Here is a 144,179-nt window from a genome sequence, read left to right on the forward strand (position 1 = left end):
GAAGCAGCAGTAAGACGGTGCTGCAAGGTAGGAAAAGTATGTCCAGTTCGTGTGCTTGTTACTGGCTATCTGCTATCTGTCAAGCACTGAGCAAAGTACTTCCCATACGTTCCCTTATTTGATTAACCCTTCTAAGGGGGCATCGTTACCCCCGTTTTCCAGAGAAGGAAACAGGCTCACTGCCCGAGGCCGTCATTTTGTTGGTTTCATAATAAGAATAACAGTTACCATTTACCAGGGTAACCGTTACTCTAAATACCTCATTTAATATTTAAGGTAACTGTAGGAAGCAGGTACTAACCAAGCAAATCAAACAAAGGTCTGTTGTGCATTTGTTATGTGTCAGGCTGGCACTAGGTGGTAGGGACACAGCGGCAGGGAGCTCCTGCCCCCACCAAGTGTACAGTACAGGAGGGAAAAGAGACACCGACAAATGCTTACAGGTGGGATGCTTCGTTTCACAGTCCCGCCTTCTGCCTCCCTGCTGGAAGCTCTTACGAAAGAATACAGATGGCAGGCTTGAGACCTAGGACAGGAAGCATGTGAGCTTTTAACGAGCACCTAACCTGTGCCAGGCAAGATCTGTCCTTGGAACTCTGGGACACAGAGGTGACTTCAGCCCTATGCCAATGAGAAACTCTTGGCGTGGACCTGGTCGCCCTCTACCGTCATTGCGCTGTTAAACTCTATTAAATGGCAAATAAGAGTGGTGGTAGAGAAATAATTTTAAAAGAAAGTGTAAGAGGGGGCGCCTGGGTGGCTCAGTTGGTTAAGCGACTGCCTTCGGCTCAGGTCATGATCCTGGAGTCCCGGGATCGAGTCCCACATCGGGCTCCCTGCTCGGCAGGGAGTCTGCTTCTCCCTCTGACCCTCCCCCCTCTCATGCTCTCTCTATCTCATTCTCTCTCAAATGAATAAATAAAATCTTTAAAAAAAAAAAAAAAAAGAAAGTGTAAGAGGAACGAACAACAAAATCCTGGATCTGTTGGATTCCAACAAAGCAATGCTGATAAACCTGGGGAAGCAGGCCCTTGGAAAAACTGAGCTGAGGTTAGGGGATTCTAGAGCTTAACTGGGACAAAAGACAGAATTACAGACTTGAGGAAAAAAAAATTTTTTGTATGCATGTCATTCTGCAGAACATTTCAGAAGCCACCTAACGCTAAAAGTGCTAAGATGCATAAAACCAAGAAGAGGATGTACTGCTTTTAGAAGTCTCTAATTTGAAGAAGTGGGGGGTGGGGGGGGATAAGAAAAGTAAAATTAAAGTTGAATCCTAAGGAAAATATCCCCCGGTAAGGAGCCCTATAGATGCAATGAATACTAATGTATTCCATTGTAAGCATGCACTGAAGTAAAATTTAAGTCAGTAAAATTACTGAAGCTGAGTAATAGGTATCAGGGGTTCTATTTCACGCCAGTTTGAAATTTTCCACTATAAAACAGGTAAAAAAAAGAAAAAGAAACAAGCAAGTCAATGGCTGGGGGAAATAGGAAGTGGTACTGGGGCTTGTCCTTGAGCTGCAGCAAGGTCATGATGATTGCTGGGGGTGAGGCCTAAGGGCTGAGTTGAATGTGGGGTGAAAGACCAGTCAGCAGGCAAGGAGAGAGATCTTGGCTACTTTTTGTCACATTAGTTCTTATGGAAGGACAATTGCAAATGCCTGGGAAGTTTAATAAGTAAGGGCCAGCTCCCTCTCGGTTGTGGACCGGAGGGTAACACGGATTCTGGAATCACGAGTTGTGGAACAGATCAACGCAGGCTGGAGTCTGGCCCTGGCACCCCAAACTCCATGTGTCACCTTGGCCATATTACCTAACGCCCGTAAGCCTCGGTTCCCCTCACTTGTAAAGTGGAGTTAACACTGGGTTTTGAGGGCCTTAAATGACATATGGTATATACTGGAGGGTTCCGGGAGAGCTGGTTCTTTCCTCCTGACCACTGCGCCCCTGATTATATTTAGGGCAGGACAATGATCCTTCTTTAGACTCTATCTTGCTTTCTCCCATCCCACAGGTCTGTGGCTGGTTGGATTAATCAGAGAAAGGGGTATCGGAAAGACACCGGAGCTGTAGGTTATAGGATGGCTCTGACGCCCCAACCCCCCACCCCTAGCCCAAGAAGGCAGCTCTTCACTAAAACTGGACTAGGAGGTATAAGAGGGTCACGTATCTCCACAGCCATCACCACCATGGAAAACAATCCGAGTGTGTCCTACTGGCCTCCACATGCACCCATAGACCCAATACACATGTTTGAAAGCAAATCCAATTTAGTATTTTTCCTTTTGCCAGAGTTTTCTATCTCAGTGGCTCTACACAGTCTCCCAAGAGAGAAATTCAACCTTACCTATATTTAGTATTTGCCATTTGTAGAGTTGTCCAACACGCATCCCCTTTTCTAGGTGACACAAACACCCCTTTGTGGGGAGCACTAGTGGGCCAATCCAACATCTTCCACCGCAAAAGCCAAAAGATTATCTTCCCATTGGCCTGTCATGCACTCAAGGCATGGTCCCACCCAGGTCCGGCCACTTGGCCACTCCTGCCCCTGACTTTGATTCTGGAGTGTGTGATGCAGCAAAGAGGGCCAATCAGACCGACAGAGGGTAGCAGTGACGGCGGCGTGGGGGGTGCCGGGTGCCAGCAGCCACGTCCTAACCAGACTGTGTGCGCTCACCTTGGTTCTGCATCTGCTCTCCAGCCTCCTGACGAGGCCAGGAGCCAGCCACCCTTCTAGTATATTCCTTCTCTGGCTAAGATTGGCCAGAGTTGCTTCCTGTTAGTGCCTGGTTGATAAAATTGCTACCCTACCATCTCCTTCGCCTTCACTTTGCTTTCCAAGCCGTGTCTTTCTTGCCGGTCCCATGGTGACAGTGCTAACTCAGCCACTGCAAGTGTGTTGGGAGTCTCTCCCTTTGAGCAAATTGCTTAGGCCAGGACTCGGGGAAGGTGAATGAGTCCTAAGGCACAGGATCAGATCCCATCTTTACTTAACATACTGATTTTATTCCTCATGGAGTTGGGCATAGACATGAATTTTTTAAATATTGCAATAAAATATTAGTTATCTTAATTAATGAGCTTTTGGGCACCCCCTAGTATTTTGTGCTGGCCCTTGCATGGCTCTATGCAATACTGGTCGGGACCAGAGCTCACCCACACATTTCCCTTCACTCACTTAAACGAGTTTTTTAGGGCTCTGCTCTGCACCCGATTATACTAGGCTTTAAGCATGCAGAGATGATTAACACCAAGTCCAGCCCTCAAAAACGTCACCATCTCATGGGGGAAACAAATAACAGGCATTTTGAATTCTAGGTGCACCAATAGCGGGAGAGGACAAGGTAAGTATGGGCATGAAAATAGCAACAATAAATACTGAGTCCAGCCCTGAGTGGATCATGAAAAGGCTTCCACGGGCTTTAGTGCTAATCCTTTGGAATGAGATGTTCACCAGATGGAGAACAAGAAGCATATTCTGAGCAGAGGAGTGAGCATACCTGGGTATATTCAGATTCAGTCCATGATACCGTGGGGCTGGATTGTAATGTGCCTGGAACATAGTATTAGAGAAAATGAATAAAGAGAGATGAATCTAGAGCAGGAGATTGGAAGGGGTCTGGGTTGTGAAGAGACCCATATGCCATGCCAAGGGATCATTTCAATGTTAAGAACTACGGAGAAAATCAAACTGAATGAAGTAATAGACCAAGGAGACGAGGGGGGAGTTTTTCTGAAGTCGTGTCCACATTTTAACTTAGGTGGAAATCTCTTTGGCCCTGGGCCTGCGGGCCAATGCTCCATGCCAACTGGGGTCAGGAGCTGGGAGTGCCGGACCTGACCCTCCCTTGGGCCAGAGACATGGACTTAGGAAGCTACCTCATGCCTCTGGGCTCCCACTTCCTCATCCAAGAGAGTAATCTCTGAGCTTCTTCCCGGGGTCTGACAGTCTGATTCGTGGTTCTCCCCAAGTTCAGCACCATGTCCGAGCCACGCTGTGATCTGTAGGGAGCTTGATATTTTCATTTAGGAGACAGCCATTAAATTACTTGTTAATACACACGCTGTCCTGCTGCTTGGCAGCTTCCTTAGTCAGCCCATCCTGAGTCTTAAATCGAAGCCAGGAAGCCCGGGGTGTGACTGGGTGTTGGTATCTGGATATCATTAAGAGGTTTATAAGAGCTTATCCTGAGCTTCCCAGCTTCACTTCTTCTTGAGTCGGCTTGCGCTCCGGTCTAGCTTTCTGAACACCCCTCAGAGCACCCCATGCTGGAGACGACTCTGATCGTGGTGTTTCAAAGACATTTAGAGTAAGCGTGCACTCTGGGATCCACTGCTCTGCGGTGCAGGCTCCAGGCGCCCGTTTGATAGGACAAGTGTGTCCCCTGCAGGGTCAGTTCTAGGTGAAAATGGGAAGTAGGTATGGGAGGAAAACTGCGGGCTTTGGAACCAAACAGACTACGTGTATGGCTTATTGGGTGGTTTTGGCTTGTCGTCTGATCTCTCAGAATTCGTTTTACAGTGGACAACATGGGAATAATGACGCCTATTTTACGGTTATTACAAAGGGTTTGTGAAAGGACACGCTTGGTGCTCACAAATACTTCCTCTGGGCTTCCTCTTGGAGGCTGCGTCTCCATGTTGTTCTTGGGGTGCTCTGCGCTCCTCTGCTTTCTCCACCCCCCACCGCAGGTTTGCGATACCTGCTTCTTCCTCTTTCTCCTTTTGTCCAGCATGCCCCATTCCCCAGGCATTCAGACATTTGGGGATCATCTCTTTTGCCCTGGTGATACCCTCTGTTAAAGGGCTAGACCACAGGATGCCTGGGTGGCTCAGCTGGTTAAACACCTGCCTTCGGCTCAGGTCATGATCCCAGGGTCCTGGGATCGAGTCCCTCATTGGGCTCCTTGCTCAGCAGGGAGCCTGTTTCTCCCTCTGCCTGCCGCTCTCCCTGCTTGTGCTCTCTCTCTCTCTGACAAATAAATAAATAAATCTTTAAAAGAAAAGGGGGGTGCTGGACCAGTAACCTGGATTAATTTTCCCGAAATTAACTTGCTCAGGTTTCAGACCTTCTCACTGGGATCTCATTAGGTGCTCATGACACCCTGCTGTGTGTCTCTGGCTCTCCCGTAAGGCCGGGCTGTAGTCGGGGGGCGGGAGGGGGGGCCCGGGAGCCCAAGTCTGGGCAGCACCTGGTGGTCTCAATCCCTCCCCTTCTGCTCTCAAGAAGGCTGGGCAGGCTGGGAGCTGCCTGCCTCACCTCCATCACTGCTATTTCCTGGGTTCCATGAGGATTGTCTACACCCTTTAAGGTATCCAGGGACTTGCGGGCACCTCTGTCCTTGATGTGACCCTCTGTTGAAAGGACCCCAAGCTAGCACTGCCCATCTTTCTCCTGAGGACAATCGCGGGAAATGCTTCTTTTGTTTTTACCCATCACCGCCCCTCTCTGGAGATGACAGACATGAGGCCCAGGATACTGGGTAGGACCAAATGACAAGGAGGATCGGAGAACCAGACTCGAATCCCCGTCTGGGACTGCTGCTCTGCCGGGCTAGTCTCCCATCGATCCCTGCCCCAAGCTTGAGTTACCTCCTGGGGGCGGGCGGGTCTCGACCCTCCAGCCGTGGCCTCCAGGGACGTGCCCACCACCTCAGCCGCTGGCCTGCACGCGTCCCATCCCAGCCTTGCAAATGCCCCCAGCTGCAGCAACCACCCGCAGGGGCGGACACTGGAGATTCTGAGATGGCGTACTTGGCCTCTTACATCAGAAGGGTTCAGTGCCGGCGTTTTGGAGGCAGACCGCTGCGTATTTACCGCCCACTTCCGCTGGACGCCCTGGATCCCTCTGTGCTGGAGTTTCCTGGTCTGTGAGCCGTGGCTAATACTAGCACCTCATACGGCGTCAGACTGTGAGGATTCGGTGACTTAATAGGCACCAAGAGCTTGCACGGGGCTGACATACACTATTACTCAGCAAGCATATACTGAGCACCTGCCGTGTGCTGGCTGGAGTCTTCCCTGACGTCACGGTGTCGGTCGGTGAGGGGGAGGGGGTAGTGATTCAATCTCGGGTTTCTCTGACTCAGAACCACTGCTTTGCCCAGGACACAGGTGCCTCCGTCTTTTCAGGCAGAAGAAAGAAAGGAAGACTTGAAACACACCAAGCACACCCTCCCTCTTCAAGGTCAACACTGAGCTTGGGCTCCGCTACTCCTGTTTCCCAGATGTGGTTCAAAGAATCCCGGGGCCTCTGACTTCAGAGGCGACTGAAACCGTGGAGACCAACATTGCTGCAGAAGGTTCCTGTCCATCAGGAGACCTCGGGAGATGTCCCCCCCACCACCCCCACCCCGGGTCTCCCAGCTCCTGGGCACCCTCTGTTGCTCAGGATAGAGGAAGTGAGGACAGGGCACCCAGAGAGCACCCAGAGAGCACCTGGCCCACTGGGCCTCCAACTCTGGCCCACCCATCGCTGAGACCTGGGCCTGAGTTCTCCCGCTAAACCCACTGTAACCCAAATACACCTTCCGGCCCCTTGAGGCCTGCCTTGACACACCCTGGAGTTCCAGGCACAATACACACTTATATCGGCCTCCAAAATGCCCTGCGTGGTGGTTGCGGCCAGTCTCCTGAGGGATGCTGCAACATTGCCCAGCAACAGCCTGAGAGCTTCCATGTGGCGGTGCCCTGCCCTCCCCTTCCCGCACAGCGCCCCTCGGGTCTCCCCCTAGCTCTGCTTTCCTCGGGCTCCCCTCACGTGTCCCGGTGCTGACGCAGAAGCAGCAGGATCCAGGAGACGAGAGCTAGAGAATTAATAGAAGATGGGTACCAAGGGTCCTGGATTCCTCAGTTCAGGGGTCTTTCCTTCAATCTCACAGTAGGGGACAAGAGAATATTGGGAAAAGACCTCTGTCGGCCCCCTCATCGCGGAATGGGGGGCAGCGTGGGGATGGAAAGGTGGGGCTTGGGCCCACTGGCTCCATGAGCCGGCACAAGTGATGTGCCTTCTCCGAGCCTCAATGTCTGCTCCACAACACAGAGCATGACAGGGCTGTGCTTCTTACAAAGCTAGCCCCCCATAAAAGCCTATTTACATCTTTGTTGCCAGAAGCCCTCTCTGGAAGGACTTCTGGTCTGGGAACGTGGTTTTCTGCCAGTGATGCACGGGGACCCTCGAGTTTGCGTGGATGTTGCCCAGGCTCCCAAGGCCTGTTTCAAGGACAGCAAACGCCCAGTGTCAGTTACACGGGGTAGGTTACTGAATACGATTCCCACTTAAAAAGAAAAAGCATTCTATTCTCTACCCCAATGCAACATGTAAAAAAGGAGGGCCTAAGGAAAGCTCTGGCCTTGATGAGTATTCAAGAAGCATGCAAATCCCAAGGATGTAGCCCAGACTGCTCTTTGTCCACCAATATCCATTGTCCCCTTCTTCTTGCACCCGGAGATGTTGAACTAAGCCGCACGCGTGGCCTCCTCGAGTAAGAATACATTTCCCAGCCATCCTTGGAGCCAGCGTGCCCATATGACTAATTCTGACCAAGCAGAATCACGCAGGAGTGGTGTGTGCATTCTCAGGAAAAGGTCCTTAGAGGATATATTCGTCAGGGCTTGCCAGAGAAACAGAACCAATAGGATATCTATATGGAGAGGTGTTAGCAGGAATTGACTCACGTGGTTGTGGAGGCTGAGGAGTCCCTCGATCTGCCGCCTGCGCGCTGCAGCCCCAGGAAAGCCCGTGGTGTAATTCAGGCTGAATCTGCAGGCCTGACAACCAGGGGGGCCAATAATGCAAATCCCAGTCCAAGGGCAGGAGAAGATGAAACGAAATGTCCCAGCTCAAGCAGGAAATAAAGAAGAGAATTCCTCCTTCCTGGGCCTTTGTTCTGTTCAGGCCCTTAACAGATTGGCCAATGCTTAACCACACTGGGGAGGGCGCTTTCCTTTACGGAGTCCACTGATTCAAATGCTAATCTCATCTGGAAACACTCTCGCAGACACACCCAGAAACAATATTTAATCTGGGCACCTGTGGCTAGTCAGGCTGATAACTATAATTAACTGTCACAGAGGGAGAAGTTGCCTCCTTCATTTTTTCCTTATACCTGCTGGCCAGAATTTGCACTGATGGCTGGAATCCAGCAGCCATCTTGGGCCATGAGTTGACCTTGAAAATTAGAAGCCACCCACAGCCTAGCAGCAGTGTGGAAGGAACAGCAGAGCACCACTCCAGCCCTGCACTGCCTTCCATTGGGGTCATGACTGTCAAATAAATCTCTGTAAGGATCAAGTTCCTATTATTTGAGATTCCTCTATTACTTGTAGCCAAACTTCCTCATAACTAGAGAAAATGCAAACATACCACACTCAGTGGCAGATGGTGGGTTCTGTGGGGGCTTCTTTATTTGCCGTTCATTTCTGCCTTTATTTGTTGAGCGTGTTTGGACTTAACACTCTCCCCACCAGCCACAGATTTCATTCAGGAAAGGTCCAGCTCCAGCTGCCACACACTTGTGATGGAGAGCCAGAGGCTGGGAGGAAGGGGGATAAATTCCAAATCCAGAGCAGAAGATGATTCATCGAGCATAAATCTGTTTGACTAGTGGGAGCTCATCTTGGGTATTCCATAGATCGACTCCAACAAGGCAGGGAATGTAATCATCTGAAAAGTGCCCTGTTTCCAGATCAGGATGGTAAGTGGGTGGGGTTGGTCAATCGGTGGACCCCTGGTTATTGTGTGCATACTATGCGCCGTGTTTCCTTGCGGCTTGTCATCACCGAGGTGATGTTTCTGGGGCACCTGTTTCTCTGAAGTGTGAACGTCACGGTTTCCTGTGCAAAGCCCACAGGTCAGGGGCTCAGAGAGCTGGGGCTGGCTTCATCCCTGCCACCTGCCCACCATGTGCTTGCAGGTAAGTTGGTTAACGGCTATGGGCTTCTGCTGCTTCTTTCAGGGCCGTTGAGAGTTTCCCCACCTTTGCGTGTGCTCCCTGGGAGCGTTCCTTCGTTCAAAGCAGTGCTATTTAGGGTTGTCCAGGAAATTACACTCTCAGTGGAAATTCAGGAACCTTCCGTTAGGCCCCCAAAATAATTCACATAAATAAATATGAGGTTTCAGTTGCAGTTTCTTTTTATGAAAGAGAGGAGACATTCATTATAGTTGAAATAGTCATTGTTACCATGTTTTTATGTCCTCTTCGACCTTTTTCTTTTGGGAACCTCTTTGAGAAGCAGTGTCATTGAAACGTGTTTCCAAAACTTATTTGGTGATAAAAATCACTTGGGGTTCTTGATTAAACTGACAAACACACAGAACCAGGATCCCAAGTCGATCTTGGAGTTGCGATTCTAGAGGTTGGTGTGAGGCCAGGAATCAACACTCGTAAGAAGTGCCCAGGGTCTGGGAGTTTCTTGCGGTCAGATGAATTTGGGGAGCACCTGCTGGGCAAGTAATCTGAAAAGTCTGACTCAATGTCTGATGCTCTCTTTTTAATAATGGAAAAATCGAGGGCCAGAAAAATGAAATGGCTCATTCATGAGCCGTCAGGTGCTGGGCCCACATAAACCAAGACTTGAGTTCAGGTTCTGAGGCGACAAGGAAGTTGGAGAGAAATTTGAACCCCAATCTTCCCGCTTATTATCTATGTGATCTTGAGCAAGTTTTCTATTCAACTCACAAAGTATTACTTATCAAGCATCCATACTATGTGCCAGATCATGTGCTTGGCTTAAGTGCCTATGGGTGAACAAGAGAGAATCCAACCTGCCCTTGGGTGTTCCAGAGCCCGGAGGGGAGACCAACAAAGAGCTGTCAAAGGTGAGGACGGCAGCTAAAGTGGAGGGGGACCCTAGAGAGGCACCCAGCCCACCCAGCTTGGTCTGCAGGGACAGGATAGGCTTCCCTGAGAAAAGGTGGTTAAGGGCTCAGAGGATGACTAGGATCTGCCAGGTGAGCAAGTGGGAAGGCGCTGCAGTACCAGGAAAGAGGCAAAAAGACCAGGTAAGGACCTGAACCCAGGCCTCTTGAGGAGTCAAAGAGACAAGTCCAAAGGCGATGGGCCCCCAGGGAACTGGGGAGGGAGGCTGGGGCAGACCACGCAGACCATGCGGGATCTCTTCTGTGCGTACGTGCTCTGTTCTAAAGGCAAAGGGAAGTCACTCAAAGATTCCGACGGTCCTGGTGCCATCAGGTTTTGAAGGCTCGTTCCTGAGCCTCTGAATCTGTATCTGTAAATGCAGGGCGATAACTTGCCGCCCTGCTCTCCCTCTTGCCTGCTCGTGGGCTAATTCTCCACCCCAGGGCCAGAGCAAAGCTCTCACAATGGAAGCCAGATCCTGTCACTTCTTTGCTCAAAAGTCCCTGGTGGTCCCCCTCTCAACCCACACTCAGAACGGTGTCCAAAGTGCCCAGTGTGGTCTATGATCCTCTGCCCCCCTCCCTGGGCCTCCCTGCTGCTTCCCCTCAGGCTGTGCCCTGACCCGGCCCTCTGCCTGGGGCTCGGCCCTTGATACCCCCGCACTTCCCAGGGCTTCCCTGACCACACCCCTCTTCGGGGCACTTCCACCTGCTGTCTCATACATTTGTGTGTGCAAGTCTCTCTTGTGCGCTCCCCCTATGAGGGGGCGAGCTCCATGGGGGCGGGGGGCTCAGTGTCTGTTTGCTGCTGTCTCCCCAGGCAGAGCTGCCAGCCCATGATATTTGTGGGTAAATGATGGAATAAGACCTTAATACCCATCTCACCCGGTTAACGAGAAGCTCGAATAGCAGAATTACTGTATACGTAGTACCGGGTGCAGAAAGTACTTAGCAAATGGAAGCTTCCTTGTTTCTTTCTACTCTATTCCCTCTCCTTCCGGACTCCCAATTAGAAGTCCTTCTCAGGGCACCGTACACCCCTGGGCCCCCAGTTGCCCCTAGCCCCTTGCCCTGCCTGCCAGCACCAGGCTCTGTCCCTGACTGCCCGGCCCGATCCGTGCTCCCCAGTGCTGGCTTACCTATGTCCTAGAGGAGGGGAGGGGTGTGCCATGGTTACTACACATGCAGCTGAGGGGGTTTGGAGGTTGGCAACTCGAAACTATTCATTGTCCTGCTGCCCTCGGACCCTGTGTGGTCAGAGGCTGGGTGTGGCCATCACGTGCGGGTGGTGTCAGATGCATGCCAGGGCATGTAATGAATCGGGACCATTTTGCAGGTGCAGAAAAAACTAAGCCCTTCCCTTAAGCCTTGACTGATGGCTTCTTTTCTACTGACCCTGACACAAATAGACTGTGACCCCAGCACTGTGGACTTGGGATCATGTGCAAAAAGCTCCCTTCCCTAACCTAACTGTGAGGTTCACAGAGCTGGCCGAGCAGTCTGCAGGGGGGAGGCCCAGGCAGTGTCCCCGGAAGGCTCTCCCCTCCTTGCTTCTTGCTCAGACCTCACAGGGGTGTAAATAAATAAATAAATGGGGGCCTGTAAAAGCCTCTTCAAGAAAGCAGAGCTGTGAGCTGCCAGGGAGCCCTTAAATCCACCTACTTCAGGGATGTTGAGCCCGGGGCTCTGGGCTGGCTAAGGAGTTGGGACATGGGCACTGAACTTGGACGCAAGGTGTTGTGGGTGTCTGTGTGTTTCCGTGGTGGAGAGAGTCTGTTGCTTTTTTCGATTCTCAGAACCCACCTGTATAAACGTCCTGGAGATGAGAATGAGCTCACGTATGAGCATAGCGTGGTGGACAGCTCAGCCTCCTGCCGTCCCCAGGACCTCCTGCCAGGTCACCAGTACTGTTCAGGATAAAACAAGCGGCAGATAAACAACAGCAAACACAGCAACAATACAAACCGAGCTTAAAAAAGCAAAGCAGAGCAAAAGGAAATACGCCAACACGTTAGCTATGACTGTCTCAGGGAGCAGGGGGACGAGTCTTTTCCTTTCCTGTTCTTCTTTGTATTCTTCCAGATTTTCTATTAAAGAAACATGCGGCCCTTTATCATTAAAAGAAGAAAGCTTTCTTCGAAGCGAAAAAAAAATCACTGTAATTGTATAAGAGTATCTCCATTCCACACTTTTTTCATATTTTTTTAGGTTCTTAAAGTTTTTTTATGGTTCAAGTTTGTAGGTGATATATTTTGTTAACCAACTTTTCTGGAAAAAAAGCATAAAAGTTAAAAAAGCATTACCGTTCACTCTGGAAGTATTTCGTTTAAGAAGTTCATGGAAATGCTCTAAAGGACAATTGTCATGTTCTGGTAAGTTCCAATAAAAGGCAGAGTGCATTATTTGGAAACATGCTTTTTTTATGGATAGGTTTTTTTTTGTGTTTTTTTTTTTAATTTCATGTAATCAACTGTAAAGTCTTATTTCTTCAGGGACTGAGCTAAATTCAGTGAGCTAAATTTGCCTCGAGATACCACTCAAGGGCAACTCTCTTATTTTTCTATTCTTAGCTTCAATGGGGGTTTTAAAAATATCCATTTTAAACGGTGGCTTCAGCTGATGAGCCCAGTGTGTTAGCTACTGAACTTGGTAATTATAAGATTTCCTAGAATAAATTTAATTGGCAAACAAATTCTTAAAATCAGCTGTTATTGTTGCTTTAAATACTTCTCTTGCCTTTTCAAGCCCTGGCAGAGCTACCCTAGTTGTTCCAGCCTCTGGAAAAATGTGAATTAGACATCACCAATTTATGGGACCTCATTGTCGCCAATTGTTTTGATTTGTCTGGGGCAGGTGTCTATGTAGTTCAGAGTCTCCTAGCACAAAAAGAACACAATATAGGTTATTTTCATCCTTGTGGGAAAAAGGCATGCTGTTTTTATTTACCTTTTGACGTGTTAAAATCAGATTTACAAATCCATGCCTGTTTATGTCTAGTGATGTCATCTTCTAGAATTCTATGAATTTATAAGGATTAAAATAATTTAACTGAATATAAGCCATTTTGTCTTTAAATAAGTTGAGATTTTACTTACTTACTTGACTTTAAACCCTGGTTCTGTATCTTACTAGCTGTGTGACCCGGGGCAGTTCACACAGTGTCTCTGACCCTCATTTATAAAACAGAGATGGTGATATATCTATGCAGTAAGACTGCTGTGTTTTGGAAATAAGGACTTTGGAAAATAAAGCATGTGGTGGCATTTATTAGCACAGTGCATATTTAAATTTACTTCCCTCCCCCCAGCCAATTCTCAGAGAATAATGTCAATTATATTCAATTAAGCAAACATTAATTGAGCACTTACAGGGAAAGTATGAGAGACACCAACACTCTCTCCGTAGCTTTAAGAATCCCACTGTCTTGTAAGGAGGACAGAGACCTGCTGTGTCCTAATTACTCCAGACTGTGAAAACTGCTTTAAGTGCAGTATAAAGAAAGAGCTCTGGTTCTAAGGGAAAGGAATATTCGTGTTACCTGGTGTGATTTTACAACAAGCTTCAAGAGCTTCAAGCTGGTCCTTGAAGGATAAATAGTTCTGGTCTGAAGGAGGAGCCAGGTTTTGGAAAGCAGAGAACGGGGAAAGAGCACGGTGAGTCGCCAAAGCAGGAGCAAAGGCAAGGCTGGAGAAACGTGTGGGGTGTGTGGGGGAGCCCTGCCGAGGGCTGGGTCTCCTCAGGGGAGCTGGTCAGGCAGTGGACAGACGAGTGTGGACGCCATGGCTCACAGCTCGGTGGAAAGAGCTGTGTTGTCAGAATCGCCTCTGCCACGTTCCCCTCCGCTTGAAGCGGCCTGACCCTCCCTAAAAGCAAGGCTTGGAACTCTAGTAGAAGCTCAGCAGACATTTATCACCTTTGATCATTGACTCAGCAAGTCTTTATTGAGTATTGACTACGTGCCAGGCCCTGTCTGAGGCCCTTGGGAGTCAGTAGCGAGCAAACACACAGTTCTTGCCTTCATGGGGTTTACATTCTCCCAGGGCAAATGGGCAGCAGTCAGATAAACAAATGCACGCCTTGTAGAATTTAATTTTAGGCAAGTAGTGCTGCAAAGTAAGAGAAGGTGTAGGGAGAGACAAGAGTTGCTCAGGGGGTGCTCGGGGACGTCTCTCTGAGGTGATACGTGAGCCAAGCGAGTATCGGTGGGAAGAGGGTTTCTGGGAGAAGGATAGCAGGTGCAAAGGCCCACATATGGAGCTGCTTTAGGTGCTAATGGGACAGTGAGGAGCCTAGGTGATTTCAGTGCAGTGCTAGAAAATGGGGCCAAAGAGGTTTGAAGACACAGAGGAAGGTTTCTAAACCCAGACTTGAACCGGCCCCTGATCCTGCTCTGACCCACTGAGCTTGGTCCTCCTGGAGTTTGAAGCCCTGTTTTGACTTTCCAGGACAGGTTCTCTTGGCCCCTGCTGGCTCCCTCTGCCCTGACAGGACCCTCTAGCCCCTTTGTGACCACAGCACACACTCCTGGACACCAGTCTTGGGAAAGGAAGCCCATGGAGAGGGGTGCCTCCCCCACCGGTGTCATCAAATCCTCACCTTGGTTTTCCGGGGTTGGTAGCAGGGGGAGGCTGTCCACCATGGGAGGGCCATGCTCAGTCTCAACCCTGAGACTCCCCTTTCCCTCTGGGGTATCCCTGGACATCCACACCCATGATGTCCAAGGCCCTGCCCATTCTTTATGCTCTCTGACTCAACCCTGTACACAGAACTTTCCCTCAATTTGTCCCAGCCCAGCTGAGACAGGGCTGGACTGTTCAGCAACATTTTATAGGGAGTCTTGGGAGCACCAAAGGGACATAAGCAGAATAACTGACAACTACCATCAACGAGACTGCTTCCAGAACCCTCAAGGCCACACACACTGTCCCCTGTCTGGCTCAGTCTCTTCTGGGGCAACCGCCACCACCCTCCAGCACTTGGCACCCCTCCTTCCTACCCGCAGAGTCCAAGTCCCCACAGAGGGGCCCACAGAGAAGAAGGTGGCCACTCCTCACCAGTTTAAGGCCCGCGTTCCAAGCTCCTTCCTGTCCCAGCATCCTTTTCTTCCCACCCAACTGACATCAAGAATGTCCACTCCCATCTGGGAGACCCTGGCCAGCACCCCCAGGGGTGTGGCAGCCCCAGCTGAGCCGTATCAGAGCACTGTCCCTTCAGTGTGATTCGGAGGTCTCAGATACTCCTGCGGGAGGGTTCCTCACAGCCCCACCTGGTACACCTGGCCTCGGTCTGCCCCGGAGCTGCTTGGGGCAGGAACTCCCACCTGGTTATCCCTGCCCACCAGCCCAGCACAGCGGGAGCCAGGGAGCCTGGCAGGGCGGCCTTCTTGCCCCACTTACCATCTCTGTTTTACAGATTGGGAGCATGAGGCTCAGAGAGGTGGCGCGCCCCCCTCGAGGGGCCTCACCTCCGGTAAGAGGCAGAGATTTCGGCTTCCAAGCCTCTCCCATGGGACCCAGCTGCTTTTCTCGGGGCTGGGGGCAGTTCAGGAGCTCTGGGGTTTCCCCACACCTGGAACAGGCTGCACCCTCGAGCTGTAAGCACAGAGGGCTCTGTCTGTAATTATGATTATTCGCTGCCCTTCTGTGGTTAGGTAGCAATGGTGACAGTCATCTCCCTGGGTGCCCGGGCGGGAGGGACAATGCATCTCGTTCTCTCTCTCTGAAGCAATCTGATTCCCGGCAGCCAGAAGGAAGAAAAGCCCAGTAGCACACTTCCTTATTTTAAACCGGGGAGCTTAGCCTTGAGAAAGTAAATAAGGCGGCTGCAGAAAGTTTTGGAAAGTGAAAATGCGTGGCTCTGGGTGGCTGTCCCCTTTCCCACACTGGCATCGTCACATTGAGGCTCTGAGTTAACTGAATCCCTCCAAAGGGTCTGCCAGCCCATGTCTGTTCACCTGTCCCAGCCTGTCCACACCTGCGGGAGGCACGGGCTGCTCTCGAGGACACCAAGCCTCGGGGCGCCTGGGTGGCTCAGTCGGGTAAGCATCTGCCTTCGGCTCAGTTCATGACCCCGGGGTCCTGGGATCGCGTCCCTGCATCGGGCTCCCTGCTCGGCGGGAAGCCTGCTTCTCCCTCTCCCACTCCCCCTGCTTGTGTTCCCTCTCTCGCTGTCTCTCTCTCTGACAAATAAATAAATAAAATCTTAAAAAAAAAAAAAAATAAAAAGGAAACCAAGGCTCTAGGAAGCAGAGACAGCCCAAAGTCATCCAGCTAGTTAGTGAGGAGCCGAGAGTCAAGCTTGTGTTGTCTCTCCATAGAATTCATCAGGAGATCATTACTGATCGCTTGCCATTAGTATGAGGGAAGAAGGGCCGAATGTAAACATAGCCAGACCTTCTAGACTGCCTGGAGTTGACTCTTCTGAGCCCTCTCTCCTTCAGGGCTGCCTCACCAACTTGGTTTCCCAGTTGTTTCCAAAATCAGGAATCAGGATGATCTGGCCACTGAGGCCCCCAGACCACAGAGCAAGTCCAGAGCGACCCTCATGCCTGGCTGGCTTTCATGGAACCATCTTCTGAGAAGCAGCAGAGCAGGGAGAAAAGTCCACGTTATAAGATGGCCTGGGGGCCACCAAATTCTTCTACCTCATTTCTATCTTGTTAAGCCTGTGAAATCAACTTTCCAGTTTTGTGCTCAGGGAGCCTCAGGGGATCAGATTCAAAGGACAGAGGGTGCTTATGGGGGGGAAGGGATTTACCTCGATTGACGACATCACAGGTAAAGAACAACGATTAGGCCCAGAACAGGGGCCAACATTCAATCAGCCACCACACTCCCCGACACTGCTGGGCCCTGAGAGGCCGCACCAGGACCAGTGCGGAGGGCACTGTGGAGCAGAACAAAGTGGGAAGGACAAAGTTGTCATCTAGAAAAGACCCTCCAGGCTCCAAGGGGCCTGATAAATCCCTCCTTCTCCACAGAGGGCAGTGGGGCCCACAACAGGGGGGCTGGCCTCTCTCCAAGGGGCCCTGAAAAGCCTCGGGAGGAGGAATTCTTCATAGAAGCTGCCTTGAGGGGGGCAGGAGGGAGAGTCATTCTAGCAGATTTGGCTATTGGACAGGAATGAGCTACAGGTACGATCCCACTCTCCTTTTTTTTTTTTAAATTGAGGTTAAATAAAATTAATATTAATCATTTTATTTCTTTTAAAGATTTATTTATTTATTTATTTGTCAGAGAGAGAGAGAGAGAGAGAGAGAGCACAAGCAGGGGGAGGGGCAGTGGGAGAAGCAGGCACCCCGCTGAGCAGAGAGCCCGATGTGGGACTCGATCCCAGAACCCTGGGATCATGACCTGAGCTGAAGGCAGATGCTTAACCAACTGAGCCACCCAGGCGTCCCTAAAATTAACCACTTTAAAGTGTACAATTCACTGGCATTTAGTACATTTACAGTGTTGTGCAGGTACCACGTCTATCTGGTTCTAAACCAAGTACATCTTCAGCACCCTCAAAACAAAGCATGGTTCTCTGTAAGCAGTAGCTCCAGATTCCCAACCCCTGCCCCCTCCCCCATCTCCCCCAGCCCCTGGAAACCACCAGGCTGCGTCTGTCTCTGTGCAGTTACTTGATGTCCTACAAAGGCCCACAGAGCATCGGCTTGAGAAGGGTGGGACTGTGGTTTTGGTTTTGATATATTTTAACCTTTGTCGAGACTTCTATGTGCATGATAAAGTTGCAATTTCACGGTGGAAAAAAACCTGGAAATGGACAAAAGCCCAGTGCAGAAACTTGAAATCTCTCCCGGTCCCATCCCTCCCAATTTCTGCACTAACATCTCAGGGGAAAACCTCCTATTTCACCCCCATGCAAATGTGGGCGAGCATCTAGGCCACGTCCCCAGTTGTGTCCCTTGGGCTGGATTCTTAACCTGTCTCATTCCCTCACTTGCAAAATGCAGATGTAATAGTACCTACTTAACGGGTTTACGGAGAGGAGAAATGGGGGAATAGCTCGTATGAAGCGTTGAAAGTGGGGTGAGCCACAGAATGAATCCTCCGTCAACGCAGACACATCAGCTGTTACTGTGTTTTTCCCAACTTAGTGGTTTGGGGGTTATCATATCTGCAGAAGAAGAAACCGAGGGTCAGGGAGCCCGAGTAACTTGCAGAAAGGACGGAGAAAGCAAATATATATATATTTTTGAATGCTGATAGGCGCTGGGTCATTATCCTTGCTCCATTTCACGGAGAAGGAAACTGAGGCCCCTTGGGGTTAAGGTCACACAAGGTCACACAGCTGGCTAGTGAGGGGCAGAGCTCCTTGTTTCCGAAGGCCTTGCGTGTTGCTCCAGCCCACCCCAGTACCTCCTCCCATGTATCCGAGGCCCCTAATCTGGGGTTTAGGATCACATGGTCAGGGCCCCTCACCTCTGGTTGGTTCCAAGCCTCTAATTCCGCCTTCCTGGCTTCCCAGGGCCGCTCTTTGCTTCCCGCCTGGCTTGGGGCCCTGCTCATCTGGCTGTGCACGGAGACACCCATGCGGGCTGCCGAAAACAGAGCTGGGGAAGCAGGCTTTCCAGTCCCGGGTTTCCGCCGCCGGGGCCGCTCAGGTCCTGCTCACAGACTGTACGAGGCCCTCGGGTGATGCCTTGCTAGGAAACGCTACCTGCCCCCGGCTCGGTGCTGGGCGCCTGGCCTGCCCTTACGCGCACCATCTCATGGAAGTTTCCTGACTCTGCCTGGAGAAGGGAAGCCCTCCCGAGGACGAGGAAAAGCCCCCAGCCTGGTAGAGCGAGGAAGAGGTCTCAGGCCTGGCTTCTGGTCCAGCGACAGCACCAGCTCCCAATGGTGGGTATTTGATCCCGTTACCAAAGCGATCGGATGGGCCGTGGAGCTTTCCGTGAGATTCCACAGGAGGACTGCAAGGCTGCAGCCTTTTCCCAGGATGCTAATTAAAAATACAAGCCGACCAATGCAGCATCGTAAATAATTCAACTTGGAGGAGCCCAGGGACCAAGGTTCACACTGCTGCTCAAATCCCTGCAGAGCACACTTGCTTCTGCCGCTCTCAGCCCTCCTGCACTCATCCCAGAGATGCCAGGGATGTGGGGAAAGCTTTCCTCCCTGATGAAAAGGGCTATGTGAGGAGAAATCACCCTTCCTGTTCTTGGACATGATTCTCTAAAGATATGCTATTGGAGCACGGGGGACCCCAGGGGAAGGGAGGGAAAACGGAATGGGAAGAAATCACAGAGGGAGACAAAACATGAGAGACTCTGGGAAACAAATGGAGGGTTGCAGAAGGGGAGGGGGGTGGGGAGAGGGGGTAACCGGATGATGGGTATTAAGCACGTGCTGTGATGAGCACTGGGTGTTATACTCAACTAATGAATCACTGAACGCTACATCTAAAACTAATGATGTACTATATGTTGGCTAACTGAACATAATAATAATTAAAAAAAGATACACTAATGGAGGCCCAGACCACCATTTTTTGGCTGTGAGACAGATGCCAGTGAACCCAGCTGCAGCGTAGGAAGCACCGAGGCCCTTGACCAAGCAAACTTAGACAACCTGCTCCCAGCCACCTTTGTGCTACTTGTTATAAGAGATAATGAACCTTTGTGGCTGAAGCCACTGTGTTTGTTATAGCGCAGAAATTCTGGCTCAGTGGGGCTGCAGTGAGGTTCGTGAATTTGCATTTCTAACTCCCAGTGACGCTGATGCTGGTCCAGGGACCACACTTGAAGTCGTCATTGCTTAAATTAATTTTAATTGCATGCTCAACCTCTTGCAACCAAAAGCATCCTAGCTGATAAGTGCTTTTGGAGGGCACATGACAATGGATATTGGGCTTCATACTTGCAAAGCCACGAGGCAATAGTAGTCCATCCGATCCTCACAACAGGCCAAGAGGCAGCTGATTTTGCAGAAGAGGAAACTGAAACTTAGAAAAATTAATGTTTGCCAGAACCCTTGTATTTGCCAGTGACAGAAACTTGGCTCCAAAGGAGTTTCGGCATGAAGGGAAGGTTGTTGACACAAGGATGTAGATAGAATCGGTGCAAACCCCAGCACAGCTGAATCCAGTGGCTCAAATTGTGTTGCTGGCTTCTTCCTTCAAGTACCAGACTACCTGAGCACTAGGTACCCAAGGCTCCCATCCCGTGACACTGGATTGGGACTGCAGAGGACAGTGTTTCTGTTGCCCACTGGCCACGTATAACCCTTGGCACCACTTGAGGAGAGTGAGAAGGGAAACCACGAGAACCAGGGTAGAGGCAGTCACTGCTAGGCTTAGGATGATGTGGCTCCCATCAGGTGGGAGGCATAGAGGTTGAGAAAAGCAGTCGGCTGCGTTTAGATTCAGATACTGTGGTAAAATTTCCGTTTAAACATATTTAAAAATCAGAGAAGCCTGCTTTCTTAGAATTCTTGTTGCAGGGTTTGATCCTGAAAATGTGGTCCCTGTAATTATAGCTCATATTTGACCTTGCAGCTCATAAATGCTAATTATGACCTCCTCCACTAGATTATATGGACCCTGATGGCAAGAAATATTTCATTCATATATTTCCAAACACAAATATTTGTTGGCCCTGCTGTGTGGCTCAGAGAATGTCACTGGTAATGTTGAGTCTGTTCTAGTTAGGAGATGAGATGGCATCTGGTCAGTTTGGCTCCCTGTGGACTGGGCATCCTGAGAGGGGTAGCCTCATGGCAGAAAGATCCACTTCATCACACTCTCCAGAAACAGAAATTTGTTTGATCACAATTTTGCTAAACACACACACACACACACACAGCAGTCAAGAATGAGTTTGACTACATATACCAGAAAACCCAACATAGAGCTTAAACAGATGGTGAGAGGGAAGGAGGGGAACAAGGATGCTGAGGAGGCCACCAGGAACGTCTACCATGATCTATATCTGTAATAAGATGCTCTGAGATTGGACTTGATATTTTTGAAACTTCAATACATAGAGGTGGGGACAGACCACTATTTTTACCTGAAAGCTGAAGCCTTCTTATTGCTCTAGGGAAAGCTTTATCTTTTGACAGAGACTGCACACTGATTTTGCAAAGACCCTGTAATAAGTCTCTTGTCATCCAACAGAAAAGGGCAGAACCTCTGAAGAAATTCTGAGCATGTTGTTGCAGACCACTGGTTGTAAAGTGCCATAGGCAGATGTGTTCCTTGAAGACAGAGTTGCATTTTTTTTGAGATTACATTTGATCCTTCCTTTTGGGTTTAAGACTGAAGATCCCAGGAACTAGCAGGGAGAACTGGCAAAGGCTGTCCTCCTGTTTCAGACACCAAGTTGGTAAGAGGTAGGATCCCTTAGGGGACTTGGCCTCTGGATTTAGGGAGCCATAATATTTTGTATCCCGTTTAAGTGTTTTCTTTTCTGTTTTTATTACTTTTTCAGAATGTTACCTACAGGAATAATTTATTAACTATCCGAACCTGGTCTCAGCTGGGGTCTGGAGATTAGGGAGGAAGGAGCCATGCTTGGGAAAACAGCAGTTATAAAATAGTAAGAGGCTATCGCCAGGGGACGAGTAAGATGTGCAGAGGTTGTTGAAGTGACAAGTAACATGCAGGACAGATTTTGAAACATGCTTGTCTCCCTCTGGGACCTCCTGGAGGCAACCTACTAAAACCCTGTATTTCTTGCTAAGTGGATGATTTGAGGCCTGGCCCTAACCCTGGCTATTTAAGGGAAGGGTTTCTCATTGGTTGAGCAACTTGGTAATACCTGGGTAAACACTAAGTGTTCACAGAAGTTTGACTTTGGTCTCAGTGTTTGCTCACATATAAGACTAGACTTGGCCTTGCCATTTGGGAGGCTAAATAGCCAAGTCTACCCCTTTGTCATATCTGGCATCTCTGAGCTGATTTAAAGATTTATTTTATTCTTCTACACCAAGAAAAGGCTGAAATTTGTGTGCATGCAAAGAAAACAGAGATGCGCTGGATCCTCAGGTGTGATTTTATTCTTTTGAAAGCAAATGATATTGGTCCGTTACCACATTTCTAGATCCAAAATCTGAGAACAAATTTTTCTGAAAGGATAATGGAGAGCCATAAGTACACCCTGAAATGTAAGAAATAAAAAAGGCAAGAAAGGGCAGTAACCTGAAGGGCATTTCTGCAAATATTCATGAAATATCTTCTTTCTTTGGTTCTGATCTGTATGCCTTTAATTTCTTTTCTTGTCATATTGCACCAGGTGGAAATTCGGGTACGATGTTGAATAGGGATGGTGAACAAGAACTTCTTTGTCTTGTTTCCAGTCTTAGGGGGAAACAGTTCAGTTTCCCACCATCAAATATGATGTTGGGTTTTTTGCATATTCCCTTATGGTGTTAAAGATGTTCCCTTCTATCCCTAGATGTTTGAGAGTTATCGTCATGACATTTATGTTTTTTTTCCTTCAGTCTGTTAAAAATTACATGGATTTATAAAGGTTGAATCAGGCTTGCATTCCTGATTCCTGAATTACACTTGGTTGTAATGTATTATCCTTGTCATATATTGCTGGGTTCCATTTGCCATTATTTGGTTAAGGATTTTTGTATCCATATTCATGAGAGATTATTGGTTCACAGTTTTCATTTATTGTAATGTTTTAACTGTCTTTGGTACTAGGGTAATTCCGCTCTCTTAAAGTGAGTAGGGAAGTATTCTGTCAGCTATTTTCTGAAAAAAAAAAAAAAATGCAGGGAATTGGTATTATTTTTTCTTTAAATGTTTGACAGAACTCACCAGTGAAAGTCTAGTGTTTCCTTTTTCTGTAAGAGCTTTAATTATCAGTTCAATTTCTTTAATAGATATAAGGCTATGGAGGTTATCTGTTTTCCTATGGGAGTTTTGATATCTCTTTCAAGGAATTAGTCTATTTCACCTAAGTTATCAAATTTGTGAGGAAGTATCTTCTTTGAGTGCCCAAAGCTTTAGTTTGTGAGATTGCTTCTGTGAGATTGCAGAAGCATCATAAACCAAATTCTCAAGTCAAGTAGGTGAAAAGATGATAAATCTTTATTTTAATCACTACTCTCAGAGTTTGAGGAAAGCCTGATAATGTGTTGGCAACATCGCCATCAGCCATATTTATCATGACAGAGTTGGCCTAACGTATCTTCCTGTCCCAATAGTTCAAAGTGAGCATCTATTTGGTATAACAAATGTGCAGGATAGTGACTTAGGAGCCAAATAGCAGCTGGGGATGATGGTACATGGTTCCTATACTATCATTTCAAGCTTTAAAATTGATTACTAAGTTGTTTTAATAACAAAAATGTGAAATCAATGTATTTTGGATAAAATACCAGATTTATTTTTTATTGCCTGACTTTATTCTACCATGATTGTAATATTCAGCTTTGGCCTTAACTTGGACCAAAGACCGATTTTACCATTTGCCAATATAGAATCTAGCCAAACACATAATCAGGGTGCCTCCAAAATGCACACACTTGAACACACACACACAAATACACACACACATTCATTATCCCAAGGTCACCAAGTCTCATCGGGCTGTAGTTATGATCCCCTTGACAATAACGTCTATGGTTTGTAAGTAGTTCTTCTTTTTACATGTACATTCTGAGCTTTTCCCATCTCAAAGTCCATATTAACTGGGTTAGAATGAATCTCAAATATTAACTTCCAAACTATTTTCAGGTCCCCAGGACCCCCCTCTGCACCCTAAATCTTGAATCTGATTTGTTTTGCAAAATCCTACTTCTCTTTTTAATTCTCTTACACAGATCCCCCAGCACTTTTTTTTTTTTTTTTTTTTTAAGATTTTATTTATTTATTTAAGACAGAGAGAATGAGAGAGAGAGAGCACATGAGAGGGGGGAGGGTCAGAGGGTGAAGCAGGCTCCCTGCCGAGCAGGGAGCCCGATGCGGGACTCGATCCAGGGACTCCAGGATCATGACCTGAGCCGAAGGCAGTCGCTTAACCAACTGAGCCACCCAGGCGCCCTCCCCCAGCACTTTTGATGCTGTGTAAACTCATCCACAGAAAGATGGGGAAATCATCTGGAGTTCACCTGCCATATCTGGGACTCATTTCACATCTGTATCATTTAGGCCTTAGGATTAGCTTTCCCACATATGACTAAACCATTAATTGACAGTGGTTTAAGCAAGACAGATGTTTATCTCTTTCTTATGTAAATGGAATCTAGGGGTGGCCTTCTCAGAGGCCAGAACAAGGGACAATAGAAGAAACAGAAGAGTACACTCTCTTCCTTGCAATGAGCTTTCTTGAAAGTTCCACATAAGACTTTTGTTTGTGTTACTGCTGTAGAGATGCTTGTTGTCTGTGAACACTAACTTCCTTAGAAAGAACATCCCCATCTTTAGCGGGGTCATAACTGTGTGAAACAAAAACTGTCTCTTGTAGTTCGGACATCTAGCCAATCAAAGGAGACAGAATGTCACGTCTAACATCTAGAAATTGTCCTTAAAGACATGCCCTTCTTCCTCTTTCCCTCTCCTGCTGGCTAGAATGCAGAAATGTTTGCTAGAGTTCAGAAGACATTTTGGACCATGGGGTGGAGGCTATATATTACGGATGTGGAACAACAAGACAGAAGGAGCTTAGGTCCTTAACCATTACAGAATGGCTCTACCAGATTTGCTTTGCATCCATGCAGACTGTTTTCTTCTGAGAGAGCCATAAACTTCTCTCCTGATTTAGTCATTGTTATTTTGACCATTGTTACAACAGCTGAACAAATACCACAACATACACAGATGGCTATCAAGTCCTAGACACTGCATCTAAACTGGAAGATTGGAGTTGGAATTGGAGAGCCATGCCCTATTTGGGGCACTTAGCAGAAGCTCTAGGGAGCTTTTGCTAACTTAGCATACCTTTCCAGCCCAGTCCCCTACCCAGAGATTCTGCACACCTTCCCATCCTATGGGAAATAATTATAGGAACTATGTCACTGATGGATATGCCTTAGGTATGGTAACAATGTGGAAGCAGGAAAGAACTTGAGATGAGCTATGCTGGAAGGCTGATGTTGATATGGGCAGAATCAGGAGGACAAGAGCGGGGAGGAGGATGTGGTCTGAGCTGATGATATCCATCTGGTGATGCCCATCGGCCAGCAGAGCAGCCATCTTGGAAGCCTCTGGGCTTCCAAGGGCGTTCTGTTTGAAGGCATGAGAGGAAACTGGTGAATCTAGAGAGGAGGGCAGACTCCAGAGGGAACTCACCCTGGAATGATCCAGGGTTGAAGGACTGAGAGGAAGTAGAGCAGACGCCGTCAATGGAAGAGACAAAGCAGCAGCAGCCTGAGAAAGGGCAAACCAGGGCAGTGTAGGATGACCAAGGTCCAAGGAGGAGCAGGTCTGGAGGGAAGGAGAAATGAAGTGGACATACCAAGGACTTAGGCAGGTGGGGCTGGCGGCAGCAGGGCAAGTGAGGAGGTCTGCTGTTTGGGAAGCTTTGGTGCCCACAGAGGGTGTTGCTCAGGGCCTATTACAAGTGGGACAGATGGTGGTTTCACTAAGTCGAAGTCAAAACAAATACTGAAAACATAAGAGGCAGCTGTGAAAATAACTTTGATGGATTGGACCATTTGCTAGGAAAACAAAGGTTATAGCCAGCCCTTACATTTGTATGATGCTCCGTGCCTTCTGGGCAGGACAGGCAACATAATTTGCAGGGCCTGGTGCAAAATCAAAATGTGGGTCCCTATTTGAAAACAATGAAGAATTTCAAGATGGTGAGAGCAGAGCATTGAAACAAGTGTGAGGCGCTGTGGGACCGCACACATTGCACACCCATGAAGCTGGCCTGCTTCCAAGCAGTCTCCTTCTTTAATTTCAGAGAGAATTTTCGAGATGCCCTGATCCACCCAAGTCATTTGGAGTGGATAGCTTTTTTGGCTGCTCAGCATTAGATCACCCTTCCTATTTGAAGGATGGAGGGATTCCCCATTGTATCGGTCCAGGTGGGAGGCATGGCCCCTCCACCGTGAAAACCTTCTCCCAGACCCCTGGACACCAGGGAACAGGCATGTGATCCAAACTCAGCTAATCAGAGGCTTCCTCCCAGGATTTCAAGGGTTTTTTTTGCATCACTCATAAGCATGCAGGATCCCAAGAAACACTTCCCTGGGGTGGTCAGAATCAAGAGGCCGGGGCAGAGGTGAGGGTCCAGAAGGAGCAGCGGTGAGTGTCCAGCAGGAACCAGGGCTAGTGTCCTATCCCACCTTCCCTTGGGAGCTTCTCCTGCATTCTCTGTCACTGATCCCCCCCTTTATGTTGCTCCTTCTCCAACGTGTAAGTTCAGGGGGGTCCCCAAGACCACCCTCAGGTTCAGCAAAGCTGTCATACTCCCATTTTTGCTTTTTGACCGTGAAAGCTCACAGATGAAAATCAGCACTAAGAGGAGCAGAGAGGAGGGCCTGGGAGAGTTCCAGAAGCAAGCAAGTTCCAGAAGCAAGTTCCATGTCATTTCCCAGTGGAGTTTTGGGCAGCCCTTACTTCTCCCAGCAACCGTGTGTGACAATACTATGCTGAGTCTTGACAACCAGGGGCACTCACCCAAGCCTTGGCGTCCAGAGTTTTTATGGTCGTTAGCCTTGTAGACACAGCTGACCGCCCTGCCCACAAGGCTAACTCTCATATCCAGCACCCCTGGAGGATGAGCTGATACTATGCGGCCCAAAGCCCCACCAGAGTTTACACGGTTATTGTAGACTCTCTAGGATGGCTCAAGAGCCCCCAGGGAAATAAAGACTCTCTTATCAAGCAGAACATTCCAAGGGCTCGGTGGTCACCTCCCAGAAGCTAGAGGCAAAGGCGACACCTTTCTCTGGGCAAGGTTAAAGCCTCCCCCCAGATTTCCCATCCATTTCTCCGGGTGCCCCAAGCCCTTTCTTGGCAAGCCCTTCTCAAGTCCCCAGCTGCCTAGATCCTCTTGATGACTCCTGAGGTAAGCATGGCTGATGCTGTGATCTCTGTTTCCCAAATGAGTCAGCCAAGGCCCAGACAGATCAAGGAACTTCCCCAAAGTCACACAGGTCATTCCAAGGCGCCACATCTCGTGACCCAGTCCCGTGTCCTTTTGGCTTCACCCAGCGGCCAGGGGCAGGAATCACTGCAACCGGCTGCAGCTGCCAGGAAGACTCAGTCCTTGGAAAGGCCGGGAGATTGAGGTCAGCTGAAATTCAGCATAAATATTTGAGGTTGTGAATTTTTTAAAGCCCAGATAAGCCTGCTGAAATGAACCCAGCCTTGGCCAGCCTTGGATGTTGTCAGGAGAGCACAGAGGCAGTTTGTGGATACATTTCTGTAGATCTTTACAAGTTTCCAAAAATAGTCTCCTTTTTCTATGTTGGGGAGGCTGGCCAGTCTTCCTAGGAGACGTGGCAATACCCGGGGGCATCCAGCGTCCGCTAAGTGGAAACAAGCCTTTAGCCCTGAGCTGGCTTCCCCCACCCTGACCTAGAGGTAAAAGTCCTCTGTGAAGCGCAGGATTTGTCTCCTAGCCAGGGGACAATTTTACCCTCAGCCGTACTGCCAGCTGGTCCCATCAGCAGCGGGGGGCCCTGGGAGAGCGATGATCACTAAGGTGAGCACAGGGCCCCGAGGGTGGGCGGATGCAGACACACAGCAGTTCTGCTGCTGGGCACACAGCCTGGGCCCTGCTCTGGAGGGATTCCCATTGCCAGCTGGGGCCTCAGACCCAGGGCAAGCAGGGTTGCTTGGAGAGAGCTGCTTGCAGAGAATCTTCTTGGTCTTTGCCGTGCTCCTGTTGGATCCTAGAAAACCCAGGGGCCTGGGAGACCATCTCTTCCAACTGGGGAGGCCGAGGTCACAACAGGGACCTGACATGTAGCCGCAGAGCTGGGACTTACATACGATGTTCCGGTACCTACTCCTTTAGGGGCGACCCCTCAATGCAGTGGGCTCTCCAGGATCTCAGAGAAAGGGGCCGGGTGCTGGGGCCGCATGCATGCGTTCATTCAGCAAACATTTACTGAATGCCTACTGTCATAGTTTCCCAGGGCTACCATAACAAATTACCACAAACTTGGTGTCTTAAAGTAATGGAAATGTATTCTTGTACAGTTCTGGAGGCAAGAAGTCCAAAATCAAGGTGGTGACAAGGCTGTGCTCCCTCTGAAGAATCCTGGGGAGAATGCTTCCCTGCCTCTTCCAGGTTCTGCTGGCTCCAGGTGTCCTTGGCTTGTGGCTGCATGGCTCTAAGCTCTGCCTCTGTCTTGATGTGACCTTCTCGCCTGTGTCTCCTCCCCTTCTCTTGTAAGACACTTGCCCTGGTTTTTTTAGGGCCCATCTTAATCCAGGATCATCTCATCCCAAGATCCTTAGCTTAATTATATCTGCAAAGGCCTTTTCCCCAAATAAGGTCACACACATAGGTTCTGGTGGACATAACTTTTTTTGGGGGGGTCGAGGAGGGGTGCTCCATTCAACCCACTATACCTACCACGTGACAGACTCTGTTCTAAACCCTGGGTGTGGCAGGAAGTGTGGCAGACGGGGCCCAGCTTCACGGGGGAGAGGGAAACAAGCTACGATTTATTATAATTTCCAGTAGAGAGAACTTCTCTGAAGCGCACTTGAGAAGGGCAAAGGGGCAGAGATTGTCCGGGTTGGGGGGTGTTCTCTTCAAAATAAAGTGGTCGGAGTTGCCCTCTTGCAGGACCTGCAGACACGAGAGGGGACGTGGTCAGTGCACGGCACTCGCACATGCCCAGATCCCCACCTGCCCCTGTCCAGGGGCCTGGGAGGCAAGAGGGTAACTTGAGCAGAGTGAACACCCGGTAGCTTGTGTTTCACAGAGCATGCATTGGAGGAGTCCAGCTCTTTTGGAAGCCTCTGTGGCTGCAAATGTCTGCTCAGTAGCAAGAAAAGAAACGGTAGAGGGTTAGGACGGTAGACGGGGGAATTTGGACTTTTAAGACTGTCACTTACTGAGTACTCGGAACGAGGCCCTGCATCCATCTTCCAGGATGCTAACTAGGACTCCTCTTGCCCGCAGAGAGTTCCTGAGTCCCCCCAGTCGACAGCAGTGGGCTCTCACATGTTCTGAAAGGAGGTGGTAAACAGAGCCCCACAGGAATGCCCAAAACTGCAAAAACTTGTGACTCTGGTTCCCCACACGCCTCCTGCGTGAGCAGTTCAGAGATTGATCAAAGACGGTCTTTTAAAGCAAATTCACAGATGTGGGGAATGTTATGGTGTTTCTCTTCCTCTCCTGAGGAGCTCCTCTTCCCTAAAGGGGGAGGGGGCCGGAAGAGAAACTGTGGCTGAGGTGAGGGGCGCAGGCAGGCCAGTCTGGCGCCCTTGGACTTGGCACTCAATGTCTCTTGAGCTGCCGGGGGGCAGGCCGGGGGCCACCGCAAGACCAGAGCACAGTGCGGTGACAAGTGGCACGCCCTTTCCTGGAGCTGTCCTGCACGCACAAAAAGGAGTGAAGGCAGCAAAGTGAGCATCTTGCATTCCCAGAGGCCGGTGGGGCCAGAATCGTGGGAGTCTTCTTGTGGCCAAGGGAGTGCCAAGGAAGGAACCAGAGCAGAGCCACCCTGGGGAAAACCTTGCCCTAGGGGGCTGCTTGCTGAGCCAGGGAACCTCCATGGTGAACCGTAGGGCAGGAGGTAAAGAAATGGAAAGGAGGGGCACCTGGGTGGCTCAGTCGTTAAGCATCTGCCTTCAGCTCAGGTCACGATCCCAGGGTCTTGAGATCGAACCCCACGTCGGGCTCTCTGCTCAGTGGGAAGCCTGCTTCTCCCTCTCCCATTCCCCCTGCTTGTGTTCCCTCTCTCATTGTTTCTCTCTCTGTCAAAATAAATAAATAAAATCTTTAAAAAAAAATAGAAATGGAAAGGAGCTCTGAGAAGTCAGACAAGGAAGATATCTCGCATGCCAGGGGGCCCAGGTGGTGACAGTGGTGGGAGTGAGCAGGTGGGATATCTCTCAACCCACAAAAGTGCACCCTAAAAGAGAGGAGAAAGAGGGCCGTTATGGGTTGAACTGTGTCCCTCCAATAGATATAATGAAGTCCTAAACCCCCAGGACCTGTGAACATGACCTTACTTGGAAATGAGGTTGTGGCTAATGTAATTAGTTAAGGTGAGGTCATACTAGAATAGGGTGGGCATTTCATCCACTGTGACCAGTGTCCTTATAGGAAGAGGGACATTTGGACACAGACACAGAGAGGAACAGGGCATATAAAGACAGAGGCAGGGACTGGAGCAATGTGGCCACAAGCCAAGGGACGCTGAAGCCACCAGAAGCTGGAAAAGGCAAGGAAGGATCCTCCCCTAGAGACTTCAGAGGGAACATGGCTTTGCCCAAACCTTGATTTTGGATCTCTAGCCTCCAGAACTGTGAGAGAATACATTTCTGTTGATTTAAGCCACCCAGATTGTGGTAATTTGTCACGACAGCCCTAGGAAATTAACATAAGGACCAACCATTGGGCATCTGCCCCAGCAGGTACCAGTGGTCAGATATTCCAACAGGAGTCCAACAGGACTGGCTTGTCTTCCCACCTTCTGCCCCTCCTGCTCACCCTTCTCCCCCCAATTCCAGAGAAGCCGAACAGCAAGGCATATGGGGGAGAGGAAAGGAAAAAGATGAGCTGAAGGACACCCCATACCCCGTTCCCGCTGTTCTTCTGCCTGGGCTGGGGGGGAGAGGCACTGGTTTGAATGGGAGGTGAGATAAAAAAAAAAGAAAAAGAAAGTTCTCGCTTAGGTTGGACTGGAATCTTTTTACTACCTGAAAATGACCAGAACAAGCTCTAGGATCCACCTTTAATGTGGGAAGTTGCCTCAAGGAGCCCAGACCTGAGAATCCACAGGAAACACACAGGTAGAAATATCTGACGGCCCTGAGCTTCCTCCGGAGACAGAGCGCCTCTCCAGCAGACTGTGGGGGGCAGCAGGAAGTCACCTTGGATTCCCCGCCATCCCTTGGGCTTTTCGGTAAAAGGAACCTTCAGTTCAGCTTCACAGAAATCTCAGATTCCTCTTCTCCCAAGGACTGAAACCTAACCTGGAGCTCAGGTTGCTGTGGGGAAATGGTCTAGACTTCAGGGGATTTACCAAACCCTTGCTCAGGCATCGGCTTCCCCTGGAGGCTGGGCTGCCAAGGTCACAGACTGGCCAGGGCAACGTTCTGTAGTGGGGACGTGCTTTCAGCAGGGGACGTCTCTGAGACTGTAGATAGTGACAACACCAGGGTAAATAGAGTCAGCCTTCCTGCTCGAGGCAGGGGGTGTGGCGCTTTGTTCCTGGCCGGCCGTGCTGTATGGGGTCGGTGGCTTTACCTTCAGGATTAACTGCAGGAAACAAGAACCCTCTAGCCGTTTCTAGGCAAAAGAGAGACTTCGTACAGGGAATTAGGTGCTTACAGAATCCCCCGAAGCCTGTTGAGGAGGGAGGGGCTCTAGGCTGGGTCTCTGGGAGTGTTTAAAGAGTAACTGGGGGGCGCCTGGGTGGCTCAGATGGTTAAGCGTCTGCCTTCGGCTCAGGTCATGATCCCAGGGTCCTGGGATCGAGTTCTGTGTCGGGCTCTCTGCTCCTTGGGAGCCTGCTTCTCCCTCTGCCTCTCTCTCTCTCTCTGTCTCTCATGAAAAAATGAATAAAATCTTTAAAAAAAAAAAAAAAAAGAGTAACTGGGATTTGTTTCAGTCGGGGATGGCAAGACATGCAGGCCTGGAAGTGACTGTCACGAAGGAAGATGTGTGTTGTCCTGAACGGAGCCCCAGAAACAGGAGGCTCAGCACAGGGAAGTACCTGGGTCAGTAGAGAGGTAGAAGGAGCAAGGGGAAATGCGGACAAGAGTCTTTCTCCTAGTTTCCAGGAAAGGAATGTGCTTCTGGACCAGCAGACTTGGGATTGGCTGGTGTGCATTAACTTCAGCAACTCTGGGGCGTAGGCGCTGGCCCACGTGTGTCTACACAAGAGCTCGTACATGAGTGTTCTTAGCAGAATTAGTCATAATGGCCAATAAAGAGAAAGTACCCCAAAGGCCCATCTAATGATGAAGAGAAAAAGAAAATGTGGTCTATCCATACAGTGGACATTATTCAGCAATAATAAGAAATGAAGTACTGAGACATGTCACCACATGGATGGAGCTTGAAAATACTATGCTATGCTATAGGAATTATATCTCAATAAAGCTGTTACAAAACAAATCATATAAACTTATGTCCACACAAAATCCTGCACCCGGATGTTTATAGCAGCTTTATTTATAATTGCCAAAACATGGAAGCAGCCAGATGTCCTTCAGGAGGCGAATGGATTAAACCAGCAGTACACCCAGACAGTGGGATATTCTTCTGTGCTAATGGGAAAAGAGCCATCAGGCCATGAAAAGACATGGAGGAAACTAAAGTGCATATTACTAAGTAAAAGAAGCCAATCTGAAAAGACCACACACTGCATGATTCTTAGATGACATTCCGGAAAATACAAAATTACAAAGATAGTAAAAAAGATCAATGGTTGCCACGGGTTGGAGGGAGGGGTGAACAGAATGAGCACAGAGGATTTTTAGGGCATTTAACCTATTCTGTATGATACTATAATGGTGGATACGTGTCATTATATATTTGTTTAAACCCATAGAATGTACAACACTAAGAGTGAACCCTCCTGTAGATGATAGACTCTGGGTGATAATGATGTGTCAGTGTAGAATCATTGATCATAACAAATGTACCATTCTGTGGGGAATGTTGATATTGGGGGAGGAGGTTATGGGGGACAAGGGGATATATGGGAACTCTGTACTTTCCACACAATTTTGATGTGAACCTAAAACTTGTCATTAAAAAAAAATAAGGCCTGGGGTGCCTGGGTGGCTCAGTCGGTTAAGCACCTGACTTGATTTCAGCTCAGGTCATGATCTCAGGGTCCTGGGATCCAGCGCCGTGTTGGGCTCTGGTGCTCAGCACAGAATCTTCTTGTCCCTCTCCCTCTGCTCCTCCCCCTGTTTCTGTGCTCTCTATCTCTAAAATAAATAAATAAATAAATCTTTTTTTTAAAAAGGCCTATTTTGGTGGAAATGCAAGCTGGTGCAGACACTGTGGAAAACAGTATGGAGGTTCCTCAAAAAACTAAAAATAGAACTACCATATGATCCAATAATTCCACCACTAGGTATTTACCCAAAGAAAACGAAAACACTAATTCAAAAATATATATATGCACCCCTATGTTTTTTGCAGCATTATTTACAATAGCCAAGATATGGAAGCAGCCCAAGTGTCCATCCATCGATGAATGGATAAAGAAGATGTGGTATATATACAATGGAATATTACTCAGCCATAAAAAGAATGAAATCTTGCCATTTGCAGCAACATGGATGGACCTAGAGGGTATAAAGCTAAGTGAAATAAGTCAGTCAGAGAAAGACAAATACCATAGGATTTCGCTCATAAGGCGAATTTAAGAAACAAAACAAGTGAACAAGGAAAAAGACAAACAAAAAACCAGACTCTTAAATACTGAGAACAAATTGGTGGTTGCCATGGGAGAGGTGGGTGGGGGGATGGGGCAAATAGGTGATGGGGATTAAAGAGCACATTTATTGTCATGCGCACTGAGTAGTGTATAGAATCATGATATTTATGCCTGAAATGATAATAGTGTATATTAATTATACTTGAAAAAAATAAAAATAAGTAAAAGGCAGGTATATGAATAGAAAAAAAATAAGGCCTATTTTTTAAAAATCACATAAGGGAAAGAAATCACTTAGAGTCTGATCACACATACATGATCACTCAACAGTTTGACTCACGTACTTGCAGTCTCTGTAAACACTTTTTATATAAACAGTTTCATGTTATAGTGTTTTAGCCTGTTTTTCTTCACCTAGCAATATGCTATAAACATTTTTCTATGTCAATGAAGATTTTATTGCATTTTATGATATCTGCATGGAAATCCATTATGTAGATAAACTACAATTTATTTAAACACTCCACATTCTCAGACATCATCTTAATTTGTGTCAGTATAAATAACACTGTGATGAACATCACATGTTCTTCGAATAAATTCTTAATGATAATAAAATAGTGAATATTTGTTGAATGCTTAGTAAGAGCCAATGACTGAGCTGAGTGCTTCACAAATGTCTGGATTAAAGAAGTCTCAGAGAACCTTAGGAAGCAGGTATTATAATTAATCCCATTTTACAGATAAAGTAACTGATGCTTGGAGATAGTAAATAACTTGCCTGTGGATAAACAGCTAGTAAATGGTCAAGGCTACACACTTAGGTTTATCTGATTCTAGAACTTGAATAGTTATTTCTGATGCCTACATATACAGAATTAGTTTCTGTATCTTTTAATTCTTTTGATACCTTTGTTAAATAGCCCTCAAGAAAATTCATTCTAATAGTCCCCACCAAAAATGCAGGAAAGTGGTCACAACCCTCATCCACACTAATGTCACGGTTCTTTGTAGTCTGCAAGCTAAAAATGGCTTCATGTTATTGTTTCAATTTGTAATTTTTAAGTTACTTGAGAGATTCCATGTTTTTATATTTATTGGCTGTATTTATTGTTCAAGAATCAATTTTTCATGTGCCTTTTTTCTCTTTCAATGGGCCATTTATCTTTTTTCTTATTGATTTGCTTAGCAATATCCTAGCTATCATACACTTTTCAAGTATTTTTCACACTTCATGCTTTTTTCTTGTAACTTGACAATTTCCATTATTTCTTCATTGACTTTTAGGCTTAGACTTTGCAAGTGTTCCCTTACTAACTCCTCTAGGCCCAAGTACAGAGTCAGTAGGTATGCAGACAGAAAGCTGACACGGCCAGCCAGCCAGCAAGCCCCCTCCTAAAATGCTTTAAAACCAGACTCTGCTCTTACTTTCTCTCTGATCAGATCCAGAGTCACTAACCACAGTCTTGGCTCTCTGTCACAAAAGGTCAGAAGACATGTCAGGTATAGAAGGCCAGTATCCAAAGTACGATTTGGAGCTGACATTTGGTGTAAAATACAGCACAAATCTTAGCAGTGTCCTCCTTAGACATTTGCTAATTGATTAAATTTGTTTTTATTAAGATTTTTCACATACCATAAAATTCACTATTTAGAAGTGTAAAATTCAGTGGTTTTTTATTCCAGTCCCAAAGTCGTACAGCCATCCCCACTATCTAATTTCAGAAATGTTTCATCACTCCAGAAAGAAACTCCATACCCATTAGCAGCCACTCCCCGTTCCCCCTCAGTCCAGCCCTGGCAACCACTCATCGACTTTCTGTCTCTCTGGATTAGCCCATTCTGGACACTTCCTAGAAATGGCATCCTACATTATGTGGTCTTTGGGTCTGGCTTCTTTCCCTTAGCATCATGTTTTTAAGGTTCATTGCTCCATGCCGTGGGCTTCATTCCTTTCTGTGGCTCAATAACGTTCCATCAGATGGGATTTTGTCTAGCCATTTCATGTGCATGGACATTGGGTTGTTTCCAAGTTTTGGCTATTATGAATAATGCTGCTATGAAAAATCCATGTCCGGGCTTTTATGCAGACCTATGTTCTGTTTCTCTTGGGTAGATGGACAAGAGAGTGGCTGCATCATTTGGTACCGCTGTGTTTAATGTTTTGGGGGATCTGCTGGACTGTTTTCCCCTAGCTCCTGCACTGTATTTTCATTCCCACCAGCAATGCGTGAGGGGTCCGATTTTCTCCACATCTCTGCCAATACTTATATATTTTTATTACGGCCAGCCTAATACAGGGAGAGACTTTTATACTGGGTGGACTTTGAGTCCATTTAAATAAAGACAAGCCTTTTGGGGTGCCTGGGTGGCTCAGTCAGCCGAGTCACTCTTGATTGCGGCTCGGATCTGGATCTCAGGGTCGTGAGTTTAAGCCCTGTGTTGGATTCCACACCCAGCGTGGAACCCACTTAAAAAAAAAAAAAAGGCTTTAAAGTGGGTCTTCTAGGGAACCTGCAGTCAGGTCAAAGAATGACAAGTCTTTGGGAATGACATTTTGGGAGAATTCCAGCTCCCTTTTGCTCCAGCCAGTACTGGAAATGTGGATTTATTTTTCAAGACTGCTGCTGAGCGGGCGAGTGGAGGATGGGACTAGAGCAAGTGAAAAACCAGAAATGTGGGGCGCCTGGGTGGCTCAGTCGTTAAAGCGTCTGCCTTTCAGCTCAGGTCATGATCCCAGGATCCTGGGATTGAGCCCCGCATTGGGCTCCCCGCTCGGTGGGAAGCCTGCTTCTCCCTCTCCCACTCCCCCTGCTTGTGTTCCCTCTTTCGCTGTGTCTCTGTCAAATAAATAAAAAAATAAAATCTTAAAAAAAAAACCCAAAAAACCAGAAATGATATTCATACGCAAAATTTTCAGATTTTTAAAGCACCTTTTGATGGGCCCAACTGAAAATACTCTTGCATCAAAACCATCTGTGGGCCCCAGTTAGGATCTTGGGCGTAGAAAGAGGTGGTTTGGTGGGATAGTATGGTTTTCAATTGTTTTAAAGCAGGAGAACCTTTTTGTCAGGGAGAATTCCACTCCGTACCAAGGGTAATACGTAAAATATTTCACAATCCAAAGGCAGAGGCTCCCGCCCATCAGAACAGACACGGGCCTTAGCTGTGCTGGGTGCCGTCCTTTGAGTGGGCTGGATGGTGAGGAGATGGCAGGGCATCCGGGAGGGGGTCCCTCCGGGAGCAGCCCCCAGGGCAGAGCTGCCACAGATTCACAGATGAAAGTGGAGCTTCTCTTTTTAAGTGGTGCTGGGAGAGGAGAACCTGGCTGCTGAACCCTGCTGGGCCCTGGGCCCTCCAGCCCAATGCGCTGGGCCCAGGACTCCCCTGACCCCACCTTCTGCGCCTCCCAACCCCCTGGGCTTTCCTTGTGCTCCAAATTCCCTGTGACTCCACCCCCTGCGCTCTGGACCCCGTGGCCCTCTCCCTCTTGGGCCCCCTTGTGCCTGGGTGTCCTGCACCACCCCTACCTCCTACCTTGGGGGGACCAGAGCTCTGGAGAGGAGTCTAAAGAGCTCCTGGGCCTCCTTTGGTTTGATCTTTTGGATGTGTGCTTCTCACCCCTCGGAGGGTGGGAAGGGGAGTAGTAGGCCTGGGGCACAGGGGCTCTACTCTGGCACAGGGGTGGGGACTCTCTGGGGTCCCCCCATTCTCCCGCAAGGTGGCTGCCCCTTTCCTGGGACCCTCGGGCTTGCTACTCCCACTGCTTCTCCGGGAACGTCATGGGGCCCATGGTGGGGGGGCGGGGGTGCTGCTGGGGCTGCGGTGGGGACTTCCGCCTTCATTCCCGTAACCCCACCACTGCCATGCCTCATGCGGGAGTGCTTCTGGGGGAGGGGTGCCTCCCTGGAGGGCCCCCATCTGTGCCCAGGCTCTCTTCTCATCACCTCTTCCAATGCTCCAGCCCCACGAGCAATTCCGCCCTCCTTGTTCATGAGATGCTTTCTTCCCTCCCCCCCTCGCCCTCTGAATGTGTAGCCTGGCTTTGCTGGGTGCCCTGCTCTCCTGGGTGGGTCCCTCTGAACCAGGTTCAGTCTCCCTGCTGGATGGAACTGGCTGAATTCCACACTCCTGCCCCAGAAGGAAGCACCCTAGTCAAGGTGAGTACTGATTTTTCATGGAAACAACGACATCTCATCTCCCATAAGGAAGGCATATTAAAAAAAAAACAAAAGTAAAAAGTGGAAAAAAAAAAAAAAAAAGGAAGGCATATTCACCTGTCGTGTGTCTTGGACCCCGAGGCTTGAGAAAAAAAGCCTCGGCATTACTGGGGTTTTCACTCAGGAACCTCTGACTCCTGTCTGAGCCCGGTTTCTCCTGGGAGTCTCATCAGCAGGTGACAGGCTGCTGGACTGTCCTTCGTGATTGGCACCCGTCCTGGCCGGATCGTTTCCTGCCGTCGTTCTTCATTCAGCTTCAAGGGCACGGTCTTTGGCGGCAGCAAATGGGGTTCGATTCTCATTTCCACAGCTGCTGAGTGATCTCAGGGGCTCACCTGGCCTCTGCGGACCACAGACTCCTCAATTGTGAGCCCGAGAGAAGCCAGTCCTCTTTGCCGGGAGGGTCGAACCGGCTGACGTCCATGCCATCCGGAGGGGCCCACGGGAAAGGAAAGTACGATGCTCAGACCCCGCACGGCTCACTGGCCCCATCCACGCTGGGGACAACACCGCCCTCCAGCGGGCACCCACGGCCCCGGGGCCGCAGGAAGGCTGCAGATGGAGCGGGGCAGCCTTGTGGTTCCCAGGGGCGTCAGAAGGCAGACTGTCCAGGTTGGAATCCTGCTTCTGCCCCTTACTGCGTTCCTTTGCACTCGCTGCTTCTCTGTGGGTTTGGGTCTTACCTGCTGGGAGTAGAGGGACCTAGCTCAAAAATGGTCTGTGCGGCGTGAATGACCTCAAGCACCTACAGGACTTTTAGTAGAGTCCAGGTGAGGTCACAAGCACCCATCAACACAAACCAGTCCTGCCTGTCATAGCCCCTCGGGGCCTCCACCTCCAGGAACAGCTTAAGGGAGCACGGCATGTGGGCTCTCAGGAGTTGTAAATGGCACTTTAAAACTAGAAGCTTATCATTTGATCAAAACAGCAGAGAGGGAAAATGGCCCCTTCCAGGATGAAACCCAGGGCTCTGGGAGGCTGCCTTTGTGAGTCTAGACGGAGTTCAGGAGTTCATGGAGAGAAGACTCTAACTCCCAGTTGGGGTCCTATTTCCACACTGAGATACAGCCTCAGCTTTTCAAATCGGGTCAGCAGCTTGCTAGGGGGGATTATCTTGATGCCTAATTAATTAGTTGGAAGTAAAAGGACTTTTGCAAAGTGGAGGAAAGACATCACTATCGGGTCATCTGTGTTAAAGTGACAGCTAATTAATGCCATTTTAATTAGGACATGACAGCGATTTAATTTGCTGTGGCAGTAGGGTGCTCTCCTTGGGGGTGTGGTGGGACACCCCCAAAGCTGCGGGTCAGAGACCTGCATTTGGGTGCGTTCCGTCTCCATCACCAACCACAGGTGTCACCCAGGGCATGTTATCTAACCTTCTCAGGGCATGTTTTCCTTCGCTGAGAGGTGAGTATTATTAAACCCACTTCAGCCATTAAACACGGTGATTGATGAGAACACAGTCTAGAAGATATTAGGTCCATCACATCGTGATCATTTCTCTCAGCTACAAGGCCCAGGGAGCCCAGCTTTACCAGAGAGGGGAGATTTTTGTCTCGGTGTTCCTTAACCTTTTACCGATCACCATTTTCCAACAAGGACTCAAAGAAAAAAAAAAGTCTGAAATATTGTGATGATTACCAAAATGTGACACAGACACACAAAGTGAGCAAATGCTCTTGGAAAATGGTGTTGATAGGCTTGCTAGAGGCAGGATTGCCACAAACCTTCAATTTGTTAAAAACAAAACAAAATAAAAAAACACAGGAGCACCTGGATGGCCCAGTTGGTTAAGCGTCTACCTTTGGCTCCAGTCCTGATCTTGGAGTCCTGGGATTGAGCCCCACATTGGGCTCCCCGCTCAGCGGGGAGTCTGCTTCTCGCTCTCTCTCTGCCCCTCCCCCTGCTTGTTTGCTCTTTCTCAAATAAATAAATAAATCTTAAAAAAAGAACAAACAACTCACAGTCTCTGTGAAGCACAGTAAAGCAAAGTGCAATAAAGCGAGGTATGTCTGTTCCTTCTGCGGATCTGTGATAACCGGTTGGATAATCTCTGCCTACAAGCGTGAGCCAGTCACAAACGCGTCATGGGACTGGGATGCCTCCTGTCCGCCATCGTCCGTCATCACTTTATGACAAAGAGGCTGACCCGCCCAACTGACAGGAGCTGGGACTTTCATGAACATCAGTATCAGGATGTGGCATGATCAGACTTGGGGAGGCGCCACTCCAACGGGATGGGGAAGAATCCCCAGTGAAAACGAAGATGCTTTATTTCTGAACACCAAGAAAACCGAGCAGAGCCCTTCTGGGGGAAGGAATTCTGTGTCCAGTCTAGACAGGAAGCGGGTAACTTCATAGCCAATTGCTGGGTCGTCAGCCTTTTGGGGCAACAGTGGTGGAAGGAAGCACTGAGCGCCGTATCCCAGAGGCCGGTCCGGTTCATCAGGTGCTCTGTGCACTGTGGGCCCATCGCAGATGACTCCTGTTCTGCAGGACACGGCTGTCCCAAGCCACTTAGCGAAACCTCCAGATGATGAATTCAAAGAGAGCCTTGGGGGAACATTGGTAACAACTGCATACTTGAAGAGACATGAGGAAAATGTAGTCCACTGGAGAAAAAGAATGCAGACCAACAATTGAGACCTGAGTGCACCCGTGGAGTACCCTTGAGTGGGGTCAGCCTGTTGCTGAAGACACGAATCCTGGGAGGAAAGGCTGCTAGGCATCTGAGCACTCTGGCCCAGGGATAACCGCCCCCAAATTCACCTGTCAAAATCCTATCCCCCAAGGTGGGGCCTGTGGGAGGTGATTAGGTTATGAGGGTGGAGCCTCGTGAATGGGATTAGTGCCTGGATTAGTCAGGGTTTTCCAGAAAGAGAGCCCATTAGGAGATCCAGTTACCGATAAGAGGAGATCTACTAGGGGATTTGGCCCACATGGTAATGGAGGACTGGAAGCCCGCAGTCCAGTCTCCAAGCCAGAGAATGAGGAGAGCCGAGGGTATAATTCAGTCTGAGTCTGAGGCTGGAGGACTGAGGAGCTTGCTGGTTTTAAGCCCTGGAGGCTGAGGGCCCAAGAACCAAGAGCTCCGGGCTCTGAGGGTAAGAGAAAACAGACATGGAATCTCCAGGACAGAGAGAACTCACACTTCCTTCCCCTTTTTGTTCCATGTGGGCTCTGCAGGGATTAGGTGATGCCCGCCCACGAATATCCTCAGCCTACCGAATCAACACTAATGTCTTCCAGAAACACTCCCACAGGTACACCCAGAAGTAATGCTTTCCCAGCTACCTGGGTCACCCAAGCCCAGTCAAAGTGCATGTGAAATGCACAGTTCCCTTATGGGCAGAGACAGCAGCGAGCTCGCTTTCTCTCCCTCTGCTCTCCACCAGGCCAGGATACCAGAAGCCGGCCATCTGCAAGCCAGGAAGAGGGCACTCATCAGATCCTGGATGTGCCAACATCCTGACTTTGTTCAGGGCCAGTATGTTCAGGCAGCTGATGATGTTGGGTCTAAGCCAACGTTTTTCAATCTATAGGACACAATCCATCACAAGAGTATGGGATCAATTTAGTATGGTATGACTAGCATTTAAAAAATATAAATAGAAAATATCTGAAAAAAATCAGAGTAAAGGTAGTCATTGTTTGGTAAAAGTTTACTTTTCAGGCATATATGTGTGTGTCCACTGGGTTTTGATGTAAAATATACTTCCTATTATGGGTCTCTATCCAAAATGTTGAAAAACACTGGTCTAGGGCAATCACGAAGCTCCCACGCCCCCCATCCCCTGCCCTACTTCCAGCTAACACTGAAAAGAAAAATTAAAGATATGAATATGCATGTTGCTAAAATGAAAAATATCGAATAAATGTATTAAAAATATTTAATCATACGCTTAAAGCTAGGTACCCTTTTAAAAACCCTTGTAAAGTTGGCAAGATTAGGACAGTCATCCAGCCCAGGGCTGGTGAGAGCATTCACATAATGTGTGCCTCTGGAAGGTTATTTTGTGACAACACATCACAAGTGATTTGGAGTCTTTGCCCAAGTAATTCCAGCTCTAGGAATTTATCTAAAGAAATGATCAAATGTGCAACAAAAAGGAATTGAGTAAAGGAATGATGATATGGTCATATATGGAATTCTATGCACGCATTGAAAATATTTCAAATTGTTGCATGGAAGAATTCCCACCACATGTGAAGGAAATGAAGCATGCTTCAAATCAGCATGTGGAGTGTATTTGAAGTATATTTACATGAGGAAACCTATCTCTGTGTGTCCCTTTGCCGAAACAGTTTGAAAGAACATGCACCAAGTTAAATGGTAAAATTATAGGTATTCCTCTCTTCACCCCATCTTTTTCTTAATAGCCTTCTGACTTTCCAGTAATGAATGGATATTACTTGAGGATCAAAACTAATAAAAAGCTTTCAAAGTGAGTGGTATTTGCCATTGCTGGAGCCAGGAAGGAGATCCTCTCCCCACCCTCCCTCCTTTGCAAGGGGCCAGCAGTGCTGGGCACATTATGACCATGTGTTTTGCAAGCACATGCCCGGTGTGTGGTGGGGAGCCCACCTGTCTGGTGCAGGCATGGCATCCAAGTGCCTGGAAAATCAGGGCTCTCATTTCCTGGTTGGTACATGGACATCTCGAACCCTATTGTATCCACCTTGCAGGGGTGAATGAGAAGCCAAGGAGAGACAATTTGAAAAGTGTCAGGTGTCACATAAATCCACGTTGTTATGCCTCGTCATGATTCAGTAGAGAGAAAAAAGGTGATTTGGCCATGAGCAGAACCAGAACAATCCATTCATAATCCAAATTCTAAAAATAGCACTCAGCAACGCCAATCTAGGGAGAATTAGAATCATTCGAGAGTCTGGAAAATGTGAGCCAAAGGAGGTCAGAAGGAATGGAAAATTGGTTATGCATACTTTTGTTAGAAAACTCCTTTTTTAAATTTAAATTCAATTAATTAACATATAGTATATTATTAGTTTCAGAGGTAGAGTTCAGTGTTTCATCAGTCTTATTAAAATGCTTTTTTTGGGGGCACCTGGGTGGCTCAGTCGTTAAGCGTCTGCCTTCGGCTCAGGTCATGATCCCAGGGTCCTGGGATCGAGCCCCGCATCGGGCTCCCTGCTCAGTAGGAAGCCTGCTTCTCCCTCTCCCACTCCCCCTGCTTGTGTCCCCTCTCTCGCTGTGTCTCTGTCAAATAAATAAATAAAATCTTAAAATAAAATAAAATAAAATGCTTTTTTTTAAAGATTTTATTTATTTATTTGAGGGAGAATACAAGAGCAGGGTGAGGGACAGAGGGAGAAGCAGACTCCCCACTGAGCAGGGAGCCTGATTCGGGGCTCTATCCTGGGACTCTGGGATCATGACCTGAGCCAAAGGCAGATGCTTAACCGACTGAGCCACCCAGGCACCCCGATTCATCGGTCTTATATAACACCCAATGCTCATTACATCACGTGCCTTCCTTAACGCTCATCACCCAGTTACCCCATCCCCCCTCCCCTCCAGCAACTCTCAATTTGTTTCCTATGATTAAGAGTCTCTTACCATTTGTTTCCCTCTCTGATTTAATCTTGTTTTATTTTTCCTTCCCTTCCCTCATGACCCTCTGTTTTGTTTCTTAAATTCCACATATGAGTGAGGTCATATGATACATGTCTTTCTCTGACTGACTTATTTCGCTCAGCATAATACCCTCCAGTTCTATCCACGTCCTTGCAAATGGCAAGATTTCATTCTTTTTGATGGCTGCATAATATTCCATTGTATATATATATATATATATATATATATATATATATATATATAACATCATCTTTATCCATTCATCTGTCAATGGACATCTGGGCTCTTTCCATAGTTTGGCTATTGTGGACATTGCTGCTATAAATATTGGGGTGCAGGTGCCCCTTCAGATCACATTTGTATCTGTGGGGTAAATACCTAGTAGTGCAATTGCTGGGTCATAGGGCAGCTCTGTTTTCAACTTTTTGAGAAACCTCCATACTGTTTTCTAGAGTGGCTACACCAGCTTGCATTCCCACCAACATTGTAGGAGGGTTCCCCATTCTCTGCATTAAAACCAAAGACCCCACCAAAAAGGAGAATTATAGACCAATATCCCTAATGAACATGGATGCAAAAATTCTCACCAAAATACTAGCCAATAGGATCCAACAGTGCATTAAAAGGATTATTCACCATGACCAAGTAGGATTTATTCCTGGGCTGCAAGGTTGGTTCAACATCCGCAAATCAATCAATGCGATACGCTGTATACATAAAAGAAAAGACAAGAACCATATGATCCTCTCAATAGATGCAGAAAAAGCATTTGACAAAGTACAGCATCCTTTCTTGATTAAAACTCTTCAGAGTGTAGGGACAGAGAGTATATACCTCAACATCATAAAACGCATCTATGAAAAGCCCACAGCGAATATCATTCTCAATGGGGAAAAACTGAGAGCTTTTTTCTTAAGGTCAGGAACACGACAGGGATGCCCACTCTCACCACTGCTATTCAACATAGTACTAGATGTCCTAGCCATAGCAATCAGACAACAAAAAGAAATAAAAGGCATCCAAATTGGCAAAGAAGAAGTCAAACTGTCACTCTTCACAGGTGACATGATACTCTATGTGGAAAACCCCAAAGAAAACTCCTTGATGAACAAATCTTGTGTGTGTTGCTAAGAGCTGTCGTGTAGGGCTGTGCTGAGGTCCATGCTCTGTGGATTGGGGAAGGGCCAACATTCTGTCATCACGGGGATCCGGCTTTAAATCTTGGCTCTGTTCCTCTCTAGCTGGGCAACTTGAGAAAAGAGCCTCCTAGCCTTGGTTTCCACATCTGTAAAATGCGGACCTTGCAGGGACATGGTGCAGATCAAAGGAGATAGGAATTAACAGGCTCTTGTATGATGGTTTGCTGTAGATGTCTAATAGGTACTGCTTTTAAAATTACTACTCTTACTCTTACTATACTATTACTACTACTACTATTACAGTTATTTCATGTCCCAGGTAGATGACAACCTATCAGGGGTGCAGGAGAAGGCAGCTTGCCCCTGGGGGAGAGGTTGGGTGCCCTGTGAGACCCCTTCAAGGCAAAACCGCCATCAGTCTGGGACTTAGGCCACCTCTAAACATGCTACGTTCGAGGGAGAAATGAACAGTGCACTTATCTCCATTCTATTCACAAGGGCAAGTCATGTTCTCTCCTGCTGTGTTTTTCAGTTAAAGGTGGACAGAATCTGAAAGCGCATGGCTTTACTTCACCTGCCAACAGCTCCTTCCCTTCCCAGGTCCAATAGCAGGAGAGCTGAGCCCAGTTTCCTGCTCCTCAGTTGGCGCCCTCTGTGCTCCTTTCCACTTCCCCGTAAGGAAATGTGGTTTCTGTTGGTTTCTCTCGTGGACCGATGAGCCATCCAGCTTGCCCCAGGGAATCATTTCTGCAGGGAAGCGTGTCTGAAGGCCGCTCATCACCGGGATCGTCCAATGAGAAGCAGAATCAGACAAAGATGGACTTGGCCTACTCGGTAGTGTCAGCATGGAAGAAACGAAGCACCGAGTCCAGGCTGAATGCTCTGTCCTGTGTCTGTATGGCCAGGGGAGGTTTAGGGGTTCCTGCAGACTACGGCTGCTTTGCCCCTCCCAGGTCAGTCTGAGGTCAGTCTGGGGGGCTCCTGGCCCGGCCCTGGTGTGACGCCAGGCCTGCCTGAGCCCAGGGTACTCCATTCAAAACAGCCCCCTTGGGGCGCCTGGGTGGGTGGCTCAGTCGTTAAGCATCTGCCTTCATTCAGCTCAGGTCGTGATCCCGGGGTCCTGGGATTGAGCCCCAAGTGGGCTCCCTGCTTGGCAGGAAGCCTGCTTCTCCCTCTCCCACTCCCCCTGCTTGTGTTCCCTCTCTCGCCGTGTCTCTGTCAAATAAATAAATAAAATCTTAAAAACAAAAACAAACCCCAAAACCAGCCCCCTCACCAGTATCCCTGATTCCATGCTAGCCACGCTGCAACCCAATCTCCACAGTCAGAAAAAAAGCAATATCCTAACTCCTTACCTGGTCCTTGGACCAACAATCCCCTAACTCCCGTCCCTGGGCTTGGATGACCTGGACCCCAGCCCCATGACCTCCGACTCTGCCAGATTCCCTTCTGCTGGTAGAGTGCAGCCAGCTCCCTCCCGTGCCAGAGGCTTTGGACTTGGCTGCCCCCTGCCTGAATGAGGTTCCTTCTAGCTCAGGCTGCAGCGGACACCTTCCTGGGTGATCCATCCAATTTCAAGAAAGCATCCTGCCCCTTTCTCATTACCTTGTTTTCTCTATGGTCCCCATTACCTTCTGCAAATACTCAGCCACTCTTGTAACCCAGTGGTTTCTCCACTGGAATATTGGAATAGAAGCTTCCAAAGAGAAGACCCTGCATGCCCTGTCCACCATGTCACCAGCTCCTGGAAGAGTGGGGGTGCTCCGTTGAGTGAATCTGCCACAGACAGTTGGGAGCTCAGGTGCACCGCTTAGTGGACTCTGCGTCCTTTCTTCCTCAGCTTTGGTGATTGAAGTTTTGGAGTCTCATGTGATATGTTGACCCAGTGCTTTATGATTTCTGCATGACTCGTCTGGAAGATTCTAGTGCCAGGGGATGGGGGCGGAACCTTGAGGGTGTAGTAGGCAGAAGAATGCCAAGCAAGGTTTGAGGAAGATCTAGAAGACCCTGCTTCTAACCCTGCTCTGTCTTATCTGGCGTCTGGCCTTGAGCGAGCAACAGCAATAAAATGCAGATTTTCCATAAACTGGAGGTATATGCTAAAGACCAAAATTCTGTTTTAGTCTCTCCAATCTTTACCTTGGGAAATGCAGATGGGGTTGTTTTGAGCCCCATAATTCTGAGATCTAGATCCTAGAGAGTGATGGCTCTAGGCCTGGGTTCTCAAACTTTTAACAAGCTTGTGAATCACCAGGAGAGCTGTAAAAACAGATTGTCCGGCCCCAGTCCCAGAATTTCTGTTCAGCAGGTCTGGGTGAGAGCAGAGAATAATCTGCATTTCTAACATGTCCCCAGGTGATGGGATGCTGCTGGTTGGGGACCACACTTTGAGGACCACTAATCTAGGCTGAGGTCTCAGGCAATGAGGGTCACCAACTTAGATTTGCACAGTGAACAATTCGAGCGTCAGATGCACTCTTTTTTGGGGGGAGAGGGGCAGAGGGAGAGAATCTTAAGCAGGCTCCACGCCCAGCACAGAGCTTGATGAGGGGCTCGATCTCACGATGCTGAGATCAAGAGTCCGACGCTTAACCGACTGAGCCACCCAGGCGCCCCGTCAGATGCACTCTTATTCCTCCCAACAATCCCGAGAAGTGGGTATTATCAAGCCTGATCTACAGATAAGCAGGTTTGCAGTGTCATAGAGCAAGTCCCTGCCTCCAATCCCACACAACCAGCTGGCCCTCCCCGAGCTTCCCAGAGGGGCAAACGTCTTAGACACCCAACATCCTGAAAGGTCACCATGCCCCACATCCGCTAAGTCCTGTTCCTCTGGTGGGAACGGCCACGGTCGCAGGGTCTCCTGGTCTCTGTTTCTCTCTCCTCCCAAAAGCAGCGGACACCACAGCCTTCTCAGTTAGGGAAGGGGTTTAACTTTCTGTTCTGATATGCGCTACCTGTGTGACCTTGGACAGGTTACCTAACCCTTTATAGTTTACAAGTAGCTTTTTTTTTTTCTTCTCATTTATCCTCTCATTTGATAGCTCCAATGATCCAATTGAAGATCCCATGTAAGCTCCCCCCATCGCCTGCAGGATCAAGTCCAAGATTCTTGGTAAGGCATTCAAAGCTCTCCAGATCTAGCCCCTGCCTCCTTCTCCACCTTCCCTCTGGACTGAAGCTCTTCCTTCTCGTATTCTCAGCATGATGGTTGGCACACAACACTCAGCCATGGGAGGCCATGTGGGGCCATGCTGTGCTTTCCTCCTTCGTCCCTGTCTGGCTCACCCTTCCTTTCCTTCTTATCCATCTCACTCCTACTCTCTTTTTCAGGCGGTCCGAGTGAACATTCCCCACAATGGCTCATATGTTTAGTCATCCAATAAGTATTTATTGGCCACCTGCTCATGCCAGGAACCGTACAAGATAGATGCTGGGGCCCTGTCTAAGTTACATGTTCTGCTGCAACCAGTACCCATATTCATGGCAGCACTTAGGTCACAGGACTGGAATTGCCCAGCCAGTTCAACCATCAGTCTGCCCGCGAGAACTTAGAGCAGAGCAGAGCTTATTTACATCTGTGCTTTCCACAGTGACTGTGCAATTAATATGTGTTAAATCAAGCCCTACAAGATATTTATGCATTTTTCTTGTATTTCACTCTATCTGGTTAATCTTGATATTATAGCGACTTCCTAGTGTTTATATTCTTATGCAGACATATCTAAAATGAAATAGAATACGCTTACTAAAAATAATTACAATTCACCCTTCAAGAGCTTATACATTCTACAATTCCTGATTCAATCTTTTTTAAAGGTGTCACCTGAACCCCAAGACTCCCCTCCCCCCACTGCCCTTAACTTCCCCACCTGCCAAAAAAAGTTGTAAGTTGAGAGCGAAATATGCTGTGCGGATACTTACCCTTCTTTTTCATTAAGTATCAAACAACTTCCAGTACACCTTTACTGCACTACGCCAAAGGGGCCTTCTACTAACTTGTCAAAATGTGTTATCTTTTCTTATTGAAATTTAGACCAAGCAAGCATGGCTGAACACGAGCTGTTCCCTGTAAGCCAACTTTTCAGATCACTAAAACTCTCTTAGAATGCCAATTTCCTTAACAACTTCCTCCTCAATTGTAGACATGTCTCAATCAGATTAAACATGACCTAAACCATCCTCTATGTCTCAGGCACTCACGAATGCCGCATATCACACTGAACCCTAACGCAGGGATATTTCGAGCAATCACTTGCACAGAACCATTTGCCTCAAACAGGCCCCAGATGACCATACCTTTGCTGCTCTTTTGATGTATTAACTCCTTTATTTCCACTTCTCTGTGCTGTTAGACTAGATCTATCATTCACTCTTCCTGTACACAATTTCCTGAGCGATTAGGAGCAAGGCCTATCTCGTCAGTAGAGTATATGAACAAATAGGACTTTGCCGTTTATGTGCAAATTTTAAGGTTCCGTTCAAGATGACCAAGAGTGCTGGAGTCTGACCTCTGAATGAGTGGGACATAGTCATCTTTAGCTTTTCCCTACAAAGAGTACGAATGAGAATCCAGACTGTTTTCAGAAGTATGTGTTTTAGAGGTCGAACACCTCACCACATTTATGTGAAGATCTCTAAATAGACCCCTCCAGATTTCTTAGTGTATTAATTTGGGCTGATATAGACCCTCTGGATTCAGTAGCTTAGAAACAAAGGCATTTATTCCTCTCTCATGTGTCGTCTGAGTGTTCCTAGTGGACAGGCGACTCTGCTCCACAGAGGCTTCAGGGACCCAGGATCTGTCCCCCTGCCATCCTATGGACGTGGCATTTATCTGCATGGTTGGGGCAAAGTCACACCTTCTCTGGGTTACAGTTGGTGGGAAGGGAAGAGAAGGTGTAAGGGGGTCCATATTGGCATATATCCCTTTGACTTCCATCCCTTGGTGGGAATGTCATGAGGCCACAAGGAACAGCAAGGACTCAGGGATGTAGTCCCCGACTGTCAAGGCAGCTACGTGCTCAGCTGCAACTCTGTTCATGGAACAGAACAGATTCTGGTGGACAACTGGCAGTCTTAATTTAAAAAAAAAAAAAAAAAATTATTTCCCTGTTTCTATTTTATAGAAGTATTGTGAAACTGCTACATAATTATTTTATTTTACGAAAATACAATAGGGAAAAAATCAGACTTCTATAAAATGTTAAAGAACCATATTTATTTTAGATCTGAAACAAACCTGAAAGGTCTTCTGGTCATTAGGCAACGTGTCTCCAGGAGACGCTATCTTACTGACTTGTTTACTACTGGTCTTCCCCAGAAGAGCTGGAGTTGGGCTCACTGCTGATCCCAGCATCTTAGCAAAGCCTCCTGGCATATAAGGTGATTCGTAAATCCCTGTTGGAAGAATAAATGAACCTGAAACATATCAAAATGTAGTGATTTTAAATGATTTTGTGAACTTATACTGTCCGCTGCTGAGTTAGCAGCAGTGGCAGAAATGTTTTGGGGATCTAATTACAACACGCTTCTTCCATGTATACATATAATGAGTGTACAGTTTAAATACTGGCCAAAGTACAGAAGTACAAAGTATAAAGAAAATTTGCACAAGCTCCTGAATGACCCTTGATGTTTATGCTTCTGTTCCAAAGGAAAAGCTAATTAGAGTCTGACCTATGTTGTGCCTTAAATTTTTTTTAAAAAGCAAAGTACTGTCTTGAACTTGACTCTCAGATGTGAAAAACACATTGTGTGACATTCAAAACACCTGTCAAATGCAAGCGCCTCCATCGGCTGAGAGATAGGAAATGGTCTGTGATCAAGTACTGGCCTTTTTTTCACCCCCCAGAACAAAAATCCAACATTTTGCCACCATTAAGACCAAGAGAAGAATTCAAATTAGACAGTCTTGTCACTTGTAAATTAGAAGTAAATTCTTATTACAGAGTGGGAAATTTACTCCAGCGAATATAACAGTAAACGTTATTAAAATAAGTTCAGTGACCTTTTTAAAAAAGATTACAAAATTGAATTTATTCAGTTTCACACAAGATGCACTTATAAAATTAGTACTGAATGCCATTTTAACAGAGGAAATGAACATCATTCCGAACTCCCAATAGATTCTGCAAAGGAAATGAAATCTTCCGAAAATGACAGCACAATAATAACAGGATAATTCAAGCTGAATTGAAAGATATACCCAAATCATATTCTTGCTCTGATCAGGGCTACGTTTGGCAAAGTTTCCCCCAAACTATTCCATTCACGTGGACACTGTTCCTTTTGGTGGTGAAGAGGAGATGGATATAAGAAGAATTCTAAAATGGGGCTTTGTTGAAACATACACAAAATACGAGTCTTTTCATTTTTAACTTAAAATACTTCCTGGTTTCACAAAAGCATTTCAGTAAGATATCCTCTTTTACCCTACGTGAACATTAATCTTCATATTTCTTTAGTTAATGCAAAACATTAAGATTCAGTTCCATATTTCTACAGAAGCCAAAGAAGCCAAAACATTAAAGCATGCTTTGTATTTCACCCAGGAACGAGACGGATCCCCTAAAATTTATCTTCTGCATATCATATGCCCGAAGGGTCAGCACAAGAGCTGAACTTCAACATGAAAACATGAAAGGAAATGACAGTTAACAGTTACATCTGCACATTTTGAAATGAGACGCTGTAGAATTTTTATAAAAATGCAGAAAGGTTTCTCAAGATAAAACTGTGGTGGGAAATGACTTATGATGTGGGCCACAAGCTAGTAATTAGCAGAAATGGAATCTTGATCTCAAACAAAACCAAAAAGCACCTTTTGGTTGCTGTTCCCAGCGTCCATACACACACACCTCGCTGCCCCCGACAGCCGCGCTCGCAGCCCAAACACACGGCCGCCGGCCCCCAGCACAGGCACCCCCACGGACGCTCCAATCAGCAGGACTCCCGCATTTTATAAGCCCAAGCAAGACGCTACCCAAACCATTTAGAATATTTGCTTTAAAGCTGCCACTTTAAAAAACTGTTAAAGTTGACACCTTTGGATTTTGTACACTGACAATTCTTTAGCCCATTCAACACCGAATCCTTTTAACTGTAACAATTTATGAAGCAATTCGTTTTAAAGCGAAACCAGTTAACCATACATTAAAGTTAACACTGCTCTTTTTCAGTATAAAAGAGTGCCTTCTTGTAAGGGTATTTCTATTTTATCCATTGCAATGGAACAATACACAGCTCACATTTTGCTTTAAAGAGTAAACTGAAAAATTATGAAACATTTTTCTCCGTGATGCAACCTTCATTAATGAATATTTTTTAAATAAACAAACCGGGTTAGGATTTTTTCCTATAAAATGTTACTATTCATCATGAATTATTTTAGGTAGCCTTTTATTCTGATTAATTCAGATACATCTTCTTCAAGGATTATTCTGGCGGTAAGAACATTTATCTTGACTTACGTTTAATTATTTTTTTTTTAATGCTTTGGCAGATGAAGGACAGTTTGAAAACTGTTTGTGAAAATAGTATGGGACTGGAAAGGTAATGTCATGGGAAAAGCTTCACAGTTTTCCAGGTATATCCTTGTACTGAAGAGGCCTCAAGGCAATTTGATGTTCTGGAAGCGCGGACTGACGAAGCAGAGTGATTCTGACATTTCGCCCGTGAGGCCCGGGGGTGACTGCTCTCTACTGAGCAGGTGGGGCTCCTCCAACCCGTCAGGTTTCCAGAGTCCAGGCTGGAGGTCGCTGCTCTTCTGCGACCTGACCTGCAGCCAGACCCCATTACTGGAAGAAAGATATTAAGATTCGCTTTCCATTAATAATTTAAGTTTTTAAATAAATATTTAAGTGCCATTTTTCGCATCTGTCCGTCCCGGGAGCAGAGCATCTCCCACCCCGGGACTCCGCTGGGCACGAGAGGCCACAGAGTTCAGTCGATTCGGTTTCCACAGATTGTGAACCTGTCTACCTCTAACAAATCTTTCTTTGAGGATCTGTGCTTTAATTCAGAGCTTTCCTGCGTTATGTCCTTCTCATCGCCATCTGGAGTTGTGAGAAACTGATCAGAACTGCTTGCCACAAGTAATGGGATGACATTTTCCTTTGGATGAATAGGCTGGCTGGTGACCGAAGCGGACAGGTTTTCCTCTGTGGAAAAACAGATCCAGCTAATTAGAAAAGGATTTCCCTCCAACTCATAATATATACAAGCTTACCAAGAGAGTGGTAATGGAAGGAAGTGTCCATCACCCATACTTTAAGGTAAAGCAAGTCAACACTAAATAGCCTGGGGCATATAAGCGGCCATGGTTTATAATGAAACTCAGGGGCTACGCCATTTGTTTGCTCAATTAAAATTTTATAGAAGGGCTATTTGTGGATAGTATCTCACAAATAACACCACTCCCTGATTTTGGGAAGATCAGAACTCCCGTATAACAAACTCCCTCCTACATGACCAAGTCCTAATGATTGTTGCCTGAAAAGTTAGCATTGGCTCCCACACTCAGGATGTCAGGGGCGAGCGGACTCGAGGACATCCACCCTCTTCGTGTAGTCACTTTAGCAGCCCTGAGCATTCCACCCACGGGAAGTCCAAACGGAGGCCCCTTCCCCTATGCTCACTTCGTCTACCCTTTGAAATTTAGTTCAGGCATCACCACCTCCAGGATGGGAGCCTCTCCTGTCCCCTCCCCTGCCCCACGCCTGCCGACAACCAGCTCCCCTTTCTGGATTACCCGCTTCTGCCACCTCCCCTGTCAGTCTGGGAGGTCCTGCGGGCACGATTCACTATCTCTGTGTCTCCAGCGTCCCGGATATTACCTGGCACACAGCAGCTCCGCGTATTTAAAATTAAGCCATTTAAACAACAAGTCCTATGAACGGATATGGAACAGACAGGACTGCCATCTAATGACAAACACGGTATCCGTGTCCCACTTCTGCCTCCAAATCTTCCAGGCCAGCAGCCCTGGAATCATCCTTCCTCTCTCTCTCTCACTCTGTGAAACCTCATCAGCAAATCCTGTGCTCTTCCAGACCTATCTGGAATCTGGCCAGTGCTCCCAGCTCACACCACTAGCCCCTGTTCTCTTTTTTTTAAAAATTTTTTATTGTTATGTTAATCACCATACATCATTAGTTTTTGATGTAGTGTTCCATGATTCATTGTTTGTGCATAACACCCAGTGCTCCATGCAGAACGTGCCCCCTTTAATACCCATCACCAGGCTAACCCATCCTCCCCCCCTCCCCTCTAGAACTCTCAGTTTGTTTTTCAGAGTCCATCGTCTCTCATGGTTCGTCTCCCCCTCCGATTCCCCCCCTTCATTCTTCCCCCTTTTTTTTTTTTCTTAACATATATTACATTATTTGTTTCAGAGGTACAGATCTGTGATTCAACAGTCTTGCACAATTCACAGTGCTCACCATAGCACATAACCTCCCCAGTGTCTATCACCCAGTCACCCCATCCCTCCCACCCCACCCCCCACTCCAGCAACCCTCAGTTTGTTTCCTGAGATTAAGAATTCCTCATATCAGTGAGGTCATATGATACATGTCTTTCTCTGACTTATTTCGCTCAGCATAATACCCTCTAGTTCCATCCACGTCGTTGCAAATGGCAAGATCTCATTCCTTTTGATGGCTGCATAATATTCCATTGTATATATATACCACATCTTCTTTATCCATTCATCTGTCGATGGACATCGTGGCTCTTTCCACAGTTTCCACTAGCCCCTGTTCTGACCCAGGCGGCCTCCCCGCTGGCCTCTGCCTCTGGCTCGCTCTCCTTGAGTCTCCTTCCCACAAAGCTGGAGAGTGATCCAGCTGGATCACGTCACTCCTCTTGCACCACCTTCCTTCATGGTGTCTGGCCTGTGGTCTCCTGATCTCCAAAACACCCTACAGGGGCACTGAGACACTTGTCTGAAATGCACTTCCCCATCCTGAAACACAGCCTTCCCACACAGCAAGAGACGCACGGCAGACAGCAGGGTGGCCTCTCTGACTCCTTCTCTAGTCCCTCTCCCGTGGATGGGTCCACTCCAGCCACCCGGCCGTTGGGGTCCCTCCACACGCCCAGCAGGTTCCCACCCTGGGCCTTGGCACATGCTGCTGGTGCTCCTCCTCCCAGGAAGGTGCCGCTTCCTTGGCTGGCGGAGTTTTGGACTCCCAGTCACACTTCCCTTTCCTGACCCGGCTGTCATTTTCTCTACAGCACCACTGCCCCCTCGCTTTCTCCCTGTCTCCCCAGCAAGTCAGAATCGGCGCTGCCCTTCCTCCCTACTGCCGTATCCCCAGGCCTGTCCTGTAACAGGTGCTCAACGATCATCTCCTGGATAAGGAATAAATGTAAAAACTCAGAGCACTGTGTTAGGTGTATCTGCGATGAGACCTAAAATACAAATATTAAAGACAACTCAGCAAAGTGAAATCAAATCTTGAAAGCACTGCGAAACACTGACCAAACGGTGATTTACTAGGAAAAATTCAGATCATTAACTCTTTGGAAAATGATTCACACAAGGGATGGAAGGAACCAAACGTACCTTGAGAGGGTTTACATTTGTTCTGTGATTTATTAGGTGGTTTGCCTGGTGCACTGGCTGGAGGGGGATTAAACAACTTTTCTTCCATCTTGGCCTCCTTCACATACTGGCATGATTTCCCCAACAGCACGATGCTATTAAGTACTTTCAGGGATATCAACCTAAAACCAGAAGGAAACAAACACCCATGGTTGGAATTCATCTCAGTCACAGCGAACGTCATCTTCTACCGCTGCTAACGAGAAGGCACGGGGCCAGGTGAGGAGCGTGGGCCCGGGAGCCGGAGGCCCGAGTCTGGGATGGGCGAGTTTCCCATGAGGCTTCTTTACCACAAGGGAAAATGCCTGATCGATTCCTTAGTTCTTATTACAACAAGAAATTGTACCACTTTGAAGTTTTACCTGGTACAAATATTTAACATTTATTCTTTCACTGCAAAACAAATGTATTTAGTAAATGTAGATGAACAAAAAATAACTTCTAATTCCAGAGTCCAGCACTACTCACTGTGATATTTGGTATGCTATGTTTCAGTCGCTTTTATGAATTTATACCAATCCGTACTTTTCCACTGTTTAGAAACAGAGTCTATTTTACAAAGCAGTAGGGGCTGGAGTTCGGGGCCAGGGCAGATTCTGGGTGCCAAGTGTTTGAGTTCAAATCCTGACTCACTGCTTAGAATCTGTGTGGACCTGAGTGCATTTCTTAGCCATGAATCCAGTCGTGATTCCAGTCAGTGCTCAGAACAGTGCTTGGCACACAGAAATGTCCACCAATTTTGCTAAATGCTATTATTGTTTTACATATATATTATTATGAATATTTTCCCTACCAGTTAATATTCCTCAGGGACATTATTTTAATGTCTTATAATATTTCACTGTTTGAGTTACCATATAACAAAGCCGCCTGAAGCCCTTACCCCCTAAAGCTCTTAATTTCTGGATATTTGGGTTATTTCCAGTATTTTGTTTCTATTTAAAGGTTTCTAATTAGGAAAACTTAGGTTAAATCTGCATCTCCTTAAGATAAATGCGTAGATAGCTATAATTATCGAAGTGGAATTTCTGGGACCAAAATGTATACGACATTTTAAGGTATCTGATACAAATCTGGCAAAAAAAATTCTGAAAAACTACTCTTCATGTTGGTATCTTCTCATGTATGGGGACCTTAAATGACAACCACGGACCCCACTCCAGTGTCACGAGTGAAGAGGCGGCTGCTATCTCTATGGCTGAGGTGAGATCCTGACAATCACAGGAAACTGCGAGTCAGTGGGGGCGAGGCTAAGGAGGGGCCTGGCAGGGAGGTCAAAGAAAGAAGCAAACAGGTTTCCTTCACTGCCCCTAGACTCTCCCCTCCAGGAGCTAAGAATGCAAACATCCAGGGAGGACCTCACATCAGATCCATGGCCCCCAGGATCTTCACGGCAAAACACTCCCCAATTTATCCCCAGACCCGACTGTGCTCCGAACTCCTTACTCGTACCTTCCCTTGCTTCCCTGACCCTGCCTTGGGGATATCTAACAGGATTTCAAACTTACTACAGCCAAGCCTTCCAAAACACAAAAGAAAACAACACAAAATCACAGCCGCATGTACTTCTCACAGGCTTCCCCACTGCAGTATGGCGATTCCACTACCCTCCTTGCTTGGGCCCCAAACCCTGCAATCACACTTGATTCCTTAGGTTCCCTTACACCTCACATCCAATCATTCACCGGCAAGTCCTGTCTGGCTCCACTTTCAACAAAGCCACCAGCTGACAAATTGTTAGCACTCCAACCGCTACCAGTGGCGTGGCAGCCACAGTTCCCTGTCCCTGGGAGGCCCGTAAGCGCTTCCTGACTTGGCCCGAGGTCTGCTTCTCCTCTTGCCACACTCCAGGCCGTGCTCCACACAGCCGCCGGAGTGGTCCTGGCCAGAAGCCAGCTGGATCTAGCCCTCTTCTGCTCGGAAGCCTCCAGGGGTTCCTCCTTCCCTCAGCCGGAACCCGAGCCCTTCCCGGGGCTGCTGGGTGTCCTCCGCGACGCTCCGTCTCGACCGCTGTGCTCCGGGCTCCCCGCTGCTGTTCCTGTCGGGCCTGTCCTGTGTCGCCTCTGCCGAGTCTGCTATCCTCCCAGGCATCCGCATGGCTCTCTCCCTCACTCCAGCTGGTCTCCACTGAAGCTCACCAGAGAGGCTGGAAGGCAGGCACTTCCGCTGTTCTCCATCTCCTTACACTACCCTATTTTTCTTCCTGACGATTACTATAAACTCTCACTTTACAGAGATTTGCTTTTCTGGTTGTCTATTTTTCCACTAGAATTTCAGTGCTACAAAGGCAGGGCCCTAGTCTTGCCCCAGGCCCAGTAACTGGCGCCTAGCGGGTGCTCACCGAGGAGTGCCGACTGCAGGAGGAGGGCAGAGGCCTTCCACCTGCAGCTCAGGCCATGGCAAGTCTGGGGGGAAAGAGGCAGAACCTGAGGCGGTGGGGAGAAAGCCCAGCACTGGTGCCAGGAGGCCCAACTGAATTCTGACTTGTCCACACTCAAGGGAGAGTCCTGGGCTTGGTGAGGTCACAGAATAAAGAAAGCTTCAGGGACAAGGTGGTTTGGGAAAGATTTTGAAGGAGGAGAGGATAATTTGGGCACTACCCTGATATAAGGTAATAAGGAGAAATGAGTAGAGTGGAAAGGTCAGTGAGCAGCTGGGCCTCTGTGGACTATCGAGGGGAACAGTGATGGGGGCGTCGTGAATTTTCAGTCATTCAGCTTAAGGCACGTCCACTTCGGTGATTTACACACACACAACTGTAACTAAACAAAGGTTTTTCAATGTTGCATACACATGCTTCACTTCCCAGTTTAGGTCAAAAGAAGAACAAAAGAATATTTTGTTAAACAAAGATGGAAGCAATTATAGCAACAGCCCCTGATGAACAAGGCACAATGCCAAGAACTTTGGAGTGCTATGTGAGCATTTGCACCAGAGATGCAGGATCTCATGGTTTTTAATGTCAAAAAACTGAGAGATGTGTATGGTTCCTTGAACTTTAGAAGCTGTGAGTCAGTTCCTGTAGTATGAAAAAGGGGCAGGCTCTAGGAGAAATCAAGGCCCCGGGCTCCCTGCCTCAACACAATTTCCTATGTGCCCAGTGTCAAACCAAAGCCACCAATCAAGGTACTGATGACATGGCTTGGGACACTGCAGGGACAGAGGCTTGATGGCTGGGGGGGCATCCTGACTCCTAGAACCTGAGCAAAACCTCGGTGGGGAGAGCCCCATGGATTCACTGAGTTAAAGATGTTTTTAAACACAGGAAAATGTCTGATTGTAATGGCAGATTTTATCGTGAAAGGAAATAGGAATGCAACTGAAACCCTAAGCAGAAAGAGCTTTAACTGATTCCGCTAAAGATTAAAATAAAATCTAAAGTGCTATTAATACTAGTACCAAACAGCAGCATATTTCACTGAATGTCACCAAGTCACGAACACAACTGGAGGTATGTGCTGTTAAGGGAGCCCCGGGCCAGTGAGAATGGATGTAGGGTGATTTGGTTGCAATTAACTTCCATTACATCTTGCATATATACTTTACTGTACAATCAAAAACATATTCAAGAACAGTTAATCTTACCCAAAATAGAAGAGTATGACACAGGCATAAGACAGGATTCCTTGCACTTTAATTGAGCTTGTTACAACTCTGATGAGCTAGCCAGAAACAAACCAAAACAACAAAAACACACAAACAAAACATACAACCACAGAGTTATTAGTTAATATTTAAATAAAGACTTCTCCATGCTGATTTCAACATTTTAGATACACTCCTGCAGGCTTTGTCTAAATCCAAGTAAGCAGTTCTAGATTTTTCAATTTGCATGAACATCTGGCTGCTTGTGAAAACTTCTGTGGTCGATTTGGATTTGTTCAGGCAAATTTAGGATGCCTGTGGCTAATGTCATGTTCAGCTGTTGCTGACTCTCTGAAGTCGGGCACTGTATCTAGGTTCGTGAATGACACATTTAGTTGTACCCCCACCGAGATGCAAATTAGCTGATTTTTTAAAATGAAAAATCACTCTGGAAAATACAAATAAATTCATCTTGCTGCATGTGTGCCCACCAGAGCTAGAACCATGTAGCACGCCCTTCCCTTGTTCTTGCTTTGTCTTTCCTTGAGAGTCTTTTTAGGAACCCACAGTGACTTACGGGGAAGACAGGGAAAAGGGAGCCTTAGGAGCTGTGTACTGTTTGAAAAAACGGAGTATCACAGCATTGTCCTTGGAAGTGTGCTGAATTAATCTGGTGGGTCTGTCACTGGAAAATATTTATACGTTACAGGTTCGGCTTAATAATGTGTCTACATCTCAGGGTCTAGTGGGACTGCTACATGTAAATGGAAAGTCTGGGAAAATAACAGACCTTATCCAGCAATGTTAAGTTATCATCAAGTGGAACTCTATTAGAGTGTCTTAAATAAATACCGTAAGATACATTTTAAACCATATTTTACAAATGCTTTTAGTAAAAGAACAACTGGGTAGAGATCGAGGGAACTGTCACGTGTTCCTGAAGGTCCACTACGAGAAGACTGATATGGAAGTCCTTGTCTGTCACAGGCTCTACTGGGGAGATGACCTGCTGTACAAGTATTCGTGGTGGACGTTAACGTGGCTCTAGGATTTTACTGATTAATATGAAAGGCAAGCCAATTGCTGCATTCAAGGCTTAAGTGATTTCATTTTTATCTAATACATTATTAGGTAATTTTAAGGTATGATGTCTATAGCTTAATTTCCATGAGACCTTAATATATCATTTCTTTTACACTGCCTGGATATGATTTCATTTTAGGACATAAGGTAACGTTTAGAGAGAAACACTGCCACTTGTGGGCCTTAAAGAGACCTCAGAATATTCCTCAAGGCTCCTAGATGGCTGCCAAAGCTACGGGGTCACTTTGGAGCTCTGCGAGGAAAGTGCTACAGGAGAAAACCCGCTGGATCACTGCCTAACCGCATGATCCCCTCTGAAAATGCAGGAGGTTCTCCAGAAGCATTTCATTAATCAATTATTAGCTAAACTTAAATCTTTTGGTACAACAACCATAAAAACTCATTTAAGGAATAAAACAAAGGCCAGAGAAAAATTTAAAAATACTAAATTAAAAAATCCATACTAATTATGAATAGAGTTTTCTGGCAAATAAATTGCTACTAGTTAGTTATTATTTGGCAAAGCAGAGCCACATTTAAATCCAATCATTTAACCAATCCTTTAAAAATAAAAGAAGTCAGGCAACCTAGGTTTATCCTTACACTATATGTATCATGTTTCCAGTTCTAGGAAACAAATGCAGAAAAATTTTAACATCCTATCAATCTCTTAAACAATTTTACTCCTTAAAATACTCTGTTTTTCCACAGTTCTAGGAGTTCCTTTTCCCAAACAAAAGAAAGCTATGTTATTATGTAACAAACAAGTTACTAATAGAACTGAAAACATTGAGGATGCGGTTGTCTGGAGAGTCACAATGAAATTTACATAACATTAAATCTATTAATCTTCCAGCCTTTAAAAAAGGTCAGGCAAGCTGGTCTCAAATACAGTTGGTATCACTTACAATTTCTTTATACATCTCTTAGGTGACTTCCATGACACTTTGCATCTAGGGGGAGAACTCTAGATGTCCTTTGGCAAAAAGACGGTTGCATTTGTTTCGATGTGAGAGTAGGTAGCCAACGAGGAACATAATCAAATACAGGTACAGCCAGCAAACCTTAATTAACATTATTACAGCCTGATGTGGCCAGTAACTTTTTGCAAGGCTGTTCTGAGCAATTCATTAAAAATATTCAAAGTTGGTGACTATTTTTTGGATTGATTTAATACATTTCAGTGCTAATATTTAAAATATATGTATATATTTTCTGAGTGTAACAGTAAAAATTTTCATTGTAAAAACTCTGGAACAATTGTAAAAAGTAATGACTATAATGGACAGGGACTATGTCTTCACTTGAGCATAACAAAATTTATTTAACCTATTTTACTTCTTGCCAAACTTTTACTATTGTAAATGCCATTGCAATGCATAATCTTGCCTATAAATGATCATGTGCCTTTTATAACTATTTTCTTAGGATAAATTCCTAGAACTCCAATTACTGCATCAAAGCAGTCCAACTGCCTTTTACAAATGCTGGATCGACTTCTCAGACTTCCGTTAATACACGCTACAGTGGTCGCACATGCCTACCACTAGGCATTTCCATTCAAAAAGAAAAATCTTTGCCAAATGAATAAGCAAAAATGAGTACTCTCATTACCAGGAAAGCCATTACATAAAATATTTGTTAAAATTACTTATCTGTTGGACAGCTCAAAATCCAAAAGAATAATACTGTAACTTAAAATTTCCTTCCAGATCATTTACCCTTTAGTTTTTATATCAGGTCCTTCTGAAACAAACTTCTTGATAATTCATTTATTAATACTTTATCATAATAGCTATCTCATTGTAGAAAAGGGAAAAAAGTACGAACTTACTAGAACAGCTAGTGGGAGAGGGATGAACCCCATCCTCCGTGCCACGGAGTCACTGTAATCAGTATATGCCTGCACAGAGAAAGGAGAGAAGGATTTCTGGAACTGAAAAAGTTCACTTCCACTTACCACCAGCAAACGTTCTCAACGGGGGAAGCTATGCACAAAAAGAAAACCCAGCAACTATTATGTAATTGAGTAAAATGTGGAACTCTAAATGTTCATAAGAAATTTTAAATCCGAAGTTGTATAACTGTTAGTATGCTACAGAAATCATACCTTATTTAATACTAAGTACTATGATTATTTTACTAAATTACAAACATAGTGTTGAGAACAGAGATAAGTAGGAAGTTGAAGTTTATGCAACTTTCCCTTAACCAATATTCCACACTAAATTAAACCATTGTTCAGGTAATTTCAGACTACTATGTCTTCGATATAATGCTCACATTTTTCTGTCGACTGCTAACAAGGTCAAAAGCAAGGCTGGCTCTATATTCACTGTAGACCTAAAGACAAATAAGAGTGAAATATTAAGTGATATAGTACAAATATACAATATGCAAAGATTTAATCGACTTTGTAGATGAAAACGTTTAATAATTAACCAGGAAAAAGGTGCTGATAGCCAAGGAGACATCTGGATAATGCTTCTCTGTTTTCCTACAGTAAAGGTAAAAAAGCCTCAGCCCCAACTGTTATGTTCACAAGCTTTTTAAAGATTTTTCTTCAAAGAGGGATAAATAGTCAATGATTATGATCCCGAGAGTTTAGAACTTGGGGAAGAGTGGCTATTTTAAGTAGCATAATAAATATAAAATAATTTTGAAATTTTAAATGCATAGTTTAAAAATTATTACTGTCTATATAACGATAATGATACCTCAATTCAAACAATGGGTGCTAAGCAAGATGTAAAACTGAGTTTGAGAATGTAACATTTACGGAAGCACTGGAAACTGTCATTTCACTAAAAACTGCACTAAGTACTTGAATCAAGTTTATTAATTTTGACTTCAGATGCTGAGAAAATGATCCCATGAAAAGGGGACCATTTTGCACTGAGGAAACCAAGAGAGTAAACAGTGAAATTACTTGATCAGTGCTTTATAAAAGAGTGCAAAATCTTATTTAAGTTTATTAAAGCATTCAGAAGCTCTTAATCAAATCATCATATTGTAGCAGTTGCAACCACGTTAGATTTCAAATCTCTGCCTTTTGAAATAGTACCACGGTAAGACAAAGTACAACCCAAGTAACATCTAGGAAACTGTCCAAATGAATATTCATTTAGGGGCTGAGGTAGGAATGGGGAGGGCGCCGGAACTCCCAGGCTTTGTGTATGATGGGCCTACAGCACACATCTATTTGTGGCAAGTCCACAGAACAGCTGGATGAAACATAAAGCAAATCTCCTGAGTGCTTTCACCAAAAAAGCTGTCTTCTACAACTTTTCAGAAATCTACAGCCACAGAAAAATAATCCGTTTTTAAATACAAAATACTTAAAAAAAATCTAGCCAGAGAGAAAAGGTTTGATAGTCTATGCTTAAATAGAAACAATGTGATTTTTAAAAGTTTAAGTACACAGATGATAGTATTAACAATTTATAATGATTGAGTTAGTGACACTCTACTCCGACCTGAACTATTGGCCAAACTATACTTCCACCCAAAAGTATGGAACCAGGATTGTTCAATACTGAAATAACATACTTTCTGTAGTATAATACTTTTTAAAAATTTAAAATTATAATTCTAACTTCAAAGTAGTACTCTTATCTTAATAAACGGAGTAAACCTAGCCTTATTTTACATCTTTATAATATTAAGCAGCAGAAGTCAACATTATTTTTTTGCTTTAGAAAATATTACTTTTCATAATTATTATTTTATTTTTTAAATTTAAATTCAAGTTAGTTAACACATACTGTAGTACTGATTTTAGGAGTAGAATTTAGTGATTCATCACTTACATATAACACCCACTGCTCATCCCAACAGGTGCCCTCTTTAATACCCATCACTCCTTTATCCCATTCCCCGCCCACCTCCCCTTCAGCAACCCTCAGTTTACCTCCCTCTAGGTTTCTTATTTTTCCTTCCCTTCCCCTATGTTCATCTGCTTTCTTAAATTCCACGAGTGAAAGCATATGGTATTTGTCTTTCTCTGACTTATCTTGCTTAGCATAACACCCTCTAGTTCCATCCACGTCATTACAAGATTTCATTCTTTTTGATGTGTGTGTGTGTGTGTGTGTGTGTGTACATACATACATACACACATCTTCTTTATCCATTTATCAGTCAATGGACATTTGTGGTTCTTTCCATAATTTGGCTATTATTGATAAAGCTGCTATAAACATTGGGGTGCATGTGCCCCTTCCAATCAGTATTTTTGTATCCTTTGGATAAATACCTAGTAGTGCAATTGCTGGGTCATAGGGTAGTTCTGTTTTTAACTTTTTGAGGAACCTCCATACTGTTTTCCAGAGTGGCTGTACCAGTTTGCACAGAAATCAACATTAAACACTGAATTGCTTATTAAAATACATACATCTGCGGTAATGTCATTGAACTTGGTGATAAAGGCATGTTTTACAATATCCACAGCAGTTTCTGATGCAATCACCATACAGACATCTGGAAACAACACCCAGAGGTGATCTAGAAAGGACAGGGGAAAAGAGACAATTAAATCTCTTAATATGAATAGAACATCATATACCATAATATCACAGGCTGCCATAGAAATCTGAAATCTCCACAGGGCTAACCTACAATGTTGTCAATAAATGATAACAGAGACAAAACTAGCATTCAATTAATTATCAAAAGAGCTATATTTTATCAAGTTAAAGGATAACTCATTCAATAGCTATCTATTCTGTATTTTCTCTGTGCTAAACCCTTGAGGGGCAGGACACACAGGTGAACAGAGCCCCCAACTTTCTTCATGGAGCCAATACACTGGTAGAATGGCTAATTAAGCAAGCTTGTCATAACATCCTTTAATTCTATAGCTGCCTAATGTGACAGTAAATAGCTAGTAGGGACAGGTGCTGAAGTCAACTGAACAATCTCTTCCCCTCTTTATTACTATGACTTAAAGATACTGATCATTTATTTCACTGTCACACTGATGCAATTTGTCACATTTGCTCATCTTTATCATATTTATTAAAATGTCAATTTGGTATCAAGTACCTGATAAAAAATGCAAACAAATAACCTCCTGAGACCCTGAAGAAGGATATAAGGGTGGGACTGAGCAAGAAAAGGTTAGAACCGTTGACAAGGACCTAGGCAATTTGGGATCTGGGCCCTGGAGGGCGGGGTGGAGAGACTGTAGCTCTGGCCCTCTGTGCTGGCAGTTTCAGTGGGCCTGGCATCGTGTTGGGGTTTTGGGAATCAGGAAACTTCTTTCAACATTGAACTCTGCCACTAACTGGCTCCATGACCTCGGGCAAGTTTCTTAATGACCTAAGCTCCAGTTTCCTCATCTACAAAATAAAAAGTCTCTATACTTGGCCATTATGAGAATTAAATAAGGAGATAAAGTGCAGAATAATGTGCCTGGCACACAAAATAGCTAGTATTATTTTTATGTTATTCATGATCCTGGAAACTTACAGGAAGCTTCCATAAATGGTATTTTGGTTTTTAAGAAAAGAAATTAAAGAAATCAAAGAGTAAAAGATTAAGTGTTCCTTTTATCACACTCTCTGCCATAGCAGTAATAAAGAAGACCTAAGGTAATTAGTTGAAAGTCACAACACAAATGAGAAGAGGATTTCAAACATCCAGTGGTCAGCAGGCTCAGGATTACTGTCCTTTGGCACAACAGCCCTGCTCCAGGATTGCTGATCCCATGTGAGTTCTGCCGGCACCAGCCGCACATGCCCACTCCCCTGCCTCTCGTAGATACCATGTTCGCTGCCTTGGTTATAAACGGAGAATCCAGTGTGTGTGGAGGAGGGCTTTGCTGCCAAAAGTCAGGCAGACTTTGGGTCTATTCAGACAGGAACTCAAGCCACTGGAAAATAGATCATTTGATCTTATGCTTTCTATAAGCAAATGACTTCTGGAAATATATTTCCAAGATCATGTATCTCATTTAACACCTGTTTCTGGTTTTTCACAGGTATCTGAAAACTAGCAATGAACCAAAATAAATGAACAAGAAGTTATTAAAAGCCTGGAATGTGCATGGCATTGAGGGCAATAAATAAAATGCAAAGTATAATCTCGGTCCTAAAGAACGAGGTTGCATAAAAACGTCAAGACATAAAAAAACTCTCAATTACTTGAGATACCTGAGCACTTGACCATTTCCCACCCACCTCACTCAGCATTACCAGACTGTGTTATAATCACCTGTCAATTTCTACTATGAGCCTGGGAGTCCTACATCTATCTTAGGACTCTCTACGTGTGCTACAGTGCCTGGCTTTATGGAAATGCCTGCTAAGTGAATGGATAATGAAAATTCATAGAATCTCAACAACTTCCTGTCAGCCTTGATTTAAAGATGTATAAGTAACCAAATGTACTTCCTTACATGATATTTTTTTCAATTTATCCTTATTCAAAATGCTAATTAAGAGACAGTGAATGAGTAAAAAACAAATGTTAAGAAAGAACAAAAGTTCTTTTGGCGAACTGTGAAAATGAAAAAGAGCCGACTGCATTTAGATAACCCCAGTACACCACGGTTAAGAAAACAAAGAGGCTGCAGTGCTGAGCAGTGTCCACTCAACCCAGCTCTAGAGACACTGTGAGGTTGACAGGAAATGACGGGCCAAAGACTACTTCATGCGGTGCGGCATCCTACCACCCGCCACACTACGGGGAACATGATCAGTCCCTTCTACCCAAACAGGTATTTCCAACACCCAAGGAGCGGAGCAGCTAAAGTTTTTGAAGTTCTCTGCAATATTCACTTTATTCCATGTAAAAGAACGGTTTTTGGTTCAAGAGTAAAATTAGAAGGCACTGTATCTGTTAAGAGTTACGTACCTGGATTCCAAGAAAACTGCTCCATGTTTCTTAGACACACTATTAGCAAAAGCACATAATTCGTGAATCGTTCCTTAATATCTGAAAAAAAAATTAACATATACTTTACTGTATATAAATAATAATATAGTTCATGTATAACTTTCTTTTAGTCAGAAGATTATGAAAGTACAATTACATATAAATGTCTGCAAAATAAATATACTATTTTATATATAAGATGGTGTTACATTGGTAAGGCATTTATGTCTTTCACTGACCCAATTCAGGTATGGAAATTCCAGTTTTGTACATGGTTGCACATATCAGTGGTTTTGTCTGTTTTAATAGCTGAGTAGTGTTCCACAGCATGACCATACCACCATTTGTTTATCTGCTTTCTTACTGACAGACATTGGGTTGTTTCCAGTTTTTGGCTGCTATCAATAAAGCTGCCATATTTCTTGTACAAGTCTTTTGTGAAAATGTGTTCTCGCTGCTAAGTTATAGGACAAGCAAACCTTTAACTGTATAAGAAACTACCAGAAGGTTTTCCAGGGCAAATGTAGCATTTCCCACTCACACCGTCAAAGCATGAGAAGGCCAGTCACTCGGTACTCCTGCTAGCGTTTGCCAGCGGCAGACTACGGGAGCAGCCATTCTGGGGGGTGGGCTCTTCCACCCCCATTTTCCACCACAGTACAAATGTCAACACGGTGAGAGATAAATTATGTCTTCATATTCTCATGAAATAGTGTTGACTTTGTGAACTTCACTCCAGGGTCTCGGGGATGCCCCTCCAGGGTTCCATGGGCTATACTTTGAGAACCAGGACACTATGCTGCTTTGATTTTGTAACTATGAAAGATAACGTTTCCAGGGATAGATGTTGTGCTTTCATTCTTCTTAGGGTTAGTAAGGAGCCAGTAAGGCATAACTGAAAAAGCTGAGCACAGAGAGACAACCTGAAGTTTAGAGTCATAACTCTGCTCTTGACATCTGTGCAAGTGACCTTGGGGAAGTCAAATTACTCTCTCTGTGCATTAGTTTCCACATCTATAAAATGGAATATCATCTGCTACAAAGAAATTTCTGGATTAAAAAGAAGCTCTGAAAGTATGGTATGGTGCTATACAAATGTTTGTCATATTTTATTACCTTTTTAAATATCTTGAGATTACGATAACCACGATAATAAGAAAACCCAGTAAAGATGTCGAGGGAGTTAGAGAAAGCACAGCTAAGTCAAAGAAGCAGGAGCCCGGAGGAAATGTGACACAGAGTTTCAGAATGAATTGCAAAATCATACTGCCTAAAGCTGCATGTAGAAGCTAAGTGTACTTACCGCTATTTGACATTTGAAAAAGATTGTTCTTTTCAAACTTCTTGAAAACACTTCCTTTAATTTCAACAAACTGAAATAGTAAACAAAAATATCACCTTTATCATTATAACAGTTTAAAAATGGACAAAGCTATATATAAAACTTCCTGGACAGTAAATAACATTTAAAAAAAAATAATTTTATTCCATCCAGAATACTGCCATTAAAGTGCCCATATAACCTCAAAAATACAAAATAAAATCTCATACTTACATTATTAGACATCATGATAGTAAGCAGTGACTTGTTGTGGGAGTTAAAAGCCACGTTGAGAGTTGTTGCTTGAACCATGATGAGAATTGCATGCAAAACTAGCAGTGAGCGATGTCAAGGAAAAAGCTTGTCTGTTTTCATATTAGTAGATACAACTATGTAATTTAGAAAGTGAATAATGGGGGGGATGATCATGCTTTCTAAATCCAGTCTTGTGTTAGTGTTTTATTATCTTATTAGCTATAGTTGATACAAATTTGACAGGTAATATGTACGGGACCCATATGAAACAAAAGCAGAAATGAGCCTCTGGGCATCTATGCACTTAGACTGTGAGTCCGGGAAGATGGTTACCTTGTTCTTTCTGGACTTCTGGCATTTGGCACAAGATCCGGGAAACAAGCCCTCAAAAAAGTTTCTAGTAAGTGGAATAAACTATGGTAAATACTGAAAAAAGAGACTTAGCTAATTTGCATTCTAAAATAGAAAAGAACGCAAAGTAAAAGTTAGTCTGGAAGCAACTGGCTTCTGTAGTTCTGCAGGGGGTGGGGGAGTGGGGATGTCAGATGATAAGAAATGTCTGATATTTGAGATTCTTCTTTACACGTCATTTTTGAAGATATTCACAAGTTGCAGAATTATATTCATATTACACATGGAATAGTTTATTTAAATGAGAATAACTGTTTTACTCCACATACTTGGAACAAACTATTACACTTACAGATATCTTATCTTTCCAAGTATTAATCCAATGTTTTCAAGTACAACACTTTCAGAGTCTGTACACATTCCTGTGAGTGAGTCTGGACCCCATATGGAACTTCAGTGTAGCTATGCATGTGTGTGTACAAATACACAGATGGGTACATACACACACGCACATAGTTTATATAGTGAAGCCTTTAACTCTTCAAAAGATAAGCTTTAAGAAGGGGTGTGGGGGGCAGAGGAGATAAAACTTCCAAAATTCTTCCCCAATCAATTTCATATTTTACCTCTAGATGAACCATATACATTTTAAGCCCTAGGCTTTAACAAAAAATTCACAGGCTTAAAGATAACTTCCAAATAATTCCAGTATAGGTATGAAAGTTATGTTGAGCTCTATAAAGTATGTATAAATACGAACCTTGCATTCTCAAGTTCTTCCATCTAATCAGTCAGACTGAGACTAGAACTGCTTTCTACCAGTTAAAGGGAGCAAACATGCATGAGGCTCTTTAATTTACAATTACTACTATAACCAATTCATTAAAAGAAAGCAGACATTTCACGTTAATCTTCAGGACACACACACACGTACACCTTTAAATCTGAGAAATAGCTAACCAAATAAAATAACGTAGAATACGCACTGACTTGAAATTTCCAGGAATTCTAAAGGATACAGACATAGAGAACAGCCATAAAAAAGTGAGGGATCACTCCGATATGGGCTCTTTTTCTTTCTTTAGGTTCTGTTGCTGTCCAATAGAGAGCATCTAATATGTCTTGTCCAAATGATGAAAACAGACGATCTGCTACCTAAGGAGAAAAATCATTGGAAAAATGTTTCTTTTTTTTTTTTTCTGAAAAGTGTTTCTTAATATTCCACCTAAATATGTTACTAAAACTCAGATGCAACTCAAAAATACTGGAGCTCTGACTTTAAATCCCACTAGAAGGCAAGCCACAGAACAGCAGGGATCTCTTTATTCTCTGACACACAGTGAGTGCTCAAAATCTTGTATTATTTGAATTAGACTTTGTCTAATTAGCTATATATTTATAACAAGGAGAGTCTTACATAGTGGCAAAAATAAAAGGGAGAGGCACATCACAATTACAGTCTGATTTTAATTCTTTAAATTCAGAATCAGGATTTGAACTTCAGTCCTTTAGGATAAATTTATCATTTGACCCACTGTATTTGCACCTAATATTTATAGACAACAGTAGCTGTAATTTGTTTTGGATTAACCACAGAGTATGTAATACGCAGATTTACTTCCTAAAGACACTTTGAGGTATCGATCCCCATGAACAGAGTATGATGAATAAAAAGCAGCAGATAAAAAAGAAAGGAGGGCGTATATTATTCAGGCTTTGGCTAGAATGTTACATCCACACCCAGACTGTCAATCTCTGGCTCCCATAGTCTCTAATCCATCACTCTGTTCTTTTTCATCACGGTATTTATCACTTCCAAATACCTCCTGGCTTACAGTCTCTTTTCCACCTGCAGAACATAAGCTCCTTAAGAACAGGCTTTGCTCACCTCTGGATCTTCAGGGTTTAAGGCAATGCTCGGCATGAAGTAACTGTCGATTAAATATTTGCCGAACGCAGGCATGACAGCGACCCACTGTTTAGGGAGCACTCAACACACGTCTGGCACCGCGCTAAGCCCTGTCTCTACACTGCTTCCCTGCACGCTCGTGATTCCCCTAGCACCTGCGTTCACAGATGAGACAGTAAGAGTTAGATGCACTCCGCAACTAGCAGCCACGTCCAGGGCAGCGAGGCAGTGACTGGAAGAAGTGGGGTTCGGTCAGAGATGGCTTATCTCTAGAACAGAGCCAGGACTCTTGTCCACTATGCTGAAACCACTTCAACAAGTATAGTCTGCAAAGCGAATACGCATTTCAGCCATTCTGATCAGCAATTCATGGACCCTTTCCCTTGAGGCCTATTCTCTAATAACAGTGTTGAGGCCACCCTACAGGGGGCTTTGTAAACTAGGGGGCACACGCATTAAGCGTGGGGGTAGGGAGAAGCCCGCGTCACCTGCAGTCCCCTAAGAGGGAAGGCAATGAAGGAGCCTGATAGGCCACAGAAGGAACGAGAGGAGCCCAGGCTTTTCTCTCTGTGAAAGAAGGGCTACTCTGCCCCGCAAACTTCACCCACACTGTCTGCATCCTACTTGGTGGGGCAGAGCAGGAGCACGGGCAACGAGCCTAGAATCAGGAAGCTGGGGTGTGGTTTTAAATCCTATTGGTCAACGAATTTAGGAGGAACCAGGACGGCCAGAGTTCCGTGGCTTCTGGGAAGAGATGGAAAGCTCTCATCCACCACAGCAATGCAGCCTCAGAGCGGAAAGGCCAGCAGCCCCTACACCCCTCCATCTGCCCACTCACGAGGAAAAATCCTTTCCCAGCCAAGTTAAAAGATAAGTAGACCTTATTTGTGTCCCTAAAAATATAGGAAACTGCATTTGAATCTCAAAAGTTTTCTCATATAACCTAGAGTAACTTGCTATTTTAAGAACTGATTAAAATTCTGCCTATAGAGCAAAGCATGTTTTTTTTTGCTTTGTGTAGTTGCTTCATTTATTTTTTGTATGAAAGCAGATTCTCACATATTGATTGCTTTAAAGTGAAATATACTGCATTAAAAATATTGGGGCGCCTGGGTGGTTCAGTTGGTTAAGCGTCTGCCTTCGGTTCAGGTCATGATCCCGGGGTCCTGGGATCGAGTCCTGCGTCGGGCTCCCTGCTCAGCGAGGAGTCTGCTTCTCTTCTCCTCCCTGCTTGTGCTCTCTCTTGCTATCTCTGTCTCTCTCTCTCTAATAAATAAATAAAATCTTTTTTAGAAAATATTAAGTACTTGGAGAAATGGGGAAAGTTATGTTTACTTGCTCTATGTAAAAATTCCAAAGCACTTTAAAAGTAAATCTATTATAGCAAATGTATATAAGATCCTAACATTTTTTCATAATTTTTCAAGTTTTAGTAAGAAGTATACATGGGTTTCCAACGGATTTGCAAACAAATTTCCCTACCATCTGACAATTTACATTCTCAAGGGAGTACTGACTAAAAAGTCTCTAGACAGCAGGTACTCTTCTCTCCTACTTGAGGACGTGTCATGCCCTGGGGACCCAGGACCAGCAGCAGGCACCAGCTCATGAGGACGAGAGTCTCCAGTCTCAGCCCAGAACTACTTAATCAGAATCTGCATTTTAACAAGGTCTCCAAGTGACTGTATGAACCAAGGCCAGCAGTCCCAATACTAGAGTTGTCAGATGAGTGTTCTGTATCATTGGGCTCCAAGTCTGCGCCTCGATCAAGCCTGTGCAGGTACAGGAGGGCCTTCACTCACCTCAAGCATATTGTAGATGATGTAGAGCTTGATGACTGACTGCCCTCTTATCAGGTGATACATCATGGAGTAGTCAACATAGTGCATCATAAAATAGCAGATTACCAAAATGACACCCTTCAGAATGTCACACACCTGAGCAGGCTGAAGCACACGTCTGTCCCTGAAATACATAAGAAGTAATAAAAACATGAGTTTTACTTTACATGCTCTTGAAATAATCTTTACTGGACATACACTGGAATACAGAGATAATAATGAGAATTAAGTCGCTCTTTTAAGAACTAACAAGTTATACTGACTACTCAACCATGTGAAGTTTTCTGCCAAACCAAAAATAAAGGTGTTAAACCAGAATTACTATATGAGAAGTGGGTCCTCTTCCCACTTCTAATAGTAATTAGAGGGGAGGAGGAAGGGGGATGGGTTAGCCTGGTGATGGGTATTAAAGAGGGCACGTATTGAATGGAGCATTGGGTGTTATACACAAACAATGAATCATGGAACACTACATCAAAAACTAATGATGTAATGTATGGTGATTAACATAACATAATAAAAAAATTAAAAAAAAAAAAAAAGTGGGTCCTCTTAACAAAGGGAACACAGAGGGTGGCGTCTGCTGATAACGCTTTGAAACAATGGATTTCCATGATTCTGACCTAAGCCTCATCTTAAAGCCCTGTAGCCCACTGGATCAGCCCTTTCCACACACGGGTAGCGCTCTGCCCTTTCCATTTACCAGGAGAGCAGGTTTCTCCATGTCGCTTCACAAGGAGTTCGTGTTTCTATGACGGCGTCGTGCTCCACTGTGTGGATGCGCTGTGATTTACAGACCACCCTGGCAGACGGCCAGTCTTTTGCAACTACAAACCATGATGCCATGTGCATGTCTTGCCTCATATATGAAAATGCATCTGTAGGACAAATTCCTACAATCGGAGGGTATGTTCCCTCAGCAGAAGCAGTGAACTGCCCTCTCTGATGGCTGTGCCAATGTGCGCATTCACTAGCAGCTCCTGAGGAAGGCTGCCACGCATGTGCAGCAATCGGGATTCCATGGGCTGTTGGATCTCTGCCAATCCCACTGCTGAAAAATGGCATCTAGCATAGTTTCAGTTAATTATTCCCGTTAGGATAGTGGCATAGTTCTATATATTTAAGTTATTTATATTTTCTGTGGAATTCTCCCCTATCTTTCTCTTACTGGCTTGCCAGGAGCTGAGTTTTTTCCTAATTACCACTAGCAGAATCATTGCTTACTTCAATGGGGTTCAAACCAGTCCACTTCAAAATACGCTACTGTGGCATCTTATTTTGAATTAAAGTTACGTAAGAAACAGCTGGTGCAAGAAGGACACTCTGACCTCCTCTGTCCTCTTCAGAGCGGGAGATAAATTCCCCAGGGAACGACAGCCTCCCTGCACCTGGGCACAGAAGACACCCTTACCACCAGAGGTAAGACATTCAGGGCTGAGAAGGCTGTTAAACCACCCCCGTTACTTCTTCATTAACTTGCTACCCCAAGCCCAAACTTCTTTGTCTTGTTAATTCTTCACAAATTTATTATTTCTTTGTCTTAAAGGTATAAAAGTGTCCTGCCTGGTCACTTCTTTGAGTTGCCTATTTTTATGAGTTCTTGTATGTATGAAATTACATTTTTCTCCTGTGAAACTGTTTTATGACAATCTAATTATTGGACCAGCAGAAGAATCTAGATGGGAAAAAAGAAGTTTCCTCCCTTACACTTCAAGGTCAGAGGATGAAGAGCAAAACCTAAATTGTGCATGGAGAGAAACATCTGACAAAGACACAGCAAAAAATATAAAGAAGAAATTTATTATTTCTTTCAGTGGATATGAAACTCCTGTGGCTAGAACGGAAGGCAGCTTGCTCTATGTCTACTGTAGGCAAATTCCTCAAGACAGGAAATGCTCCATCTCCTGTTTGGGAAGCTTTTACATAATCAACAAAAAGCCCCCAGTACTTTCTTCAAGAGTTGCAGAATCCCTTCATTCCCACCATCGTGACAACATTCTAGCAACTACTTCAGGGGTGAGCTCATTTTCCAGCTGGCCCTTGGCATTCTGAGGTTTTCACGTCTTCACTATTCCCTAACCATTGTCCACATTCAGATCAGGGGCTCTTTTCTTCGAGAGAGCCTTGCAGGGCTCAACAAGGAATCTGTAGGTCTTCCAAACCGTTACCTGAAACACTGTTTTACAAGAACAGTGAAGCATTATTTTACAAACGAGGCTTGCAATACCAGCTCTGTGAGCAGGTGATACAGAACCTCATTCTTGTTTTTCACAACGCATACTGCACATGGTTTTCAGTCAGATATGACACTGATCTGTTCACAGAAAGAATATAAGAATTGCAAAAATCCTGAAAAGAGGTAAATTCTGTGAGAACTACGTCCATGAAGGTTTAGAAGTAGATGGGAAGACACTGGGCTGAACCAGCGAGTCTAAATGGGGAGACAGGTTAGAATTTGTCTATGTCAGACCTTGTGTCTTGAGACCAGCACTATAAACTAATAAACAAAGTGAAATTATTCTTAGCAGCTGAGGTTTTGGGCAAAATTGCATCAAGGACAAAGCTGATCAATCTCTAGCACTATTGCCCTGTCCCCCTGACTCTTCTCCAGTGCTATTCCTTTCTCCCAAGTGGACGCCGGCCCGTTTCTCCTCACGGAACCAGAGGGATCTTCACCTCCCATCTCCTAAACACCCAGCCCAGAACACAGATCTGTGCCAAGGGCTATTTCATCATCAACGCAATTCTCTGCTCCCACCCTACAAGATTAAAAACAGAAGAGGTAGTACACTTGTCGAGAGTGGGAGCAAAGCAGGTTTTTCATTCAACCAATGAGAAGAGGAGGCATTCTGAACACTCCTGGGCTGCTGGCCCGTGTGTGAATGTCCCCTGGGACAGCCGGGGGACAAGCTGGTATCAGTACGGACTACGGCAGCCGTCCCTGCCTGCGAAGTGCCGGGTGCAGCTCTGCATATGCTGAATGCCACAAATCACCAAGAGGCGTGTGCCTTTGTAGTTAGGAACTACAGGTCACGCTTTATGAATTAAAGAAAATGATAGGTACCCAAAGTAGGGTAGTATTAATTAATATACATTAATTACAATGGTGACTTTGATAACTAATTAAAGAAAACTATACTTAGAGCTTTTGGTACTAGATTGGCAGCTACTTAGTTAAGTGATTTCAGCCAGAGTAACTTTATTTAAGAGACAAAGGGTTTTTATATATATCATATCCAATCGTGTGTCTTTATAAACATATACAACAAAGGGCCAATGTGTTAGTGTGTGTCTATGAAGGAATGCTGTATTAATTACAAGTCATGCTGCAAATTAGAGCTAACAAACATTGAAATATATATCCCCAAATAACACAATATGACATATTTTGAACTAAGATGATAAAAATTTAAAATCAAGGGGCGCCTAGGTGGCTCTGTTGTTAAGCGTCTTACTTCGGCTCAGGTCATGATCCCAGGGTCCTTGGATTGAGCCCCATGTCGGGCTCCCTGTTCTGAGGGAAGCTTGCTTCTCCCTCTCCCACTCCCCGCTTGCGTTCCTGCTCTCACTATCTCTCTCTCTCTCTCTCTGTCAAATAAATAAATAAATAAATAAATAATCTTAAAAAAAAAAATTAAAATCAAGCAAGCATAAACAACTTTAATTTAACTTTATCTTGCCTAGGATCAAACCAGGTTGTAAAACCACAGAAAAGTCGTACAAACACTTTATGCTAAAATTTTCAGTTACTATGTGGCAGGCACTGTTCTAGGCACTTGGAAAATACTCATTTCAGTTTTCACAATAATCCTATGGGCAAGGTACTATCTAGACCATCTCAGCTTTACAGATGAGGCAAGGTGCAGTCAGGAGTGTGCCCACAGCTGGACAGTTATTAAGTCAAGAGGTGGGGGAGTGGGGATCTGAACCTTGGCAGTCTGGCTCCAGAAGGCACGTTCATTACTACCATCTACCATTCTAGACTTTTCTTTAAAAGAACTTTTAAATCAACAACTCCGTACCCTTTCTCTTTCAGTATAAGTTAATATGATGTAACTTATCACTGTACTGACAGCTCATCTGGAAAAATTTTGTGCTAAAAAGCAAATATACCCATCATTTTTGTTATTTCTAAAAAGAGAAAAAAAACAGGACCATATTTCACTGGATCCACTGCTCTCTGTGTGCTCCCTGCTCTGGTGAAAATCTCCTTTGCTAATGTCCTAAGTGGTTGCTCTAGAGATGACTCTGATTTTAAGGAGTATTATTCAAATAAAGAATAAAAGTAGCAGAACTCCTAAGAAACAGAGTCTTGTTTTCCTATAAACGTCCCTGTTAATAAAAAAGGAAAGTTGCAAAAATAAAAACTATTTCTAAGGTGGTACCTTAAAAGACATCTGTATGTCTCAGAGCATCTCTGAGTAAGAAAAGACCTGACCTCAAAATAAGTTCACAGGATTAAAAGAACTTGAACCAGTCCCAGTATTTGTTTCCTTCTCTGTCAGGGTATTTTTAGATGACTATCTGATAAGTATTTCCAACTCCATAAAAAGCTTATCCACAGCCTTGCCAATCGACTTGGAATTGGCTGTCAAACAATACTTTTAAGGTTCAAGTTCTTCCTTATAAATGTCTGTTAAACAGTAGTTACTAGCAATTCATTTTGCAAATGCTGGAAATCTCATATGAACATACAAATAAGTAGAATAAGCTGTTGGACAAAGTGAAAAACCCACTAATCTAATTCATAGGTTTGGCTGTGAGTTATGGCAAGACAAGTTAACATTAAACAAGATATTCAACAGAACTTAAAATATATTTTTTTTAATTTTCATGTTAAGCCACTCATAGAGAAACCACATCTTCTCATTTCTAAGTTTCATCTTTTACTCATTCAAATACTTCCACTGGATATGAGCAATTGTCAATTAAAGCACTGCCTGTTTTTCAAAGGGCTCCTAGATTCGTGGGAACAGAACAATGCAGTGGGCAAAGATGATCCACATAGGCTTCTTCCTCCTGCTCGGTAGCAGAAGGTAACACGCTAAGATTAAAGTAAAAACTGGTAGCATAGAGAAAGATCAAGAAAAAAGAAAGGGCAACACAGATGAGTAAGAAAAATGGGATAATCCCTGCCTGGTTGATTTTCAAATTGGTGTAGAAAAGTGTCAAGCTATCGGCATGAGATATTTCATTATAAAATACATAGACTGAATCTTTCTTTCTCTCTTTTAACACTTTTAGCTCTTTGTAGTATACCTGAAACAATGTAAAATAAGAAAAAGTAAAATATTCAATATGGTTCCCATTTTTAAAAAAGAAGTCCCTTTATAATTTTGAAGTAAATTCAAATAAAGTATTGAGATTAAGATATTTTCCTTAATTAGAAAATGGTATATTTGGGGCACCTAGGTGGCTCAGTCAGTTAAGCATCTATCTTTGGCTTAGGTCGTGAGCCCAGGGTCCTGCGATCGAGCCCCGCATCGGGCTCCCTGCTCAGGGGGAGCCTGCTTCTCCCTCTCCCTGCCCACTCCCCTTGCTTGTGCTCTCTGTCAAATGAATAAATAAAATCTTAAAAAAAAAAAAAAGAAAACAGTATTTTAAATCTTAAGTTTTCCTGACATACAGTAGAAAAATAATTACTAAGTGCTGAAACTGAATGATTAAAGTGTTTCCTTGGGCTTTAAAATAATTTCAAACTACACTAGAAAAAAACCCAACTGATTTAATAAAGCTATGGAGTAATGCAAAACAAAAACTGCTTATATGGAAGGAACTTATTATAAGCTCAGTTGACTACTGTGGCATTGGGGAAAAAGTACTTGCTCTCAAGGTCTAGGACAGCAAGTGTAATTAAAGATCATTTGAGTGATTTTCCTACGTTAGATAAGATCATGGTCAAATCTTGCAAAAATGTGGACAAAGCTTTAGGACCAAGTAAGGATAGAGATCACGTTTTCCTCAGGTGTCTGTCCTCAAATGGTTATGTCTGCCTATGCTGTTCTTGTTGTTTCCATTATAATTAATATCTGTTTGCACGGATGTCAATTTGGCCAAGAGTAGAGAACGAAAAATCAGGGTTTACTCACCACAAGGAGTCCCTGTGACACCACATTCCATTCTATAAAGGAAGTGAAAGTGCTCCTCCCTTCGGTCTGATTCACGAGAGAGAAAGAAAGAGAGAAGGTTGTAATGTTGCTACGCTACTTAGAGTGCCATGGTGAGGAAACAGGGGACAACAAAACCTGATTTATGAAGACTCTCTAATAAAACAAATATATTGCTCTCTACATATCAGCCACGCAGATCAACCTGGTAAGAGCAAATCACAAACATACTTGTTTCCCCAGAGAAAGCCACCAAGAGCTCTCCCTTCATGTGCTATAGGTGGATATTAAACCATTTAGGGCACAATTGAGGCTTATGTTGAAGAGAAAAATCGTGTGTGTGTGTGTGTGTGTGTGTGTGTGTGTGTGTGTGAAGTGAATTTTGGGTGAAATATCTTGAAGGAAGTAAGGCATACAGAGGAAGGCTGACGTTAAGAAACTCTCAAGCATTTCAAATTCATCATTCTTCTGAGAGATAAAAGCCTTCCTGTGGGGTAAACTCTCAGAGGAAAAAGACACTATTGCCTCTTAAACACAAAAAAGTCCACAAAGCCTCATGTTAAGAGTTCTTCTGCCTAAAACAGAAGTGCGATCAGGAAATTTGCTGGCACAGATTTTATTTGCTCTGATAGTAAAAGAAAAACACTCTGGCATTTATTAAGCCTATTCTACACTTACTACCATCTAAAATGTTTGAGCAAAGTTTTCAAAAATAACTCAGTTCTTGGCACCAGATAGCACCATTTTCTCTACAATTTCCTTCAACTTTTAACTTAAACGTTATGGAGAATTCTAAAACACAAAATGAAGTCACAAGTTTGAGCAGGAAAGAGGATTCACAAAAATGCCAGGTAAATAAAAAACAATTCCACAATTGGTTACTTTATTTATTCTCTAAGTAAACTTGGAAAAATGAGGTCTGATACCTCTTTAACATAATACAGAGCAGTCTACTCTTCTAAAAAATGAAATACTTTCATTCTTCCAAGAAACACAGGTACCTCATATAATGAATCAAAATTTAATTCTGATTTACATATCATTAAAAAATTATCCTAATTCAGGAAGTTTCTCGAATGTCTTTCTAAAATGATACTACCCTACATGCAAGAGAGGGAAGAAACACAGGGATCTGCTTTTAAACAATTTGGATATATTTCTTTACTTATTTTAGTCTCCAACAAAATATCTGGGAGTGAAGACTTTTCAAGATTGTTAATTCATTAGTAAAATGTTTTCAAATAAATATTCCTGAGATTACTAAACTTTTTATGGAAGCAGTGATCCTTTGTAGGCAACACAACACACCTACCAAGTCAAGATAATCACCCTGCCAACTTCTCAAAAGAACAACATTTTAACAGGACCAAAAGCTGGCAAAGTGCCTGCCGGTGGGCAGTCACAGTGAAGGCTGGGTTCTCGTAAGGGTGCGCAGGATTGCTCTGGCCTTTAGCTTTAGTGAAAGGCTTGTGTACTAAGTTGTCAAAAGTGGCAAAACCCAAACCCAAACCAAAAACCATGGCAAGTCTACAGAATATTTAGAAATTGGTCCAAAGAATAAATTCTAAAGCAGAAAATCTGGGAGGCTGTCAGTTTTCAAAAGCCTCTCACACATGCTATACCAGATACAACTCTGCAAGCAGAGGAAGCAAGCACACTAATCACAAATACGGAAAGAAGGCAACAACCTGACACAACTATTGATGTGATACTGAAAACAGACAATATTAGAGACTGCAAAGTCATGGTTTTCATGTCAGCATCTTGATTACTCTGATGAATATCCTTTTACCCCCTTTTGGGGGGAATAATTAAAAAGAATTAAGAGAGTAGGAAGATAGTGACTTTCTTATAGTAAAAGACATATAGGAATGTAAGGATAAGGGAACAGAAAAAAAAAACACAATCAACTTCTTTATTGTTCTTTTAATTTCTTTCTATCCCTTTGAAAAAATAAAAGTCAGACTGAAGGAAAGAGCACTTTTTGCTTGCTGAAAAAGACAGAACATAGCACAGCTACAGGCGAGATAAATCAACCTTTAATGGAAGTAGAAAATGTTGAAAGAAAAGGTATAAGAAGGCAGAATTTGGCTATTTCTAAATAATAATTTTGTTAAAAAAATGTATTTTTATATTCCTAAAATATTGAAAAGGTCTTAGACATAATATTAACAATAGCTTTGTTACTATAATTTTTCTTATTATAGTTCAAGTTTTAAACACTTCAAATTTGGTGGTTTTAAAACTAATGCTCAAAAAGACACCATTTTCTAAGTTGCTCTAAGAAAATATAAATTGCTACACACACTACTGTAAGCACAAATCACTCAGTTTTGATAAAGCATACTTTTACTAAGACAGTAAGGCAGTATTTTCATATTCTGTGTATTCTGGCCTACACTTGCACAGAATACTGAAAGTTGCTGAAGTTCTATTATGTAATTTTAACTGCATTTCACATTTTATATATATACATCATATATTTATTAGTGACCGCACAAAACGTAATTTTTCAGTTGGTCCAAATTGCAGAAATAGCAAGAATGGTTTACATAGGAGAAGGGAACAGAGTCTTGCATGTGGGGTGACACACTGCCCTCTGGTGTCATTTTAGCTCTAAACCCTTGACAATAGAATACATTTTAATTTTATTTTGAAATGCTACTCAATTTAGACTGAAATATTTCAAAGTAATATACAAAAGCAACCACCTCTACTTTATATCTAAAAAAAAAAAAATCTTAAAATATCTAGAAAAGGTTTGGCTCCAGGGACCATCGGCCACTCACAACAAAGCAAATGGGAGGAGAGGACTGAAGATCGCCAGCTCTCTGCAACACCTCTTTTAGTTTTCAGAACAAACACTGAAAGACTTCTCTCATGCTATTTGGGTGCCCTGCTTCTCCCAAGTGACAAGGAACACTGGAAATGTGTACAATAACCAGATAGGTCTTCAAACAGAGCCTAAAAAGGGCCTTCAGGAACACTGACAAATCACCGCTGTCACTCATTCAGTAAGCAGCCCCTGTGTGCTAACACACCCAGGGAAGGACCCTCTCTAGAAGGAAGAGAGTTCTTAGGATATTCCCTATAATGTTTTATCTCATCATGCCAACAGCCATATGGAACATCCTATGTCTTTGAAAGCCATTCACTTAGAGATGGGCTGGAGCACACTGTTGATCCAAGAATAACTAAAAAGTTAATTTAGCTCACAGTGTAGACGTGAACACCTCTATGTGGCATTTGTTATTTTATGTCAGGTAGCTTCACCTGGCTCTATCCAAATTTCTATGTCCATCCGTGCTATGCAGTCCACATGAAGATTTATATTTAGTAATATTTTATCAGATACTTTTTTCTGGTCTTCTGAAAACTAAAATAGCCACAATTTTTTTTTTTAAGATTTTATTTATTAATTTGACAGAGAGAGACACAGCGAGAGAGGGAACACAAGCAGAGGGGGTGGGAGAGGGAGAAGCAGGCTTCCCGCGGAGCAGGGAGCCCGATGAGGGGCTCGATCCCAGGACCCTGAGATCATGACCTGAGCCGAAGGCAGACGCTTAACCACTGAGCCACCCACGTGCCCCTAAAATAACCATAATTTTATTGAGCCCCCAATAGTGATTAAAAAAAAATATATGAGTGGTGCCTGGGTGGCTCAGTCGTTAAGCGTCTGCCTTCAGCTCAGGTCATGATCCCAGGATCCTGGGATCAAGCCCTGCATCAGGCTCCCCGCTCGGTGGGAAGCCTGCTTCTCCCTCTCCCACTCCCCCTGCTTGTGTTCCCTCTTTCTCTGTGTCTCTCTCTGTCAAATACATAAATAAAATCTTTAAAAAAAACAAACAAAAAAACGAGATTAGGCTTTGCTAATGTTAAAGTATCATGCTACAAATGTCTTTTTAAAAAAAGGTTTGCTACTAAGAATAAAGCATTAAAAACTCTCCCAAAGGTATAAAGAATGTACTTGACTATCCTAAAGCTGATGATTATATTCCTAAAGAGTCTTCCACTTGACTAACATGTAATTAATAAACTATGTAACATAATTCTCTTATCCTGGTAGGCAGGGCTACAGCATGTTAAGTATCACAAATAACAGCGATGTGATCTGAATTCTTATCATTGTTTTACTCCATGTAATCTGGCAGAGAATTTTTCTCTTTTTACAATATGATCATCATGACCAATAAATTCCTCCAATTTGTATTGGAAGGATTTCTTCCTTATTGAAACTGGTTAAGGTTTATTTCTAAAGGGACCATATGTGTTATTCAGTGCTTAGTAAGTATTTGCCCATTTACTACTTTAAAAGAGAATTTTCTAAGACTTTAGTCATTTAAAAAAAACTCAACACATAATTCTGTATATTGACCATTAATTTTATACCTCAGTTTCCATAGTTAAGTCATTGATAATCACATTAATTATATTTTTATATACCATAGAATAGTCACCTACTTTATAGTTAAATGAAGTTTCTTATTATTGTCCATTTCAGCATTTTAAAACTTTTCCAGAATGAAATGTATCTAGAGAAGTGATCCACGTAAGAAATGTCACTTGGGCAACTATGCTACGTAAGAACTGTATAGTAATATTCTAGAGAATGACTCCACAGAGTGGAGACATGTTGACATGTCTGTACAAAAAAAGAAAACTGTAAAACCCAAACTTCTAACCTCAAGACCAATAAAGCATTAAGATTCACGTAAGCTTACAACATTTTCATCTTCTTGTTCCTAGTTTTGGTAGAAAAGGAAGGAAGGAAACTAATATTTGTTCTGGTCTACTGTGAACCAGGCACCATGCTGGGTATTCTTTTTACACCTCCCGTATTTGTGGTAGAAGATGCTGGGCTCTCAACATCCCCTTTTTACTGTGATGTGGAAACAGACTTAGAGAATAGAGAAGTTAAGCAGTTGCCCACACACCTCACCAGCTAAGCAATGTGGGGCTGGGTTGTCTGGGGGAGCCTTCCCACTAGGACAATGGCCTTCAAGAGTGTTCCGCGTTCACCAATCAGAGGGAGTCTCATCGGGAATCAGTAACTAAGGCTCCCCAGGCCACTAAGACAGTGATTCTTAAATGAGAGGAAGAGGAGCCCCTGAAGAGCTCCTTAGGAGATTCTGGTAACTCCCAGCCCAGAACCCAGTTCACATTCTACAGACGATGCCTTGGAGGTCAAGGGACTTCACGAACACAAAGGTACTGGGTGAGCAGCACAGTGGCCACCGGGTCCTTGGCTCTCAGTCCCCATGCCTTCCCACTCTTCTACGTGGCTACCTGCATTAATATTACTGTACTGGCCAAAGCAAAGTTCTAGTTCAAAACCATTTGGGAAAAAAGTGTGCATGGAAAAAGTACAAATATTATATAAACACATTATATAATATTCATTAAAAAGATAAACAGCATTAGTTCATGCATTAAGGGCCAAAGTGTGAATGAAAATGTATAAATTATCCCTATTCTGCAAAATCTATCCAAGTGATTATTTACTTTAACAACTACAAGTAGTAAAAACTACTTTTACAAGTAGCAAAAATAATTTAAACATTTGAAATAGCTCACGATCTTAAACTTACCTTAAGCCATAGCAAGGCAGAGTGAAGAGCCTGAATAGTGCCAGGAAAACTCTTAAAGGAAGCAGGGTGAACACATACAGAAATGCATCCAGGCACAGAAAGATTCCAAAAACCATGAGCTGGATTTTAAAAGGAGAGAAGAAAACAAGAAACAAAACGTAAAATAAATATTCTCTAAATAATTGTAGATGAAAATTTCAAAAGAGGGATTTCTAAACATTGTTGGGATTGGTTTCTCCAAATTTAGCTACGTGAATTACAAGTCAGTAGTTGGACTTGGGTACATGTGACACATTTAATGAAAAATCCTCTTTAAGTGCAACTTTGTATTCTTCTCCCAGAGCCTTTGGTTTACCACCTAGAAAAGTCAATTACTCAAGAGATAATCTGCCCCGCACCACAGCTTGGAAACACCTGATATGGACTTCCTCAAACTTTAAAGATACTGTAGAAAATCTTTCAGATAGAACCTTTAACTCTAACTTGACTCTATGATTTTGCTGTCTCCTATTTATCAGAGTGCTTCATGGACAAGAAAGACTGAGACATATATTGAGTTAAAATACTGTCTTTATGCCATAAATGTGTAAAATGATTATTACTTTTAACATAATTTCACGTGCACTCAAATTTGCTGTACTCGGAAGGCATTATTCTTAACTGGAGGAGTAGCTGCTAACCTTTGTACCTCTTCCCCTTTCTTATGCCCTTGCCCCATCCTTCCTACTATTCTGTAACATTATACCTTTGTCCCATTAAACGCAGGACTATTTCACAGGAGGGTGGAGTCTTTTGATGGCTTGGGGAAGTGGCCACACCCAGGCTACCGTACTCAGGTACTGGAGGAGCGGTGACTTTCTGTATGTCTGATACGCAAACATGGTACGCTCTACATGCCCTCACACATAACACTCCCTGTAACCTCAGGCAATGAACTGTCCTACGTAAATTTATGAAGTAGTTAAAATCCACAATGTAATGGGCAGAACTGTTGTCTGCCCAAAATTCATATGTTGAAGTCCGAACCACCAGTACCTCAGAATGTGACCATGTTTGGATACATGTATCCAGATACATGTATCTGTAGGTTCTTGAAAGAGGTAATTAAGTTAATAAAATAAAGTCATTAGAGTGAGTCCTAATCGAATGTGACTGGTGTCCTTATTAGATGAGAAAATCTGGACACAGACAAGGACAGAGGAAAGATGATACAAAGACACAGGGAGAAGACACAATCTATAAGCCAAGGAGAGAGGCCTAAGAAGAAATCAACCCTGTTGACACCCTGATCTCCATTCCCAGCCTCCAGAACTGTGAGAAAATAAGCTTCTGTGGTTTAAGCCGCCTGGTCTGCAGTACTTTGTGACACAGCCCTAGCAAACCTTTAAAAGAAAGGACACATTTTATTAACCTTTTGCAAGAATGTCTCAAAAGAATATGTACATATATGGGCCAGATTTCTCAATCAGAATATAGAGAACCTAAGAGCTTTTTTGTTTTTTTTTTTTTTTAAAAACTGAGATTCACTATGAACACCAATGAAAGTACCAAGTCATGTGCTGCAAACCACTTTCCAGTCTGCCCTCCAAGGCTGCTGGCCAGTCAGGCATCCTGCGTGTGGCCAGCACAGCTACGGTCCTGCATCTGCTTCCTTGTTCTACATACAAAAGAGTGTTGTAGAAGACAGCATGGTCCACGGAAAGCTGGTGGTCCGTATTTATTACTCTCCCGTCACCAAGAAGCCTTTCCCTGTTCCCTGGTGGACTGCTGGCTGCACTCCAAAGGCAGAAACTACTAGAAGCCCACACATCCCAAAAGGTATCTGTGTGAGTGCAACAGGAGATCGCATACTGGGAGGGAGAGTTAGTGGCTGTCTTTCTCCTGACCTTCCACTGGGGATGAGCACATTACTCATTCATCCAACATCTACAAAGCTGCTAATATGGGCCAAGTAACATGCTCAGCCCAGCAGGCACAAAGCCAGGCAGGACACCAGGATGGGGTTTAAGCTCATTCACATTTGAGCAGAGAGCCACCCACACAGAGACTGCCACTATAACAGAACTAAGTTTTCAAGGAACAGGGGAGCCCTAGAGAGAGAACGGCCAAACCAACTTGGGGAGATCTAGGAAAAGCTCCAGAGGACACCCTTAAAGACATCTGAGAAGAGGAGGGCTACTGCCACACGGAGAGGGCAGACTGGGCAGAAGAGGGGGTGTGGGGGGGAAGGGGGAGGAAGTTTCCAGAGAAGGAAGCAGAGCAAGAGCACAGAGGAGGAAAGAAATTATGAAGACTAAAACCTTCTCTTAAAGAACAGTACAGCTACCTTTCTCTGGCTTTGAGGAATCTGTATTTGCATCGTTCACGGTGAACAACAGTAACAGAAGTCACATTTGAAACCAGCCCGGCAGACCAAGTGGGCAAGCAATAATCTCACAGGGTACGCTGACCGCGGAACTGCCTGGGGCGGTCAGTCACAGACTGTCACATAAAACTGGAAGGAAAGCAAGGGGCCGTGGTCTGGGGACACTGCAGCTGGGTGGAGGGAAAGCACTTGTGTCATGAGAACATACAATGCACAAGAAAAGCAACAGAAATGCCTTTCAGGTTCTGGAAACGTGGGACTGGGGACTCAACTACTGCACCTGCTACTCGGATGGTGCACTTTCTCATAAGGCTCAGGCTCTTGTTAATTCCTTATGGATGAAAATGAGAAAATCTCCTAATAAAGTAAACAACATGTAACCACAGAAACATTCATCCTTGAAGGAGGTAAAGAAACCATGCCAGGTGCAGGGTGAGCTGGGCGCCCCGCAGGACACTGCATGGGCATCTCTCGGTTAATTCACATGCCACCCCCCACCCCCCGAGTTTGGAGGGCCCGGGCAGCAGTGGCTCCTGCGCTCACATCTCCCAGGTGCGGTGGTAAGAGCCTGCTACTTAATCCTCCTGACGGCTCTTTGAAGTGGTTATTACCATCCCTACTTGACACTTGAGGAAACCGCAGCTCTGAAGCTGAACGCCTGCCCAAAGCTGGGGGTCAGAGTAAAGGAACTGGCGTTCGAGCCCCAGTCTGCCCGACCCAAGGCCTGCACGCTCTCTGTAAAGCAGTTTAAGCAGAGCAAAGAGATCCTACTCCCTACTTTTACTAGGCATAGGGGTTAACACAATTTTCTTTGTGCTAACTCTTGCTAATTTGCCTAGTGTCATAAAAAACACAAACAGACATTTAATGGATCAAACTTATAAAAGGCAAATAAATTTCACATATTTAGATTTACTGCTGACTTTGAAAATATGTTACTAAGAATTAAACACTTTGGGCATATATTATGAGAATAATATGTACTTTCACACCTTCAGTTACTTTGCATGGCAAAGCATGATGAAAATATTTCAAGAAGAAATCGAACCTGGAGTTTCTGGCTTTTGCTCCTCCATTCTGTGCATCTTCCCAGGGATGGAAGAAGACACAATGCTGTACATGCTTTTGTGGGAAACCTTCCCCGGGCTAACACTCATTCTTTGAGTTGTTCCTCCTTTTCTCTTAATCAAATATTGTGCAGCTTTCACGGCAGAGACTATGATAGCTGCATGAAATCTATGACCACTATTTTAAGAAGGCCAAAGTCTTAAAAAGAAAAAAAAAAAAAAAAACAACTCAAAGTTTTGTAAAGGAGCAAACTGCCCAAAGAAGAGGATTCAAACTCTAACCATGATCCACCATGAGAAAAATACTATGTTTTCATATGCACTCAAAACATTCATAACCACGCAAAAACCCAAAAGAAAAGTTTCACCAAAATAAGATTAACTTTTAGTCCATGGAATTCAAGTTGATATTTTCTACTTCCCCTTTATAAAACAATGTCGGTCTCACTAAATTCACAACCCACTAAAGGGTGGTAACTCACTGTCTGAAAAACAGGTCCACGGAAAGGCAGGCTGGTTGGAACTCAGTTCCCTTCATGGGCAGCCACACGGGCAGTGAAGACAGTTCAAAGTGGCTACAGGGAGCTTTGCAGAGAATTTCGGAGTCAGAACACACTGGGAAGCTCTTTGTACAAAAATGAACGAAAAGCACTGAGACACAAAATTACAGATATTCAATTTGAGAATACTTAAAGTTCATTCTCAGAAGTAGGGATTTATTAAAATTTACATGGGCAAATTAATTATTTCAAAATAATCTGCTTAATTAATAAGACAGCTCTTGCGAATCTTTAGAATAAAAAACCTGTAAGAAGAAACACTGTAAGGAAAGAAATGTCAGCAGGCCTTTCTGTCTTGCAGGAGCTCTCATCTGGAAGGACTCTGGAAGCCTTCTACAGGTGCTGTGCGGTGTACCCGGGCACTGCACCCACGGCCTCAGTCCATCTTCCCTCCCCCACCCAAGAGGCCAGAAGCACCCCCTCACCCCTGCTCTGCAGTGAGACTCAGGAGCTTGCCTGGTTTGTGAGCAGCAGAGACAGGGCCAGACGTCAGCCTGCGGAAGACACAACTCTGAAAATGGAATCACTGTTTCTATTATGACACCTGTTACTCATCCTTCCAGCCTCAACCTTGCTACTGTATTTGGCCTTATACATATTTTTTAAAAAAAGATTTGACATAGCTTTTAACATCTGAACTTCAATGTTAAGAAAACTACAAAATGGCAGATTCTGCAACATTGGTCAACAAAACATCACAGGCTAGTGAACATTTCCACAACCAGCTCTTCCCACATTCATTTTGGACCTACTACTATTGCTCTTCATCATTTGAAAAAGACTCACCTCAAAAGAAATAAATAAAAAAAAAACCTCTCTCTGTGGAGAATGGAGCAGGGTTTCTTAACGTTTTTTAAATCTGTCCCTTTTTAACAAAAATATCCTGCCTTCCTTTCAAGATTTCAAAATAAATACAATTTTATGGCTAAAATCAAAATAGCACAATTCTGGAATACGCCTCTCTCAATTACACAAACCATCTTCTGGCAATTCTGAATACCATCTCCTCCACCATGACCACCACACAGCACCCACTGGTGGGGGGTGGCTGGCCTGGAGCAAAGCAGGAAGCAGTGTTTCCCTTTTCTTCCCTGGCCTCACAATTTATAAAGCTCAGGGTCTCCTCCTAAAAGAGCTGAGACCATATCTGGCTCAATTCTACACTGGGGATCAAAGGTCATTAGGAAGGACATCTTCCCCTGGGGAATTTACAATCTAGTGAGCTGGACACAGTGCTGGTGAATGACGTGCTCTGGGCAGGGTGGGCAGGAATGGAGTGTGGCATTGCGGACTGTACACCAAGGGGAGGAGGAACAGAGTTAGCAAGGATCTCCCACAGAGGAGACAAGAGGGGCACTAGATTTTGGCAGGCACGGTAAGAAGGAACAGAATTTCAAACAAAGGCAAGAGTAAGAAGGAACAGAATTTCGAACAAAGGGAAGAGCATGCCCAGGTGCAGCGTGAGTGGGAGGCTGAATGTGATCACTATACAAGAGGGACAGAAACCATCTTCAGTAATTACGAAGGAACACATACCTTTATCCTGTGTTCCAGGAGTTCTCAACAAACCCACATGCAGAGACCCATTATTGGAAGAATGGATTATCATTCTTAGGAGAATAAGTTATCAATTTAAAAAGTTTACAAATGACTGACTTTGAAAGCAATTACTGCTTCAAGGTCATCCCTATAAAAACTTTTATTCACCTGAATTCAAAAATTCGTACCCCTAGGAAGTCTGCAGTCTAGGAGGAGGCAAACAACGGATTACCGTGACCCATGGACCTTTATAACAAAGCAACACTGCATATACATATGTAACTGCAGAAAACAGAGGAATGTGGATGAAAGCCTTCGTAATAATCACAATCTACACCTAACATATATTTTAACATGAGGAATAAATTTCTTAAGAGGTAAATAAAGAAACAAATTAAAGATTCTAATTTGTAGAAAGACTATATACATGGAAAGGTCCTGGATTTTCCTGCTTCTTTTACAGCCATGTCGAATACTGTTATACTCTAAGCACTTGACCCACATTGATTTCTTGAATGCTCCCAACGCCCCTTGAGGCAGGGACCATTACTTGGTGTTTGCAAAGAGCGCTGTAACACAGTGGGCTGGGCGGGCCCTGCGGACCCTAGGGCACATCTGAGAGTCCCGCTGAGGAACAGAGGTGTGGCAGCTGCTGCCGGCCACCATCACACCACCACACCACTTCTCAGCTCCAATCTACTTTTTTAAGGAGTGATCAGAGCATTACAGCAAGCTGAGTAAGCAGAGAGGACAGTGAAGGAGAACAATGGTCTGAGTGAGAGATCACAATGGCCTGCAATGGCACAACGGAAAGAGAGAGGAAGAGAGAGATGTAAAACTGTTTCCAAAGCTAACGCGACAGAAATAAGTTCCTCATTCAAAAAGATAAACACAGGCCCACAGTGGTGACTTCGTAAGTTGTCTTTTAACTACATCAGTGAATGGGGTAGAGCCTGAAGTCTTCGGCTGGTTGTCCTAGAGCTGTCGCATGGGTCCTATACGCCCAACAGGCAGCGGGGCCTCCACCAGGCCACGAGGCCCTGGATGCCGGGCCGCTCCGCCATCCCCTCCAAGCCCCACTTCTGGAGGGGGCTGCCACTGCCGTTGCCAAACGGGTCCTGTCCTCCAAGAGAATTAAGAAAGGTGAAGACTGTTGCAGAGGCGTGAAGAAGCCTTGGCCACTGCCACTCCAAACAGGGGGCAACAAGCCTCAGAACCTGAGGAATGTCAGCCTGGGCTGCCCAGATGCTGGATTCTGAAAAATGCAGATCCCCATGGCTTTCCTGCTTCTGAGCAGCTTCATGGTGGGACATCTGAGTCAGGGTGTGTCACAGACAAGAGCTGCATCATGAGAAGAACTTAGGGGAATGATCCCCCAAACACACTTCCTTGAAATTAGCAACTGAGCAGGATGCCCCAGAAATTGCTGCCATACACGTGGGTCTGGGTAAGTCCTCAATACAGTTTCACCATGAAATCCCAGGACTGTTTTCCTGAAATAAAGGCGAAACGATGGCTGTGACTACACTTTGTTAACACACACTCACACTGAGAAACAGCGAAAAGGCTTTCTGTGATAATTCTGAGTAAGTTCATTGTTTTGAAAACAACTCGTGGAATTATTTTTTGCAAGTATTACATCCTCTACCCCCACCCTCAGAAAAGCAGATCTAAGTTCCTCCCCTAGGTAAGTACAATTTCCCTTTCTGTGAAGCTTTCCATTTGCTCCTGTTTCCCCTGCTCCTCGTACGCAAACTCACTCAGAGTCATGGACGATCAGCTCTCTTAAGATGCCCCAGTCCAACCCCATAATCTCTGACAAAGAAAGTCAAAGCCCAAGGAGGTTCAATGCCTTGATCAGGCCACTCGCCTATCACCTGCAGACCTGAGAAGAAGTTAACATTACTGAATCTTGACCCCCAATCTTCCCGTGTCACAGTAACATTTGTCCCTTTCAATAATAGCAATTGTCTACGCGGAAAAATAACAACATTCTATACCCATAGCAATACTTATACCTTCAACCTGACAAATTTAAAGCTTAGGAAAATTTACTAGGTTCTTAAAACAACTAAGCAGTTCCACTGAAGACTAAGCAGTTGAGTTCCATTTTTGAAAAAATGTATTAAAAAACTACGGTAACAATGAAATAAAAAATTGCCAAAAAGCATAGAATTACAAGGTAAAGAAAAGTCAAAAATGTATTTTTGTTTTAGTTCTACCTTTTATGATAGACAGTTACATAAACATATGGAAGTAACGGAAAGGAAGTAATTTTGATAAAAGGATTTGTAATCATCACAACCTACACCTGACATGTATCTAGCACACTTATTTCTTAAGAGGTAAAATAAATAAATCAATTTATTTTAATTTGAAAAAAGATTAGGAACATGGAAAGATCTTGAGCCCTTCCTGCTTCTCTTATTGCTAATCCATGTTGAACATGGCTATACAAATTTTTCAGAAGCAGAGTTCTGAGGGGTGACTAACCCAATCACCATTCTCAGTCTGCCCCTCCCTTCGTTGGAAAAGTATCACATCCACTGTCCTAGTCTCCCGGGCAGCTGGGGATGGCTGTGCAACTCACTCCGGCCAATAAGATACACACTGAAGGAAGTGTGTGGGGGCACATCTGGGAAAGCTTTTAATTCTTTATAAAAGGGACAGTCAAATGGTGGCACTGTCTGTCTCCTCTTTTGGGTGATAATGCAGAGGCATTGCCTGAGGTCGCAGCTGCATCTTTCTATTAAAAGGCAATGAGCAAGAGGACTGAAAGCCAATTTGCCAACGATGGTGAAATGGAAACATAAAAAGGACTCCGAGTCTAGGCTGGCTTCATTAATTGGCTGGAACAAAGGAGATCACCTTCCTCTAGACTCGTCAAAACAATTTTCAAACCTGTTTAAGCCACTGTTAGGTAGTCCGTCACATATGCAGGTAAAAGCATTCCTAAAGAAATCCTCCCAAAGCTAGTCTCCACTGCTTAGTCTGACCACTCACAGTTACCTGGATCCAGTCTCTCCACCCAGTGTACCTGTCCTTTCCTGTCCCTAACAGTTTCCCACCTCCGGATCTTCCTAGCACACCCCCCCACACCCCCAAGCCCTAAAAATGCAGGTGCAAAATCAACCTCCTTTTCTCACCACCTTGCAGCGCATCACCGTCACAAGTCTGGAGGTGAGCACGGTACTTGCACACTGCCGAAGTGCCTGGACTACAGACGGTATTCAGAACAAACTGAGAACAATCAATAAACAAAGTGAGTAAGTGACCTGTAGCTCCCTAGACTAGCATTTAAGGGTATTAGGGAATTCTAAAGAATACTTTGGTGAGCACTTCCTTACTATTTCCTGCAGTTTGGGATTCACACAGATGACAAAATTAGCTCTTGACAAGGATACTGTTCCCACGGGGTGCAGGATAAATTGTTCCCATGGGGTCAAAATGCAGCACAAACATCAACACAACTGCCACGTTAGTGCAGATGGAGAAAACAAGACTTGAAGAGAACATGTATCGCATGAGGCAGGGGGGAGATGGAATGCTAACTCATTTGAAGTGCTTGGGACAGTGCCTGGCACCTAATCCTTATTTGATAACTGCTATCTGTTTTATTCACACAGAAATAGCTGCCAGAGGTGGGATGTAAATGGACAAGTCAAGGGGGGCTATGGAGCAATAAGCACTTACCAGGAATTGTCTAAGAAACTGGTGATCCTGCCCTGATTTCAGAAAGCTTCTAAAGTGTTGCTGTCTGACCTAACCATAAGCTCTAAGTCATGGGCCTGCTGAGGCCAGACTCTAGAGGGCCTGACAGAAAATGTCAGGGTGACAGGGTGTGCTACTATCTCTTTTGACCACCAGCTAAATCCTTCATGAAAGAGACACGCTTTACTCTAAGACAGCATGGTTACAAAGACAGAGGGAAGAAAACAGTTCTCCCCCAAACTGCCTGTGGTCAACAATCCAAGGAGGAGGAGAGTCAGAAAACCATGTCCCTTGCTGGGTTAGAAAAGTCAAATTTAGCAAGTGAAGCAGGAAGATTAAAAGTCTAACATAAGATCAAAGTGGGACATGGGGGAGCCATGGAAACCACACCGCTCCCGGTCACCCCTTGCTGTCCAGGGAGGCCCCAGACGACAGCTATCCCTCCTGTGAGGGGACATCCCCTGGAATGCAACCTGGAGACAAGAAACCTTTCCAAATTTCTCTTGCTCTCCTAGGGCAGGGCATTCCCCAAGTTGCTGAGGTGAGGACTATAAAATATTTTAAAACATTTATATGGGGCTCACCCATAAGTAATACACAGATGAGAAAACTGAGGCAAATGGACAGAAGTGAGTGGCTCAAGGCCTCACAGCTAACAAATGGTGGAGTGGAGATGCTGATCCCGGCAGGCTGGCTTTAGCGTTCATGCCCTTGACCACTGCACTATCCTGCTCTCAGTTTAGACCGCAGAGAAAGTGTAGCTCGGTGTCCTCCGCTGTACAAAGAGAACAGTACAGACCCCACACAGATCACACACGGTGAGGAACAGATCTAGGATGAGAACCCAAGGGGTGTGTGGGTGCAGGTGGAAAGGGATTTGTGGCGGGAAAAAAAGGAAATGCTCCCCAAGGCCAACAAAACACTCCAAAATTTCATCCTTTCACATCAGAATGAGAAGTTCAAATATGAAAAGAGTACCAGCCACTGGAAATACTATTTTGAATATATAAGCAATTTACCTGTTTTGAATGTCAAGTATGTGTTTTTCCACTGAGAAAATTACACAAAAATTCTGGAATTTTTTTCACATTAGTAAACAGGTTCAGTAAGAGATACTGAGTTGACCACTCTCTTGCCTTGAAAATATAAACATTAATTAGGTGTTTTATAGCTCGTGCAATCCTTGTAGAAGCAAAGTGCTCTTTAACTGTCAAGTTTCTCCTCCTGGAAAGGCTACATGAAAATATCATAGCATTTACCAAAAAATAAGGAAAAAAATGAATACAGTGTTATATATTAGAAGTATTCTATATTCTATATCAGGAAAAGATATTATACATTAGGTATTACCAATTAAACAATTTACTGACATGAACATCTAGATAGCCCCCCACCTCTTAAAATAAAAAATAACATAAAGGTCTGGGAGACACCAGAAGGAACTCAGCCTGTTACGAGAAATTTACGCCTGTGATTAAACTGAAATAGAACTCTGGTTTCCTCTATATTTCACTTATTCTGAGAAGTTAAGAAGAAATTGCTCTAAACTGAAAAATGCGCACCCTTTTATACATTTTAAGCAATAAATATGCTTCTGAAGTGTTGTTCTAAGAGACTAAATCAACTTTTCCTAAATAGGCCCAAAGCAAAAGCCTCTGTAATAGGAAACAGGATTAGAAAATTATTACAATTGTGCATGAGCAGTGTTAATTCAACTTTTCTGATGTTATTCCCCTTATATACACACAAATAAAACCAAAGTTTCATGACAAAATACTTACCCTCCTACAGGCAATGCACTCTGATAACTTTTCTATTCTTTTCTTTAAAAAGAAATTCCTAATTGGCTGCAACCTACCTCATCAGTTACCCATCCCATCAGTGGTCCCTTAATGCACCATGGTTTGAAAAACACCCTGGTTCATAGTGAAGTCTTACCAAGGCCTGTGGGCATTTTCCCCAGAAGACAACACTCACACTAAGAAACCTGAAACGGTCGCAAGTTTCTGTGAGAAATCTACCAAGAAACTGCTTGGCATGTCAATGGTGCCAGTAAAGAGAAGAGGATATGTGTATTGACCCTCCGATGAGCTCACCATCATGAGGGCTGTGGCCGCTGCTCATCATTTCGGCCCCACGTTGGGTAATAAAACGGGTCAGACACACACACTTCTTGCTTTGAAGCAATCCCTTGGGTGTGTCCATAGTTTGGCTGTGGATTGCAGGCAAATCTCTGTGCACTCCCCACAGAAAAATGGGAATCCACAACTGTTCAGGCAGGTGAGAGAAAAACCTTCCCTTGAAGAGACCAGGTGGGTAAAAGCTGACTGTGGCTGGCACTGTCCTGTACAAGGACACAGATCCCAGCAAACCTCTCTCCAATTCCCTCTGCCGTGTATCCTCATATTTCCCTGTCTTGGCTTAACACTGGAAGGAAAAAGGGAGCTCAGAAAATAAGTTAATGTGTTTAAGAAAGACCTAAGAATTACTGTTACTATTACTATTATTATTATTGGCAAGCAAAAGAAACACTACCCCCCATCGCTGGCCAAAATCTTAAATAAATTCCAATATACAAAATCAAGGTGCTGCCGCACTGGGGGAGCAGTGGTGCCGAGAGCGCCCCCACACTCCTCCGTCTCACCCCCTAGGCCCTGACTCTTCCCTGGAACCCGAGCCTCCCGAGAGAAGCAGCCACGCAATCATATCCAAGGCAGCCACTGTCTCACTGTCAGCACTGTTCTCTCTCCAGGCCGCGCTTGCTCTCATCTCTCCCCACCCGAGCCCAGAACGCCCTCGAGCTGCAGCAGGCGACCTGCCACCCGAGCCCATGTGAAGCAACACTTCTCAAACCGTCACTCTCCAGCTGCCTCCCTTCCCTCTACCACACTGATGGGACTGCTGGAAGTAAAAGACCATCAACCCGACCAGCTGGGTCCTCGCTCCTCACTGTCTCCCGCCCCTCTTGTTCTAGAACACTCTGACCGAGCAAACCAGCAAAACTCCTCTGACAGCCACTCCAACAGAAAGTAAGATTCTAAGGAACTGATCAAACCATTAAAAGTTTTAAGTTACTATAAAAGCACAAAACCATGTTCTAATACAGCCAAAGCTGAATTATTTCTTCATTCCTCCTTTCTGGCAAGAAATCTTGGAATTGCTCAGACGTACCAACTGCAGCAATGCAGAGGGAAAAGAGCGGCCTTCCCGACATCTCTGACTGGTCCTGACAGACCTGAGACACACCCGCGGGAACACAGTGTGCACGGAGCCAGTGCTGCTGGGGCCACGCTCACCCCAGCACGTGAGGTTTTCTGCGGCAAAGATGCAATGAATCGTCTTTTTCTTTGAAGAGCCTGTCATTTATGTTTTAAATATGAGGGCTTTCTGAGAAACTGAAACCTTTAAAAGGGCTGAAATTAAATACTTTGTCATGTTGAATGGAAAAAATACTGCCCCTGGTACAATAAAACTGATGAGAACTAAAGGAGTAGGTAGAGAGTAATTCCTTGGAAAAAGTGACCTGGCTGGGACGCAAGTGGAAATACGGTAAGTTTAATATATAGGAAAGTTAAGAAACACTGGATCTTACTTACACTAAAAACACAAGTTTTAAAGCCTCTTCCTGGATGGGAAGTCCTACTCCCAATACATTTAATTACCTATGATCACATTATTTCCAATATTTTAAAAACTCAACTCAAGCTGTTCACAATTTATTTTCATATAATTAACATGTTGACATAACTTTCAAAATGATGTCTTGTAATAGAAAAAAAAATAGTACCTTTTCCAATTCTCTCGGTATTCGCATACAAGTGTATACTCTTTCTCTTCTTTCTGTATACTTGGCCTCATTATGTTCAAGGAAGTACCCTCTTGTTAGTTCAGCACTGAGGAACCTCAACAACGAAAGCTCTACAGGAAAAGAAAATGACACAAAACAAAAAGAACAGTATTTATCAAGAAACTTACATGCTAGCTGGGGCCAAAGATAATACATATATAAAACAAAAAGAGAATAAAACAAAACAGTCTGTAATTCTGTCCCAGAACTGAACAGCTACACACAAATGATCAGCAAAAATTATTGACAAAATTGCTACTCTGTGTGGTATAAAGGGAAAAAGCCACAGGAATACAAAAAGAACAATTACTATGAGCCAGAACTGTTAGAAAAGTGTTTGCAAGAGTGCAGTCCTGGGTCTTATAGGTGATATAGGACCTAGACTGATAGACATAAGGGAGAGTAGAGATCAAGTATATACAAAATGAATAAATGTATATATCTATATCTATATCTCTATATATGATTCTACATAAGCTAAAAGAGAGCCAAGTCACCTAAACAGGCATTGCTCGGGTCCAAAAACCATCCTGGGTGAACTACATTGATTATCAGTGCAACTTCTTTCTTCAGCCTCAGAGATCCTGCAAAAGTACCTAAATAATGCCATTTCCCTAGGTGAAGGCCTACCAACAGGATAATCATCATACTAAGTCATACAAAGTAGAACCTCAACAAGATCTGAAAGACTCACCTTTCCTTGGATTTGTCCACCTGTTATCTCTGTTCCTCCAAAACAAATTCACCCAGAATCACCTCGTCTCAAATGAAAGTAAGGCCAAAGGAAGTTGAGTACTTTCCCCTTGGCTATAACTGGAGTCTCTGGGATGAGATGCTAAGGTTCCAACCCCTTCCCTGACAGCCCATCACCTCGCTGACTTTTCAGGACCCCTGATTCCCATTACCATCCTATTCTTACTCCCCAGGAGGCCAAGCCCTCTTCCAGAAGTCAGGATACCAAAGGTTTCAATTTGTTCTCTTTGCCCTGAGCTGGCCCTTGTGGTCCTTTTACCAAACACAGTGTTGGTGTTCCCTCCAAAAAATGACAAAAGAGGGAAGGTGGATTTCATGTATGAGTACTGACTCACGGAATTGCATCTTATGTGAGTGCCAGGATTTAAAGTCCGCAGGGATGGGGAAGAGTCTAGAGTCAAAAACACCCTTGAAAAGCCCTTAGGAAGACCCAGAAGGAGACTTACTATCTCCTGGGGGCCTAAAACAGCTTACTTCCTCTAGCATTGAACAGATGGCGAGTTCTTCTGAGCATCAGGTCAAATGGGCTGCTCATGTATACAGGTTATATTACACAAAAAAATATATACATACGTGCACACATTTTTTTAAACTCCAGATTTGTCCTCTCTCTGGAGAGTTAGTGATACCATAAGAGATATCTAGGGATTGAAACAGACGGAGAGAAAAGCAGACTTCCACCCACTCCAGCTTCGAGCAGGGCAGGCCGAATCATCAAATACACTGTGAGCATCATGCTCTCAGTACATTTACAGTTGAAGCTAGGGACATCAGAGGTGAACTGTATTGTTCACATATTAATAGATGTTCCGATTAGAAGGGCTTAGTATCACCAAATCCATGCAGAGTACAATTTTTGATTGGGAACTTTCTAATATACTGTAGACTGGCTAGATCCAGAACACGATCTGCCGTATGAAGGGGAGAAAAAGAAAGCCTTTTGAGCTGCAAACAAGAACAGCCAAACCAATGAAAGATAAAAAATCATACTCTTGGGGCGCCTGGGTGGCTCAGTTGGTTAAGCGTCTGTTGATGGCTCAGGTCATGATCCCAGGGTGCTGGGATGGAGCTCCACATGGAGCTCCCTGCTCAGCGGGGGTCTGTTTGTCCCTCTTTCTCCCCCTCTGCCCGTCCCCCTGCTCGTGCTCTCTCTTTCTCAAATAAATAAAATATATTTTTTTAAGATTTTAATATTTATTCATTTGAGACAGAGAGATACAGAGAGGGAGACAGCATGAGCAGGGGGAGAGGCAGAGGGAGAAGTAGGCTCCCCACCGAGCCAGGAGCCAGACGTGGGGCTCGATCCCAGGACCCTGGGATCATGACCTGAGCCGAAAGCAGGTGCTTAACCATCTGAGCCACCCAGGCGCCCCTAAATAAAATCTTTAAAAAAATGTATACAGATACTCTTATTCAGTTCAGTCTTCCAATTAGAAAGCAAAGACTGTGCTTTTTTTTTTTTTTAAGATTTTATTTATTTATATGAGCAAGAGAGAGCGCAGGCGAACACAGAGGGAAAAGGGAGAAGCAGACTCCCCACCTAGCAGGAAGTCCGATGCAGGGCTCGATCCCAGGACCCTGGGATCATGACCTGAGCCAAAGGCAGATGCTTAATGACTGAGCCACCCAGGCGCCCCAGAAAGCAAAGGAAGTTCTGATTAGCTGATATAGATCAATAAATATGTCATAAACATCAATCCTTTCATGTAAAATCTGAGAAGCAGCAGGCCTCTCTGAAGGCAGGACAGACTGTACTGACAGCAGCGAGCCCCAAAGGTCACTTCACCAGGATTCCCGTCCCCACTCCTGCCTGCCACCCTCCACCAAGGCGCTGCCCTCTCTAGTCGCCCGACTTTTCGGCCCTGGGTGTCTCTGGCAGCTTCTCCCCCACCTGACCTGCAAGGGTTTGCCGGCCCAGTGTTCCCATCACTGTGTCCTAACGAAGCACCAGTCAGAGTGAAACGCCGGCCATCCCTGAAAGCTCTTATTCCTTGGCGTGTCCTTTTCTCTTTTTCCTATTCTCTTTGGACAGTCTAAGGTTAAAACCATCATCTGAATCCTGAAGTCACCATATCTGACCGCAGGAACCTGGACCCATATTTCCAGCTGCCTCCTGGGCAACTCCACCTGGAGCCCCCCACCCTTACCTTGAACCTGTAAGCGGAGCTCAGGATCTTCCCCCACAATCTACCCTCTCCTGCAGCCCTGACTTTAGCTCGTGCACCACCAGTGACACCGTTGTATGTTAGAAGCTTGGGGCCACCCTTCTCCTCTCACGAAGCCCCACTGACTTGTCGTCTGGCACATTTATTCACTCACCCCTCTCTCTCTATGCCACCCTAGTTTGGTCCTTCTCATCCCCCCCCCCCCCAAGTTCCCACCTAAGCTTCCTGACTCATGCCTTTCTTCCAGTCTTTCCTCCCTTCAGCCCTAACCCTGCAGGGCAGCCAGAGCCAGCATGCTCGCAGACCGGCTGCGGGCCCCCTTCAGTGCTCTCTGCCACCTGCGGGCCAGGCCCTATACCTCCGTGGCGGTGACACCCGATCCCCTACAACTTGGCCCCCGGCTATGTTCTCAGTCATGCCCCACACCTGCCTCCGCTGAATCTCTAGGTCACCATTCTCTAGTTACGCTACGTTTCACTTCTTGCGAACAGGGCAGTCGGTTGACACCTATCTCAGGGTTGTGGTTACTCCAGGTAGTCCTGGAACAGAATTCCCCTCCAGTTTCCCACAGGTGACCACGGACAGGCGCCTGCTCTGTGAAGCCATCCCCAGGTTTTCTGAACAGAATGCAGCCTTTCCCCACTCGGCTGGCACAGCGACTACCTATTCTGGCGCTTCTACCCACCACACTCATTTTTGGCCTCGTTTTGTCCTTTCCTTTGCATCCTCGGGGTACAGCACGTCATAGGTGTTCAACACACGCTTGCTCAAAGACTGTATGAGATCAAAGAAGGAGGAAAAATCAGAGAGCAGTGTGGCAGAGAGAACAAAAACAGAATCAGAAATCAGAAGGGGTAAAAGCAGAGAAACACCAGATTCTTGAGAAAACAACCTGTGACAGACTTTCCCGAGGCTGAGCGTGAGTAGGAAAAGAGTGATGAGCTCTGACGCCTCACTGGCCGCAGCTGCCACTGCAGATAAGGAGCCTCCTGGCTGTGTGTGTGTCTAAGTGACTGGAGAGGCTCACCCACCAGGTATCCGAACGTCCCCCCTAAAAGGATAGGGTGCCATGCTGGCAGGCACAGCCAGTGAGCGCCCGGGGCTGCGGGACAAGGATGCTTGCGTTATCCACAGGAAGGGCAGGGAGTGAAGCTGGGCAGCCTGCTAGTATGTCAGCTGTGTTAAGGAAATACAGCAACAGGCTATTACGGATTTTTAAATTTAAAACAGCAAATTAAATCAAAAGATTGAGACAGCTATACCCTGTTTACTTAGAAAATTATCCTCCGCAGTGGCGTCTTCCCTGATGACGCAGTTGACCGAGTTTTACCATAATAAGAGTTTTGTTATGATCCACAAGAAAAGCAGGGATTAGCAATCAGAAGAAGGGGGTTCTGGCATTCTCTCTATCACACATGAGTCCTGTGACCCTGGCTCACATCATAGGTCTCAATTTCACAGAAGAGAAAACTGAGGCTTGGAGCAGTTTTAGAACCTGCCTGGGGTCCACGCAGGATGGCCAAGGGACCGAGAGAGGATCTGCATGAAAGCACAAAACAACTGCAAAGCATGACACAAGGTCTTGAACTCCTTACTAGTAACTTCAAAGGATCTGAGGTAGTACTCAATTCTGGTTTGGGGGTTCCCTAGTGTTTACTGATGCTGCTTCTGCACTCCTGTTTTCATGGATAAACGGTAATGGGGCAAATAAGTATATTCAACAAACTATCTAACCTAATAACTAATTTTCTGTAAACAAGTCGTACAATATAAACCTACAAAAGTGTCTTAACTATAATACAAATATAAAACAGTGGTATGTGAGGATTCTACTTCTAGAAATGCAAGAATTTTAGTTATAAACACCCATTTAAATTCCACAATGGAAAATTTAAAAGTATGCACTTAAAAAAATCAAAATGAGGGGTGCCTGGGTGGCTCAGTCGTTAAGGGTCTGCCTTCAGCTCAGGTCATGATCCCAGGGTCCTGGGATCAAGCCCTGCCATTGGGCTCCCTGCTCAGCAGGAAGCCTGCTTCTCCCTCTCCCACTCCCCCTGCTTGTGTTCCTGTTCTCGCTGTCAAATAAATAAAAATTTGTTAAAAAATCAAAATGATAAAAACATTTTAGTGCACAGCTCTCACAACTATGAGGCATATTCTACTGTCAGGTCCACTTTGCAGATGAAGAAACCAAGGGATAGAGAGGTTAAGGAGGTCTCCAAGGTCACACAGGAAGAAAGCGGTAGAGCCAGGATTCAAAATCAAGCAGTCTATCCTCAAAGCGTGTGCTTTTTGGCATTAGATTATTTTTTAATTTTTTATTTAAATTCAATTTAGTTAACATATACTGTATTAGTCTCAGGGGTAGAATTTAGTGATTCATCAGTTGCCTATAAAAGCCAGTGCTCATCACATCACTTGCCCTCCTTAATACTCATCACCCAATTACCCCATCCCACCACCCACCTCCCCTCTAGCAACCCTGTTTGTTTCCTAGAGCTAAGTCTCCTATGGTTTGCCTCCCTCTGTTTTTACCTTATTTTATTTTTCCTTCCCTTCCCCTATGCTCCTCTGTTTTGTTACTTAAGCTCCACATATGAGTGAAATCATATGGTATTTGTCTATTTCTGATTTATTTCAATTAGCATAATACCCTCTAGTTTCATCCACATCCTTCCAAATGGCAAGATTTTATTCTTCTTGGTTGCTGAGCAATATTCCATTATACTCTCACACACACACCCCCCACATCTTCTTTATCCATTCATCTGTTGATGGACATCTGGGCTCTTTCCATACTTTGGCTATTGTGGACACTGCTGCTATAAACATTGGGGTGCAGGTGGCACTAGATTATTTTGCCTATCATTGTCTCAAGTGCTTTTGTAAACAGGCTACTATGTACTTTCTAGAAAACTGGAAACTCCCCTGCCCCCATCCTCCTCTTTCTCTGTGTTTCACATACAGCACCCTGGGTTTACCTCTGTGAAGTTAACACGGTTAATTGGTCAGCTCCCTTACCAGCTCATGAGCTGTTTGAAAGCAGGCACCACGAATCCTGATCTTCCCAATGTCCAGCCCCCAGTGAGTCCTGAATCTGAGGGAAGGGCCTGCATATAATTAACATCATACTGATGGGCTAGGAAATGGTTTTTAAAGATACACTAAAGCAATACCAACAAAAGAACCAAGCTTCGTGGAGTGAAATATTTCGGAAGCTTTATCTTACCTTCTTCTCCCCCACTCCTGTAAAACTGGCCCTGCTTAAGGGATTAGGATCCTCCCACTTTATGCCAAGAGGCAGTTTACAAAGGTCTTGCACACAGTACTTCATAAAATTCTCACAACAACTGAGAGCTAAAGAGAGCAAGATAATGGTGTTCACGTTTTACAAATGAAGAAACTGAGGATCAGAGAGGTTAAGAGACTTGTCCAAAGTCACTGAAAGGTTAAGATGCAAATTGGGAATATAATCTGGATCTCTGACCTCCAAGTCCAGAGTGCTTTCTCCCCTACACCATAATTAGCATCCATCTACCCGACAAGATAACCTTGCCCTAACCTGGCTTCAACCGGCCAGAAAGAGCCCTTTGATTCATACTGAAGGAGAAGGGGCTTACGTTGCCCTGCAGCCTGAGCTAGTTAAGTCCACCTTCCCTAGCCATAGATAGGCTTTGCAGGATGCTACTTAATCTTCTGTTCCAAAGTACAGCTGTGGTTCACTGTTTTTGTACTTGTTGTTTTAAACATTGTTGTCTAGCATTCTACAGATTTGTCTGAACTTACTTATCCTGTGATATTTGGGTACAGCTGCCTGGCTAATAGCCTAAGAAGGCTATTGTTCCTTCACCTGTGGGTGCCACCCCTTAAGAATTCTGGTTCACTTTAACTTCTTCCGTACTGTGATGGCATTTCATTCCTTCTTAGCAAAAGTCGCTCTCACTTGTTATACCAAACATCTGTCTTTATATTTTAAGAGCAAATTATTTTCCAAAATAAAATAATCCAAATGTTTATTTTCCGAACACTGACTTAGCTTTTTAGATGTCAACCAATTTTAGTTCATTTATCTAGTTCTTACCAGGAAGAAATGTCAGCACGTCTTTTAAAAATACTTATAATACAAACAAGTGCTTCTACATTAGAAGAAGTAAGTTTTGCCACTTGTGAATATTTCATATAAGGAAAATAATACCAATCATAAATCCAAATCAGTTCCTCCAGAGTATTTTTAATCAATATTCATCTTTTACTGCAGAAATGCTCTATGTTCCGGTATCTTAAATTGAGAAAAAGTACGGTATAAATTGCTTCCTCCTCATCCCTAAAAGAAGGTTATGTTTAATTATCTTCTGGGATAACTTGGTTTAGAAATAAGAAGCCAGGATACAAAAGTATTAATTAAAAGTAATGAGTAATCATAAATATATTTAAATGTTAAGTAATATGTCTAAATATATCTTTCCTAAGATAGGACTGACCGTTAAAAAATTGGAAAGTAATACTGGTTAACTGTTAGGAAAATATTATAAAACATGCGAATCTCCATAGTCTTAAATAATATAAAATGGTAATAAACTTTACTAAGGTTATGTAAAAATACTACATGTAAGTTTCTTACACAAACATAGAGGTTCATCCTTGTACAAGGCACATTTGAAATCAATACAACAGTGATTCTGTCTTCCTAAGTCAAATAATAGTAAAGGTACCACTCAAGTTTTTAAGACCCTCAAACTGCTTCTAAATAGTCTCACTTAGGGAAGTAAGGAATAAGTAGAATATTCATGAATTTATACATTTATAGATGGAAAACAGGGACACAAAGAGTAGTGACCGTTTCAAAGGTCACAAGGTTTCAGGGTTAAGGACTGAAAATGGGATCAGAATGTCAGTAATCTGACAGTCAATGCTATAGTCTTTCCAAAGACCTGTTTCACCCAAGCATTCCTCAAACTGGGCCACTAAGGAGCCGCCAGGGATGAATTTTGGAGGGTAAACTAGGATGAAGTTAAACATTTTAAAAAGCCAGGATACTGCCCAAAGACTAAAATGAATAACTTCATTGCTTGTTTAATTTACATGTACTAGTTAAATAAAGCAAGTGAGAGTTTTAAAAGCAGAGCAATAGTGTGTCAGAGAGGAGTTAACTCTACCTTACCTATCTCAGGGATGTGGTGGTTACTCCAAGTAACTTCCCAGTCAAGTTTTACAGTTATTACTTCCCTTTGTAAGTGAGAAATTAATTGACTAGAGTATAATTTCAGAACAACAGCCTTTAATCATCCATGAGGATAAGTTTGGGGCCACAGGGATAACCATGTAACATATTCTATGGAGGATAAGGACCAATTAAATGAAAAGGTATTTTAATAAAAATAAATTAATTGTAATAAGAATTTAAATTTTCAATTACACAAAAATAGGGCGTAGAGAATATGAACAGTTAAAACCTCTGTCCCACTCAAAGTCTTTTGTGGTAACCGTAAAAAGGAGCTCAGTTGGCTTTTTGGAGTTTAGGCTTTCTTCCTGCCTCTGCTCATTCCCTCACGGAGGTAAAGCAAGAGGTCTAAAATGGGTAAAGAAAGAGAAAAGCAGCAAAAGAGATGGGTAACAAGTGTAAGCTCTAGAAGTGGAAGAGTCACCATTTAAACAAAAGGAAAAGCACGGGTTCCACAGCACTGTTGAAATCAGACACAATACTGTTCACCCATGACCTTACTTTAAGCTCTTTTGTTTTACAAGCAACACCTATCCCTATGCATATTCCAACACCTGCATCATATAGGTATTGTTATCCTCACTGGTAGGTACAATGCTTATTTTACACCAGTTCTTCTACTGTTAAGTCTTCACGGGCACTAGAGCCCACTTACGTACTTCAGATACTAAACCATTTAGGAGTGGAGTCATGAAACAGAGCCAAAAGAATTAGGCAAGTGGTCTAAGCAAGCACAGAGTCTAAGAGCAATTTAACAACCAAACCAGGCCAAGAACAGATTGCCTAATTCTTAGTTCAAAGTTGACTTGCTAGATGTAGATTCCTAAATGGGAACATGGTTATATAGAAACTCTCCCCCTTAGAACTTTTACAGATGAGTAAAGTGGGGAACGAGTACAAAACTATGGTAATATGTACTTATTATCTGAGCTTATGTCAAAAAGGACAACAGAAGTTGGTAGTATTTTTAAGAGCAGGAACAAAAGAAGAAGGAAGAGATGAATCTGTAGTTCTGCACTATACCAAGAGTCCAAGAACTGTGACCACATAAAGCAACAGTGGAATATACAATGAACGTTCTGAGAGAGAGAAAGAGACAGGTATGATGAGTGGAATATCCCTTTCGCACTCTTAGGGTGTAAGTACCAGTAGCAGAGGAACACTTTCAAGCCACCGCCAGGCTACATGCAAGCCAAAGTCAGAGCATAGAGAATCAAGTAATTCAGAGTCTGAAATAAGAAACAAAATGAAAGCTTACACTTTATGTAGATACACGTACATGGTATATGTAACGGCTTATACACAAATGAATATTCATATATATATCTTCTAGGCATATAAATGGACAAAGATAGGTATAAAACAAAAATATTAACCTCAAATACTATGGTTTGAATTATTTTACTTGGATGGGGAGGGTGTGGATAAGCACCTAGTCAGTGTACTCATTCATGGTATCCTAGATTATTGGGACAGGCCAACAAACATTTATAAGACCCCTAAATTCCTTGGGAGAAATAATAAAAAGGACTTTGGAACTAACTGACGGTTAGGCCAGCAAGACACTAAGATTGTGACTTCCAAAGGGAAAAACAAAGGTTGCGCTAAACTGGAGAGGAGGAACTAGAGTATCAGGGGCAGCATAAGAATTAAAAAAAAGGACAAGTATGTAATGGTGACGGTGGCAGCCACACTTGTGGTGAGCACAGCATAACGTACAGACATGTTGAATCACTCTGCTGTACACCTGAAACTAATACAACACTGTGCCAACTATACTAAAAAAAAAATTTTTTTTTTAATGGACAAGTAACACCTTAAGTATAAGCACAGAGGCTTGGAAGACATTTGATTCAGGGAGAAATGCTTCCCACATGACACTAGGTGGTGCCACTCAAAGGCCCTCTGGCCCAGGCCAGCCCCTAGGGAACAGTTTTCTGAACACTGCACTAGGGAGGAGGGAAAGGTTACAGAGCAGTAGAAAGGGGCGATGGTAGAACAGCAATGTGAAGCAGAGCCGCTCAGCAGCCTGGGTATTTAAGAATGACTGAAAGAATTCTAATCTCCAACCAATGCGGCATCCGAGTTAGAGGGTGGATGCCAGCAGGGGAAGATCTGTGTGCCTAGCAGAGTAGAGACACCTGGGGCCCACATGGACCAACACTGGCTGGTGACCCCAGCTGAAATATTCCTGAGATTCTTACCTAAGTCTTGATTCCCAAGAGTTGCCACGGTCATCTCTCCTCACACAAGACTGATGGAATTAGGGAAACAACGAGGGCCACCCCAACAACTAAAGCTGGAAGTGTCTCCCGATAAAGACTTTCTGCAACTAGGTTAAAAGTCCAACTTCCAACAGGTTAAGTAAACCACGCTCAGAAACTCATGCTGATGAAGAACGCGTGCGTGGTGCGAAGTCTGCGGAAGGCCGCGGTACCAGATATTCAGACCCATCTCTGGAACGGCCAGGAAAGGGGTGTTAGGGGTTATTCCAAAAACCTAACATCTGTGCTCATCAAAAGGCTCCTGACAACTTCATTTTCTGTGTATGCAAACAACAACAAAAAAGGCTTTTATAATATTGGCTTTCCTGAAACTCAGAAGTATTTTAAAGCCATTGTAGTGAAACCTGGCCACTCCTGTTTCCATTGGCACCTGAGCGTCTTTAAGGTTCAAGTCCAAGTCAGTAAACAAACAGCTGAGAGATTCCATACTGTCTTACTTAGATCCTGCCAGTTGAGAAAGTAAATACTCTGGAAAGCAAGTATTTGACAACTAAACCAAACAGTTGAGAATTTTTAAGTGGTTAATTGAAAAAGACTGAACAAGGCACAGTCTGCACTTATTTTTCAAAGACACAGACCTCTTCAAAATCTAACCTTTGTCTACTTCTGACGATTAGCAAATCACACAGGATCTCACCCGATCAACCTTCTGGTATCTGAATACTCCTACATTTTTCAATATTCAAGTACAATCAATGATGCAGTAAGCCTTAGGACTTAACATTCATTTGCAGGAACTGAAGGAAATAACGGCTAATGGAGCCCCTACTGCCCACCAGAAGCAATTTTGGGGGAAGAAATTTAATGGAGTTACGGCTCAGCTGCTGTTTAAAACTTAGAATTACATAAAAATGCAAATGTGATCACTATACTCAATGAAACATGTATCTCAAAATCTTTTTCTTTGAAGCCTAATATACAACTACCGTATGAATACAAATGCAATTTAAATTTTTTAAAGAAAGGAATCCCACAGTTTAAAAAATAATATTCTAACAAAATGCTTAAAATTGGTCGTTGAAAGTAGGAGTCACGAAGGCATCTTTTCCTATACAGCCTTTTTTTTTTTTTTTTTTTAAGAGGCTTACGTTTCGGTTTAGGAAAAGTTCACAGGTAACGTTCTGAAGAGAGGTTTCTACGTATTTCTGTTCTGGGCAAAAGTACTGAACTTCACGGTCATTACCACATTGCTAGCTGCGGCTGAGGAACACATATTTGGAGGGCAAGTTAACAGGTTTCTATGGCTCAAGTTCGCTTAAAATACACAACGAAAAAGTCACCTTGGCATGAAAATAATTAAGAAATCAGCCTTGAGCGTCTCGGTTTGGAGCTCCCTGCGACGTAGAAGGTGCTCGCCAACGACTCCGGGCGGGAGCAGAGCCCGGGGGTCTTTCTGAAGGACCTTTCAAAAGCGGTCAAGTGACCCAGGACAGAACTTCCCGGGCCGCAGCTCGGTCTCTCGGACACACCTGGCCGGGCGCGTGCCGCGGGGGCCCCGGGGCCGCGCGCCGACCCCGCCCGACGAGCTGTCAGCGGCCGCGCAGCCACGGAGCGCCCCAGGAGCCTCGGCGGCTCGCGCACCCACAGCCCGGGCGGCCCGGAGGCAGTTGCGGCCGCGGGGCAGGGGCCCCGGATCGCAAGACGCTGCCCGCAGCCCTCGGCGCGGCCTAGCGCCGCCCGCCCGCCTCACCTGCGCGGCTGCGGCGCCGCTCCCGCCGCCGGTCGCTCTCGTAGAAGCCCAGCGTCTCCGTGTGCTGAGGCGCCGGCGGGGGCCCATGGCCGCCGCCGCCGCCGCCTCCCGGCTGCTCCGCCTCGCCGCGGCCGTCCCGCTCCGGGCCGTCCGCGCCGCTACCGCCGCCTTCTCCCGGGGCGGCCGCATCGCCGACGCCCGCCATGTTCCGAGCACAACAAACTGTCCCCGCCACCTCCCTCCAGCCTCCGGCCCGGCCTCCGCCTCCGGCCGGCCCCCTCCCGGCCTCGCCCCGCCCCTCCCCGGAGCCCGGGCCGCCGCTACCGCCGCCGCCATCCGCGGCTCGCCGGCCGGCGCGCGCCATTGGCGTCAGCGGCGCGTGGGAGGCCGCCGCTGCCGTCGCCGCCGCCACGGCCGCCGCCATCTTCTTCCTGCCCTCGGCGTGGCGAGAGGTGGTTTCCCGCGTCGCGGCGGGCTCGGCCGTCCGGGACACCGCGCCAGGCTCCATGCGGCTCGGCCGCGCGGCCGGAGAGAGCGGCCGCCTCCGGGGCTCGGGTCGGGGGCCGGACGCGGCGACGGACGGAGGGTCGGCGGAGGAGCCCCGGGGCGGCGGTCGCTGCGCCCGCTGCCTGTCGTCTGCGAGGTGTCCGGCCGCCCGCCCGGGGTCCCTTTTGCAGGCTCGGTGCCCGGAGTGCGCCGGCGCCGCCTGCCCGGTCTTGGCACCGACCGCGCGGCCCCGGCAGCGAGGGCCCGGCTCCAGATCGCCGACCTCCGCGAGCCCTGACTCCATACGTCCGCTATTTGGACTCCATCTCTTCTGCATATTTATGGTCGCCCGTCACATTCCCTGGCCTCTGGGTTTCCGTTGACAGTTTCCAAAACACTCGGGCAAGAAGGAGCTCGGGGATGCTGCCCTACAGGTGGGGGCGCGGAGGGGAAACCCGAGGAGCCGGGTGCCTTGTGCATTTCATGCTCCCGCGGGCGTATTAGGCTGTTTTTCGGGATTAGGGTTGGGGTACGGCCCTTGGCCGCCGCGGTGCCGGTGCTCCATCACCTGGGCGGCCGCTTTACTTGGCCGGTCCTTTGCGGCTCTGGCGAGTAATTGCGCACGGAGCGCGGTGTCGAGACCACCCGCCGCAGGAATGGTGCAAGTGAAGATGCTCCAGTGAAGGGGCCGAGGGACTTTGCTACCTGCTTCCCACGTGGTTGCGTGCTTTATTAAGGGTGACCGTAGCAGGTCGGTTTGCCAACTTCAGAACCGACCTGTGCAAAAGGGAAGTTGTAATTCTTCCCCTAACATTAAGCTCCCCGGAATTTTCCCTAGATCTAAACTTGACAGCCAGATATAAACGGGTATGAATAGAGCAAAATTGAGCTCCTGTTGATTCATCAGAGAACCTTGAGGGTTCTGTTGTCACTAGTGAGTGCCTAAATTTGCAGACCCAGCAAATTTAACAGTGGGCTGTTTGGGGGCAGCATGCCGAAAGCAGGCACCTGCCGGTCTGACAGCAGCGTAAGAGCCCAGGTGAGGGACCAAGATGGACTAAAAGGGCCCCAGAGGTGGGACCTGACCCTCACCCACCCTGGAAAAGGAGGAACCAATCTTTGGAAGATCCTTACTCTCCTTCATAAAACAACAGTTCACAGGAATACAATTCCAAACGTTCCTGTGACTGTCCTCCATGAAATTCTGTTGTGTTATACTTAGTCAAAACTGAGCCTTAATCAATCAAAAACAAATGTTCTGGACAAGTCTTCAGAATCATTTTGAAGATGAAAAAATACTGAAAATTTTATGACCTTTAAGATGCCTTATAGCTCAAATTGTATTATCCTCTGATCTTTTATAGTATAATACCATCCCCATTCCATTGTTTACTGATTTCAAGAAGGAAGTAGACGTTTATTGCTTGTTTATGTCAGTTCTCATTTACTGCCTCACCGTATTTATTGGCTTATTGCCTCTGCCTTTAACTCAACAGGAGCTGGAAGGGAAAGAATCATTCTGTTTCCTAAGGCAGCCAGTTATAAGAATGGATTTCTCTTATTTTCTATATCAGGCCCAAGGAAAATCACTGTCCAAGGCTGCCTATCCTTTTTAAATAGCAAAGAGGAAAGGAGCAGCTGTGTACAGTCTAGGTATGAAGGTGTCACACGCTGAGGAGCAAAATGAAGAGGGGAAAACTAAGGGATGTGTAGCTTCTCATCAGTTGGGTCTTTTCACTGGAGCTGTATTATTTGATCTAATACTTTGTGAAACTGCACAATTTCAAACCCATTATGATATCAACATACTAAACATTTTGAAAACAATATAAAATTTTTTTTTATTTAACACTATCCTTCCCTTGTATAGGTTTTGATGATTAGATAATCAAATATCTCACTGTAATACAAAAATTTATTTTCTTTGGGTTAATTCAACCTTCTGCAACTTAATTCAGAATCCAGGAAAGGGTGTTTTCAAATGTGTATTCTAAATCTTCAAAATACTGACAAATAATCTCATGTAAGAAATCGTTACACAGCACAGAAGAACCAATTCTCCAAGGAAAATAAATAGCAATTGAGATATCATAATGTTTTTTTTATATCAGTTGTAAAAAGATATAAGCCTAGATTTATAATACCACCTTTAGAAAACAATAGGGATATTTTAAAAACATGACAAATCTCACCATCAAAGAGACATCAGATTACATTCTGAGTTAAAGTACAAGGGAAAAACAGGATTTGGATGACAATGAGGTACAGTAATTTAAACCATTAAGCAAACAGTGAGCTGGTGTGCTATTCACATGTCACTGTCCCAGCTGCTGGTCAAAGAAATAACTTCACTCGTGAGAAGTACTTTCAGTGGAGGAAAGGGAAGAGCAAGAACAAGAAGTTGGGGAGAATCTTACATGTAAAAGAGAAGGGAAAAATTCAATAAGCTAAGAAACCTTTCTTAGGAAAGGAATTTATGTATTCAAAGTTACATTTTAATATACTTGCATAATTGATATAAATTTAAGAGCTTGTAAAATTGCTGCACATATTTTTAATTGTGTATTCTTGTACCTTCTGGTTGTAATATCATGTGGCTATTGTGTTTTGAAGATAGACAAGCACAAAATACCATTTTTAAAAAGAATGGAAATTTGGTGAGTAGTATGCACAATTTTATTCTATTTTTTAAAGATTTATTTAGGAGAAGAGGGAGAGGAGGGCAGAAACTCAAGCAGAATCCCTGCTGAGTGTAGAGATGGAAGGGGGCATGGGGAGTGTGGGCTCATTCCCACAACCCATGAAATCATGACCTGAGCGGAGACCAAGTCAGAGGCTCAACCAACTGAACCACCCAGGCGCCCCAGTATACACAATTTAAAAAAATAAATTGCGTAACTCCATATTTTAGTAATTAAAGACAATAATTTTGATTTTGTGACTAAACAAAATAAATTGAACCCATTGTGCATGAGCCATGGATTCAAACTCCAGAAAACTATCTTGTGAAGTCTATAAACTGATTCTCAGTGCCTTTCGTTGGTAAATGGGGCAATACCTACCTATTCTGTAGTAGGAGCCAATAAATAAATAAATTTACCCTTTTCTTTCTCCTTAATGATAATTTTGAATGTTTCCTTTCATTTAAACTTAGTAGGTTTTATTTTTCAACTATAAAGCATTTTAGCTCAATAGCACTTTATATATATGCCTATAAATATGTTTGATATTAGTTCTATGTATTTTTCCTGAGTCCCAAAAACATCAAGTATTTTGATGACTTGCAAGGATCCTGAATCAAGAAAAGGTCTATACTCTCTCTGACTCTCCAGTTAGAGTCTTTTGACCTAAGATAACACATGTGACCTCTCTATGCTTCATTTTCCCCCCTTATAGCATATTGGACTAGATTACCCTGATGGCCTCTTCCAAAATGTTGGGCTAACATCCTGGCAAACCCTTTTGCAGATTCTTGGACTCTTGGGTTAAAAATAGCTCAATATGCCTATATTATGAAGATTTATAGAAAAGTATGAAATCCTTAATTACAGAATGACTTTGTAATTTGGGCTAAAATCTGAATGCAGGGAATTAAAATGTGGTAACTTTATTGATAACACATCAAAGACGTGTAAGTCTTTAATGTACCTTGTTTATGATCCATGCATTAGTTCTGCATCCCTTTATGAGAACCCGTAGCGTTCGACCTTTCCAGTACTCATGACAGGTCTCAGGATAGAAACCCACTTTAAACAAGTTTCCCATATTGTACCTATGCATACCTCAGTCTAAGAACACTGCTTTAAGGTGGCATTTAACAGCAACTGAAATGGTATTTGGGATGATTACTGTTATACAGTTAATTTTGGTAGTATAGATTCAACCACTGGACAGATAACAGTTTAATTTTGTCTTTCTCAGTCGAAAACTTCAGTAGTACATGACTTTTTTTAAACCATAAATGTCACGTGTCAAATTTGCAAAATGTCTTGCTGAATTTAATTCATCATTTTGTCTTCAAAGAGAAAAGTAAGAGTTGATGTTTTTTAAAAATCAGAACAGCTTTGCAACTGATGTTCTAAAGAAATAAAATAGAGTGTTGGGCCCAGAGCAAGGCTTGCAGCAAATTTACGTGAGTTTACTGAATCTCTGAGTTTGAGTACTAATACTTCCTATCTTCGGCAGTCACTTTTGGACTGCTACTCATTAAATTTTATCCTGACTGGGCTTTATTCCATGCGTTTCTAAAGGACACCAATGCAGTTTGTTTCTGAAGATGTAGCACAAATTGAATAATGTACCTTTGATTCTAATGTACCTGTTACAAGATAACTAAAACAGTCATGAGCAAAACCTTATTTCTAAAAGCATTTATGTGGCAGGAGAATATAGGACTGAAACCACTTGAAATAGACCCTATTGATAAGTGTATTTTGTTAAGAGGTATGTTTTATAAAAAATATTCTGTTTTAAAGACCTAAAGTAGGTTATATTTATGTAATAAAAGTGTATGAACACAAATCCATACTATATTGGCTAATAGGACCTTTTATTCATGATCAGATAAAAGGTTTAGATTTTAAATCTCTGGAAAATTCTAAAATACTGATGAAAGGGACCATGGTGATGACTTAGCAAGCTTTCCATTCAAGATTTCTCTCTTTGAAGAGAAAGCACATTGTTCCTTTTTCATTATACACATAAAAAAGTAGAAATGTCATGTTTAGAATGGTTTTAATCATTTAGTCACCTAATTGACAAGAATCTATTTGCAGAGTGAACTCAGACTTTCCAGGTAACTGTTAAATCCTTCTTATCACTGTTAAAATCCTTCTTTGTAATTCCGGCTAGCAAAGCCTTTATTTTTATAATTCACCCAATAAAGGTGATTTTATTTAACAGTGAGTTCATGTTGGATTTTGCCTTTCAGAATTTTTATTGTCCTGTTTTCATTGTTCCCTGGTGGTGAGTTATTTATTGCTTCTTTTGGCCATTTATCAAATAATTGTTGGTAATCAGAAGATTTTACAAGATATTTAGGATACATTTTTACTTTTTTCTAGTGTTTCTGATTGAATTGTCATGGATCAAGATAAGAGTAATTTTTTCTCTTTACTTGCATGTCTGATAAGTTCTTTTGGGCTGTGATCATTCACTCCTGCTCTTGCAATTTGCTTTTGTTCTGCTCATTCATCAGGGTTTCCATCCTAACATTTTTTTCTATTCCTCTCTCCTCTTTCTAAATAGTTAAAAGTAAATGGACTCTCTGGGTCTCATAAACATCTATTTTTTTTTTAAGATTGATTGATTTGAGAGAGAGAGAGAGAGAGGGAGGGAGCACAAGCAGGGGGAGGGGCAAAGGGAGAGGGAGAAACAGACTCCCCTCTGAGCAGGGTGCCTGATGTGGGACTCAGTCCCAGGATCCTGGGATCATGACCTGATCCAAAGGTAGACTCTAACTGACTGAGCCACCCAGACACCATTAAACATCTATTTTTTAAATTTTATCTCTTCTTATGCAAGCCTAAGTATTTCTCTGTTTCATCTTTGTTACCAAAATGTATTACAAATGCATAATAGATTTTCAGATTCTCAAAATTATCCTCCCTTAAGCGTTTCTGCTTTCCAGGTTTTAAAAATGTGTTTATCTGAGTTCAAGGCCTTGGGTTTTCAGATTGTTCTTTTATATGCATCTGCTATAACCTTTTCAGTATTCTAAGTTTATGTTTATATGCAAAATCCTTCTGTTGTTTCTGACATTTTCTAATTTAGTATCAATTTCAAATAATGAACACTTTTTACCTCTTACCTTCCGTATGGATGCTCTAACTTAGGTGTACAGTTTTGTGAAGGAGACCAGTAATGTGGCTAATTTTTCAAAATAGCAATAAAAAGAAAACATATAGTGTGGCTTTAGCAAACATTATTTTCTTGGGACAGCTCTGTCCTCCTAATTATGCTTGGTCTAAGCTGGTACTAACATTAATTCACATTCCCCTGAGCAGATATATGCTGCCGTTAAAAATCTGACATGTATAATTCATAAATAAATATTTGATTGCTAAAAAAAGTGAGGCCAAATCAGGCACTGATCATTATTTATCATCTCTTTATTTTCACACTGATCTTTCATCCATATACCTAAATATGTCATAATACCAATTGTATAAATAAAAATTCTTTTCTAGTGCTGTGAACTATTTTTAAATATTCAATTTTATTGTTCATTATTCTGGAACTTATGATCTGACATGGTTAGATATTCTTTTTCTAAACAATATTAAGTTTCATGCAATTTCATTTTATTTTTACAAGTTTTATATGCTCTTTCACAGTTTCTAGTTTATCTTAACATAGACCATAAGATCAATCTCGTATTAAATAATTAAAGGTACAAAAATAAATTGATGCCATTGACTTTGGGTAACTTAATGTCCACTCTAAATCTTGTGCTACTTGTCTACTTCCACCATTTTAATCCTGTTTTACAGAGGAAGCCTAATTGGTGTGATGTGGTCTCTTCACTGGTGTTTTATAGACAGTGTTGTGTTTTATGGAGAGTGTAAATGGGTTCTCTCTTGAAAGCTAATAATTTTCTTTGTATTAAGAGTATATATTTTTAAAATAACATATCAACAAGGATTTTTCTTCTGCGTCTGTGATTTTTTAAACCAAATACTCAGATAGGCAGTGTCTGTTGATCCTTCAGGGACCCACTGAAGCACACAGGTGGGTTCACCCATGCACACATTTGTGTCTAGCTAACGGGTGGTTTTCTCAAAATAATCTGTTTTTGTGTGTCTGCATCACAGTAGGTAGAATTTTCGTCTGGGCCTAGATCCTAGAATTTAGGCTCAACTGACGGCACTGGACTAGCAAAGGTCTCCAGTAGAAGACAGCAGAGTAAGATGGAGAGAGCTGTGAATTTGGAGTCCAGAGACCTGAGTTAGGGTTCTGTGCTGCTGCCTACTAGTGTGGAATCTGAGAGGAGGCCCAGGTCTTAGTTTCTTGATCCACATAGCAGACGGTCCCTATAGCTAGATTGTCTCAAAGTTCCCTTTCACTTCTAAGATGATGAGATTTTAGGGACCTCATTATTTTAGGCTAAAGTTAAATGTGGACTTGGTTTAAGTTTGTAGTATTTTTCTTCAGATGAACTCCAGCATCCTGTTCTAAATTGCAACGTTTACCCTAAGTTGCTTACCTTTCATCGGCATACTTTATTAGTGCTGATTCAACAAATATTTGTTGAATGTTTTTTTATGTGCCAGGTACTATGCAAAGCCCTAGGGTAGCAAAGATAAATGAGATGTGTTTCCCGTCCACAAGTAACAATATTGCTTGTGTGGTAAGGACCACAGTAGACAAACGAATGAGGTGCCGTGGTAGTTCAAAGAAAAGATTGGATAAATCTGCTTTGGGGAGAACCAGGACAGCTTAGAAAGAAGTGGCATTGACTGGGTCTTGGAAGATGTGTTTGCCAGGTGGGAAATGGGGCTGAGGGAGGTAACAAAAGGGCCTCACAGACAGATGGAGTAGCATATACAGAGTGAAGAGGTAGGAGGATCCATAGTGTTTGAGTGGAACTTCCAGATGGATTCAGTTTCCAGGGCTAAATCATAGGGAGCAAATGGTGAGAGAAGGCAGGGCATTGAATAGACAGAAGAATGAGCAAGAATGGTTGAAGTGGAATGAGGAATTAGGGGATGAAAAGGTTGATATCGATACCTCTGGGCCTTCTTCACAAGTTGAAGAATAACTCAAAAAAAATTTTTGAGCCTCATATATAGTGAGATTTGCTTGCACTACTACTCATAGTTGTTGAGTAGAACAATTAGAACGTCAGTCCATGTCTATTGGGCATTTATTGTGTATTGTCTTATTCCCAATGTCCAACTCCAGTATCTAGTTAAGTATTACCCACATTGTTTTATCTTAAATGTAATATTTGCAAAACATTTTTTTAAAGATTTTATTTATTTATTTGAGAGAGAGAGCACATGAGCAGGGGTGGGGAGGAGCAGAAAGAGAGGGAGAGAGAGAATCTCAAGCAGACTCCCCTCTGAGCGGGGAGCCGTCATGAGGCTCAATCACATGACCCTGAGATCAGGACCTGAGCCGAAACCAAGAGTCAGATGCTTAACTGACTGAGCCACCCAGGCACACCGCAGAACAAACTTTTTTTTTTTTTTTTTAATTTGTTTTGTTTGGCTATATGGCAAAGGAATTTTTTTTTTTTTTTTTGGACAGGGAATTACAGATACATTGTAATGATAACCAATGTATTCTTCATATATAGAATATCACATTTCACCTCAAAATTCCAGATTAAGTCATTTCAGTGTATTGAAGGGATGAAATGAGATGATGACTTGGAAGCTGCTTCTCATAAACTTTAAAGGGTAGATTCTGTGAATAATTATAAATGTCAGAAAGTGCACTATTTATTAAATCTTATGTCTGAGTCTCATCCCTCTCCCCCCACAACTATGGGGTGGGGTAGGAACTATATGTCAACTTGGAATCAGACTCTGTTTTGAGCCATTTAATTTAGACACTTATTATTTTAATGTAAGCGCTTTTACTTTGGCAGGCAGCATACAATTTTAATTAGCACTTGGAACACAGCAAAATAGGTTGATGAGGTACAAGACATGGAGAAATACGTTCATAATGGCCTGCCCTAGGACTCTGGCAGAGCCCAGGAGAGACGCTTGCAGCATCATGCTCAACGCTTCTGAGAAATCATCCCACTGGCACTTAAACTCTTATACATTTAATCACTTTAGTGTTTTAAAATGTTGAAATATTGGCATTAGCAGCTTTGTCATCTATACTACACGCAGAGAGAATATTAATTTCTTAAGCTTATTTGTTGCAGCAACTGATGTATAAGAAAACTGAACTCATTTTCTACATCTGCCCAGAATTCACTTCCCAGCTTGCCAGTCAAGCTCTGACTCATCCTTTAAACCCTAGTCCTGATACCCCCTCACAGTCTGACCTACCCCCCTCCTTTCACCCGTGGCCATTCTCTTTTTCTTTATATACCCATAGCCCAACACTCTGTTCCAGTGATTTTTTAATGCATTATTCTCCCCTGTTGACTCTCAATGCCATATTTGTAGGAACTGTGTCCCCCTATCTGCATTTTGGTTGCATACAATTAAAAAGCACTGCACTGTGGAATAAAAAGAACATGCACTTTTTAGTTAAACTCATGGGTTAAGTCTTGACTGCTTCTTACTTGCTATAGGAACTTGGACAAATTATTTAACTTCTTTGAGCTTCTTTAAATAGGATAGAAATGCCTGCTGTGCAGGATTGTTGTACAGATTAAATAAGATCCATCCATCAGTTTAGCAGATACATAGAGAGATCCTATTACGTGTCAGCCACTGTGCTTGGTACTAAGAATATAATGATGAATAAGGCGTGATCCTGCCCTGAGAACTTTATAATTTAGTGGAAGAGACAGATGAGAAAACAGACGATTGCAATTTAATTCTTGAAGGATGGATAGAAATTCATTAGCACAGGAATTCTAGGGGTTGGGGTGAAGGTAGCAGGATCTGGGGTGGAAGGAGAAGCGTATGTGTTGCCTTTGAGCCAGAGAGAGGCTGGCAAGTCAAGACACAGAGAGAGGCTTAATATAGTAGCTGTGGGGTTGAGGCTGGAGACGTACATACCACGAGGAGCCTTGCAAGCCTGGCACGGGGCGGAGGGAACCTATAAAGAACATGTGATCAGATTTGCCTTTCTGAAAGACCTCCTTCCTAGGCAGCGTGTGGAGTGGTTTGAGATAGTCAAGGCAATCAGTATGACCGGATAAGAGGCTGTTGACTAACCGTGCTGATGGCCTCCACAGCAGGAATTAGAGTGGGGATGGGGAGATAGAATATATCAAGAGATCTTTAGGAGCCAGAAAAGGCAGGATGTGGTCAGATGTGTTAGGAGAAAGGTGGTAAGAGAGGGAGAGGAGTCAGGGAGAGGAAACAAGAGGAGGGGTGTGGGGTATATGAGGAAGGAAAAGTGAGTCCAGATTGGAAACTGGGATTTGAAGGACCCATGGGGAGTGTGGGACATTTTGACTTCATCATTTTGGGCTCCTATATATTTTTGACCCTCTCGGTTTTTTATTCTAGAACATAAACATTTCTGTTAGGATGATATCAACACTGATGAATTTTGTGGCAAAGATTTATTCCTGGATGAATTCCATAAGGCATTTTAATTCCTTGGTCCATGTTCAATGTAGCATATTTAAACTGTTTCCAGTTGTTGTCACTTAGATTTTTATTTTACTAACATTATTTCCATCAGGATAAAAATCTTTCTTGTGCACAAGTTACAAGGAAGTTTATTGATTTTCCAACTTCTTTTTCATGATCCTTGTGAAATTTATACAGATGATAGCTTTTCCATGGTAAGTCTTCTTTTATCTCTATTATTTTTACCATGTCAGATTTTACACATGTAAGCTTTTATCAAATTTTTAAAATTTTTCATTAATTTGTGAGCAATAATAATTTTTACCATTTGCTGGTTTTGCTCTTGTCAGCTATAGTTTACATTTCTTCTTATCAAGCCTAAAATTTTCCTGAAGTAAATTTTGCAGTTTTTAAGTTTACTAATGATATGTAATTCTCAAGTCAGCTATTCTTCTATAACAAATTTTACTGTGTATCACTTTGGCCCTTGTCAGTTTCATTTTGGTCCTTACAACCGAGTTGCCTCAAAATGACAGAATCAAAATGGCATACTTCAGCCCATGGACAGCCAAGGGGAGATGTCTAGGAAATGGGATATACCCATACAGCTTTGGTGGTGTGGAGAGAAATCAGGGGTCAAATATAAATTTGACAGTCATTTTCATCTGGGTGTTGAGGCCAAGGGAATAGGTGACATCTCACAAGAGGGGTGTACAGCATGAGAGAAGAGCACTCAGGAAAACTTGGAGGAGCACCAACATTTGGGAAAGAAATGGCCAAAGGGGGAGTCCATGAAGGAGAGGTAGGAGGTAGGAAGAAGCTCGCAGGAGGCATCATCATGGAAGTCAAATCAAGGAACGGGAGTCGATGATGGATGCTGCAGAGGGCACGTGGGATACATACTGAAACATGTCCTTTGGATTTAGCATCAACGACATCATCACTGTCCTCAGTGAGAGCTACCTCATGAGTGGAGAAAAAAATACCCAGCTGGATGTACTCACAGAGGAGTGAGAAGGAGATGAAGAAGTGGAGACAATTGTAAGCCAACATCGGCTGTAGGAAGGGAAGTTTGTTTGCGTATTCATTGAACGGTTTATTTATTTCCTTTTAATAGAAGAGAGCTTTGAGCATGGTTAAGCACTGATTGTTGAAGGAAGAGGATGAACATACATGAGAATGGGAATGGGATCCCCAAAGAGCACGGTAGGCCTGTCATGCTTTCTGGGGGTAGGATCTGACATCAGGCTTGCTGCCTAAAGCTCCGTATCCAGTGAGTTATCAGCAGCTACGTGCCCACAAGATGTAACCATCATAAATCAGCCCATCCAACTGGGCTTCTACTTTGGTGGCTTTTTTTTTTTTTAAGATTTTATTTATTTATTTGAGAGAAAGAGAGAGAGACAGAGAAAGAGCATGAGAGGGGAGAGGGTCAGAGGGAGAAGCAGGCTCCCCGCTGAGCCGGGAGCCCGATGTGGGACTTGATCCCAGGACTCCGGGATCATGACCTGAGCCGAAGGCAGTTGCTTAACCAACTGAGCTACCCAGGCGCCCCTCTACTTTGGTGTCTTAATCAATCCTGATTCCCGACTGGACTCGGAGCTCTACCATGAACTATTTTAACTATTTGCTTATCACTTACAGCCCTCAGTCAAGAGGATCTTAAGTATTGTCCCTAAATCCGCAATATGATCACCTGCCCTGACCCTTGAATACTACTACTTTCGAGAATGTCCTGCTGCTGCATATTGCCCATGACATCAGAGATGCTGCAATATCCTTGCTCTGCAATTGCGAGCTGGGGTTTTTTGCCACATCTACTTAGATCTGTCGCTTACAGGGCAGATAAAATAGAAAACGACACTCTACAATGACCCCGCCTATTCCCTGCTCCTTCCATTTGTCTGCACATGTTATGGCAAAACTTGGGTTACCTCCCAAATAATGGGGCAGTAGCCAATGCACACACCATCTGTCCATCCATTGAGCTCCTACCTAGCCATTCATCCACCCCTTCACTTCTCATTTGTGGGTCACTTAGTAGCACCAGGTGCTGTGGTAAGCAGTGAGGTTACAATAGGAAGAGACAGCGCTCTCAGAGCTCACTATCTAGCAGGTGAGTTAGTCGTTGTTGCAATACTGTGTAAAAGGTGGGCAAGGTAAAGAACCAGTTCGTCTAGGTAAGCAGGGACTGGTAGAGTGCCTTTTTTTTTTTGTACAATCTATAGCAATCTCATGAGGTCAGTTCGACATATGAAATGTGTGCTTCTTATCCCAATGCAGTTGTTTCACCTGTCAATTCATAGAGGTCCAAAAGTTACCTTTGTTTATGAGGATGGATAGGTTCCAAGCCTGTGATTACCATAAAGAAAACTCATCTCCTTACATAGCAACAAAGATCAGTTCCTGAATTTACAGGATATTAAAGAAAGGGCATTCTCTTGGAATCTTTTTCTGGGTTTAGCTAGTATCCCCTTCTACCCTGTCCCAGTCCTCCCGTGCTGAGCCCCCTATTTTTGTTGTTTGCCTTCAGGACAAAGGGCAGGACAATTTTGTTGGCCGTTGTTGAGTCATGTATATTTGTCTGAACTCCATGGAATTTAGTTCTGGGCACATGAATTAAATAAAGGTGGACTGAGCGGTCATGGTCTGCATCCCACCCTGACAGGTTCTCCACACTTCTGACTTGGCTTGCTTTGCTGTTTCCTGACCCCACTGACAGGCCACTGCCTCTGGATCCCAGCACTGGCACCCCGCGTGTGGATGGGACACTGAAGCGGGACAGCCAGGGGCTGGGGGAGCCCTGGGAACACCAGAGTTACCCTGCTTTTGTTTCTGTGCACCAAACTGCTATTCCTGTGGGGGTCTAAGCATGTCTAATTAGGTGGAGAAAGAATCGGAGGTATTGGGCATACATCTCATCCCCAAATTGAAGTGTGAAATAAACGCTACAGTAAAATGATCTATAAACCAATATAATACTAAGTTTATATCACATTATGGCAGAGAGTTGGAAAAAGAAAAGGGGAGGACACCCTCACTCCCTCCCCACTCCACCACCCCCGCACTCATGCTCTCTCTCACTCTGATGTGTGTCTTAGTTCCTGGATCTTGTCCCCTGCCAAAGAATATGTGGGGGTCCATTTAATCTTTGTTCACTGTCCCTCAAGGTCCCTCTGCACAGCCCTTTATATATAGTGGGTCTCGCTCTGTTTCCCTGTCTTGCCCAGAGCACAGGACTCAGGCTGGGCTGCCCCTGTCCCCCCTCCTGCCCAGAGGGTCCCAGCCACATAACCATTCCTGGCACAAGGCTTCCCCTCCCTGCCTGGAATGATAGGAGGATCTTCTCATTTTCAGGACCTCAGATGTCATTTCCCCCTTCTTCCTCACCCTTTCCTAGGGCAGGGTGGGGTGGGGCGGTGAACGTTAGCCAGGCAGGCTCTTATCTTCTACCCCTTCACATCCGTTCCCCAGTGAACACACAGCTGGGGTGAGAGGGAGGAGCATACCCACAGCCGGAGGAAAAAGACACCCTTCAGTGTGATAAAACAGCCCTGCCACACAAGCAAAACTGCTCAGTAGCCTCCTCTAAATATTTAGAAAAAATATTTTTAACTTAAAAAGTTATCTGTGAATGACAAAGATTTCAGGCAAGACTGAGGGAGAAGATTTTGCGGACTGGGGGAGTGGTGGTTTGGGGAAGCAGTGTCTTGTCTACACTGGGGTTCCTCCCTTCCTGTCCTCTTGGCCCTTCCTCTTGGCCATTCTCATCCTGAGCCAAACTGTGTCTCTATCTCTGTCCATTCCCCATCTTTTCCCTGCCACTGTCCTTCATTCCCATCTGACACCCATTGTGGGAAAGGCAGTTAGAGGCTAGACCAGGCACTCACAGGTTCCCTGACTTCGGGAGTTTATTCAGAGGGCCAAACACCACAGTTTGACTTCTCCCTGGGGATTGCTTCTGTAAAATAGCTCTTTCTAATTTCTGCATGAAATATTTTCATTGCTTTTTTTTTTTTTTGCATTTAATTTTACGCTTCGAATACGTGTAACATTTATGGGATTCCAAAGTCAAAATTATATCGTTGTACACGGGGCACTCTAGTGTCCTCCATCCTGTTTGCCTCAGCTGTCTACAGGGAATTAATTTTGTTTCTGGTTTATTCTTCCAGCGTTTCTTTTTGCAAATATAAGAATACATATATGAAAGGTGGCATATGACTTAGCAGTTTGTACCTTGCTTTTTGCATGTAACAATTCATCTTTGTATCCATAGATAGGTGCATAGGAAACTTCCTCACGTCTTCAAGGCTGAATATACAGAATCGTGGGAATGTATCATAGTTTATTAGTCTCTTATTGATAAACATTTGGATTGTTTCTAACCTGCTATTTTAAATAATGGCACAATGAATAGTTTTCTGTATCTGTTGCTGATTTTGTTTTAATAAAAACAAATAGGACTGCAGGCAGGAGGGCAGGGGAGAGAGGGTAAGAGGGAGAGATGAAGAGAGAGAGAGAGAGAGAGATGCTTGACAGTCAGCTGACTGAGCCACCCAACTCCTTTTGGTTTTTTATGGGGGCTTCATTACTTAGGCATAATTGATTAAACCATTGGCCATTGGTGACTGACTCAACTTTTAGCCTCTCTCCCCTCCCTGGAAGTCAGGGCTGGGGGTAGGACTGAAAGTCCCAACGCTCTAATCATATGGTTGGTTCCCCCCACCCCAACCAGCCCCCGTCCTTAGGTACTTTCCAAAAGACACCGAATTCACACAAAAAAAGCACCTTTAATATCCTCATCACTTAGGAAATTCCAATGGTTTTAGGAACTCTGTGCCAGGAGCCAGGACGAAGACCAGATATACATTTCTTATGAAATCACAATATTGCCCATCTACCATGGACACTTCATTGAGAAGACACTTCGACAGAGCAGAGGACAGTGCAAGGGTGACAATGCCCAGTTGTGGAAGATGGACAGGGTATCTTATATAGGAGGGAGGAAGGAGAGACTGGGAGCTTGTCACACATTTCCCAGCGGTTCACCAGGATGTCTCCCAAGCTCTGCAAACGTAGCATACCTTCACTCCTGAAGCTGCGGCACCCTCTCTTATGAGTTCCAGTCCCCTCTCCTTGGTTCACTGACACTACAAACCTTGGTTATTTGTCCTTATCTCTTTGCCTCACCTATTTTCACCCTGCAGATGTTCTTTGTTTTGTCCCCCAGCTATCCCAGCTACTATTACCCTAGGAGAGTCCTTCCATGTGTCTCTCCTGGAAGATTTCAGCAGAGGGGGGAAGAAAGGCCTGCAGACTCTGGAGTCAGACTCCCCAGGTTTCCTTGGTCGCTCTGTACTTACTAGCTTTGACCCCTGGCAACTGACTTAACCCCTGAGCTTCTGTCTCCTCCTGTCACTTGAGATGCACAATAGTATTTGTGACCTTCAGTCATAGCGAGGATTAAGTGAAATCCAATGTGGAAAATGCTTGGAACTGTCCTTAGCATGTCACAAATACACAATAAGCCCTAGAGACGTTTCAAAAGCCTCCCAACTGGCTTCACTACCTTCTCATTTCTCTCTCACCCTCTCTCTCTTTCTCAGTTTCTCTATTCCCACACGCTGGGCAGATTGGTCTCTATAATACATCCGAACAAGGCACTTCCCCCCGGAACACTTTTCATGATGCTCTGGACCTCCTCAAGCTGGCTCCAGGCTATCTGCCCAGTGTCATCTCCTGCCACGTCTCTGCAGCGCTCTGCTCACCTGGTCCTCGCACCTTCATCTGCGTTCCCATCTCTGTGCCTTGGGTGCTCTTGCCCTGGGATTTCCTTCTTTCTCCTTTCCTCCTTGGTAATCCACCTCCCATCCTTCCAGGCACAGGTCAGATGTCATATCCTCTGTGAAAACTTTCCTGAAACTCCCCCTCCTCATCACCAAGTCATTTTGGTGGTTTCATCCTCTGTAGTCCCATGGCAATTTGTATACACCCTTCCAACTTAACCCAGCTGCCAGCACAATGTGAATGTGCACCCCACGCCACCTGTGCCCCATGGAGGGGACGTCATCCCATCCTGCATATCTTGGTTTCCACAGGATTTCCTCATGACTGGATCCCTGTATACCTGTTAAAGAAAAAGAGACAATAGGCCCAAAATGGAGTTACTTGTGCTAAGCCCAATGTCAGCAAATCAAGGCTTAACCCTAATTGCAGTTTCAGCTTCTCCCAGGAATATGATCCTTATCCAGTCAACCTGGAATTACCTGGTCAGCCTTAGTGAGGTGATCCGCACGCTAGACCCCTGCCCTTCCCCCAAAGGAAGCTTGCCCCAAATAGTCCAATCTATTAAAATTTCTTTTCCTACCCCCTTCTGCCTGTAAAAGTCTTCCATTTTGTACCCTTCCTTGGAGCTCCTTTTTACTTGTTGGATGGGATGCCGCATGATTCATGTATTGTTGAATAAAGCCAATTTGATCTTCAAATTTACTCAGTTGCATTTTGTTTCTTAACATGCCTTCCCTCACGGCATCACACAATTCTGTTAGCAGCTCTTGTTATAGTCCCTAAAAGAACTGAGGGAAGGGTTCTTTAGTTTATGGATGAAAGTGCTTGAGAGAGAAAATAAAAGAAATGAGTCTGGGGAAGGGCAGATTTTCAAGAGTTGAATTTTCTGGTTCCTGTGCCGTCTTTGCTTCAAGAACTTTCAGAAACATTTTAAATAATACAACTGTCAAACTCTGGGAGGTCCCTGCACCCGGGATCTGCTGTCTTTTTTCTTTAGTGCTTATTTCCTCCCCTGGGAGGCAGTCAAGAGAGGACAGAATAAAATCCTATAAAACCACGAAATAGATATGATATTGTAATATTGTCCTGTATAGAGAAGAGGGCGACATGCCTTGCCATTGTCCACTCTGATGTTGCTTGTTTTAACAATGTAGCACTGAATTCAAATCTAAATCATTGCTGTTCTATGTTGGGTCATCATTCTCCTTCAGGAGAAAATCCACTAAACCCAACTGTATCAGATTGGGTTCCCCAGAAGCAGAGTCAGAGACCACAATTGCTCTGAATGTGATGTATTGAAGGAGTGCCCTCAGGAGAGGGGACTGAGAAAAGGAAGCATGGCATGGATATGGCCTCGTCAGGGACTAACTTGGGGCTGATTCCGTGGGGAGCTCTGGAGCCTGAATTGCACCACAGAGTTGGTCCCCTTTTGAGACAAGGGTTGTGGTTTTCTAAACCCTTGTGTCAGTGAGTCATTGTCCCCTGTCTTTTCTGAAGGAGGGATGGTAGGAGCTTAATCTCCTGGATGAAGTAGTTCCCTTTTGGTTGAGCACGAATAGCATCCACGATGCCAACAATCTTGAAGCAGAGGAGTGGGGACAGCAGACAGCTCAGAGGATGTGCTGAGCACCAGAAACAACCGCACTGGGGTACCTTGGAGAGAGTGACACCAAGATGGGGCAAGCGTGTGCATGTCGTGTCTGTCTATGTATGCCTGTGTCAGGGGAGGGTGGCCACAGAGTTTCCCAAGGTATATGGTATTGGGGCCCAGACAGTGTTATTAGGATATTTAAGGAATTATGACCTCAGAAGACACAAGGACTTAGCAGAAGTGAAGCAGAAGATACTTGTTTTTGATAATCCAGGGACTACTTAAAGGCCATACCTATTCTATGTTCGTATCTTGATCTAGCAGCAATTGACTGTGGCTGCATGTTATGCTTTCTACCTAATTTAATTATTTTACTTGGAACTTCCACCCTGGTTTTATAAAGTTTAACCCATATAAATTAGGCTATTCCAAAAGGGAAGTGGGGAATTACTACAGGAAGGTCTGAATTGAGCTCTGCCTTCCATGTGAGCTAGACAAAAATGGGGTGAGTGTTGGGCTAGAAAGTTCTTATTATTATTTGAAAAAGAAAAAAGCGAATTATAGTGTGAAGAAAGACACAAAGCTTTAATAATCTCTCCCATTAATCTCAAGCTACATGGGAGGGACTCCTTGCATAACTTGAGTGGTGTACCTAGCTAGATGGCTCTAAACATGACTTCTTGGCCCTCCCAGAGGTTCTAGAGCTCCTTAAGTAAGTTTCTTTTAAGAATAGATGGCCCCAGAAAGCTGGAGCACTTGAAGACATACATATGGCCAACTTTGTATTTTTATGTATTTAAGGGTTTTGAAAAGACCATAGCTTGTTAGTTAACTAGATATCTGTGGGTCCTACAGATATTTTTACTGCCATCAGAGGGTCCAGTATTATGTCCTAAAGTGTTCTCCTATCTGGTTTTTAGTGGAAATTCCTATCTCTGCAGTCATCATTTTCTAGATGCCTGAGTAAGATCTTCCAAAAGTAGGGTTACACATGGTGAAAGGGCTTGTATGGGCCAAGCTTGAACAATTTTCCCTCTAAAGAATCTTTAGGTCTTAAGAACTAGATATTATATTTTTATGTGTGCATGTATGGTTGAGGTCTATAGATTCAGAAGCTGTTTCAACAGCTCCTTAAAAAGGTCTCTGACAAATCTGTAATTATTAGCTTCTCTCCTTCTTTTAGACGTCTGGTGCAGAAGAAAGAATAAACAGTTAAATGAAAGGGTTCATTCATTTGTGTTCTGGTTAAAGTCAGAAGGCTCTAATCTTAGTGCTGTCGACCCCAGGAAATGATCTAGACCACCTATAAAACAGCAATAATATTATTTAAAAGTATTATCAGGAAAGTAATTTTTTAAGCAGAGATATAAAGATTTAATATATATATGTGTGTTCTTATATCTATAGTGAGTTAAACTTTATATAAATCCAATTATATATGTGGGATAGGGTGCCTGGTGTGGTGGAATTTTTTATTTAAAAGTGAACATTGAAAGTCATATTGGAGCTGCATCCTTAACACAAATATAAGAATTGAGGCATGTCTTGACTTTGGAATATGATATACAATAAACTTAAAAAAAATTCTGTTGCAAAAGACTTCTCTATTTAGAGAGGTTTAGGAAGGGAATGGATATCTGTGCATAGGATCCTAAAAGCCTCCTGGCAGGGAAGAAAGGAAGTCAACCGCCCATTCAACCAAATGTTAAAATTAGGAAAACCTGCCACAGTGGACCGTGGTCATCCTGACCAAGGGACGGTGACAAAAGAGAGCATTGAGTTTCCCCAGAGGGAAACACATCACAAGAGAAAGTGGGGTCTGGCAATGATGTGAGCTCCACACAGTAACCCCAAGTCAAGGGGAAGATCTCCATCTGGCATATTATGAAACTGAATTCAGAAGATCCACAGGTAGGAGCCAGCAAACCAATGATTTTGCATGCCATGACAAAGAGTGTAACCATTCCATGTTGCGCCAAGGGCCACCGAAGAGTTTTAAGCAAGGCAATGGCTGGGTTTTTGCAGTAGAGAGCTCGTTTCAGTGACTGATGTGGGGGTTATATTTAAGAAAAGCAAGAATAGAATCTGGGAGGCTGTTGACATGGTTCAAAGGAAAAGAATAGGGCCTGGATGAGCGAGTGATAAAAGAAAAAGATTCAAGTAGAAGGAGGTAAAGCTGTCTTGACTTGGTAATTGATTGGCTCAGGGGGAGCAGTGCTTAATTTGTTTGCTATTTGTGCTCTTTATTACCATTAGAAAAAGTGGGGATTGGAATAAATGGCCAGTTATTCCCTTCCTGATCATTTGTTTCAGTTGTTCACCTCTAAAAAGAAAATTATGAAGACGGGGCTTTGATTAGTTCCACTTATTTTTATAATGACTGTTGTTATCATTTCCAGTTTATTGAATGGAGTCATTGTTTTAATTTGCATAAGTGGCATTTGGATATGCAAAAATCCAATTACATTAAAAGCTAGATATCAATTGATGTAGGAGAAGAATTATCTAGATATGGCCATGATATTAAAGTGAACAAATGTCTGACTCGAGAGTTTGCCAACATTTCCATTGAGTTAATGCTGGCTGCCAAAGACTGATGAAAAGAAAACATAAAGAAAAGTATAGATGATCTTAGCCAAATGGTACCTTTACAGATTAGAAGGAAGGGTATATCTTTTTTTGTTTTGTTTTTAACAAAGTGCTTAAAATTAGAAAACCAACAAGTTTTTTGTTACAAAACAATAACAACAACAATAACCCAAAACAATAAAATGGTGTATATTGTAAAAACTAAAAAGCATCCTTCACCACAACCAGCCAGAACCTGTGTGGGTAACTACTGTTAACAGGTAGGTGGGTATTCCCAGTAGAAAGTGTCCTCAAAGAGATTCTGGAGCCAAGAATATACAACGGGGAAATGACAATCTCTTTAATAAATGGTGTTGGGAATACTGGACAGCCACTTGCAAAAAAAATGAAACTAGATTACCACGTTATACTATACACAAAAACTCAAAGTGGATTAAAGACGTGAATGAAGAACTGAAACCATAAAACTCTTAGAAGAACACACAGGTAGTAAGCTCCTGGCCATCAGTCTTGGTGATGATTTTTTGGCTCTCACTCCAAAAGCAAAGGCAACAAAAGCAAAAATAAACATCCAACTAAAAACCGTCTGCACAGCAAAGGAGATCATCAGCAAAATGAAAAGGTAACCTACTGAGTGGGAGAAAATATTTGCAAATATCGTATATATGATAGGGGTCTATATCTGAAATGTATTTTTTAAAAAGCTCATACACTTCAATAGCAAAAGCCCAAACAATTTAATTAAAAAATGGGCAGAGGATCTGAATAGACATTTTTCCAAAGAAGACATACAGATGGCCAACAGGTACATGAAAATTTGTTCAACATCACTCATCAGCAGGGAAATACAGATCAAAAAGACAATGAGATGTCACCTCACACCTGTGAAAATGGCTATCAAGAAGATAAGAGATAACAAGAGCTGACAAGAACATGGAGACAGGGAACTCTTGTGCACTGCTGGTGGGAATGTAAATTGGTGCAGCCACTTACCTATCGAAAACAGTATAGAGGTTTCTCAAAGAACTAAAAATAGAATTACCATATGATCCAGCAATTCCACTTCTGAGTATTTATCCAAAGAAAATGAAAATACTAATTTGAAAAGATATATGCACCTCATGTTTGTATTAGCATTATTTACAATAGCCAAGATATGGAAACAACCTAAGTGTCTATCAATGGATGAATGGATAAAAAATGATGTGATGCACATGTATGCGCGCATGCGCACACGCGTGCACACACACGCACACACGTGCACACACACACACAATGGAATACTATTCAGCCATAAAAAAGAATGAAATCTTGCCATTTGCAACAACATGAATGGACCTTAAGGGCTTTACACTAAGTGAAATAAGTCAGAAAGAGAAAGACAAATACCATACGGTCTCATTTATATGTGGAATTAAACAACAACCACAAAACCCCAAGCTCATAGATACAGAGAACAGATTGGTGGTTGCCAGAGGGTGGGAGTAGGGGGTGGGCAAAATGGATGAAAGGGGTCAAAGTTACAGATTTACCATTATAAAATAAATAAGTCCCAGGGATGAATGTACAGTGTGATGACTATAGTTAATTATACTGTATTACATATTTGAAAGTTGCTAAAAGAGTAGATCTTAAAAGTCCTCATCATAAGAAAAAATATTTTTGGTAACTATATACAGTGATGAATGTTAACTAGACTTATTATGCTCATTTCACAATATATACAAATATGGAATCATATGTTGTCTACCTGGCATTAATATAATGTTACAGGTCAATTACACTTCAATTTAAAAACATTTTAAATAGATAAAAATCAAACATTTAAATTGACCAAATGAAGGTAAAAAACACATACTCATTTCAATATATTCAGAAAAATCAATGGGCAAAATCCATCATGTATTCAGAATTAGCAAACCGGCAAAAGAGAATGAGATGAGAGATTCTGCTCATTTCACAGAATGTAAGACAGCACATCCTTCATCAGGGTAAGTTTGACCTATTTCCTTATCTGATAAAGTGTCCTTGATGATTCAGGTCCTAGCTTGCCCTGTGGCTGAATGCTAGAATTGCCGTTGGCAAGAGATGCTGTCACATTGGGACAGTTGACAGTGAGAATAAGAGAGACCGGACAGAAAGCCAGGAGAAAAGGGTCACGTGAAGGTTGAGTACAAAAGGCAGATGCCAGGGATGATTAGACAGGCTTGGGAAAGGAGGCTTGGAAGTCCACCTTCTCTGCTTTTCACTCTTGCCACACTCCTTGTCACCCTACCCCCTGCTGCTGAGTTTTACCCCCTGCCTTCTATTTATTCTCCCAAAGGTCACCAAGGGGCCATTTGGTCACCATGTTTGATGACCTTTCCTCCATTTTCACCTTCCTTCACCTTGCTCACTGCCAACCACAGTGGTCTTCATGAATCATCCCCTCGGCGACGGTGACACTGTGTTCTTTCAGTTCATAAACGTCCCTGACTTCCATCCTGCTGCCTCCTCCTCTTCTAGTCCTCAACTGTGGGCTCCGCCTACAATTCTGTTCTTTTCCTGCTTTTCCTTTCTCTGCATTTTCTATGTCAATGAAACTTGAATCTGCATCTGGGGCTTCAACGATCATCCCTATGAGGGACACTCTGAGATATTATAGATACAGATAGACATAAGAATATGAATCTGGCCTTGACCTTCCCTGGAGTTCTGATCTTCTGTTTTCTGTTACCTTCTAGACATGTGCCATTTGTATCTCAAACTCGGCATCTCCAAAATGAAACTTGTCCTCTTCCCATCTAACAGCTCCCTTAGCATGGTCCAAAGGGGCCTTCGTGATCTGTCCCTGCCTACCTTTCCAGTCTCATCTCCTGCCACTCTCCCACAAGCCCCCTCTTTTCCAGTCTTACCTACAGAACCACCATTGCACAGATATGTCGTGCTACCAAAGACCTCCATGCTATTAACTATGCTCCCTCCATCTGAAACGCCCTTTTCCCTGGTCCTGGATTTTTCACCCCAAACAGTTCTTCAACCCTCAAAACTTCTCTCAGCTATCACCTTCTTTAGAAAGACGTGTTTGAATTCTTGGATGCAGTGGCCCACTGCTGTCTCCCACAACCTCCCTGGAAGCTGCTGCTAGAGTCCTTATCCCACTACAGTGTGTTTGGTTTTGTCCTTGCTTATAAATGGTAAGACCTTTGAAGAGGAAGACTACGTCTTTGGGCTCTGCACCCATAGGGCCTAAAAAAGTGTTTCACACATATTAAGTACTTAATAAATACTGGATAAATAGAAGAACCAGTTTCTCTTGCCTGGCTTTTCTATTTTTGATGATGGTAAAGCCATCTCAAATTTATATCTCTAATCCTGACTCCTCCCCCTAACTCCAGAATCATATCTTTCCTTTGCAACATCTCCAGGTTTATCAAAGACAACAGGCTGTAAGCAAAGCTCTTGTTTTCCTTGCCCACCATCCCCCCATTTCAGTAAGGAACTGTTCAGGACACAAACTGTAGAAGCATCCTTAGTTTTTTTTCCCACTCCACATCAAATCCAATGAAGAGTTCTGTAAACTTTATCTTACCATAAACAGATTCTGGCTGTTTTTCATCTTCTCTAACATTATCACATTAGTCCAAGTGACCATCACCTCCTGCCTGGACTCCTGCAAGTTCACACTTTTCCTCTACAAATGATTCTCCACATGGCTAGAGTTCCTTAGCCTGGATTACAAAATCCTTTGGGATTTGGCCTTTGGCTCTCCCTCTCGACCCATTTCCTACCACCCCTACCTTGTGGTCTCTGCTTTGTCTGCACAGGCCTCCTTGCTGCTCCTTGAACATACCAGACAGGTGCCTACTTTGAGGATTTTCCTTTACCATTCTTGCTGCCTCAAATACTCTTCTTCCAGAACTTTGTGTGGATCTCCAACTCACTCCCGTGTGGTCTTTGCTCAGAAGTCACCTTGAGAAAAAGGACTTCTCTGATGACATTATCTATAAAAGCACCTGCCTGACCCTCTATCCTCTTAACCTGATTTTTTCCCTTTCCTCCCTGAAATTTTTTGTTTCTTTAAAGATCTTTTGATGATTTTTTTCCCTACTATATACACTCCCTGAGGATAAGCTATTTGTCTATTAGGTTCTTTGCTACAGCCCAGCATCTGGAACAATTCCTGGCATTAGAGTAGAACCTCAGTAAATATTTAATCAATAAATTAATTATCCTTGTTCTTGAGGGCTTTGGATCATCTTTAACTGCCCACTTGCCTTCCTTCCTGTTTGTAGTCATCAAGTCCTTTAGAGTCTTCCTTGACCTTATTCAATTAATATTTATTGATGATGCGAAGTGTCTGTCTTAGGGTATGCCTATCATTGAGCTCCTTACTTTTCACAGTTGCCGGATCACATGAGGTAATTAATGCACCAAGAACTTTGTAAATTCTAAAGCACGACACAAGCCATTTGCCTTCCAGTCATACTGCAATGATACTAATTAATGTTACTTCCATTTCCAACCCGTACAGGAGCGTCTGACTGATCTCCCTGCTTCCAAACACTCCCTAGATAATATATTCTGAACCCTGCTGCCCACTTAATCTTATTAAAGCATTGCTATAATTATGTTCCTCTCTTACTCAAAAATTTTGACTGCTTTCCAATTCCTGACCAAATAAAAGAGAAACTCGTTGGCTTGTAACCAAGATATTCCACAACCTGGCTTCAGACGGCCTCTTCACTGTCTGCCTCCAGTCCCCATTGAAGCTTTGGTTTGTTTTCAAGTCCGTCTAGAACACTCACTTTTCCTAGGCATACCTGCCTTTCCTCTCGTCTCCACTCACGCTCTCCCTCCATCCAATAGGAATGCTGCCTGCACACCTTCCCCTGAAAAATTCACGCTTTGTGGCCCCAGAGTAAATGAACATCATGATGCTGTCCTCCTCAGGTTTTTCCATGTCCAGGGGATTCTTTCTTCACTCTGGGCATTTTCACAGCATTTAGCTCTTTCATTTACCTCTGGAGGGGCCATTCTTATCCTTCCTCCTCCTTTTTCTTAAAGGAGGAAGGAAGGAAAATGATGCAAGGAAACTTGTGGTATCTCTCTCCTCTTTTACCATCCTGATTTGGAAGGCAGGGAGGGTCTGATCTCCATTTGCCCAAGCTTCCGTGATTGTTTGTCCCTTCCTTCAAAACAGGCCATGTGATTCCCTCTCTGGGATCTGCCTGCCAACAATAGGCATGCATTCATGACTCCTGCCTGCATATGGTAGGGTTCTGAAGACAGGTTGTCATCTTGCCTTTCTGAGTTGTGCGGGGGTGGGGGGAGTCTTGGGAAGCCTACATTTGCTACAGGATAAACGACATTCTCCAATCTAGCCTTTCTGAATTATAAGGCTTATGTTTTTGTCTCCGTGTATCTGACTCTACTTCTTAATTAGTTCTGAACTCTGAGGAGAAGCAATTAATTATCTCCCTACCTTAAAACTCAAACATCACCCACGTGACCCTTTTTATGAACTCTTCTATAGTACAGCTATTTATAATGTCTTATTCATATTTGTAACCCAATATCATAAGCATATTGAAAGAAAGGCAATATTATATACTCTTACTCTTTTTAAATCTCTTTTGACTTCAGATTCATGGGCCAGTATTTATTTGCATGGAGGTTGTAATGAGGTAATAAATTTGATACTAAAAAAAAAATAAAGTATAAATGATGAGAAATGGGCTGTTTCCTGTTGGAATTTTGGCTGATGACCAAAGCTAGTTATAATGTATGACAATTCCCTGCATTATAAAGAGTAACGCTGGACACATTTCTGGGGGACTTACTTTGAGATGAAAAAACAGGTCCTCTGACTATCAGTTCCATTGACCACCTTCAACTATATAAGGAAAAGCTTGGGAAGATAATTTAAATGGGATTCACAGGTATAAGAGCATCATGGCATTTCCATGCTCTTCCCAACTCTGGGGGGAGGGAGAAGGGCTTGTTCCTTGAAGCCCAGTTAGGATGGTCCTCAAAGCAAACCTAGAAAGGGGGAATATCTGCCAGGAGGGAATATTGACATCTCACCCCTGAGACTGGTGCCTTCTACTTGCTTAAAGAACTGTGAGCATGTGAGTGTGGCCAAAGCTGCCTGAGATGGCAGATGAGGACTTAGGGCAATAGGGGGACTGGCCAGGACTTCTAGAATTTGATAGAGCAAGCACATCCAAGTGACCCCACTGAAGGCACTCAGACTTGAGTTGTCTTAATACAATCATACCCAGAGTGGGTGTGAAGACAGTTGTGGGAGAAAAATTACATTAACACTCATGGAGTGTTTGTCCAGGACTAGGGAGGGTACATGGATTATTTAACTCATCTTCTCAACAACCCTAAGAAGTAGTACTTTCATTCCCATTTTACAGATGAGAAAATTGGGGTGAAGAAGTTGTTTATTTGCTCAAGACCATAGGATTAGTTAGCACTGCTTATAACTGGTGTTTAAAGAGGAAAATCCTTGTATATATTTCTTTGGTTTTGATACCACTACCTATTGGCAATACCCAAATTTATTACTTCCAGCTCTGTGCTCTCTCTCTCTCTCTCCCTCTCCCTTGAACTCAAGTCTTGTATATCCAACTCCTTACTTGATATCCCCATCTGGGTCTTTAATAAGCAATGGAAAGCTAATTTATCTATATAAATCGAAAGTTCTTGATTGTAAACTGTTCCCGTTCCACTCTTCCCTATTTCAGGCGCTTAAGCCAGATTGTCCCTATCCCATACACCCGGTTCATGTAGGCCTCGATATGCTTCCTTCTGCTGTCCATGACACTATCACGTCCTTGCCTTTCTTCTTCCCTCTTCAGTCCTCTCTGCAGTAGATATAAAATTCTTTTCATTCCCCTGCATCGGTCTTGCATTTCTCTGAGAAGAAAAGGCGAACTCAGTACCATGAAGCCTTGCAAGGCCTGCTTTCTCCTCCTTTCCCAAGTCTCCTGCCATTTCTCACTGGCCTTGAGCAGCACCAGCCTCCTTTCTGTTCCTCAAGAGACCTAGCACTTACTCTTCTCTCTGCCTAGAATGCTCTTTCCCACCATTTTGCATGACAACATCATCCTCATTCTTTAGATCTCTGCTCAAGGTCACCTTCTCATTGCTACTCTTAGTTTCTCCATCTCTTCCCTTGTTGCCTTTTTTTCATAGCTCTTCATACAATTGATAAGTATTTTGTGTATTATTTTTTGGTTGCTTTCTGGGTCGTTCATTTCCACCTCCTTCCCCCAACTAGAACATAAGCTGCCTGAGAAAGGGACCCAACTTACCATCTTGTGCATCACTGTATTCCCAGAATCGAGTACATTGCCTGGTGTATAATAGGTGCTCAGCAAATACTTGTTAAATAAATGAATGAATATTTCAGTAAATGCTTGTTGTATGAAAGAATGAAGAGAGAACCAGATGTCAGATGTCATATGCTGGATATGGTGACTTTTTAACCTGAGAAGTTTGGAAAGTATATTGTGGGAAGTATGATAGTTATCATGACTAAGGGGACTGCCTCTTTTGGATACGTTTAAAAGGTACCACTTATCACCCATACTTATTCCTGTATTCAAGCAATGTTTTATATTTTCTCATGTTCTAGGCACTAGGTTAGTGGCTGGAGATAAAATGAAATAGGCACATTTCCTGTTCCAAAGGTTATGATGTAGCATTTCCCTCTGGACAGGAGTAAAGAAAGGTGGGGTGGGGGCAGGAATCGGAGCAAATCTCCAGTAACCCCTCTGCTCTACACATCTCCAGGAAGTTGAAGTCTCAGTTTTTTCATCTTAAATACAATGCATAATAAAAGCACAGAAAGAGTCTCTGAGGGATAGCAAAATGCCCATCCTTTAAAGATAAGAATTACCAATGAGAAATTCGAGCAGAGTTTCAGCTAGACATCAGTTAGCTATTGGGATGCTAACTTTTCTGATGTGAAATGTGTAGGTTGCCAATGCTAAAGCTGAAAGTTAGAGCTTAATACACTTTTAGCCATTTAGAAATGACAATAGCCTCTTACACAATATTTCTGCCAATGTCAACTTGTAATGCAAGGGAACATTCAAGAATGGAGAACACAGTGTGGTTGGAAAGCCTTGATGAGTGTCCTTGCTCTGTTCCTACCAGCTTATTAGCCTTGAGGATGTTACTTAATCTTTTCAGGGCCAGTTGACTCATCTAGATATTGGGAATTAAAAAAAATCATATATCTCATGACATTGTTGTAGATTAAATTAGCTAATCCATGTAAAATGCTTAGCATAGTGACTGCCATCTAGCACACAGAATAATGTTAGCTAATATTAATATGATTGGGGGGAAATTATAGTACCACCTACATCACAAGGTTGTCATGAGGAGTAAATGATGTTTGTGTGTATGTATGTGTGAATATCTATCGTGGTGCTTGGAACAGTAGGAGTCAATCAAGAGTGGTTGAATAAGCTAATGTATTAGAAAAGTTACAAAGCGTAGATTGCTGTAAAAATGCTTTTGCTTCTTATTTTATTATTTATTTTTCAACAAAACTAGATTAGTTAGAAATCTTTGTATGAAAAAATAAAAAGGATGTTCAAAACTTTCCCTTCCAACCAGGTATGATATTTAGCATATTTACCAATCAGTAGGGCATGGATGCTGACCAATCAGAAGAGAGGTGAGCACTAGCTCCAACGTAGGGCTCTGAGGACCTCCACTCTACTGAAGCATTACTATGGGAAGGCCTCAGATCTGTCCCAAGCAGGGACCAGGAAAGAGGAAAATGTGGTATAGGGTGGAGGGATTTGCATAGGGTAGCAGGTGTTTTCCAGCAAGTCTGAAGCAATTTTGCTATTTTAAAATCTGGGTTGACTGGTGCCTATGATCTGAAGCAGCTCTGTCCCCAAACTAAACCCTACATAAACTAGATTTGAAAGGAGAGAGAATATAGCCGATGTATACTGTTCTCCTGTTCACTTCTCATCCTAACCGAAGGTTGTTTGCCTGAAAGTAATGCTGTCAGTGAACTGGGTCAAAGAAAAGACCCAGAGAGTTCCACATCAGAAGGGTGATAGTATTACATCACAGATCTAAACAAGGCGGTCTGTTTTTGGAAATACGTGGGTGACTTGCCAATTGCATCAGCCTTAGCTGTTGCTGCTCTTGATAATACATTATTAGTCATCTTTATTCCAACAGAATACTCACCATTCTCTCCAGATTTGATGCTGAATTTCAAATCCACTTTAGTAATAATATTTATAACTGGTAGGTTAGAAAGCCTGCATTATTTGAATAAAAGCAACTTATTTGAAGATCAGAGGGAAAGTTGGGGAATAAACAAGTTCCTGGTCACTGATTATTTTTTTTACAAGTGCTATTAATGAATTGAGGCTTAGCATACCTCTGTGTAACTCTTTTAAGATCTATATTGACATACCAGATATCATGAAAATTCAGTGGCCGCTGTGGGGTTTGGAGTTTGGAAAATAATGAAGAGAAGTGGAGGAGGAATCACAAATGTTTATGTCCCTATTTGGGTGAAAGAAGTTTGAAAAGGGTGTATAAGTTGATTGGCACAAAAGACTTTCATAATCCACCTACTGCATAGCTTATATGAAAGCACTTTTCATAAAATGTATTATCCAAGGTTTTCTGAAGAAATAGAACCAACGAGATGTCTGTCTCTGTCTCGATCTCTATCATCTGTATCTCCCTAATTGTTATATCTATCTTTAAATCTATTTATCTAATCATCCATCTATTGATGTATTTTAAGGAATTAACTCATGTAATTGTGGAGGCTTGGTGAGCCCAAAATCTGATGGGGCAGGCCAGCAGTCTGGAGACCCAGAGAAGAGTTGCAGCTCGAATCCAAAGATGATCAGCTGGCAGAATTCCTTCTTGCATGGGTGAGGTCAGTCTTTTTCTATTAAGGTCTTCAACAGATTGGATGTGGCCCACCCACATTAAGGGGAGCAATCTGCTTTACCCAGAGTCCACTATTTAAGTGTTAATATTTTCCAAAAAAAATACCTCCTAGAAACATTGAGAATAATGTTTGACCAAATATCTGGGCACTGTGGCCCAGCCAAGTTGACACATAAAATTAACCATCACAATGTGAAGGAGTACCAATTCTTGTTAGTTATCTATTTCCAAGGAAAAGCTGTCAAGGTGGCAAAATGACTGCTAGCTGAGGTATTACTGAAGGTTGAGATGTTAAACTAGAAAGGAGAAGACTTGGGGACAAATAGTAACACAAAGATAGTAACAGCTCTGTGTTCTCACCACCTGCAGATATATAATGCATGTGTAAGATAAACATTTTCAAAACACTCACATGCCTGCATGTGAAAGGCAGAGAGCAGAACCAGACTTTCAGAGGAGACAAATTTTGCCTCAAGACTGATTGGAAGCATCGGGAACTGATGACTTCTGGCCACAGCTGGTCCTGATCAGACCTGCGACTGCCTTTCTCTGGTGAGCTTGCTTCCAGCTCCTCACAGCGCCCATCATGAACTTTTCTTTTCCCTGGAGCCACAATCCAGCCCTGTCCACTTTACCTCCTGCTATGCAGATACAAAAGACCACTAATTCTGTAGCACCCCTTCAAAATACCTCTAGGTTCAGCCCTTCTTCCCTCTTTTCTATGAATTGGTTTCCTGGATTTTTCCTGAGGCCAGTTTCCCTGCTTAGACGCTTGCCACCTTCTCCAGGTCCTTGATCATTTGGTGAAAATAAATACGTGATGTTCTCTGCATTTACTATTTTATGGCAATTAGGCTTTTTAGTCCCAGGGTCTGCTCTGCTAAGCTTATGGCTGACAGAATTTTTATGGAACTCAGATGACGTGTATCTATGTATTTATGAAAGCAACATTGGTATGTTCAGACTAGGGCAGCCATTAGGATGACAGAAAGGAAAGCAGATGAACAAAGCTGAGAACAAAAGATTAAAATGTGGAGCATTTGTAGGTGGAGAGACTGAGAATTCTTTGCTATTTGTATTGAATCCATGTAGATCATACAAATTTTATTTGTTATATATTCATATTTATTATGTATATTTATACAGAAAAATATATAATTATTATATATTTATTTATAGATATAAAATCTCTTCTCTCTTTATATATATATATATATATATATATATATAATTCTGTTTCTCTGGCAGAACCCTCACTAATACAGATCATCTCTGGGTTATTTCTCCACCCTCTGGATTTTCAGCTCTTCCATCAACTCTGTAATTGGTTCCCTGTATTCAATTCCTTCTATATGGAAGAGTGGGTTTTCTTCCCCTGCTGAGCCCTCACTGGTACAGCATATTTGAAAGAAGCTTTTTGAAGGACATTGGTTAGAGACTCTGCCCATATTACCTTAAAAAATCGATGGGTGCGGGGCACCTGGGCGGCTCATTCAGTTAAGCGTCTGCCTTCGGCTCTGGTCATATCTCAGGGTGCTGGGCCCCGAGTCGAGCTCCTTGCTCAGCAGGGAGTCCGCTTCTCCCTCTCCCTTTGCCCCTCCCTCCTTGCTTGTACTCTCTCTCTCAAATAAATACAATCTTTGAAAAAAAATTGATGTGTGTATATAATTAATGCTTGAAGAGAATTTTACAATTTGTAAAGTGCTAATACAAATTATATCATGTAAGGATCTCTCCCTATTTTATCCCAGGGAGCTGTATATTGGAGTGTTGCATTTCACTGAAGACAATGAACCTCAGAGAAGTTAAATAATTCAACCCATGTCATGTATCCGGGAGGTAGAAGAGTTGTAGTTTGCTTCCTGACATAAAATTGGGTACGATTTCTAACACCCCTATTTGAGAACACAGACTATCGGTGTGAATGTGGGCAAGTTATTTACATTACCTGTGCCTGGTTTGCATACCTATTAAATAACAGAATCCACTTCATGAGTAGATTTTGAGGACTAAGGGAGATCATGTGTATAAAGTACTAGAAAAATACTTGATGGCGGCACATCATAATTCCACAAGAAAAGTTAGCTGTTACAGCCATAGCAATATATGTCACTTAATACTACATATGATTTGCGCTGAAAATTTGTTTGATGAAAGGTCGTTGTTAGAGTTGTGTGGTTAGAGGAGTGGTGGCTGTTTATGAACCGTTGGTTACCAGTCTTTAATAAGATAAAATTTAGAAACTTTTATACCAATTTAATATTGCTCCAACATCCAACAACATAATCAGTGAGTTCATGTTGTTTTGATTGTATTATTTTGATTTACAAAAGTATCAGTCTGTGGTAGATTGCAGGAAGAACGTTTCTTCACCACAAGATAGTTTGGGAAACACTGGTGTAGGGAAACTCTCTCATTTTAGGGGACCCCCCCAAGATTTAAGCTACCAAAGTCAAGAGAAAAGGGAGAAGTAGGAGTGAAGAGCCAAGAGTCGCAGGGGATGCATTTTGAGAGGCACTCCAGAGGTTTTCAGTGGAGATGTATGTCAGGAGATGCTTTAAATCGCAGCTCACAGACTGAAACCCCCAAAGCAGCCAGATGGGTAACATAAATGCATAAATGTGTCTAAAAATAGTCCTCTTTATTTTCATCTGAAACGTGTAGGAATATTTTTCTTGTTTTTCTCCAACTCTATGGCCTTTCCTCTGATCATTTTCTCAATTTTTAATAGAAATATTTGCATAGAAATAGTTCAATTCCCTCTAAACTCTATTCTGAAAAAGTTAAGAGTGTTATGCTTGATAATAAATGACAAACTGACTTTCAGCCAAGCACAGTAGACAGGATTCTGGTTTCTGCCTGGTGTTACATGGTCTGGATTATCTCTGGGACTGTAATGGTTATGGGTCATCACTCTCATGATTAGGTTATGTCATACAGCACACCTGACTTTAAGAAAGGGAGAGTAACCTGGGTGGGCCTGAACTAACTAGGTGAGTTCTTAAAGGGGACCGGGTTACCTCTGGCGAGAGATGAGAGGCATGAGTGGGATCTGGTGCGTGGTAAGTTCTCCGTTGCTGGCTTTGAAGAGGGAGGCGATCACGTTGTGAGAGATGCAGAAGGCCAATAGGAATTGAGAGTAGCCCTGCTCAGAACCAGGAAGGAAATGGGGAGCTCAAGCCTACAACCACAAAGACCTGAATTCTGCCATAACCATATGCTTGGAAGAGGACTCTAAGTTCCAGATGGGAATGCAGCCTGGCTGACACATGGTTGTTGGCTTTGTAAGACCCTGAGCAGAAAATGAAGTCATGCCAGGTCTGGACTTCAGACCCACAGAACTGTGAGCTAATCTGTGGGTGTTGTTTTAAGCTTCTAAGTTTGTGGTGATTTGTTACATGGCAAGAGAAAACAAATATAGCTAGGAAAGACATAACAGAGTCATGAGAAACACTGAAGGGCTCTTGCTTTGTCCGAAAGGAATAGCCACCATTTGATTTCAGCCCCATGTTGCATGTGAAAATACGGACTCAGTGTTGGCAGATCTTCTGTATGCTCCAGATAACCCAGGGATCTGGATTTTTGTAAGGAAAAGTGTGAATGTGAATATGGGCAGTTCTTAAAACACACACACACTCACACACACTCGCATACACACTCAGGACAAGCAAAATATGTTCATGCCCTGAACTTGCAGGTGAATTTCTCAGTGGTGTTGGTATGTTTCCTTAAAGTTTCAAGTTTCTTTCCAATATCATTAATAGCCAAATAAAATTCAAGATCTGACTTTGAGAAAGGCTTTATTATAACTGGTTCTTGGTATCTGTTGAAAACTTTCTTGGCTAGGAGGTCGGTTTTCATTTCCTTTAGTTTAAATGTAAATGAAGAAAAGATGTCTCAGAGAATCCAACCCTTCTACCCATATTATACTTTAGTCTCAAGAATTTGTACTTAAAATAGAATGTGTGAATGTGTGGAGTAAAATAATGCCTTTAATAGATCCACAGCACTTGAAAGCTAAGCTGAAAATCACTCAAATTCTTTATGTTGTGTTAGAGTCTTTGTGAGGCTGACATTTGTTATTAAAATGGCTTTTTACTTCATCACCTTGTAATATCATTATTTGTTATTACATGCTGCCCTCTAGTGAAATAGCAAAAGGGCCGTGCTGGTGATTTCAGATTTTGTGCTTTTTGCATCTGAATTTTGGTTAAGTATCACGATTCTCCCAAATTATATAAAACTTTAGACTAAAAACATTGCTATAGGAAAGATTTCCTATAAATAGAGGGTCTATATAATAGACATTTTAAAGTCTTTTTTAACAGATAGGAAATTGCTTTGTTAGATTTTTGGAAGACTAAAATAAAATTCAAAAGCATGTTATATATTTTTAAATGTTTTATACTTACACATAGCTTGCTTTGTTTTGAAAATTGGTATGCTTCATTTGTTAGAGATGTGGAAGTTCAAAAAAAGGGGAATTTTCTGGAAAAAAAGTCATCATTAGTTTGAGTGTTTGAAGAAAAGTGTTCCTGCTCC

General features: G+C 43.7%; 1 protein-coding gene across 1 annotated transcript; it reads right to left on the reverse strand.

The window, feature by feature from the left end:
- Positions 1–48,411: 48,411 nt before the first annotated feature.
- On the reverse strand, positions 48,412–109,319 carry TAPT1 (transmembrane anterior posterior transformation 1). The gene is made up of 14 exons (XM_032400047.1): positions 109,041–109,319; positions 96,867–96,997; positions 83,838–83,956; positions 72,104–72,266; positions 69,412–69,547; positions 68,021–68,118; positions 67,769–67,838; positions 66,445–66,525; positions 63,983–64,092; positions 61,873–61,932; positions 61,424–61,492; positions 58,507–58,583; positions 54,883–55,043; positions 48,412–52,474 (listed from the first exon to the last, which is right to left on the reverse strand). The coding sequence occupies exons 1-14, from the start codon at positions 109,243–109,245 to the stop codon at positions 52,257–52,259; spliced, it is 1,698 nt and encodes a 565-aa protein (XP_032255938.1). The 5' UTR covers positions 109,246–109,319; the 3' UTR covers positions 48,412–52,256.
- Between the last annotated feature and the right edge of the window lie 34,860 nt (positions 109,320–144,179).

This window comes from Phoca vitulina, unplaced genomic scaffold (assembly GCF_004348235.1).
Source record: "Phoca vitulina isolate PV1807 unplaced genomic scaffold, GSC_HSeal_1.0 scaffold3, whole genome shotgun sequence".
Taxonomy (NCBI): Eukaryota; Metazoa; Chordata; class Mammalia; order Carnivora; family Phocidae; genus Phoca; species Phoca vitulina.

Coding starts and splice junctions, on each gene's coding strand:
- TAPT1 (XM_032400047.1), bottom strand. CDS start 109,245: ATGGCGGGCGTCGGCGATGCGGCCGCCCCGGGAGAAGGCGGCGGTAGC. Junction 96,998..109,040: donor GCGGCGCCGCAGCCGCGCAG/GTGAGGCGGGCG, acceptor CTTTTCCTGTAG/AGCTTTCGTTGTTGAGGTTC. Junction 52,475..54,882: donor CAAATGTAAACCCTCTCAAG/GTACGTTTGGTT, acceptor GTTTTTCCACAG/AGGAAAACCTGTCCGCTTCG.